Source organism: Sabethes cyaneus, chromosome 3 (assembly GCF_943734655.1).
Source record: "Sabethes cyaneus chromosome 3, idSabCyanKW18_F2, whole genome shotgun sequence".
Lineage (NCBI taxonomy): Eukaryota > Metazoa > Arthropoda > Insecta > Diptera > Culicidae > Sabethes > Sabethes cyaneus.
The window spans coordinates 98232279-98376457 of NC_071355.1; the positions used below are offsets into that span (position 1 = coordinate 98232279).

Sequence of the window (144179 nt, forward strand, 5' to 3'; positions counted from 1 at the left end):
TCCAATTTTAAGTGTAATTTGAAGTCCAAATTCAAGTTCCACTTTTAGTTTAATTTTAAGGACAATTTAAAGTCTTACTTCCAGTTCAATTTAAAGTGAATATTTAAGTTGAAATTGATTCAAACTGTCCAATATTATTTGATCATCAATATCAATTTAAAGTTCAATTTTTAGCATAATGCCATGCTTAATTCTAAGTTAAATTTCAGTTTCTATTTAAAGTTCAATTTTAAGTAAAATTTCAAGTGCAATTCCAGCTCCGATATTAAAATAATCTTCAAATGCGATCATTTAGACAACTCGCAAGTTGCTGAGAACTACGCGCACTTGCTGAGTGAAGCTTTGCTTTCCTCAATGGAGCTAGCTGTCTTGTCACTCGAAAATGGATGTGGTTGGATACGCTAGGCCGTCAATGAGGCCGCAACCGCGTTGTTAAGTGAAGAAACCCTGCATGGAGTGACTTTTGACGGAGATGAACTGGAAGGGGTTGATGAATTCATAAATTAGGGATCTCTGGCAACCGCCGTCAATAATACGAGTAAGCAGATTCAACGACACATTCTAGCTATGTCAGGTCTACTTTTGCCTTCGTAAGTGATTTCGATCAAGGAGCATAAACCGTACGCAAAATATAAGTGCATTTGCCGTATTTGAACGCAAGGTGTTGGTAACTGGAAGCAGAGAGCGGTCCAGGCATATAAACCACGAGCTGCAGGCACTACTTTGAAAGATTCCCATCGTACACGTACACGGCTGGCATGTTGTACGAATGCACCATTGGCACCAGGATGAAACTGACTTGGGAGTTCTTGATATAGCACAATCCACCCCGGGTCGCTACAACGTAGCATTTTTTTCTTGTCTCTCTTGCTGATAGCGCCATTACTGGTCTGCAACATGCGTTCAACCAAATTTCAGCAGTGTTTGACTTTCATCTGTCTCAGCAAGTGTTACGCTCTACAGTTATTTCAATGTTTCGATGTTTACTGTATTAGGTGTTAAGGGCCATTAGGAGCATTGTTCCCAGCAAACATTTTCGTACATATATCAAAGTAACATATATGATATATGTACCGATATATATCTAGAAAAATCGCATTAGATGCATGAAACCAGCATATGCGTACTGTTTTGGAGGCGATATACGTACTGCAAATTATATGAAAACAATTCACATTCATAAGTATTTGTATACGATGAAATCCGACTCAACATGATTAGCTCCATAATGCTATACAATTCTGTTACGCAAATCGTATGTGAATCAGTTACTATCATTTTGTACGACTAAATGTAAACTAGGGTGCGCTTTATTAAGCTTTGTGTACGATTTCGAGTTTGTTTAGCGATATTTAAGATGATTTTCATACATTATTATACGATTTGTGGTTTGCTGGGTTACCTGTTGGTGTTACCACTTGTAGAGAAAAGTGTTTAATTTAGTTATCTGTATGATTGTAGAGGTACATTCTCACGGTCATCATTATTGTCCAGTTTTGTATGGCTTGTACCTTTTGTAGCGTAAACAGAGGTGGAAGGGGGTTAAATTAATTGGTTTGTCGAATCTAAATCTTCATCCGCATGTTTGGGCAGAAAATGTTCTGATTTTTTAGTTCGACCGATATGGTCACCTCGCTTTTATTCATAGGTTCCATTTCTAGCATTTTTGTCTGTAAGGTTGCTGAGTGCTCGATTTCTGGCCGGCCCGGCCGGTTTTTCACTTGCAAAGCTGGTGACCGGTCAATCTGGCAAAAAGTCGGTTTACCGACTTAAGAAAACGGATTTGCTGAAAAAACGGATAAAAATTAAGCTAAATAATAAATAAAAGTATGGTTTTCGTTGTGGTTGCGTACACCCTGTCAGTGTATCGATACCGATATCGATACTACTGGTATCGATACCTGCCGCCCGATATTTCAGCCGGATCGATACTTTTAAAAAATCTGTATCGATATTCGAATATCGATGCTTCTCGCAGTATCGCCCAATGCGTGGCAAGCATGTGCTACTGATAAAAAGGGTCGAATTCGTAAAATATCTTCAACATAGGGGAAAGGTTGGCAATAAAAACAATTTCTGAGGCTATAAGAGAGGTTTTCTTATCCTCAAGTCCACATGATTTGGATGAAGCACGTGGTGTGGTTTAAATTCTTTCTGCATTAAGGGTTAAGAGAGCGCGATTTTAATCTACAAATCCGAGGCATGCTATCGTTTGAGCAATGATTCGAAAAACGTCCACTGATAGTTGATAGACGTAAATACCAAATGATTGGGTTTACAATAAAGCTTTTATTTTTAGCTTTGTTGAAATGCAGAAGGAAAAGTTAGTTCGTTTATATGCTTGTGCTCTTAATACTCTCAATTTTCTGTTAGTTATAAGATCGCAGTGATCAGTTGTGTACATTTACACATATTATTTATAAGCGCTGGAAGATTTATACCGCTATTTCAAGACTAGTCACTGAAAATGCGTGGCGGCTACGGTTACAGCGATTACATCCTGTTTTGTTTACAGAGTTTCAAAATTATAAAGTTTTTCCCAAACGTATGTCAACATGAACAACGGTAACTCTATGTTATTATCGAGAAAAAAATACTTCATTTTTTATCCTCGTCGCTGGTCGAATCGATATTTCACTAAATATTCAAATCGTTGGACTAACGTTACGTAATATGTTCCAAATTATTGTTATACGATGATAAATATTGCGCAAAAAAAAATCGACATTTAATTTACGCTTTTATTTGCCTAATACGCACGTTAGAAAATCTATGACATTTCATGTTACAGCGATATCTGGCACGCTTACCCTTTACTATGCACTTCTTGTATTGATAAGATAAAAAACGCCTTGCGAGCACCCAATAAAGTTTGACAACAATACAAACCTTTAGTCACACCTCACACGGATCGACATGGAGGTAAACTTTGCTTCTTATTCGTTCATTGCGCCTCTAGGTAAGTAGTAAAACATAATTTTAGAATTTTGCCAACTAAAGAAACACTAATATTCTTCAGATGCTGCTCTCCGCAATGCTATCAAACTAGAATCACCAGAGTTGATGCAACGGGCCATAGACAGGGGAGCAAACATTAACTGCCAGTATCCGGACGAATGGAACAGTCCACTCCATTTAGCTGTTGCAAGTGGCGATAATCGTTGTGCGTCACTGACAGCAGTTTTGATGAATCACCAGCCAAATTATGCACTGTTGAATAGAGAAAATTTCACGGCGGCAGAATTGGCCATTCATCGAGGACTCAAATCACTCGGACGTCAGCTACTAAAGGCGGAGCTCGGTGAGCTGAAACCGGTAGATGCACTGTATGTAATGTTGCGCCGAACTTCAGCTGAAGCGTTGGAGATGTTGATTGAGATTATGCATTTACCACAGAATGAATTGGCGCAATGTTTGGCTAAAGCTTGGAACAAGCTGGAAGTCATGAATGTGGAACTGACGCCAACGGTGGAGACGCTGGCTCATATGACACTAATTCGGTGCGATTACGGTGGGGCAATCGGAACAGGAAGAGGACAGAAGATAAGTGAAACAGAGATAGCGACGAGAATGGAGTTGATTATAGAAGCAATTAGTTGCATTGAGCATAGTTACGACACCAGTTTGTCGCATGATGTGAACGATGAATTTTTGGAGTTTTTAAGAAAAATTTTAAAACACTTGTTCGTAGTGAAGAATTATGCTGATTACTTTCCTGGAATGCAGTTGGAGTACTGCGTTGCCATGTATTTGGCGATTCTGGATCGTAAGCCTGAATTGGACTTGTATCAATTAGTTATAAACAAATGTGCGATTGTGAAATTCTTGAAGCAGTTGAAAAGAACGTATCTGGATCCGCAAAAGATCGATACTAGGATGTCCAGCGGAATTTTACACAAGTTGGTTAGTTTAATGCACAGGGGAAAAGGTTTGAAATGTAAGGATGTTCTCAGAGAGTGGGTTACAAGTACTGATTTCAGTTACAGTCACAAAGAACAGGTTATGATTAGGAACAAAATTGCTGCTGGTTCGTTGTTGAGCGAAGTTAAGTGCTTGCAATATTCGGAACTCGACAAAAAAGATCAGAGTTTACTTGAAATGGAATCAGACTCTATTAACAGGTTGTTTACAACGCGTCGGATGCGCTATCGCTTTAAGGAACTGTATAAATTGTATTTCAAAATTAAGCAGATGTATTCGATACAGAAATCAGTTAGATGTTTGAACATCCTGGAGGGACTAAATTTGGACACAAACAATACAAGCTTTGCTTCAATGTTGGCAATACAACGCATCTTACAGGTTCTAGGCGAAACACTGAAGGCAACCAAACTGTCACCGAATATTTCAACCAATTTGCGATCTATAATGGAATTTATCTCACCCATCGACATCCTAAGTCGCATTTCTAAACTACGCCAGTTTTTTTCTCATGAATACTCTAGCACTAAACACTCTTTATATGAACGTTTGAGGAATAACGAACAAGAATTATTAACTCTTTATGTAAGAATAAAAACTGATCTCATGAAGGTGACACCCTTACTTACGAACATCTACGTTGGTGAGATAACAAAATTTTTTAACACTTTTCTTGGACGAATTTTGCAATTAAACACCGTTGAAGAGGTACAATCCCTAGCAAACTCGTGTCGAATTCATAGTGGGTTTAAAATTGATTGTGATCTTGAAACTACTGATGTAACTAAAATTGATAGTTTATTGCTGCAATTAGAAGAACGCTATGATTCGATTGATCATAAGGAAAATTTAGCCGTTATTGAAAATATTAGGACGATATTGAAAAACTATACTGCATTTTTAAAAAGTTGTACTGTTGATTTCATGACTGAGCTGGCGACATCCTGCATAGGCAATATGATACTGAATGACAACTTGAATTATCAGAAAAATAATGCAAGATATATATTGAAAAATGGCGCCGAAAATCTGAATAACTACGAATATGGTGCTAAATTACTAATTACGCGAACGTTCAACCATTTGCTCAACAAACTTCTTGAACTCGAAGTAAATTCGGAGACTGACGAGTCAATGAAACGTGTCGAGATCTTGCAGACTATGTTGGAGATTGCATCAGCTCCTGGAATAGCCGAATATCACGAACTAGTTTTAGGTAAAAATCAAAGCAATAATTTAGAAGCCACTAATAGGGTCGTTCAAGCGTTGCAATTGGAATTAAAATGCAGTGATCAATTAAAGGAGCTTAACAAATTACTAAGCAAATATTATACTAATCTATTTGCATTGGACGAAAAATATCGTATTATAAAAACATTTTGCAAACGTAACAAGATGCATTATGACAACACAAAAGCTTCAAACTGTAGAAAGAATGATGCGACCTACTGTTGTTCTATACTACATTGTTTGCTGAAGGATTTGATCAACATCGTCGATATTCCACCGGATATGAAGGAGCTGGAATTTATGTCCATGCTTACTGCTCTTGAGCGATACCGAACAGATTCTTCGGAAAATTTAGCATTGGAAATTATTCTTCTCGAAGTTTTGGAAGTTTTATCCGCACAATGCGTAGATAATCGGTCATCATTAACATTCTTTCGATCGGTTATTACAGGACGCAACCTTCGTAACTATCTAGCTCACGATTCGCTTGTATATGAAACACTCTGTCGTAACAAAAATCCTGACAGGACGGTGATTTTAAACGCTATTTATTTTATTCGATATTTCAATTTTACGACGAGTCCTGGCGGGCACCGTTCCGTGTCAATAGCCGATATCGAACAGTGGACAAATTCTGCTATTAATCAGAAAGTCCAATTGTTTCAACATATTACGTACGGAAAGTTTAACTTTATTACAAAGTGCTGTGAGATTGGTACCAGAACTTTCGATAAACGAAGTCTACTAGCATTAACATTTCACCAACATTCGGAAGACTTTATCCGATTTCTTCTGGAGCATTCCACCAATCTTAAACCGTTTTTCCAAACTCTTCTTCAAATGTGCCCAAATCAAGTGCACAACTTCTACGATGATGACGAATTTACCGTCAGACAACTAGCCGACGATGAAAATCTTCGAAAGAATGTAAGTTTCTATCTGGCTCAGAAACATGAGCACTTTGAGCTAGAAAATGAATTAGATCAACTTTTCAAAGGTGTTTACGCAGCAGATAGCTTGAATACGGCCCTGCTTTTCCGTAATCAGCGCTCAGCCCTCTCGATTATGAACACTCCACATTTATATGACTTCTGTAAGTCAGAGGATCAGAGATGGGACCACACCCTTCTGACTCAAGCTGTTATCCGGAAACTACCCGCCGTCATTCGAAGGTTCTGTGAACTTAGCCCGGAAATGATCGAACATACAAACTCAGCACAGGAGGCTCCTCTCTACTTAGCTGTAGCTACCGGCTGTCAGGAGTCCGTGCAGATACTGTTGAACTTTGGCGCCAAAGTTCATACTCCATTGAAGTCAGCATTAGTTTACGCTGTCAGGATGAGAAAAGATGATTTATTAGAAATGATGTTACCTTCTGATGACGAACTTTCCAGCAATCAAATCATGTTGGGAGAATTAATAGATCAAGCTTGTAACACAAACTACCACAGTTTGCTGCGCAAACTTATTCCATTGGCCGAATCTTCGACGATATTGTTAGGGCCACTTCAGCTGGCAGCGTTGAAGAACAATGTCAAAGTTGTTGATGCCATCCTAGAATCAAACTCTAACCTTGTAAATGTCGTATCTAAAAATGGTCGAACCGCATTATCCAGTGCTTGCTGTGGGGACTCTTTGCAAACCGTCCGGTTGCTGCTTCGGTACGGCGCGGATTGTAACCTACCCGTCGACAACTCCGCACTATTTTGTGCTATTGACAGAAACTATCGGTCTATTGTAAGTCTGTTTTTAAAAGAAAATCTTATCGGTAAAGCTCATCGTGCCACAATGGTTGGTTATTTGCTGAAGAAAACAAAGCTCACAATGGCTTGGATGTTTTTCAGGCACGGCTATCCCTGCACGATTTCGAAGTTCGACATAAAACTTCTCAGTGCTCGCCATGTGCAGTTATTACAAAAAATGTGTCAGTTAAAGCCGGAGATTACTTCTCAGATTAGTAGTTTCATGATCGTTAATGCAATGTTGTCAAAGAGCCAAAATTTCATGGCCTTTTCAATCGAATCAACTTTCCAACGGATGTCAACCATTGATCGTGCTCAGCTACTGAATGGTGCTATTAAAAAGAATGACAAGGAACTAATTAATTCTTTGCTAGCTCGTGGTTGCAATGTGAATCAGCCGGATTTAATTGGCATAACACCATTGGGATTTGCGGTTTCACTTGGAAAGCCCGAGCTTGTGAAGCTCCTCATTAAAGCTGGAGCCGATCCCAACCAAGAAACGGTAGCAAACTGTGACACTTTGTTCACTTATTGGTACTTAAAGGGCAGCACAGCTTTTGAACAACTGTCAAATGAACATGTTATTTCCTACCCGCTGATATTGGCAATCTTCCATCGTCACCGAAAAGTGGCAGATTTTCTCTTGGAAAATGTTATTGCTCCTGATGCTCGTGACCGACGAGGGCTCACAGCTCTGATTATGGCCATCTACTGTGGGGATGTCCAGCTAGTTGAATCTCTGATATCCCATGGATCGAGTGTGCAATATGCTCAGAACTTCACACATTCGATTTTCGGAGGCGCAACAGTCCTCCACGCCGCTGCATATTTTGGTCATATGGACGTTTTAAAATTATTTATTGAGAAATATAAATTGGATCTAGCTATGCAAACAAAGCAAGGTGATACTATTCTGCACACCGCCATCAGTGGAAAACAACTGGAAACTGTGGAATATCTTTTGAAAACATTTTATCAAGATATAGTTGATCGAGACGATCAAACTCTTATTCGGCTTATTTTTGAGGAGCTTGACGATAACATATTTCGAGAGATAAAAACGCACCCAATGGCTGTAAAAGAGATAAAATCGTTTATCCGGAAAGACGGAAAACGAATATTTCACGATGCAACGGAAAACGGAAGTCTTTCATTGCTACGAGCTCTTTTGAATGAATTCAATGTCGATATAGATCAGTTTGACTTGCATGGAAATAGAGCCATTTACTATGCGGTTAAAAGTAGAAACTTATCGAAGCTTAAATTACTGATGGAAGCTGGATCTTCACTTTTTCACGTGAATGACAAAATACAGCCTTTAACGGTTGTAGTTAATACAAATCAAATCGATGCTTTGCAACTGTTTCTTAATCAGAATGGGCAAGTTGTGGAACTGATTAGAGAGTACAAAGTAGCCGGTTACAATCTCTTACAGGCTAGTGTTTTCAAGAACAATATTCTGATGTGTGAACTGTTGCTACGTTTCGTTGAATTTGACGTAAACGCGGCTCATAAGAGCGGAATGACTGCTCTACATCTGGCCTCTGCTTATGGTTCGATTCAAATGGTAGCTCTACTAATCAGCCACGGATCTCAATTAGAAGTCGTAACAGAAGACGGTAAAACTCCACTTGTACTTGCCATAGAGGAAGGAAATACAAAGGTAGCCGAATATCTAATAATGCAAAAGGCTTCTGTGAGCCTTGCTGCAGTATATCGTTACAAAACTGCCCAAGGAATGTGCCTTTTGCATCGTGTTGCTATGGATGGAAAATTAGACATGGTCAAGCTTTTATTGAATCGAAATATTTTCGAGCGAATTATTACGGACAACACTGGAAAGCATCTGGCGCACTATGCCGCTGCTAATAATCGTTCAAATATTATCGAATATCTCATTGAAACAAGCTTTCCATTTGATGTACTAGACGATGAAGGCAGATCTACAATGGTTAGTGCCCTTGAAATGAACCACATAAAACTAGCCAATCGATTGAAGGCACATGGATCGTCAACAAAAATTGTGCAAGCTTTTGATGAGACACATCCTTTAACGAATAGCACCAATCAATCTCTTAACAATTTTTTGCATCAAGAGCATAGTGCTGCAATTAATTGTTTGGGTGAAATAGTCAAAACTGCCATCGGGGACACAACCAATGAGAATGAATCATTGCTTCTTCGTACAGCAGTAGATAGTAAAAATACAGCTGAAATTGAACGAACTATTGTTCAAGGAAAATTATCACCTGATACGAAAATTTCTAATGGGCAAACTGTTTTACACTACTGTTGTAGTTCGAACAACTTGGATGCCGTTAAATTATTGATAGATCTTGGAGCCACAATTGATTCGAAAGATCATGAACAAGCAACACCAGTCATCACTAGCATAATCAATGGCAACCAGTTGATCGCAGAATTTTTGATCTCGCAAGGGGCATCCACTGAACTGATAGCCAATTATCGTATGTTGACAAGAGATCAGGAGACACTGCTGCATGTCGTGTCTCAGAAAGGATTTCACTCGATTCTCAATTTTTTGCTTCAATTGAACATATTCCCTATCGACGTTGGTGACATAGATCAGACCACGGCTCTCCAGTCAGCAGCGATGCATGGTAGGTTAGAATGCGTCGAACTGCTGTTGGCTAACGGGGCCGATCCGAACTTTATCGATCTCGAAACTACAAACAGCCTGACGCGAGCTTGCATCGGATGTCATAAAAAAATTGCCGAGTTACTCCTAGAACATGATGTAGAACTAACGAACACACGAAATTTCCGAATGAAAACACAAAGCAATGAATCTCTGCTTCATAACACGATCTACTGGAACTGTGAGATGATCGACCTATTGATACGCAGAGTCGGCATAGATGTCAATGTGATAGACGTAAACAATATGACGCCATTACATTATGCTTCCAGATTAGGGTTAATCGATACCATCCATATTCTGCTTTCTCTCGATGCCAACATTGACGCAGTCGACTGTCTGCTAGAGACTCCTCTGATAGCCGCTATTCTAGCCGGCTTCAATGAAGCGGCGGAGCTATTGCTTGAAAGGACTACAAACTCCGAACCTATAGAAATCTTCCGATCTCAACAAACGAGAAAACCGTTGATTCACATTGCACTAGAAAAAGGATACTACTCATTACTGATAAAGATGCTGACTAGATTTAATTTGAACAGTAGCGTTGTTGATGAAGACGGACAAACGATACTGCACCATGCGGTTAGCCGAGACGTTCAAGATGTTATACAGTGGTTTAATACAGAGGTGCAAATATTTTTCCAACCCGACAAATCAGGGATGACTCCGCTTGGAATTAGCCTACAGAAGCCTAACGTTGAAGCGTTTGAAAGAATCCTCAACTCATTGGATGCTCTTCTGGATAACTCACACTTAATAATCATTCTCAAAACCATAGTGCAGCTTCTAGCTTCCCAATATCTAACATGCTATAGCAAATGGTTAATTAATAGGCGTCCAGAGTTTGTCAATGGTAATCAACAAATAATTCAGATAATCGATGCATTATACCCTAGTGTAATAATTGAAACAGCACTTCTGGAAAATAACCATGACCTTCTGCACTTGTTTTTAGTCTGCACAAACGACAAATCAATGATAAATTGCAAAAATATGCCAAGTGGTTTAAGTTATCTGCATGCTGCAGCTTTGAGAAATCAACCTCAAATAGCTAATCTACTGCTCCTTCACTCTAGCCTTCTAGTCGATGAACTTGATGAATTGAATCAAACTCCGCTTTATTATGCTGCCTTGAGCAATAGCTTGCCAACGGTAGAGGTTCTCTTAGATCATGGTGCCGATGTAGATCTTCAAAATCTGAAGCAGAAGACACCGCTTATGTTGGCAGCGGAGAATGGTAACGTTGAAATGGTTCAGTTGTTTTTGCACTTCGGAGCTGATGCCAGTTTAGTTCAAAACTATCATTACGGCAACAATAGTGCCAGCATTCTTCATTGCCTTGCCGAGAAGGGCTTCGTAGAACTACTACCATTACTCGAGCCTTTCCTCAAAGTAAACTGTACTGATAGGCACGGAATGACACCATTGCATTATGCTGCCATTTGTAATCAGCTAGCAATCGTGAACTGGTTGCATAATTTTGGAGCAAGGATTGATTCCACTGACAACGACGGCACGACACCGCTGATGAGAGCTACTTGCAAGGGACATATTGAGATCTATAGAAGGCTTATAGAATTCGGAGCCAGCACAGATCTACTCAAGGACTTCAAAAACCACAATTACGATAGTGAGACCGTATTGCATATAGTCGCTGAAAAAGGCTTGCTCGAAATGACCAAATTGCTGGTTGAAGATTTGCAGTGTGACGTCAACAGCGTTGACCGAAACGGTAATTCTCCGTTACATCTTGCTTTTATGAAGGGACGCTTCGAAATTATTAGATACCTTTTGCAAAAATCGGCCAATATTGATCTTCGGAATAATGAGGGATTTTCAGTGGCACAGCTTCTTGAAAGCAATAACAATGAAGTCCAAGAAGGCAACCCGAATGAATAAAGAACATTTCATACCTATTGGCAGCTTAATAAACCAAAATGCATTTATTCTGTCATAATTTTCATCTATCACTGCCTTAAGTTTACATCAGAACTCTAGGTGCTCGAAAGCATCATCTGTAAGCAATCGTCATCAAACTAATATTTGTCCGAAAACCACTCAGCATAAATTTTGCACCAGAATGCAATTTGCCCTGTCTTTCAGTTGGTCTCGAGGTACGACATCGGTCTGACAAGCGAGTCGACAAAGACTATTAGGGACTTTAGCTTGCAGTTCGTTAGACTATAACATTAGACCCATTCCAGCATTACGGGATCCAATTAGCATCCATTTTTTACTGTATGAACTACTTTCTGTTTCATCAATTTCTTTGGCAAATACCTTGTAAAATAGTTTATTAATGAGGACATTTCCTTCCACTTGAATGAATGATGAAATAGCAACTGATTTGCATAGTAGGGATGGTGTCCCGTAACGCTGGAATCTGTCATTGGCTTCGCAATTGACTGCGAAGTATGTCGACCAAAAAAATTAGCAAATCAAATTGCGAAGAAATGTAGCGATAGGATTTTTTCCAGAAAAGTCTAGCGTTGTAATAATTACTCATTTTCTACGTTTTCCATCAAGACGATATAATGGCAGAAGGTTTGTTGAGGCGTTTTTATCTTCCATTGCACATAATAATTTATAATCGAACACAGAGAGTAATTACCCACTACATCAGCATTGAAAATATAAATAGAAGTAGAAATATAGAGAGTTTGATTATTTATTTCTGGAATAAAATTAATCCAATAGCCTGTATATGATCGTAAAAGATAATTTTGCTTTTATCCCGTACCAAATGAATTCACTTTAGTTTTACGTTTCCCTGTAGGAGCCTTAGGTATTCCACAGACGTTTATTCTCCCTTAAATGCCTTGACAGCAGCATAAAACTTTTGTTCCTCACCTTCTTCAAAAAGAGCATTAAACTCAATATGAAAACCTTCTATTTCGTTGATTGCCTTAGAGACCAGAAATCGTGCGGAAATCGCGGCTTTGGTTTTAAGCCCATATAGTTCCCTCCTAAATAAGCGAAGAAAGGGCGCATAGTTTTGGTGACTAATTTTTTTACAAGTTTGAAAGCTTTTGGAATTTCTTTGGTATTCAGAAAAGCTGTCGGTTGGACAAACGCTTTTTAAAATCTTATGTTTTTTGTATTGCTGTTTCACAGACGAAGATTTTAAGTATTTTTACCAGCTCTCAACCGGATGTGTTAAGCTTTTTCGCAGTCCGAGGGACTCGAACTGAAAGGGTTATATTTTGTTACCAAATTTTGATGCCAAATTTTAATGACTTACAGTTAGTTTTTTGTAGCGACGAAAGTATCTTATTGATCCCGAACTCCTAATACTCTTGCATAACTAATGATAAAGGTGTTTATCTATACCTATAAAAATGAATTTCTGTCTGTCTGTCTGTCTTTCAGTCTGTCCCCATGTTCCTTATAGAATCGAAAACTACTGAACCGATCGGAGTGAAAATTTGGATATAGGGGTTTTTGGGGCCAGGAAAGGTTCTTATGATGGTTAGAGACCCCTTCTTCCACTTTTTCGCAGTTGTTTTCCGTCAAATGGTACTTTTCGCGGAAAGGTTTGCCGCTAAATAGTGGTTTTATAAATAATCGTGAATTATAACACATTGGGAACAATGTTTAAATTGCGCCAAGCAAAACGGTTACATACGAAGGTACAGTCAAAACTTCATGCTGCTTGTTCAGATCTAACTTTAGTCAACCCATTAATACAATACTATACAAAACAAACTGATACTAGGGCTAGGGCTCTTATTTGGTAACACTTTTTCACAGACCAGTGGATGCTGTATGACAAAAAAATATTGCATTAAATATTTGATATTTGTATGTATTGATTTGACTTCGGTTATACGATTTCATTGCATTGCTATACCTGCCGTCGAAAGCGGCGGTCTCTTTGACTTAAATCAATAATCTACTGATTTCCTAGGTTAGCTCAAACTATCTCTCAATTAACTCCGTGCGAGAGATAGTGAGTAAGGACAGCATGCATTTGGACAAAGAGTCGCTCGCAGGCCGCGAGTGCTTATTTTTGCGGAAATTATTTCTCCAAATGTTCCTTAAAATAACATCAGCTCAAGAATACAATGCTTAATTGTTATAATTTCCGCGTAAACTCATACAAATACTGACATTCCGTAGAACGGTTAATAATTATTCTGGTGAAAAAATCTGGTAAATGGTTTTCTGGCAATTTGTTTTCGGGCAAATGTTATACAATCAATGTGATATACAGAATATAGGTAGAGAGCGGTAAAGATTACTAAATAATGGAGTGTATCGAATATGTAGATGAGTGTTCATATGATTAAAATGAAGTCTGAAACTATTCTTTATACCTACCTGTACCTGCATTCTTAACATCATCAAAGCGAATTGCCTCAACAGTGCCTTACAGTTCCGTTCCGTTGGAGCCTTAAAATCCATTTCATATAAACTATACTATTGATGTGACATTGAATTGCGTTGTAATTCACCACACAACATAGGTTTTTTGCAATTTTTGTACTCCTACCCTGGACAGCCGATTTTGATGATACTGTTAATATCCTTGGTCTGCTTCTTCCAAACTTCATCGTTTCGAAAAAAATGTAAAAGCATACTAAAAGACAAAGGAAAAAAGCATAGGGTATATGATCCATTAGTTGCGCCACTAAGCACAATATAACTTCATTTTGCTTGTTTATTGAGGTATATGCTTCAATTAATGCTTGTGGGATACAAATTTATCAAATACAAGGTATTTGTCACAAGGCAAGACAATTGCTTTCGTTGTACGAGAAGCTTTATGAAGAAAAAATGAATTTTCCGATTCAATTATATTATACCAACAGTTGCGCTAATGTTTCCTTAATTTAGTTTGATGTTCCTTTAATTGTGTTATTCCATATACATTGCTAGGTTGCTAAGTGAAAAAACATACTAGCAAAACTATAGATGAGCACCTATAGTTGTGCGCTCCAACTGCGCGTTAGATTTTAGAAAATTGGCATTTTAGCAAATAATGCTTTAATTTTAAATGGTGTAGTCCAACTACCAATACTTCTAAAAGCCTGTTTTATATAATGAATGTAATTGTTTTATCTAAAATGCTACAGTGACGAAAATATGCATTAATAATGAATAGTAGCGCAACTATTGGTACTACCACAACTATTGGATCAACTACCCTACGTGAATAGTTAGATGGAGAATGTCTATTGATAGAAGTTATTTTAACCCTTTGTCTGTACACTGGGGTCAATTTGACCCCAGGCCACTTTGAGAAGCTATAACTTATTTGTTTTTCAATGAATTAATCTACTTCTTTCGTGACTAGGTGTGTCTGCCGGAGATCTTTTATTATAGAAGTTATTTGATCAAAAAAATTCGAAAACTTACGTTTTGCGACAAGTTTATTAAAAAACTTACGTTGTCTGTACATTGGGGTCAATTTGACCCCAAAATTCAAACTGCTATATCTTAGCGAAAAATAGAGGGATTTCCGAATTTTTAGATGTTTCAGAAAGGTAATCCAATGGACTAAATGATAAAATTATGTTTGTTGACTTAGCAGGGGGGACCTTTTACAAGGAGGGGTTCTAGTAAAGAAAAGTCGGAAAAATCGGATTTTTTCAGATTTGTGTCGTTTATATCACGAAATCCTTACCACCTAGAGCAATGGTTCCTTCTACAAAAATATGCGCGTACACAAGATCTTCAAAGTTGTTTGCAGCATTTTACAGAATTTGCTCGCTAGGTGGCGTTTATGCGAGAAAAATCAACTTTTTTTGTCATAACTTTATGAATTCTACTCGTGTAAGTCGTTCTTGCTCTCAGAAAATTTGAACAGATAGACAAGATTTGCAGTAAACATGATCTTATGACAAATAAAACCTATAGTGTGGTTCAGAATTTGACCGCTAGGTGGCATTGGTGCTTCATTTGTTTTTATTTTTTACAGCAATTTAGAATACTGACTAGATATAATTTTTTTTGTCTACGGCATAATTGTTCAACTAGTCGAGACCACTGTATTCTGAAAATTGTGGTGCAAAATTCAGTCGTCAGGTGACGCTAGTGGTGTATTCATTTTTTTCCGGTACTATACTCAATTGTTGCGGATCGTTTTAACATAAATTTTGCCTGAATTGGTACATTACTTAGCTATATAGTATTGCGAATAATTGTTACGAGTTTTATTTTGCGATATAATGTCGAAGGCGACGCCCTCTTGTCGAAACAATATGTTCATACACAATGAATAAATCAGAACAAAAAGCACACTAGCGCCACCTAGTGATTAAATACTGTGCTAAATGGTCTATTATAGAATGACCAGACCAATCTTGCCGAAGACAAGAAACTTGCATGTCATCTATCTTGTTTAACCTCGAACAATATTAATAAAATGGTACACGTACACCATCTGGTGGGTGAATTCTGAGCCGTTCACCAAGTTTTTATCTACCACCGGACTATGTTTACTTCGTATCTTGTCTAAATAATCAACTTTAGCTTGAACAAGAACGATTTACACGAGTAGAACCCAAAAAATTTACGACCAAAAAATATCGATTTTTTCGGACAAACGCCACCTATCGAGCAAATCCTGTAAAATGTCACAAGTAACTTTGAAGATCTCGTGTTCGCGCATATTTTTGTAGAAGAAAGCATTGTTCTAGATGGTAAGGGTTTGGTGATATAAACGTCACAAATCTGAAAAAATCCGATTTTTCCGACTTTTCTTTACTTAAACCCCTCCTTGTAAAAGATCCCCCCCCGCCAAGTCAACATTCATAATTTTATCATTTAGTCCATTGAATTACCTTTCTGAAACATCTAAAAATTCGGAAATCCCTTTATTTTTCGCTGAGATATAGCAGTTTGAATTTTGGGGTCAAATTGACCCCAATGTACAGACAACGTAAGTATTGTTTTGTACAGACAGAAGGTTAAGTATCATTACCCTTGGTAACCGACCAAGGTAGGCGACAATACACGATTGACTGACCAGTTTATGGCAAATAAGGTTATACCCGTGGTTATACGAAGGTGTTGGAATGATGCTTTCGCAAAGCCTTGTGTTCCTTAATTTATCTTTCTACTAATTTCTTTAAATTTTTCTACTAATATGATGAATAGATTTTACTAATGGACCATGCAATTAATTCACTGTCATCTGAACAGACAAATAATAAATTACATTTTATGCGTTAGTGTTCAATTTTTTCTTGTTTACATGTCCATATATTAACAACATATATTACAAATAACAATTCTTCTAAAAACATCTATTTTACGACATAAACTTTCTGCTTAAGTTTGACTGCCTACACTTTATTTTTCAATGCTTCAAAATTTTTGATGCGCACTATCGTTATACTGGAAGCAAGTTTAATAAATAATCAATGCATTTTAAAGTACATTAATGAGGTTAACAACTTCACAAATCATACATTTTGAACGGTATGCTACGATAACGATTAATGTTTGTCGATAATTAAGCTTCATTTTAGTATCAAAAAAATAAAATTTTCATTCGAAATCCACAGTTAAACAGTAAAATGAATAATACTACAATTGACGTTTTTATTGTGTAACTCAACAGAGTTGCATTACACATTCAGTACTGTATGCTTCTTGTACGCAATTGGTTGCATGATACCAACCACAGCCAGGTTTCCATCACGTAGCGGCGCGAGGATATGTGTGTTGCCGCCGGTTGTAACAATTGTTTGGGTCGGGACATGCAGAGGAATGTCAAATATGGGTTTCAGTCTGAAAAAAAAATCAAACAATGATAGAAATACGTATCAGTCAGCAATAAATAAGTTTAAAAATACAAACCCATACAGACGACTCATTGTCAGATCTCCAGCATCGTCAGATACAACGAGGTTATCGGCTGCCGTCGTCAAACCTGTAACTCGACCGGAAACGTATTTTGAACCTAGGTTAGCACCATTAATACTGAACACATGGACTGAATGGGAAGTGTCATCCAGCGCCGAGAATGCAATGTGACCTGTTAAAAAAATCACAAACAATCAAATTTTTTCAATTCTGCGTTTCTAATTTTCCTTACCTTGGTAGGAAAGCGTGATGAAAGAGATTTCTATATTAGCCCCTGTGCACCCAACAGGAGTAATTGTCCTAATAAATTGACCTTCCTTTATTGTATGCACATTTACAGTACCATCCTGTAAAACGATTAAATATAGGTTTGGCATCAGTAAAGTAACTTCCGCCAAATTCTTTGTACGGTATATTTCATGAGAAAACATTTAAAATTTTACACAAACTATGTCGATTCGTGGATTCTTTTTTTAAACAAAAAATTTAATGAAAAACGTCTAAGAGTGAAATTTTAGTGCAAGGCAAGGCAATGAAAGGTAAGTGAAACAAATTAAATGCATTAATTACCAGCGATCCGGAAACGACTAGATCCAGCTCGGTCATGATTGACACGCACGAAACCGCATTATCGTGCCCGTGCAATGTATGCACCGGTTTAGGTGTGAGATTGTTAGTAAGATGCACCACATTGGCGCTACCGACAACATTTCCCGCTAGATTCTGATTCAGTGCAGCTGTATTCGGTTGCAGATTGGATGCAGTGGTTGGACCGACCGTATTACAATTGCTGATTAACCAGATTACACAGGTACCGTCTTTTGAACCAGTCACCATGTACGAACCACAGCTGTCGAGCGCCACGCATGTTACCACATCTAAAACCGTTCGGAAAGGTAATAAAATCGATTATTCGTTACAACTCATGAATAGGACCTACCAAAATGATGGATAGCGGAGGCCACTACCTTTCCCCTAGTCATGTTAAATATACGAACTGAATTGTCCCATATGCCGCCAGCATACAAATATTTTCCATCGATACTGACAGCAAACAGATTTGAATTCAAATTTATTGAGGGATGGAATGGGCCGACTAGTTTCTTACGGTTCCTATGAATATGAAGTGAAAAAATGTAAATTATCAGTTCCAATTAGCATGCAGGTTGGTAATCGTACTTAAGGTTGGAGGTAGTGGCATCAATTTCTAGAAGAAATCCTTTCTCTTTATCGAAAGACATCCAGCTGTGACAGCCAAGAATTCCACTTTTAGTAATCGATATCAGCATGTCCGGACTGGTTTGCAGAAATGATCGGGGAGGACTACGCGGGGTACTCAGGTACACTACTGGGTCTTTATCTGTCGATAACTCACAGTTGATACAGTTGACACGATCGAGAATCAACATCAGATCAGGTTTTCTCAGCTCTAGTTTTAGTAATTTCAATGTCAACTCTTCTTGTGACAAACGTTTTGGATGGGGCTCTCTCAAAAGTTGGGAAGGCGTTTGACCAAAATTGTTAATCATGCCTTCCACGGCTTCACGCTCGACCGAGTTAGTAATCTTATCAAGATCTACAGCTCCCTCGTATGAACAGTAATAGAACACATTAAGAGCTTCCACAGCCTTCGGTCCTTTTTGTTTATAGCCAAATATTAGATCAATCCAATGATGCAGGTTTTGTGAAACGTAATCCGACTCTAAGGCTCGTCTATGGATTGCAATAAAATCTTCGGCTGATTTGGCCCAAGTTGGAAGCACAACATCGTCTACTCGCTCTTTAGTTGTTTGTAATACTCCTAGATCAAATTTATTTAAATTTTTCAAGAACTCGGGAAAATAGAAAAACTCCGGAATAAGTTCCTTTACATCGTTTGGATTATCCATCAATAGCTTCCACGTTTGTGGGATGGAATGGAACTGTCTGTCCGCTACATCGAAACGGCCGCTTTGTAGTTCAATGTGTAATGAAGTGAATGGCTCTACCCTGATGAGATAGTGCAAAACACCCGCAGAGTTCGAATAGTGCGTGCCAAAGTGAAACTTTGGTATCATTCCTGAAGGATCTTCGAAACTTTCATATTTACTGCGTACCTCTGCTTCATTCTTTGGATTAACTACACCTATCGGTTTACTGAGGTCCCTGAAAGATTTCGGATCATTGAGGTCTAAAATGTCACTAGTATAATCCGCCAATATCCATGGAAATACCGGATACTGGCTGAGGTCGTTATATGATCTCCCAGCAATAGTATTGAGGTGCATCAAATACTCAAAATTGGACACTTCTCGATTTACCCATTTTTGAGTCAGTCCGGATGAACGTAGTAATTCTGCAGGTGATCGTCCAGATCCGTACAATATATTCGGAGGTTGCAAGCTGAGAATTTTCGTGAAAATTTTGTTCCTAGTTTTAGTAGTAAAATTCAAAAAATAACTTGTTTGATCAACAAGAAACATTTCCAAAGCACTACGGCGTAAATTAAATTTTCTTAGGTGCAATTCTCTAAGCTGAGTAATGGAAAATTTGAAGTCGTGCTTGTGCCCATCATCTCGAATGGCACCGATCTCGGAGAAAACAATTTGATTTGTCGTCAAATCAAGCCTTCCTTTCACTCTTGTCATCAGTGTAATTAGTTCACATTCCTGAGAAATGACGATTTTTTCTTTGCCAGATGTTTCGGGCCTAAATATAGAAATATGATTTCAATTAAAATTTAACAGAATAGCATCAGAGCTTACACTTGAGGTTCCAAACTGTTACGCATTTCTTCTTCCAACTGAAAGATATCCTCATCGATATTTTCACCACCAAGCGCTGCCGGAGCGATTGTCGATCCAAACTCAGTTGACAGTCGGCGGCTTTGAGATGCAGTCGTTGTGTTATCCCGCATATTGGAAGCCGCCAGATGAGGATCATGATTTAGGTCAGGCTCTAGCTTCAGTCGCATGCGAGCAATATTTTCATGATGTGAAAGGCGCCAAAACTCTTCATCTTCGGAGCTGCGGAAGAAAGCAATATGTCATTCATTCGTTACAGTTCCAGGGTATATGAAAAAGAAAGGGCCGTACTAATTACGGGGTAATATGTATCAGATGCTATATGCTTATTTGGAAAAAGAAACTTCTGAACAGGTATTAACTTTCAGTCAATATATTCATTCTAAAGTAAAAGCAAAACCTTGGGTGTTATCCCTCTTTGTCTGTGCTTTAATGTTAGTTTTAGTCTATTCCAAAATAAGAGTTTATTTCTGCAAAAAATATTTTCGATATATTTAAAAAAAGTATAGACTAACGCATATCTATAATAACATCACATTTAACCTACAATGATGAATTTTGAATCGCTATAATTGATTAAAATAGGACCAGAAAAGCTGACCATTAATAAACAACGGCTAATTGTTGGAATTTTATATACAGAACAGCTACCGGAGGAATGGAAATATGGGGTTATGTACCCGATCTACAAGAAGGGCGACAAGTTGGACTGTGAGAACAATTGTACGATCAGCGTTCTCAATGCCACAAAGTGCTGTCCCAAATCATTTTCCGCAAACTATCACCAATTGCGAACAGATTTGTGGGAATTTAGCAAGCTGGGTTCGTCGAAGGACGGTCAACAACGGATCAAATATTTACACTGCAGCAGATCGTCCTAAAACGCCGTGAATACAACATTCCTACGCACCATTTGTTCGTTGACTTCAAAGTGCAAATATTTAAAGTTGCATATGATACCATCGACTGAAAAGAGTTATAGAAAATCATGGACGAGAACGGCTTCCCTTAGAAGCTTATCAAACTGATTCAATCTATGACGGATGGTACACAGTGCAGTGTTCGGATTTCGGGTGGATTGTCAAGTGATGGTCTCTCACGCCTTCTGTTTAACGTAGCGCTACAAAGTGTTATGAACCGAACGGATATCAACACGCACGGCACAATGTCCAACAAATCTAGTCAATTCGTCTGCTTTGCCAATGACATGAATATTATCTGTGGCGGCGGCTGAGCAGTACACCAAATTGAAGCGCGAATCAGAAAAAGTTGGGTTAAAGCTAAATACGTCTAAAACAAAATACACGCAAGCCGGCGGAACTGAATCCGACCGATCCCGCTTGGGCAGTGGTGTAACGATCGACGGCGATCAGTTTGAGGTAGTTGATGAATTTGTCTATCTTGGCTCATTAGTAACGGCAGACAATGATACCAGCCTTGAGATTCGGAGGCGTATTATCAGCGGAAGTGCTTACTATGGGCTTCACAAGCAATTGCTGTCGAACAGATCAAGCCCCCGTACAAAGTTTATCCTATACGAGACGCTCAAGTCTGTTCTCTAAAGACATAAATCGTGGACAATGCTCGGGGAGGACCTGGAGGTGCTCGGAGTTTCGAAACACTAGTGCTAAGATCGATCTTCGGCGGCGTACAAGAGAACGGAGTATGGAGGCGAAGGAAGACTAATGAACTCGCACAGCTCTATGGCCAGCCCAGTATTCAAAGGGTGACTAAACTTACTTGCTTACTTATGTGTCCATGTTATGGGATGAACAAAGGGAGGAAATCAGAGATCTCCACTGCTGACGGTTACCCGCCAGGGTTTTTACCTGTCGTCAGGACAGGTTCTCGTCTACGGCCCGGATGTTTTGCCTAAGCTGCGTCGTCATACGCCGCTGGGTCTGCCTCTTCTTCACTGTTCTTGCAGATTCCAATCGAGTGCTTCTCTGCAGATCCTGTTCGCGCCTTTCGTCAAGGTGTATCCAGTCAATTTCCATCTACGTTCACGAATTTCTGTTGCTATCGGCCGTTGATGACATCGACGATAGGGTACCTCATTGGATATCCAGTTGTCAGGCCACCAGGCAGCAATGATATATGGCAGGCACCGATTAATATCTACCAGCAGTTTTTGCGTTGTCTTCGCTGAGAGGCACCACGTTTCACAAGTGGACTACAATACGGATTCAACGTTTGAGTTAAAAATTCTAGTTTTCTTATGTAGATTGATCTGGTTTGCGAGCTAAATGTTTCTCAAACCTGCAAATGCATCCCAAACCTTCCTGATTCGTGTGGCTATATCAGTTTTAGTACCACCATCGGGCATTATCTGGCTATCAAGATATTGAAAGGCGTTCACCTGCTCAACCAGTTGTCCTGCTACTGTGAAGTTGGTGGGATTGTCAGGGTTCACTGCCATACTTAGTTTCTGCTACATGGACCGTGAGTCCTTAGAGGATTCTAAGGCAATCCTCGATTTGGTCGCCTGTCAATTCCTCCAACTAATATCTCATCCATGAGCCATCCATGAGCCCTGTCTCACGCCAACAGTAACCCTTATAGAATCGGACAAGACGCCGTGGGGCGTCGTACTGAGCCTCGATGAGATGGACTAGCTTATCTGGACCTCCTCTACGTCTACGTGCACCCCATATGTTTTCGTGGTTGTGTTGGTCGAACGCCTTTTCGCAGTCAACGAACACCAGCAGAAGAGAGTTCTGGAATTCGTTGATCTACATACTCAAATATAATGCGGAGCGTTGTGATGATCGGCCAGCATGGAATTCAGCTTGCTGCCGTCGGAGACTAGCGTCAGTCGAGAGCAATACAGAGCAACGTGTTGTCACGCCAGTTACCGTATTCAGTTAGGTCTCCTTTCTTATGGGCTTTGACCAATATGCCCCGCATCCAGTCCACCGGAAAAGTTGCGGTTTCCCATATATTGCTGAAAAGCTGATGCAACGTCTGGGCTGATAAAGATAGGATAGCTTTGACCTGCTCGCCTGAAACACAGTTTATCCCTGGGGCTCTATTAGATTTCATACTCTTAATGGCCGCTTCAAATTCAGTGATGGCGCCTCCAAGTTGACGCGATTAATTCGACGAACTGTTGGCTTCAGTCCATCGCTTAAGCTGTTCTGTCAGTAGCTGACCAGCTATGTCCTTTAGCGGTATCTTTGTATTCATCCTGGGACCACTTATGCGGCGAAAGATATCAGCTGCCCTGCAAAAAAGGCGTTTTCAAACGACCAGGAGCGCAGCGCGAAAGATGGTTGGCGTTATTTGGCGGAGAGTACAATAAAAATTCACTTTTTACAAAAGATCGATCATTTTTTACATAAGTTTTAAAGTTTACTCCATTTTTTACTCGAACTTTGACATTGACACAATTTTTTCGCAAATGTTGGAAATTTTACGAGTGTTTTATGCGATCTTTGAAATTAACGTGGTATTTTTACGCATTTTTAGAAATTTACGCAGTTTACAACATGGTAAAAATTCTAATTTATCTTTATAACAGTCAATGCTCTAATCCCTAATAATGTGAGGAGCCCAAATAAGAATGAAAGGATTTATTTCTCTTGCATTATGCGAATTTTTAAACCGACAACAGTTGTTAAAGGGGCTGGGAAACAAGAGAGGAGGGTCTGTAAAGCGAGAGGTCTGACCGTTAACAAGAAGAAAACTTCCAACAAGCAAAACAGGTTTTGTTTTACTTTCATCATAGGGATTTCCGGAAAGAAAACATATGTCCCTGTAACTGGAACACAAAAAGCGGCATGGCCCCGATTAAGATCGGCCACTCAGCTACTAATTTATAACACCATCCAAAGGTATTAACATTATGTTAAATAAAAAAACTTGAAAGTTGACTGAACTCGTAGGGACTACTAGGCTATCACCTTAAGAATATCGCGACTTCGAATTAATTCTCTATAAAATATCGTCTTAAAATTTAGAGTGAAAGCGAGTTTAAAAGCCTAACATTAAGAAGGTCTTTTTGTAAATTTTCGCAAAATCCGTTCTGCTTCCTAATTTGTTTGACCATTAAACCAAGTCAAACCGAATAAATATGGTTGAATAGATTTCATCAAGAAAAAAAGCTATTAGTTTAATTTTGTATAAGCGTTGAAATTTCGTGATTTATTTTCTAAAACGAAGCTGTACAAAAGGTATGACTTCAAGCAATAATGATTTTTTTACAGTGGAAATTATGTACAGATGAGTGATTGCTTAAAGTTGCTCAATGATGGTGGCACAGATGTCTTAACGACTATTTAACACACGGGAAATGGTCCTATATACACAGCATATTTAGACTGATCCTAGTTTACACTATGGACACTTTCTAGACCAGCACAGCCTTGGCAGCAACGGCGGGAGCCACGACGGTCTTGGCTGCTAGCGCAACTGGAACGTCCTTCTGCACGACAGCGTTGAATCCGTTGATTGGGTCGGCATAGTAGTTGACAATGCGACGGCTGCCGTCAGGTTCGATCAAGGAGTAAGATCCCTTAACGATATCACCATCGCGAGTTTCTTCCTGTGTTTTCGAGTCACCAGTCAGGGCATCCTGAACGTTGTAAGCGTACTGATATTGTGGATAAGCATCGGTAAACTCAGCTTGGACTGGCGCAGCAGCAACGAGTGGAGCAGCACGAGCGGCAACAACTGGGGCAGCAACAACGGGAGCCGCACGGGCTGCCACGACAGGTGCTGGAGCAGCAACGACTGGCGCAGCGGCTACTAGAGGAGCAGCACGAGCAGCCACAACAGGTGCAGCTGCCGCAACGACCGGCGCAGCACGAGCAGCTAGAACTGGAGCAGCAGCAACTTGTGCTGTATAGGCGGCGGCTACTGGAGCAGTGTAAGCGGCAGCAACAGGAGCACTGTAAGCGAATGGAGATGCATATGCCACCGGTGCCGCAAAGCTTCTGGCGACAAATGGTGCTTGGACTAGAGGTGCTGAGTAAGCCACTGGGGCTGCGAGGACTCCCGGGTTTGGTTTAGGCTCGGCGCTAGCACAAATGACTAGTGCGGCGAAAACTGCAACCTAAAATACGAACAAATGCACTTTTAGTCACGAAAACTTACACCGATCACAGTTACAATTTACTTACTTTAAGCAAACTCATTGTAAACTTAGAGGAGGATATTTCACACTGTTCAAATTACGAGTGAAGAATTAACTGACGTACCATTTGTTGGTTCACAAGCTTTTTATACAGAAAATAAAATTCTTCAATCCCCATCGAATTTCAATAATCACAACCACCACTATCAAATGTAAAGGAAACTTAAAAGAAATTGAATCAAGTCCAAGTTGCTGATCCCGATTTCGAATTTCAGTCACGTACTTTTATCAAATTTACTACGTTACCCCGTTCAACACTTCAATGTAATTTATACCGAAGCTGGGGTACCAGATTGAAAATAGACACGAACACTCAAACCAAAACTAACCGCGCTACCGATGTGTTGTTGTTGCCAGGTACCACAACTAGGGCAATGCCAGGGTGGCATATGGGGTACGATTCATTTTCAGACCGTTAGATCGACATATTCGCGATGCCCACAACATAGACGACGGCAGACGGAGTTTCCATTTACGAAGATGACAAAATGAAGAATTACCCCAAGGTCGTTTCAAGGCACTCTTGGCGAGCATTAAACCTTTACTTTGCATATTAGGTTATGCCAGTGAGCAGGGCGACATCATGGTCAGTATGATTTTCTTTGTATGTAAAACATGTGAAGGCAATGATGAGTATATGATATGCATTAATATTAAGATTCTTTCTTGTGCCGTCGGTTAGTGACCCATTCCATTCTCTAGCCCAGAATTTTGTTTAAAGCATTCATAGTTTTGGTGCATACTTTGAAGAAAGAAAAAATGAAACTATCCTCTAATCTACCAGATTACTCAACAAAGGAACTGTATCATATTTTGTTACCGCAGCATACTGGAACCACAATTTTGCCGACTTATAGGTGCAGTGGAATGCAAATTGTGGTAGTTTCGCATTGCTTCTCTGCTCGCGGTACTATGCTGTGCTGTGCTGCAAAACCCGTATTGGCCATAAAAGAAATTTTTGTTTGGCTTCGCTAATTGCGAGAACAAAACACAAAACGGTGTCGCTACCCAAAATACATTGCAAATATGTTATTTCGATGGTTACAACCAATTTTTTCAGTGTTTTCGAGATTGTAAGTAACAACCTATGAGAGAGTATTCGCGAAATTTTTTTGCTGATATATATTATTGTGTGTCTTAAAGTACGTAGTTGTTTGCGCCAGTGGGTGGTGTACTGCCATGGCGTATCACAAGAGGAGAAAAGCCTATATGACAACCGAGCTAAGCGAAGTTAAAAAAAAAATTCGATAGTATTTCAACATTATAACACGTGAGATCCGACACGAATGCACTATCAAGTGTAAAGTGTCGGTAATAAAAAACTACAACAACAACAATTACACGAGCATATAGACAAATACACAGTGGTCCTTAGAATCTTATCTGGCAATTCTACGAGCAATCGGTGGAGATCGGATAGGATAACCAACCTCAGTGGAAAGGAAGGCCGTATACGGGCAGGCTCTCTGGCGAATGCTAAGTGTAAGCCTAAGTCAAGAATGGCCTTGCCAGCCATGAGCGTGTGTTTCACTTCAGGATAGGAACGGCTCACAACAGCGTCTGATCCGGAGCGGGCGACTGAATTAATAAACGTGTTGTTTCGGCACTAACGCTCAAACATGAAACTCGCTCACTCAAACTTCCTACCAAGAATCAAGAAAATTCAACTCGAAACATTCGGCACGGACAAAGTTTTCGAAAGGACATAGAAACGATATTTGGTGCTTAAAACAGCAGATCGCTGAATTTCGCGGGTGGCAAGGCCCACCATTTTACCAGAGCGGTGAAGCGAAAAATGAATTGGGAACAAGCTTTGTAAAGGGTGTCCTACATCAAATATCACCACGGAAGAAACGCTGTAGAAAATTACCCATTGAGTATTTTCTCTTGAAAATTTGGGTGGAAGTACTTTGGAGTGTATTGTTTACACTGTATTTTTATCGCTGTCAGTTTTTCGAAAATTGAAAAGAATGGTGTCACCCGAAAAGGAATGTCGCGAATTGATTTTACGCAAGCACCTGGACAATCCTCAACTATCCTATCGGGACATCGTGCAGTCAATGGTGAGTCGTGTGATTAAACGTTACTACACTGAGAAAACTTTTCGCATAGTTTCTATGTGTCCCACATACAGATTTTTGCAATGTGCCCAGTAAATGATCTTTATGTGCCAAACAGTTATCATTTATGTGCAAGCGAAAAATTAGCACATACTATTCATACGCGTATAATTTTTATGAGTATATCTGGAAGGATCGTGTTTATATGCGGCTCATGATAATCATATGGATTTTTCTATGGAAATTTACTATTAGTTATGTGCAGAATATTTTGAGTGTACGAAACTCTGAGCATCGAACGGAAGGAGAAATGCGGTCAGAATGGATGTTTTATTAGTGATTAAGATGACAAGCGTGTCGTGGAAGCGTTTAAGGGGGCATAGTACTTTTTCAATTCTAAAAAATCGAATATTTTTTTATTGTTTATATCAAAAGATTAACATTTTTAGCATATGTGTTTGAAGCCTTTTCGATGAATTCCAAAAAAATGACAAAGTTACAGTCATTTGTACCGCGCATGTCAGGAACGATTGCACAGCGCACAAAAACTTCAATGCCGCTTTTCTCGAAACCAGGTTTTTAAAGTCGGTACCATAATATCTCAAGAACGGCTCGAGCAATTCTCATGATTCTTTTTTTGTTTTAAAGCAAACAAAATTATCAAGTGTTCCCCATCCTTTTTTCAATATTGCAATTTTTGTATTTTTTAGAAATGTTTAAAGTCAATTTTTTCTACTAAAAACCTTACTTTTAAGTTTAAATGTCCGCCATTTTGTTATGCGTTCGAATTTTAAAAAAAGGTGTCAGATGAGTCAAACACGAGATAATTTAATGTACTTTCATGTCGTTTTAGAATTTTTCATTTCGGATAAGCCCTCGAGCGCCAATCCATGGTACCGCAATTCATGTTTTTTTCGAATGTACATGTTCAAGGAGCCGTAGGGGAGGAGGGAAGAGGTTGCCATGTATAAACAAAATGGTAAATATTAGTACAAAGGACAATGTTTAGAATGCAAAAAACCCGAATTAATTCGCCTTCCGCGTTATCGAGAAAAAAATATTTGAAATAAGGCCAAAAATATGGTGTAAAAAGTACTATGCCCCCTTAAAGAAAATGCCAATGCTTCGGTCAGGTATGTGGCCAAAAAGCTGAATTTGTCCAAGTCTTGTGCGATTGCAGTCTTTCCCGGTCCTTGGCTCTCTGAACGAAAGACTTGGACAGATTCAACTTTTTGACCACAACCCTGACCGAAGCATTGGGATTCTCCTCAAAAACGCTACCACGACAAGCTTGTCATCCTAATCACTAATAGAACATACATCGTGACGAACGGCAAAATATAATGGGAAAGTCACGGGCCCGGAAACTGTACATGATCAAACTTACATCAAGGCGAACTTCCGGCAGCTTCCGGGGCTACTATTCTTCACTGCCCAGCACAAATTTGATGATCCGAAACAAGTAAGGAAACAGAAACTTTCAAAGTTTGCCAAGAAATACATGATTTGGCAAGCGATCTGCTCATGTGGCAAACGGAGTGCGCCGTTCGTGACTACAAAGACTATAAACGGGCAGATCTACCTCAAGGAGTGTCTACAGAAGCGTGTGCTTCCTCTGTTGAAGCAACACGAGGGCCCTGCGATCTTCTGGCCGGATCTAGTTTTATGCCACTATTTAAAGGATATCCTGGAGTCGTACGAAGCCAACGGGGACACTTTCGTACCCAAGGGCATGAACCCCCCTTCCTCCACAACGCACCGAAACTAAGGTACATCGCAAAATACTGGGTTATTATGAAGCAGGCACTACGGGAGCATCCTAAAAAGGTCAAATCTGGGGAAGACACGAAGACAAAGTGAGTTTCCGTACAGAAGAAGATGCAGCCAGGTGTTGTAAAGAACTTTATGAGTGTTGTTAAGCGTATGGTGCGAGCATACGGTTATGCTATTGAATCTGAATGAAATAAATATGCTAAAAGCTTACTAATGGGTAAGATTTTATTGTCGGAAAGTTCGAAAAGGATCAGCCAATTGGGTAATATTTTACAGCGTTTTTTTCATGATGCAATTTGATGTGGGACACCCTTTATCAGGTGGGCTTTATGGGGTCCATGCTACTATGCATCAAATTTATACGCTTTGACAAATCCTCCAGAAATGTTGGGGGTACAGCGCAACGTATCCACGTAACTTTTTTCGAAGATTTCAGAGCGGCATACGACACACATACTTAAACATTTCGGTAAATTTTACCGAAATCTAAACAGCTGAACGTTCGGTAAAAATTTTGGTCATGCATTTCGACGTTTACGGATCTTTAGTAACGTTTGGTAACATAAAAAATTTTACCGAACGTTCAGCTGTTTAGATTTCGGTAAAATTTTACCGAATTCGGTGCTTTTTTTTAAGTGTGCAGTCGAGTGCGAATATCAATGGCAAATAATGCACGAGAATGGTTTTCCGGGCAAGCTAACGGGGCTGATCAAAGCTATCCTGAGATGTTTCGGAGGCACTTACGGAGGCGGGCTCTCGAAACGAGAGACAAGTTATACAGCAAAAAAGGCCAACTCCTACCCTTCGCAGACAACCTGAACATCATTTTTTTTATTTGATTATAGTAACTTGAACAGCTTGGGCAATTCGTGACTTCTGTGAGGTTGGGATTTGAACTCGTGTCTTCGGCGCGACGTGAGAGGCATACGTGTAAGCCACTACCGGGACTAACCCCATTGACATCATTACTAGAAACTTGAGAACGGCGGAGGCAATGCGCGCCAGAATAAAAAAGGATAAACATGAGGTAATAAAAGGCTCCAGAAGAAACAGCATTCGCCTTACACGACCAGTAATTATTCACGGCGTGATTGATGAGTTCATATATTTTGAAGCTTTGGTCATCGCCGACAATAATACGAGCAAGAAGATTCAACAACGCATTGAAGCGGAAAGTCGGGTCTTATTTTTCCTTCACAAGACGTTTCGATCAAGGACCTTACGTCGTTGCACAAAGTTAACGATTTGAAAAACGCTAATCGCTTTACGGACTTGAGACTATAACTTTGATCACGAAAGATACGTGCACTTGCTGTATTTGAATGAAGGGTGTTGCGAACTCTTTTTTTGGCAAAGCGCAAATGGAAAACGGAGATTGGCGCAGACGTATGAACCACGAGCTGCAGGCACTATTTGGAGAAATTCCCATCGTACACCTGGTGAAAGTCGAGAGGCTATGGGGGAGCGTCAACGTCGCAAGGATGCCGGACGACAGTGTAGTAAAATCTATTCTCTTTAAGAACCCCACCGGCACCAGAAATAGAGGGGCCTAATGTGCTAAATAGCTCGGCTAGGATGAAGTTGACTTGCGAGTGTCGAGATGATCAGCAAATTGGCGACAGATGGCCCAGGTATGAGTGATTGAGATACAGCCCGAGCCAACCCAACTCTACGCTGCTAGAGGAGAAGAGTATACTTCACTCAAGTCTTTTTTTATTTTTTTCGACTACTCAAGAACGGTGCAACTGAGGGACCATTTACAAACTACGTGACGAATGTCGGGCCTCTCCCAAATGCATTGAGAAATAAATGAATGGTCCCTAGGGTAGATGCTCCATCAGTCGCGCAGCTAAGCACAATGTAACTTCTTTTTTCTTGTTTATTGAGGTATATGCTTCAATTAATGCTTGTGGGGTATAAATTTATCAAGCACAAGGTATTTGTCACAAGGCAAGACAATTGCTTTCATTGTACGAGAAGCTTTATAAAGAAAAAAAAAATGAATTTTCCGATTCAATTATATTGTACCAATAGTTACGCTAATGTTCCCTTAATTAAGTTTGGTATTCCTTTAATTGTGTTATTCCGTATACATTGCTAGGTTGTTAGGTGAAAAAACATCGTAGCACCACCAGGCTTGGCATACACTTTTCGCTTCGATTTTTCTTTTGATTACTGCATCTCAGCCAAGCAAAATTTGAATAAGTGATGTATGGGGCGTTTGTAGAATTTGTTATTATCTACAATATTGCTGAAGTAAGCATTACTGTGCATTTTGTATTTATGGCGCTATAAGGCTGCTACCCTCTTGGTAGCGAAAAGAGCGCTCTTTTTGCTACCAACGGCATTGCTCCTCTACAGCGCCGTAAATACTAAAGATAAAACTTCACTTTCTTCAGCAATATTATAGATAATTACTAGCTCTACAAATATCCCCTACACCACTTTTTCAAATTCTTCTTGGCTGAGGAGCAGTAATCAAAAGAGCAAAATCAAAGCGAAAAGTGTATGCCAAGCCTGAGTGCCACTATAGAAATGAGCGCCTATAGTTGTGCGCTCCAACTGCGTCTATAGTTGTGTTTGATTTTAAAAAATCGGCATTTTAGCAAATATTGCTTTAATTTTAAATTGTGTAGTCTAATTACCAATACTCCTAAGAACTTGTTTTATATAATGGACGTAATTGTTTTGAAATACTACTAAAAGAAAATTGAACTATTGTTTTAAAAATACTACGGTGACGAAAATATGCATCAATAATGAATAGCAGCGCAACTATTGGTACTACCACAACTATTGGATCAACTACCCTAAGTTGCTCCGTTCTTAATAATTGAAAAAACAAATCGTGCTATAGCATCACCTGCAACAGAAATTGTTTTTTATTTCGGTCTCAATCAGAGGACTGGTCGCCAATCACCATATCTTTCGCTAATGGTACTCTCAGCAACCCTAGTAACAAAGTTTTTATTTGAAACAAACATCTTGCACAGTTTACTATTGTGTGGTGTTTGAATAATGTAAATTCTCGGTCAATGTTTTTCAAAATTAAAGTATTGTACAACCTATAGGAAGCCTAGGTCACTTAAAAACTTGACACAAAATCCGCTTGTTTTCTTTTCCTAACGTTACAATGCTTTTTTGTATGAGAAAAAAGCAAAAATCTCTTTATATTTCATATAGTATCTCTAACTGGTCCAATGATGATTGCAAAGATTACATACAAAGACTCTTGAAATAAAAAAACATTTGGTTGGAATTGGAATTCTCACAAAAAAATTCTTTTGACATCAAGAGATTGAGAGCTTTATACTGTATTGCGTCGGATCGGTTTGTCAAACGAAAGTGGGATGGGTGGTATTCTGCATTCCGTCGGAAAAATTAAATGGGCGAAACAACTTGTACGAAATTAGATGAATGAAAAATCCGTCAGAATACAGTAGCGCTGAGAGCGATTGAGAAATACGTATTAATTAGGAAAATAATCAAAGGACGAATTTTCTAACCACTGCCCAACCAATTCCCTTATTTTCTATATTTCTTCCATTTTGTAAAACCACAGCAATTATCAAATGGTTACCGGATTTGATTACTCTTCATTAAAATGTGGTCTTCTAAAGCACATAAACTAAAATATCAGTTTCCCTATTCATAATGCGAGTTCATACAAGCCAAATGAAAGTGAATCGCAACGCAGGTGGCTTAAAAAGTTCGACGGATACCAGTTGAATCGAAATCAATTGACGTCAACGCATACAAAATACCGTGCAGGCTGGAGAAAACGTGCACCGGCTTGTGTGCTGCCACAGACGGAAAGAAACTCGAATTGAATAAGAAGGATAGTGACCTAGATTTGTCATATCGTTAAGTATATTCCGCTAGTGCTGTCATCATATGGACTGTCTGGCAATTCAATCGCAAAAATTTTTTTAATTGAGTCAGAAGATCTAGGAGTAATCACACCCAGCTAAAAAAATTAATCAGTTTTATCCTATTAATTTTTTCGCGGCCAGCAATATTTTTTCCATTTCATCCAATTCTTGTATTTTACTTTTCCTAAATAAACTGACAAAATTATAATTCAATAATCGGATCGATTAAATATAGTGCGACTGATTGTGGGCCATTGATAGAAGATTTGCTCATGCCTTCAACCAATAACTTTACAATCATAAGCAAAAATAAGCGTAATCCATCAGAACGGAAAACAATATCCGATAGGGTGAATTTTACAAAGAGGGCGTTTACTCTAAGGAATAAAACCATGGACTTGCGAATTCCGAGTCATTTTTTGTGACAATTGTATTGTCGCCCTAGGTGTTGATGATGCAAGTATTACGGCAATGTAGTGATCGCAGGGTTAGAGCAGTGTTGGTGTTGGTATGCTTGAGAACCTACGACGTGACCGCGGCCGATTGAGCGAAGCATGATTTACGCATGAAACATCGGTCATCGAGTATTCCGGTAGCATACATCGTGGTAACGCTATCGTGAATTACGTTGTGTCGCGCGCCGCACTTGAGTAGATCGAGCCAAAACGAACAAGTGCCTTACTGCTGTTTTTAAATCCAAGTACAGTTTCCATGTCAAGGTCTTGTGGCCCTAATATGCACTAGCTTTTCGAATGGCTAAGTACATATGTATCGATGAAATAAGGTATAATAATATGGTTTTTTAAAAATTTCACGTAAACAAGGACTGCATTCTGTCACTGCACTTAGGTACAGTTAGGTACAGAATATAAGACGTTTATTCATTTTTGTCGTTTTTTACAATCTCCATTCTAACGGAGACAATTTGCTTGAATTAATTATTACTACATGGTATCCTTACAAACTAAACGGAGCATATCCTACTAATTGAGCTAAACTGCAGTTCCGATGCGTTAGTTTCGTCAGTGGTGGTAATATCCGATGGGAGCCGCATGCACGACTGGAGCCGCGGCGATTATTTTCTTGACGACTGGTGCCGCGTGAATGGCGTGGCCCGATTTTTCCACCACGGCATTGAAACCGTGTATTTTATCTGCCGTATAGGTAACTTTGCGAATGGTACCATCTGGTTCTGTTAGTGAATAACTTCCATGAACGACTCCATTGGCTAGCGTTTCCTCAGCGTGTTTGGAATCGCCGGTGTGTGGGTCAGAGACTCCATAGCTAAAGCTGTAGTGTGGATTAGGATCGTACGCTTCAACGTGCTTTAAAACTGGTGCAACGACCGGTGCATGCGCAATGATGGGTGCATGATGAACGATTGGAGCGGCGGCCACTATCGGTTTGGCAACTGCGACCGTGTGTAGTGGTTGAATAGCTTTCGCTGCGTATCCGTATGACAACGCTGGACCGTAAGAAATTGGACCGTACACCGGACTTGCCGCTGCCACAGCCAGTGTCGTTGCTAATGCTAAAGCCTAAAAACAGAAGAAGGACATGGTTCACAGACACTTTTCTTTAAGATCTATCGTTGGTCGTTTGCAGGGGTTTTGCGTAACTCACTACTGGTGTTCTACATAAGGGCAATTGCCTTTTGGGCAAAAATTAAGGGATAGCTCCTCAGTAAGAAAGAATACAAATAGTATCCGCATCAATATAAGTTGCTATCTAATGGGTCATAAATTGGAACAATAACTTTTCAAAACTTTTTTTCATTTGTAAACTAAAAAGGATTGGGGTTACAAGTACAAACAAAAAGCATGGATAAAATGATAGATAAAATTCGCGAGAAAACTCGCACCACCTAGTTGATATAGCAATAACACTACTAGCACCACGGTCGCCATATCTAGGAATGCCTATTCTAATTTCTTGCCTTAGCCGTTTAACCTTTACGTCCCCGACATCAAAAATGAAGGTACTTGCAGTTACACTTTTGGCTCTATCTCCACTTGTTTTCATCAGATTTTTATGCAATCAGTCTCAAAAGAACCACAATAGATTGGCCTTTAATGAAAAATAATTTAATAAATTTAGGTTCCATTTTCCCGGAGATATTACAGATCGCAGTGGGATTTTTTTTGACGTCATAAGTAGCATGTGAAATAAAACTAGAAATCTGCTTAACAGAGTGCGCAAAAGTTATCCATTTGATTTGTGGTCAATAAGAATGAATTTTACACTATCCTGTAGAGCGCAAGTTTATGTCCCATACTCCGGAACATCCGATATCGGTTCTACCGGAGCTGAAAATTGGCCGTTTTGAATTCTCTTCAGTAATATGGCAAATGGGGTATCAAATCAAAAGATATTTCAACGCAAGTTCTTGGGTGGACTTTGGGATGCATTTTGAGCCGATCTGGACATTCCTAAATATCCGTTGGCAGGAATATCTCCGAGAAAATGGAACCATAATTTATCAACTTATTTTTTCGTTAAACACCAATCTAATGTGGTTCTTTTAAGACTAATTGCATAAAATTGTATCGATCTGCATAAAAAGAAACTACAAAAATGCAAATATCTGTATTTGCTCGGATAGTCAAGCAGCATTGAATGCTTTAAAATCAAAAACTCACACTTCTAAACTGGTGTGGGAATGCATAAAACTGTTGGAAAAACTTTCCTGTCGCAATATGGTCAACCTCTATTGGGTTCCTGGTCACTGCGGAATCAAAGGGAACGAAACTGCTGATCAATTGGCAAAGAAGGGGTCATCCATGCAGTTCATAGGACCCGAATCCTTTTTTGGACTATCTTCATGTGCCCTTAAAATGGAACTTAGGAATTGGGAAAAACTAAAGTACAGTCTAACTGGAATATTACCTCGAATGCCCGGCAATCAGAACGTTTTATAGAGCCAAATGCTCTTGAATCACAAATACTATTAATCCTTTCAAAACCCGTCTTGAGCACATACACCGGTTTGATAACAGGACATTGTCCTTGTAGGTACCACCTGAAACTCATCGGCAAACTTAATGAGGCTAACTGTCGCTTTTGTAATCATGAGATTGAAAGCTCCGAACATTTGTTGTGCGACTGTGGTGCACTATATCATAAACGACATAGATACCTTGATAAGGGGTTGACTCAGCCCTGCGATATTTGGAATGCTGTTCCTAATCAGGTGATAAATTTCATACGAAATGCATCACCTGATTGGGATAAATGCCGACAGTAGTTGAGGTGGCTCATCAAACTTTGATAGCTCACTGATACGACATGGCGTAAATTAAAAGAGGACACGCCACAATAGATCAAAATAATGGTCGCGGTGGTAAGTCCCCAACACGGAAAAAAAGAAATAAAAAGACTAATTGCATAAAAATCGAATGAAAATAAATGAAGATAGAGCCAAAAGTGTAGCTGCCAGTACCATCATTTTTGATGTCGGGAACGTAAAGGTTAAGGACGACTCGTTTTTCGCAATTTTTCGGAAAATTGTTATTATGAAAGAACTCTTCCGTATTTAACTACACTCAAGTCCTTTTTTACACGGGGGTAACGTGGCGCGTAACCGCTTAAAAACCGCGATACTTCGTCAATTCAAAAATCATAAAAGACCGCGTTAGTTAAAAAATAACCAAAAAAGTTATTTAAAAAATATTGTCGTAGACAAAACCGCTTTAAAAATCGCTGAAAAAACGCGTTAGTTCGTAAAATGATTTTTAAAAACCACGGTAATTCGAAAAATGATGTATAAAACCGCGTTAATTAAAAAATTGTCATAAAAAACCGCGTTAATTCGATAATCGTAAAGAAAACGCGTAAAAAGAGAGTTGATTCTATTAGAAAAGAGTTTTTATGTCAGATTTTGATTCGGCTTCTTTTGATACTAATTTTCGAATGGTCCGACCACGGGAAGTGGATGAAAAACTATCATACTCATACTCCAGACTTCCAGAAGTGCCGAGCGGAACAAACTCGTCGTAATAAAACGTCGCTCCTGTAAAAACACGATTTTCACACTTTATGTACTTTTTATGAAATGAGGAGATGTATCTGAAACGAGCGTCAAATATAGCTCTGGATCTCTCAAGCCTCTATCTAGCGCCTGCTGTCAAACAATGACAATCGATGGCCATACCTGGAAATGCTTCATGCACATATTGGAGCAACTGAACTAGGAGGTGCGAGATTCAGCATATTAGGTGAGGGGCGGCTAAGTGAGCGTCTGAATATGAAATGCTGTATCCCGCAAGCTATACCTAAGATTGCAGACCCGTCAGCGGGATCTAGGTATCGCAAGCCCGGTAAGGTAGTATTAGCGTAACCCTCAAAGCAAAGCAAAGCCTAAGTGCTACATTCCGTTATCGAAACTTGACCTTCTGTTTTTTATACGACAGACTTCGCAGCCAGCTGTTACAGGACAATTGCAGGGCCAGTTGCTGCGATTAATGGATAACGATTGGAAACTTGGCACCTGGAATGTCCAAGCTCTCCATGAACAGGCACGAGCTGGCTAGCTTGCTCGAGAGATACATCGGCTCGGAGTGGAGATCGCTACTATTCAAGGAGTTAAGTGTTCAGTGGCCAAATTCCAGAGAAAAAAAGTTCCGTGCTGTAGACCTGATTGCAGGCATTTATTTCTAGTACCATTCCTACTACAGCGGCAGTAAGAAAGCAGAACATCGAGTCAGTTTCACAGTGTTGGGATAGAAAAAGTAACGAGTTATGCGATGAAGGCTCGTAGATGACCGTATGTGTGTTGAAATTTGAATGATAAATTCGACGATGGTAAGGACAAGTTCTCGAGGACGATAATGCGGGGCACGATTTTCAATCAATCCAATCAATTTATCTGTTCTGCTGACAACATGAATACTGTCAGCAGAACATTTGAGACGGTGGAAAATCAATCACCAGACTAAAACGCGAAACAGATTAGATTGGGTTGAACATAAATACGTCTAAAACGAAGTATATGCTGACGGGCGGGACCGAGCGCTACAGGGCCCGATTGGGCAACGTGGTAGTCGACGGGGATGAGTTTGAGGTAGTCGACGAGTTCGTATACCTTGGCTCAGTGACAACAGAGGACAACAATACCAGCCGTGCTACAAAACACACTGTACAAAACGCTGATTAGACCGGTTGTCCTCTACAGGTACGAAACGTGGACCTAGTAGAAGAGGACCTACGAGCACTCGGAGCTTTCGAACGGCGGGTGCTAATAACCATCTTTGTGCAAGAGAACGGTGTATGGAGACGAAGAATGAACCACGAGCTCGCGTGTCTCTACGGCGAACCCAGTATTCAGAAAGTGGTTAAAGCTGAACGGATACGTTGGGAAGGTTGCTAGAATGCCGAACAACTATTATGCAAAAATGGTTTTCAAGTCGAATCCGGCAGGAATAAGACAAAGAGGGGCACAACGAGCGCGAAGACAAGACCATGTGAAGCGAGATCTGACGAGCACTGCGTGCCCGCGGACCTGCAGACTAGCTGCCATAGAATTAGATGGAGGAATTATGTTGGGAGGCTCCGTAGCCGCAAGGTTACCGAGTCTGCTTTGACAAGCGAGTGGTCGTGGGTTCGAATCTTAGTAGAATCAAGCCATTCGATGTCAAGTGACTTTAGCATGGGTTTATTCTCAGGCCCCTCCATTTACCCTTCCTTCGTGCTGAATTCTATATTTACCCTCTGAAGCCTCTTGACAATGCAAATGACCCTCCTATAGTTAATTGTACTGGTCAGAGGTACGAATGAGTCCTCGCCAGGGACGGCTATAATATGGGATAGTGCTGGCAGCGAGGAATAAGTGGGTAAAGTAGATCAAGCTTTGAAGGAAGGGTAAACCTCAATACACGCAAGCACGCATAAAATTTAATAAGCATATCGCTCACTCAATAGCGATTATAGCAAAAAGAAATGCAGTGCAGGTCATACAGCAAACACCCGGGCGATTTTACAATAGATCAACTATACTGGTCGCAGTAATGAGTCCACACATGGAAAAAAAATGTTACGCAGGCCTCTCATAAGACGTAAGGCCAACTAAGTAAGTAAGTAAGGATGAATTCTACGAAAGACTCGAGAGAACCTACGGAGAGTGCTCAAAACATAAAAACCTGACATAAAAATTATCATTGGAGATGCAAATGCGCAGATCGAGAGGGAAGAATCCTTCCGTCTTCATCTGTCGACCTGTTCATCTGATAACGGCCTGAGGCTCATAAATTTTTTCGCGGCAGAAGCATGGCAATCTGTAGCACGTACTTTCCACGACTGAATATTTGGAAACTTCACCTGGAAGCATCCAAATGGAGACTCTAGCTCTCATATCGATCATGTCTTGATTGTCGGTCGACACTTTTCCGATGTCATCGATTTGCGGTTTTCTCGCGGACCAAATATCGGCTTTGATCACTTACTCGTTGTGCGTAAGATTTGCACAAGGTTGTCAAACGCAGCGAAGCCTCGCACTGAAAAGACGCTACGTTTCAACATCCAGCGGTTGATGGTAGAAGGTGTGGCAGCAGAATACGCCAGAGAGCTTGATCAACGAATCGCAGTACAGCATGAAGAAACGGAAGATATAAGTGGGTTGTGAAGGAATCTCCATGGTGCCATTGAAACAACTGCGCGAGAGGTGATAGGCATGACACGTGGAAGACACCGTTGCAGCAGATTGCCAGAGAGTGACAGATGAGAAGAACCAGACCAGGAGTCGAATCTTACTGCGATACTGCGAAAGATATAGAGAGGCTAGAACTGTGGAAAAAAGAACCCACCGTCTAAAAAAACGTGAGTACGAGGAGCACGTGCTCGCCGGCCCAGAGGAGAGATTCGCCAACAACGACGTACGGGGTTTCTACAAAACGGTGAGGTGCAGAAATTTTGCCATGCCCGTGATGTTCAATGCGTATAGTGAGGGCAACCTGGTTACTGACGAAACGGGGGTGCAACATTGCCTTGGAAGGTACAATACATAGAGCAAATGTGGAAAGGAACGAGATTATCATCAGGATCAGGGCTTCGACCGATCCTTTTTGTCTACCGCAGTTACACCAACGCGCATTCAAGTTCATATCGTCCGTTTAGAGGTGGAATACGGACGCTATGCATAACACAACTGGCAGTTTGCTCAGTCAAACGCCGATTGCACGCCGCAGAACGAACGCGTTCTAAAACTTTTTGACATTTTCGTTTCGATCAAGTTGCCTTTACCGTTTGGAGCAGCGAATGACTGCAAAACAGTCAAATGACTGGCAATCACCACGCTAACGAAAAGCAACCGCACAATCGTATGATTCAATACTACAAAAAAACAACCACTACATGTGCATGGAAGAAGTCGGTCGGACTCCGTCCAATACAAACGAATATTTTGCTTGCGTCGGACCGACGTCCGGGTGACAAACTATTACTGTGAGCAGCCGATTTGGAGACAAAAAGAGAAACGAAAAAATACGTCACCGTATGCTTCCAGTCAGTTTGCAGTTTATATTCTCAAAGCGCAAAGCAAAACGGGAGATCGACTGTTTGCTTTTGCTGAGATGCCGCATGAATTGTAAGACGGCAGCAGCGCAAGCGGCGGATTGATTGGATTCAAAAAACAGTCAAATGATCGTTCAAAAAGCGGAGTTTGAATGCAGAAAGTTCGCATTCACGGCAGGCACATTCAACTTGCGATCCCTTTTCAAGACCTGATCAGGATATCTCACATACTTCTTGCTTTGTAGGATGACGTTGATATCATCGGAATCAAGCGTATAGCAGTGGAAGAAACCTTTAGGGCTTTTAAACGGGAAGCAGCTAGATTGGGACTTACCGTTAGCATAGGAAAAACAAAATACACAGTTGTTGGCAGGGAACGTGGTAGTTCAAATGGTGTTGGTGCCAAGGCGGAGCTGGATGGAGAACAATATTAAGTGGTGAATTAATTCATATACCTTGGTACACTCGTGACATGTGACAACGATGTAAGCCGCGAATCGGACTTTCTACAGATTACGTAGCCAGTCGAAGTTCCGTAGTTTGCAAATTCGCACAAAACTGGCGCTCTACACAACACTAAGCCTTCCGTGGCCCTTTACGGACATGAATCAAGGACGCTAAAGGAAGCTGATCAATAAGTGTTTAGGGTTTTTGAATGTAAAATTCTGCGATCAATGGAAAATGGTGACAAAATGGAAAATTGAGTGAGGCGCAGACGCATGAACCCGGAGCTAGATTAAATATGCTGATATAGTGAAGGTAGTACAAAGTGGCAGACTGTGGTGGGTTGGGCATGTGGCCAGAATGCCCGAAAAGAATTGTTGCAAAACACTCAGAATACATAAAATATATATACAGAAAAATAAAGTATACGATTTACAGTATTAATAATTTTTTAATCAACCCTAGACGTTCATATGATAATTTTAGAACATTTTAGATTCAAAAATCATATTCTGCGATCCAAAATTACCTTTAGGTGGCATTTTCAGCATCTTTGGACAACTTTTTTATTTTTGTCCAGCTTTTGTATGAAGAGGATCCACTGTGCGTCCCCATCAAATAAAGTAAAGTAGGTACGTGCATTTTTACCAGAAACTGATCAACGTATTTGAACAAACTTTTCTTGCTAGAAGTTTGGATAAAACTATTAAAAATGTTGAGATTTGTAAACCAGAGAACCAGAGGGTTCTGGTTCGTTGAGAAAAAAGAAAAAGAAGAAATCACGTTTGTTGAAAAACTAAAGTATTGTTTTCTTTTTCTGTTTGTGTTTTGTGTACAACGTTCAAAGTTATAGCAAGTTATAATTTTTTTTCTAAATTTCTACTTGTATAATCGTTTTTCATCCACTTCCCGTGGTTGGATCATTAAAAAAAATAATACAAAAATAAACAGAAAAGACCGTAGAATTAAAATCTGGAATAAATAATAACGATTCTTTCAAAAACGTTGGTCATTTATATTCTCTTAAAGAGATAAATATCAAAATATACATTAACAGTAAATTATTAGCTGTAAAATTTCGCTACTTTTTACTAACCTTTTTACAACTTTTAACGGGATGGGTGGCATCGGCTTCTTCAAATCTAAAATTTATACAGTAATACCTCGATATAAAGCAACCTCGATTCAAAGCAACTTCGAAATAACGTAACTCGATATAAGATAACTTTTACCTCGATATAACGTAATAACGTATTAACTTTCATTGTGGTGTTATCTCGTATTGCTACTGTGCGATAATTATTTCTATTTCTGAAATGTTTTAAATTATATTATAATACAATTTCATTGTATAGATTTTCAAATTTCAATTACCAAATCTTTACACACCCTTCGCTTCTTAACATTTCTTAATGAATATTTCAAACTACAAGACCAATCATCGTGAAACTTAAAAGTTAACGGTTTGAAAGGCTTCCCTTTCATTTGCCATCAATTTCGTTCGAATAGGAATAAATTTCGTTTTTGCTTCGATATAACGTAACGAAAATAAAAATAAAGTTGCTTCATATCGAGGTATTACTGTATTTAAAATTTAAAATTTAGATTGCGGAAGCTGCGTTTTACAGAAAAGCTATGCCCTTTGCTTTTAACATCACTAAAAACAAGAAAGTTTAAAATATACTATTGTTACAAAGTACGAACTTAATTTTTTAGTCGTCAACATTCAACATTCCTGATAGCATTTTTTCCAGCTGTAACGAATTGGAGACCATGCAACTAATTCTTTTTAAATATGGTGGTACATCTCACATCAAGAAGTACATAAAATATCTTGTATTCAATCCAGCAAGAGCATTGGAATGAATTTCAACAATCACATCTATTGTAGTTCCATCTCTGTAATTGATCTGAACTAGTGAAGTTGTACATACAGTAATGTTCCGATCTTGTCAGCTCCCGATTTGTCTATCCCGGATTTTGTCTACCCCTGATTTTATCAGCTTTTTATCCCGATTTTGTTAGCCTGTAAATTTTGTTTAACTTTTGTGCTTTCAAACATGATTTATAAAACTTTTCAGCCTGCTTGAAACTATTCTGCTTCTCTGGGGAGAGTTTTTGAATAAAATGATGCCTTCTTGCAAGTAATTCGGAGTCAATATTAAGGATTTTTTTACAGTAAAAGTTCTATAGTTCCTAAACAAGCAAAGATAGAGGTATACTATATTCAGCAATGTTGTGTATTTTTACTATTTGTACAACTTCGTAAAACAGGCAAAAGTCATACAACAACTATAAAAACAGCTAAAATAGAAAAACTGATTTTAACAATTTTTCATTTATGAGAAATAAGATTTTTCTATCTTTGGTGAAGAGATAGAAGCTTACTCTCTTCAGCAAAATTTCTTGTAATAATATACTGTAAAACTTTATAGAACACATCAATGTGTTATATTGATGATGATGATAGTTTTATTAAGGACCTTGTAACTTTGAGTCATTCGGGTCCATGAATATGTTATATTGTGTTATATTGAAACTGAAGAAAATTAAATTTTTCATTGCACTTTTAGGGGGATTAATCAAAATTTGAATTCCGCTGGATGATAGAACTTTTAATTTTAAGAAAGTCTTCCAAAGGTTCCATAAACCTAAAACCAAGTTTTCCCGCTCAAAGCTAATGCGCACCAAAAAAGGTTCTGGACCAGTGTGCTGTGCCCGGTTCATTGAGCTTTCGGTTGACCAATTGAGGGTTAAAATTTAATTTTTAGTAGAAGTATTCGATATTGCAAGGTCTTAAGTCTTGAATTTTGAAAAAATGTCCGAAAAAAAATTCCCGATTTGGTCAGTATTTGTCCCCATTTTGTCAGCCCAAAATTCAACATGAGGCTGACAAAATCGGAACATTACTGTAGTTGTAACCGCTTAAAAAGCTTACTATTTCACTTCGACATGTGGCACAATCCCGTAGTATTTACGCACGAGGAGCCTCTATTATCATTCCGTTATTCCGATACACTTTGTGTACAGAATCGAATGTTCTACGTTTCCGATAAATATGTTGGAATACATCTAACCTTAAAAAAATTCCACTAACGTTCAAGAATCCATAAACATTTAAGTGAGGGATAGGTATTGAGAAGCAGCTATGCAATACGAAAAACTAAAATCCTTGTCGATTTAGTTCACAACATATAATATTGGTAAACAATGGAATTTTCTATTGCTTTGCGTGGGGAGATGATGCAATCGTCAGCACGTAAACAACGCGCATATTCACAAAACAACATGCATATTCAGTCCCAGTAGCAAAGGTACGACGATGCTAGTTCGCAGAAAGACAGCAGCCTTACACTGTTATGTTGTTATGCATCGGACATTTTTTTATTACAATTATATTTGACATTTTAAGGTAAACAGATTTAAAATTTATACGGAGCTTGCGCCTAAACAAACAACAAACAAAAGTCCTTGGTTTATTGTGAATATTTTGTGTTTCAATTAAAACAGTGGTTTAATCGACAAAAAATACCACTATATGTAATTAAAACCTATGCATTTGCTAAATTAGAAAGATTCCAATTTAAGAGAATAATTCTGTACGAATTACAAACGACAAAAAAATCTGTATCCGTATATTGCAAAGCACACAATATGTCGAATTGTTACATTTCGAATCATCTGTTAAACTAACAGTTAAATTTATAAGGATAACGCACCATTTCCACCTTTTATTCTAAGAACTTTTTACGATAAGCGTCACTTTCTGTCGCACAAACACAAAATGAGGTAAACAACCTGGCTTCTAACGAGTTACAACATAAATCACATCCTGCAAACGGCCAACGTTATTGCACGGGTATAATTCTCACTTAGCTAAAATCACCTTGCCAAACATGATGGAGAGTCTCACCAACTGATTTTGCTTCCGAAACTTGTCGCCGAGATAAAAACTGTCCACTCGTACCAGCAAAACGCTGGGCAGATTGTTTCTTTGGTATAAGATAAAATCTTGTGGGACGGTCTTATAAATACAGTTTGCAACGTGGAAACGTTCTGGGGAGGACCTGGCGAAGACTATAGAAGGAAAAAGTCGACTCCGAGATATGTTACAATTTTCTTTCGCGCCCATCTCGGTGCTGTCACCATGCCTCTCCTCCCACCATGTTCACCACTCGTTGGAAAACCAAGCATAGGAAACAACGGGGTTGACGGATATATCACATTTCTTTCATTAGATTGCTATTTTGATTTCATCACTCTAACTGCCGCGAGTGTGACAATGAAGTTTTTAATAACGATTAAATCCCAATCGAGCGTTTTGTGTCGTAAATGGTGCATCCTTTTTCAGTTTTTTTTTAAACATGCTTATATAACTGTTTTAATTATGATTGTTGCTTTTGCATTATCAATATTATTGCAAATGTGCAATGATCATTTATCGTAATACTGATAGTTTTATTATATTTAAAACTGATAATAGGCAACTTACGAACTTCAAAAATTGTGCTGGAACGCAAAAAAGTGATCATAAAAATACAAAAATACTGTGAATCTATGTAATTCTTCCCCATCGTGTTTATGAAAAAATGGTAATCTTATTTTTATGTTCAGTTATTAACAAAGTGGTCAATTATTGCGGTTGTACTCCACTACTCCCTACAGGTTTGACATACAGCCCCTAGCAGCCGGCTGCCACACAACAGGTTCTGTGTCTACGAACGAGATCAATTGCATTAAATTGCGCTCGTCGTCTACGCGGACATTTTTACCGGCGGCCACGGGTTACCTGTTCGACTGTGAATGAAAATACTTACACCCGGAGGCTGGGATGTGCTGCGGAGAGGTTGGATGGCAAGCCGGTGGACACTGAACAGCTGATAGGTTTCAGAGTTCAATTTACTCTCCCCGGTTGATTGCTGCAACTTTGAACTACCGCGCGCAGGCAAACTTAATCCTAAGACTAAAAAGGGCTTCAGTCTGCACAGTCTTTACGCTACGCTTATATGGCGGTCTAGTCAGGGAGAATGTACCGAAAGAGCAATCAACTGGCTAAAAACTAGTTTAATTAAATCACGTTTCCATGCATTCTAGATAATACTTCAATGAAGTAAACATTCAAACATATGCGTGGACACAAACTGAGGAGCGTGTTCAATAAATCATGAAACAAATCGGATCGATGGCAAACTGCAAACAAACGCGAACATATCTTAGAGAAAGAGCTACGGGGACTGTCATTATCTCTGACAAGCCAAACGAGCAGTTCACCGAGAGCTTAATGATTGCGGTCTTACATAACATGGATTATGATCTAGTTCTGACTAATCGAATTTCAAATCAACAGAATACGTTTTATCTAACACCGACTAAATATAGCACCGTAACATTTACCCATGAAATATTGTTCTAACTGTGTGTTATGCTAGCAGAAGTTTTAGATTCAACGAATCCAGTAGTAGCCAAATTCACAGCAAGCATTTTTGCTTCTTTCAATTTTTCACTCACTGGTATTAAATCAAGTTTTATACGATGTATTCGATTGTGCTACAACAATACCGTTTTAGTTAAATAAAATTTGAAAATATCTAAAATTACGGAAGATTCCATTCGCCTTGGTTGTTAGCTTTTACTATACAAGCAAAGCAGTGTTTTAAAGGAAAAAGTGTATTAAAAAATTCTATTAAATATCGATGCTTCGTGTAATTTTTACGCAAGCAAGCTATAAATGCATCACACTATTTTTAATCATGAAGATACCGACGTGACAGTATCTATCGAGTACATCTATTGAGAGCATTTAAGAACGACAAGCAAATAAAAGATAATTCCAAAAATAAGTTTAAGGCTGGTTGCACAATTAATTGAAAGTGAAAATGAGTCGATATTAATTAAGCTGTTATTCGCATTCGTAAATAAATAAAATATCAATCCGGTCACAGTTTGAATCATTAGCGAGAATTACTTTGTAACGTCACGTAAACCAGACCTTTGCTAACGCTGTGTTGTTTTTACCTATTCTGGTCGAATTTCGACACTCTAACCGCGACACCGGTGGTGCTGCGAGAATAGAAAAATAAGAGCGATGGACGCACTCTAATTAACCGCTTACTAGAGCTATTGCCATTTAGAGCTAGTTGACGCATGGGACCGCCACAAGTGGTTTGGGACGGTTGACCATACCCACCTCCTGATTGGATACAATGACTTTAAACTTGCTTCGTTCTTGGATCTTGATTGGCTAAAGAGTGCTTTTCAGATTAGATATGCGCAAGTAGTAAAATGTTAATTACAAACTATCTTTTCGTATCATTTGTACAGTACAGATTGCAAGCCGTTACTCATTTTTAGGATTATTTCACAAAAAAAGTTATAAAAATATATTTTACAAATAACAATATGTATTTAATTAATAAAAATTCAAAACAACACATATAATTCTCGCTGACACGGGGTCTCCAAATATTGGAACTTTCGCACTTGATTGGTTGAAAATGGTTAAAAAATAATTAAACTTTTAATACCTCGAAATAGTGGACCCCTCGTTCGCCAAGAGGCCCGAAAGATTTAAAAAAAGTTTAATTTTAAGCGAACCTTGAGATCTACATAATGTAGAATCCCCAAAATTTGCAGTGAAACAACTAACAAATGGCATAGTAAAGAAGAACAGGGAACTCAAATAAATTTTTGGCGACCATCTTGGATTTGGTCGCCATGTTGGATTTTAAAATCGCTGTTTCGCCATGAGCCTCCCAACCGATTTTCATCTTAAGACCACTATTGGAATGTTACAAGAAACATTGATAAAATTAGGTGTGCATGGGCATTAACTAAGTGAAACAACCAATTATCTGTAGCAAAGTTTATAATTTTCATATACCTAATAATTGTGACATTTTCAAAATTTGCTATGAAATAAACGATAAACGACACGGTTTTGTAATGAGGAAGGATAGGGTTTTTAAATGAAGTCAAAAAATTGACGCGCATTGCGGATTTGGTCGCCATATTGGATTTTATTAAAAAAAATCCGCTTTCGCTGTGAGTCCCCCAACCAATTTTCATTTTAAGATCACCATTGGAAACCTGAGGAAAAATACGAAGGAAGCTGAGGAAAAATGTTTCGAGGTATTAAACGTGCAATTCCTATTTTTTAACCAATTTCAATCAAACAAGCGCAAAAGTTCCAATATTTGAAGACCTCGTGTCAGTGAGAATTATTTGTGTTGTTTTGAATTTTTATTATTGGCCCCGTTTCAGTGAGAATTACTCGCATAATTACTTGTTATTTAATTCTGATAGACGCGTTTTTAATGTAATTTTTCATTCAGTTTATTGAGCGCCAAGAGTTTTTTTTCTGTATGTCAAAAGGGTAATGGGTTAAAAGGCCACTGCGACAGACCTAATAGTTGTCTCTTGTAACAGGGCCACGAGTTGAATCACCCGGTTGCAACGACACATCCTCTAGTGATTATCCGTGTGTGATCAGTGATATCGCGTAACTAATAGGGCAACATACAGTCAACACTCGATGGGTGGCACACGATTGCATGCTAATTATCGAGCGATATTCAGTAAACTAACCAGATCTGACTTGAACGAAACGTTATTCAAGAAAAGTACTGACGTAGGAATACGTCTTTGTTTACTATACTGGGACTGGGTAGCACTTTGTGAAAACGAAAACGTTACACTTCTAACGTTTGAATGAAAGATTTCAAATTGTAATAACTTCTGAACTACTGTGTGAAACTGAACAATTTATATGTCGTTGGATAGATAAAATTACCAGGGGGGGGCTAAGAGAGCAATTTTAAGGAGGGCGTAAGGGGGGGGGGCTCTTATACAAATGAAACACAAATTTCCTCAAAACTCGAGAACTAATCAAGCAAATGGAACCAAATTTGGCATATGGAGGTTTCAGAAGGCAGGATTTTTTTCTATAGTGTACTGAGACCCTTTTTCTTTCTAAGAGGGGGGCTCCCATGCAAATGAAATACAAATTTCCTCATAACTCTAGAACTAATCGAGCAAATGAAACCAAATTTGGCATGTGGTGGTTTCAGAAGGCAAGAATTTTTTCTATGGTGAATTGAGACCCCTCCCCACTTTAAGAGGGGGGCTCACATACAAATAATATACAAATTTCCTCATAACTCGAGAAATAATCAAGCAAAAGGAACCAAATTTGGCATGTGGGAGATTTTTGGAGGTAAGACTTTTTTCTATGGTGCACAGAGACCCCTTCTTCTTCTAAGAGGGGAGGCTCCCCTACAAATGAAACACAAATTTCCTCATAATTCGAGAACTAATCAAGCAAATGGAACCAAATTTGGCATGGGGGGGTTATTGTAGGCATGAATTTATTTATGATGGTTTGAGGATAAGGACTCTCATACCAATAAAACAGATTATTGAAACATGTTAAACTACGCATAATCATATTCAATACAATAATCTGTGGGCTGGTCATTCATTACCATTTCAACCTTTATGATGCACACAAGTGATTTTTAAAAGAAATCTCTATGTCCCATTTGTTGTAGGCCTTGTACTTATGAACCCCCTGTCCACGTATTTTCAAAGCGACCATTGCATTCAATAAAGAATTGAATTTGAATATTTCGCTCTTCTCTTTTAAATATTCAATTTAACAATGGCACTAACAGATTCCTATAAACATACATGTACCAGAAATGCAGTTTACATTAGTCCTTGATCTAATGATCTGATATAGTCCTACGTCACCCTTTCGTACAACCCTTAGGGCTGTATACCTTGTAGTTTCTTGTTAACATTATAACAGTACATCATGCCGCCCACTGCAATGGTGTGCAAGAGAAGGAATGACATTTGTAAACTTTTCAATATTGAAAAATACTTTTATATACTCGTGAGTTGGCTGCGGGACGGCAGCAGAGTAGTCAGTTAACCATTGAGTAAATTTTACAGAAGCCAGAAACGCCGAAAAAACTGTAAAACAAATTTCATTCCACTATTCTGTCTAAACCAAATGCTCCAATGCGTAGAAGTTAAAGCGATTTAACATAAGAATACACAAAAACCTAATTTTTAACAGAAACAGAATCATTTTTTGTCATTAATGATCATCGATCGCGATGGTTCTTTATATAATTTTCTACTATACCAAAAAATCAGTTTACCACAGGATGGTTAAGGTGAAACGGTGCTGAATCCAACATGGCCGGACATCCTCACAAGGATGCCATTTTTCCGGCCATGTTGGGATGCAGTATCACCTTAAAATGCACAGTGCTTTTGAATGACAAGAAATTATATAAAACATCTTATAGAATGGGTGGTATAAAACATTTAATAACCGAATACTGCATACCGTATTCTGGCCCTATATTGAAATTCAGTAACCGGAAATGGACATAAATCAGGTAAAACTCCAACAATATGGATATTGGGTAAGAAGATTTGACAAACAATACCGTCATCCGGGGATACTTGCAACGGCGGGGTTACTTGCAATATTTCTGCGCAACACGCTTGTGACAACTCTGACACTTTTGTTTGTTTACACAACCATTTGTATTCAATGCTGTTTTAAAGAAGGAACAGTTACTCACTGTTCAGTTACGTATAAACGTTACATCATTGTTTTTATACGATCGGTAAGTAATTTCACATTCAGAGTAAGAAAATGCACATTGTTTCACTTACCTACACAATTGTTTAGGTTCGGCCTTATTGTATACACTTACTGTGACCTTTACGTTCCCCCCGCGACATTAAAAATTACGGTACTTGCCGTTACAATTTTGACTCTATCTCTATTACTTTTTAATCTTGAATGAAAAAATATTTTAGCAAATTTTTGAACCCTGAGATATTTGCAGTGGGATTATTTTTTCACGTCATAAGTAACAGATGAAACAAAACGAGCTGCTATTTCATTTTGGGTCAGCAAAAATGCATGTATGTTCAAGCTTCACACTACGGAACTTCCGTTTGAAGTTCTACCGGAATCTAAAATTGGTCATTTAAAAATTGTAAAATAATAAAGAAATATGGCAAATGGGGTATCTAACCACTGGTTTTTCTAAGACAAATCATTGGATAAACATTTGGATGTATTTTGAGCAAATTTGGACATTCCGGAATATCTGTTGTATTAAGGCTAGTAAAAATTTTGCCTGCAAAAAGTTGCGTATACTTCCATAGCTACTTCATGACCGTTCCGCTGCCTCAGAAGCTGAAGTCTATAAGCTTCGAAGGGACCGGAACGATCACAATACACACGTAGTATTTAGTAAGCCAAATTGAAATACGGAGAAAGTGTGGAATATGTTTCTAAAGACGAAAACGTTGTTATCGTTGAATGGATAGATTCAACTAAAATTGTCGTAGCGTCTTCATGTCCACATTCTGAGGTTAAGCTGTAAAAAGATGATGTAAACAGGAAAAATGTATTGACGTGTCCTATCCATCTACTATCAGAAATTATAAGTCCTATTCACACGATATACAAAAATAGAATTTAATAATAGAATAGAATTTACAAGAATAGACTGTAAAACTAAACATTTTATGATTAATCAAGGTTTTACAAAGGTAAAGTATAACTAACTTTGTCACTAGTGAATAAATAAAATCCCAAGCAGTTTCGAGTTATTTGGCGAGTGTCATTCAGGAACTTAAAATGCATTTAAGACAATAATGACTATGTTACTATTCGATTTTATTATGCATCGCAGTTACATAGCTTAGCCTGTGGTATAAGGTTGGTATAAGATAAGGCCGAACCTACACAATTGTGTAGGTTGGTAAATTCAGGTAAATATTTATTGCAATGTGTAGAATATATTGCTTTTGTCACCTTGAGTGATAAAAAAATTTAAGTTGATCCAAAAACCAAAAATATTATAACTAAAACTCTCCGTGCTTAAAGGGTTAAACATCGGAACATCTTCTCTTCTTTAGATTATGAATTTACAGAATTCACGGAAGACTTAGGGCTACGACAAAACTTGAAGATGTAAACCTTCAATTTTTATAGTTTCTACAATTTGTTTTTTGTTTTGATTATAGTCACTTTAACAGTTTAGGTCATTCGTGACTTCTGCGGGGGTGGGAAAAGAGACAACAAACTAAATTATCATTTTGGATTTGATTTGATTTGTCTGATTTGCGTCCCTCGAAAGAAGTAAACGTCTAAGATTACAAAATGTATAAAGGTCAAATATAAAAGAATCCAAATACACGGAGAAAAGCTGCTAGTAATTAATCTTATGAGTATTTTTTTAACCTTCCTAATGCATTAGAAAAAAGTTACATATTATGCATTAGGGTCGAAAACGACCCAGGTTTTGAAATTGCTCTCATTCATCCATTTTCTATCCGAATTTCGATTTCTTTACCTCGTTTGAAAGGTATGGCCAAAACCTGGCACCCAAGGTATGTTGGGGAATATTTGTTGACTAATGGCCACTTCTGCGTCGGTTCCGGAACACCCACTATCAGGTCCCGGGGAACATTTTATACTTTGAGATAATTCGTTTTGCGGCACATCAAATCACGTTGGTTTGATAAAATAAGACTAATGGAAGTACAATGGGGACATTTTGGACCCAAATGGCCACTTCACCATCGGTTCCGGAACATCCGGTATCCGGTTTTTGGGGACATTTTTGTTTTTTTTTAGAATAACGCATCTTGCGACACATCAAATCACATCGGCTTGATAAAACAAGACTAATGGAAGTACCAGGGGAACGTCTTGGATCCAAATGGCCACTTCACCATCGGTGCCGGAACATCCGGTACCTGGTTCGGGGGACATTTTTTCGATTTTGGGATAATTCATCATGCGGTATATCAAATCACGTCGCCATGAAAAACTGAGATCGTCGAAAGTATAATAAAGACATTTTGAAGGAAAATGGCCATATCAATATAGATTCCGGAACATCCGGTACCCGGTTTTAGAGGCATTTGCGAATTTTAGCATAACTCATCTTGCGGCATATCAAATCACATCGACTTGATAAAATAAGACTGATGCAAATACAATGGGGACATTTCGAGGCCAAATGACCACTTCACGATCTGTTCCGGAACATCCGGTACCTGGTTCGGGACATTTTTTGGATTTTAGCGTAATTCATATGCGGCACATCAAATCACATTGCATCACAATGAGACTGTTTAAAATATAATACAGACATTTGGAAGGCAAATGACTACATCAGCGTCGGTTCCAGAACTCCCGGTACCTGGTTCTGGGAACATTTTTTTAGATCTTGGAACGAACACAATATTGTATCTGCACTGTATCTTTCAAGGAGCATATGAATTACGCTAAAATCCAAAAAATGTCCCGAACCAGGTACCGGATGTTCCGGAACAGATCGTGAAGTGGTCATTTGGCCTCGAAATGTCCCCATTGTATTTGCATCAGTCTTATTTTATCAAGTCGATGTGATTTGATATGCCGCAAGATGAGTTATGCTAAAATTCGCAAATGCCTCTAAAACCGGGTACCGGATGTTCCGGAATCTATATTGATATGGCCATTTTCCTTCAAAATGTCTTTATTATACTTTCGACGATCTCGGTTTTTCATGGCGGCGTGATTTGATATACCGCATGATGAATTATCCCAAAATCGAAAAAATGTCCCCCGAACCAGGTACCGGATGTTCCGGCACCGATGGTGAAGTGGCCATTTGGATCCAAGACGTTCCCCTGGTACTTCCATTAGTCTTGTTTTATCAAGCCGATGTGATTTGATGTGTCGCAAGATGCGTTATTCTAAAAAAAACAAAAAAGTCCCCAAAAACCGGATACCGGATGTTCCGGAACCGATGGTGAAGTGGCCATTTGGGTCCAAAATGTCCCCATTGTACTTCCATTAGTCTTATTTTATCAAACCAACGTGATTTCATGTGCCGCAAAACGAATTATCTCAAAGTATAAAATGTTCCCCGGGACCTGATAGTGGGTGTTCCGGAACCGACGCAGAAGTGGCCATTAGTCAACAAATATTCCCTAACATACCTTGGGTGCCAGGTTTTGGCCATACCTTTCAAACGAGGTAAAGAAATCGAAATTCGGATAGAAAATGGATGAATGAGAGCAATTTCAAAACCTGGGTCGTTTTCGACCCTAATGCATTATATGTAACTTTTTTTACTGTGCCTCTTCTAGATGTCGCTGAAAGCTGAAACTCCCCCAAAATGTTAGTTTTCCAAAGTTAGGAAAAGTCAGAAAATTTCAAGTCTCTAGCTCGTTCCGTTATTGAGTATGAAGCTTTGTAAGTATGCCGATGGGTCGAAAACGACCCCAATGCACTAGGAAGGTTAAATGCACTAACTAAGAGCGTATAAAGTGCAACCCAAATCCAATACTGTTCACTCGTTATTTAGTTGAACCGACGAATTATCCCAAATTCGGTTTTTGTGATATACCGTAACGATATGGAGAACATCTGGCCATCGACATGATCCTACTAGTCATTCCAAAATGATGAAAACACGCTGTGAAAAGTTTATGTGTAATTATTTATTATCCAAGAAATTTCCTGTTTTCTGTCCTGAACATTTTGCCTAACTCCTATATTACATCTTGCTCGCAGTCACGAGCTTTTTTGTCTGTCAGCCACTTGTACAGTTGTTTTCGTTCCGGAAATTTGAGAAACAAAACCCTTTTTCCTTCATTTCCCATTTTTACATTTGAACGTACTACCCCGTGACTTTTAAAACAGATTATGATGCTTTCTAATCGGACTTCTAAGCCGAGGGCGAAATCGCTCGATCAATGAAAATGACAAATCAACCATCTCATTCATTGACATTACTGAAAATCGAAGATTTGATCATGTTTATTGCTTCTTAATAAATATGAACAATATATTCACACGAACCATACTGTATTACTAACGATCTTTTTTCTCATAACTCAGTAAACTGATAAGACACAATCATATCACTGAGTGCTTTCTTGACACAAGAGATTCGCTGCTTGACATTTTTCTTAAATGAGTCGAATGGAATGTGAAACCAACCCAAGTAACAATTTCAGGCTGATCAAACGCTTTTATAGCTGATTTTATTCAACCTTTGGCTAAGCCATAGTTCAGTTTTAGAAGTAAAACCCTTTTTTCAACTCTTAAACATCTAAATCTGGCGATTTTATCAAGCTTCGAGCTTGTTAATAGCTGCTTTTAAAGCTGCAATGAAGCTTAATAGGGGATTTTACGCACTTTTGAACAGTTTGCACAATGCTGTCAATTCTATTTTTAGAACGAGAAATAGTTATGCAATATGCTTTTCCAGTCGCTTAATCAACCTTTATGCAGCCAAAAAAATCTATTTTTAAAATTTAAAAAAATGGAACACGATATTTTTATTTTGCAGTAAACATTGCCAAACGCGATATTTTTAATTTCGGATATCTTCAATTCGCATAAGTAAGCTAATTAGAAATGCATGTGTTTTTTCGGAAATTGAGGCCGCCAACTTCTGGTCCATAAGCACTCACCGTATGATCCGCCCCATCTGCATTTGTAGAACAGACGGTGGGAATATCTTTACACCTGAAAGGAGTCGAAAATGTCGATAACTGACAAACTTTTGCTGTCAGCCGAATTGCGAAATTCTCTGATCTGACAGTATGTATACTGTGAGCCGAATGACAATTTGATAGTAGTTTGTAAAATCACTTTAACACCTTTAAGTAGATTGGAAGCTGTGAGCCTAATGAAAGCCTTTACTCTACACTTTAACACCTTTAAGCTGCCGTAAAACGGTTTGATGTTTATGGCTGTTTAGAAGCGGATTGTTTAGCAGAAAAATCCGCTTTAAGCCTATTTATCAGCCTTTGAGTGAGAGCTGGTTTGGAGAACCTAAAGTAGTTTAAACATCACATCGCATCGCATCGCAACCACCATTTAAGTGCTTACTTTATGCAGCTTTGATCACCTTAAAGCAGCCAGTAAACAGCAATTGCTCTTGCAATTCAGCTACCGTTGTTACTTGGGAAGTTCTTTGGATTTCATCTTCTCGACTGATTTCTAATTCTTTGTTATAATCTAGCAAAATCAAAACCAAGCAATGATGCTGGTTTACGTGATTCTGATGCATTTCGGTAAATTCTAGGTTATTTTTTGTGCGACTCCTCTTATGAACATTACTCCAGTTTTGTAAATATTTATGGGATTTTGTCTCTTTCTAAAAAGTGATATTTACTTAGCAGAGTTCCCAAAAATCTATCTGTATTGAAAATTTAAAAAGTAATCAAAAAAGGACATGATATATAGTTTCTTTCCAAAGAAGTTTATTAAAAGAAAAAACAACGAAATCTGTTTAACAAATACAAAGTTATATTACAATAGTCTACCAGAAGTATGGACTACATGGTCTACATCAGTCTATCATTAAAAGTGAGCAACTCAAGCTACGTATCGAGTTAATGTGCGTCTAGCCAAACACTCTAGTCACGGGTGCGACAACAGCGGCAGGTGCGGGAGCCACAGGTACTAGTGCTTTATGCACCAACGGACCACGTTGAACGATCGCGTTAAAACCATTGACGGGATCAGCAGTGTAGATCACTGTACGAACAGTACCGTCCGGTTCCACAAGAGAATAAGAGCCTGTAAATAGTGTGCACATTGTCGTCAAATTTAAGCTTTACCTTCTAACGAAGCTTAACTGAAACAAGACGTTCGTTAAAAGCACACTAACCTTTCACTATATCACCGTCTCTCGTTTCTTGTTGACTTTTCTGATCACCAGTCAAAGCGTCTTGTACATTGTAAGCGTAAGTATACTGTGGTAGTGGATCGTAATTAGTGTTGATAACTGGCGCAACGGGCACTGCTGGTACGGCAGCTAGACGAGCACCAGGTAGGATAACTCCTGCATGACACACTCCAATCACACACGTAGCCAAAAGGATAAACTATAAAACTTTATTAATAATAACTGTACACAGAACAATAATGGGTCTAACAAACCTTCAATGTAGCCATTTTTTCAGATACCTGACCCTAAGAGCTAGAAACTACTAATCTACACCTCAGTGTTTGAAACTAGTTTGATAGCACTGAAATTGTTTTCCCTGTTTATAAAGGTACTGAATGGTCGGTACCCCGCTCCTGGTGACAAATTATTTAATTATATTTAAATGTATGTCCCAAAATAGCGGTACATACAGGGTTGGTGATGAATTAAAGCAGTTGAATAAAAATTGAACATTATATGCTTGTACGTGAGACACAAGCATAATAAACACGGCCGATGTGTCAGCCTTTGCAATCCACCCTGAATGTACTTTGGTACTTTTTTTGCAGAAATCGATCAGACGGTTATCAATTTTGGACATATGTGTAGCACTGACCAGCGAATCGGTGTCATACTAACGGTTACATAACTATCCCCAGAAATGGAAATGAAATGGTTTAACCCAACGAGTGTTACTGTTACCGAAGGGGACTTGTGCATATACATATTGAAGGTCATTGCATGGTTGAACTGTATTGCAATTTGGACAGACAAAAATTTGCCAACTGAAACTTGGCATTGACCATGCCAATTACTTTCTAAATAAAGATAATGTCTCCGATGTTACAAATTGCAACGACAGACGACAAAAGTTGCTAATGTCAAGTAAAACGATACACAGAGCGAGAAGAAAGTCCATTGTACATAAACATAATGCATACAGTCTAAAATAATTTTAAAATGATTTGAAGTGCAAAACAAATATTTTCTAATCTAAGAATTTTTATCTTCAAAAATTAGATAAAAAATTTGGGAAAATATCGCAGTTTATAAGGATTTTTCAAAATTATCATACATGGGCTGAAGAATCTTAGAATTTTATGAATAGGTCAGTTAGTAGACCTCATGAACGAAAATAATATAATTCAAGGTCACTAGGTTTCCCAGAAAACTTCAATAGGACCTTTCAAATTTCCACGACATTAGTCTATTTCAAATATTCGATAATAAGTAGCGTAGAATAGAGAATATTTAGCGAAAATGCCTGCAAATTTTCACAGCAATCCAAAAAAAATATCACCTGGAAAATGTTTTCAGCAATAGCTTCATAGTGGAAAGGAAAACCCCAAATTTGATAAATATAATTATAAAAATAAATAATAATCGAAGAACCATGTTCTAATCTTAAAAAATTGTTTTCCTGTGCACCACCTGCGGTTAAAGTTAGAAAGTTCGTTATTGATTTTTATTCAAATTGTATTTTAGAATTCTACAATATGATTTATTTGTGGTAGCTCGTACAACAATACCAAATTCGAAAAAAACTGAATTTGTTTTCGAAAATCTGAGACGAATAGAGAAGTGTCACTATCAATCTATATACATAAAAGTGAGCGTGAGGGGGGGGGGTGTACGAAACAGGGGGGAGGGTGTTCGTAACAGGGAGGAGGCCATAACTCCAAAATGCCTGGACGATTCTTCACACAAACTTGGCATACTTATTCCTTGATATAAGGGAATCAGTACTAAAGAGGTTGACAAAAAGGGGGGGGGGGGTCATAACCGGGGGGAGGCCCAAACTTTGAAACGCCTGTACAGTTCTTTATCAAACTTGGCAGATATGTTCCTTGATATAAAGGAATCAGAAGTGAAGGGGTTGACTGAAGGGGGGCCCTAACAAGGGGCTCAGTAAAAGGGGATGCGTTTTTCTTGCATTTAAACCGATTGCAGTTGTTTAGTTTCCATTATAGTGATTATCATAAAGCAAACCAATGCATAATTAGCTACATGACAGAAGAGGGAGCTGACTGGAAAAGAATCGACAAGTAGGATGACGAAGAACGTGAATATGAATGTATGTTTCGCCAAAGCTCCGGAACTTCTGGACTGTTCTTCATTAAACTTCGTTTGTCAAACACACGTATTTTGGCATAAAAGAATCAGTGCAGGGGGTTGACAAAAGAGGGAGATGATGTCTTACAAGGGGAAAGAAAGGTTCATATGGGCAAAGGGGTGCGTTTTTCTAGCAATTGGAACGATAGCAGTTGTACAAGTTGCTAGATTTCTGAAAGTGGGGATAGGGTGGCCATTAACAAAGGGAAGGTTCAAAAACGGTTTTTTGTCGATTTATAGGGAATACCGGAAAGAAGTCAGATTTACAAGTGGCTGGGGAACAACATGAGGGAAACTGACAAAGAGAGTAGACACATTAAAATGAAAAAAAAAAAAGGGTTTTGTTTTTAGTATTATGAGTATTTTCGTTACAATAACACATGTACAAGTGACTGAAAGGCAAAGGGGCCCCGAGAAAGATCGGGTAATCAGCTTGTAAAGAAATTAAGAAAAGGAAATTGAATACGGTGGGGGAATGGGCAATTACATGAGCGCTGAATGGAATAACAGAGCCTTTGCATAGGCTTTCCGGGCTTGCTTGAAAGGCTCCACGCCATCCCTACGACGTCTATTCTAGGCTCTCCTGCACCGTTTCTGTAGTTCCGCGAGATAAGAATTCCACCATGGTGTTCCTCTAGTCGTTTTAATAGTTTTTAGCGGGCAAGTTACTTCAACAGCTTCCACAATTAGAGATGTTGTGACATCTACAGCCACATCCAAGTCGATTGATGACTCAATCGTCGGTTCGAATCCTTGAAATTTTGTCGCCAATTGCTTCTTAAAGAGTTTCCAGTCGGAAAATCTCGGATTGCGAAATGTTGCAGCGTTCAAGGAGACACCGAAATGATCATAATATAGAAAGCAATGATCAGATATTGGTGTCTCATTTGAAACATACCATTGTGCCAGCTCATGACTGATCCTGTTAGAGCAGAGTATTATATCTAACACTTCCTCTCTACCAGCTCGTATGAAAGTTGAACAATTGCCAATGTTAAGTATTCCAAGGTTGGTACTACTCAAATATTCCATCAAATCAGAGCCTCTTAGATTGATATCCGAGCTGCCCCAAATGATGGGATGGGCATTGGCACCACTGCCTAAAATGAGCGGAAGCCCATAAGATTGGCAGTATCTCACCACATTTCTGAAATCGTCGCTGGGAGACGGTTCGTCATGTGCTAAGTATGCAGAACAGTAGACATAGCGCCTATGGACATCATCCACAACGAGTTCCACTGTGACTGCACAAATATCTCGACTAGTCAACTCAGAGATAAGGCATGCACTTATTGACCTATGCAATAATATGCATGCCTTGGGCATCAAACGAGGGTTTGTCATACCAGCTTTGCTGAAAACAGCAAAGTTCTGGTTTCCAATATCCGTCGAATGAAAGTACTCCTTGCGAAAATATGATTCCTAAAACAATGCGATGGTGACAGAGCCATTAAAAGCCATTCCGGTCAGCCTTAAGGAAGCCACCTTGGTCCACTACTGTTCATTCTTTTTGTAAATGACTTGTGTTACACGATAAAGTCGTCCAAGTATATGTTTGCCGACGATCTGAAGTTCTATCGGGTAGTTGCTTCGAGTATTGCCTGCTCTGCCCTACAATCGGATATTGATTCGTTGTTAAATTACTGTAAACTGAACGGAATGGACGGTAATGTGCAGAAATGCAGTGTCATTTCATTCTGCAGACTCACCTTGTTCGATTACAAAATGGATTCCGCCAGTATTACCTGAGTCGATTCTGTGAAAGATTTGGGCATTCTTCTGGATTCCAAGCTGTGTTTCACTCAGCACGTTACAGTTACTACTGCTAAAGCGTACGCTATACTGGGATTTATTAAAAGGAATACGCAGCAGTTTACCGATTTTTATTGCTTGAAGTCTCTCTACTGTGCTGTATACTCGAATATGGAGCGCTTGTATGGGCACCCTACCATGCTGTTCATATCAACCGGATTACGAACATCGATGCGCTTTGATACGCTGGCGAATAGGAGAACTTTGCTGCAACGACTATTTATCTTTGATCTTCTAGGAGGTAATATCGACAGCCCGGAGCTTCTAAGTCGAGTTCGATTCAACGTACCAGCAAGGCATACTCAACGAGCGGATTTCTTCAGGCTTCCATTGCACCGTACTCAGTTCGCTCAAAATAACCCAATAGATGTGTGTTGTCGTGAATTTAATACTGTTTCTGACTATTATGACTTTAATGTTACTCGAAACACTTTTAAACATAGAATAAGTACGAACAAACAAGACACATCACTTATGGTTCTTACAAAACATTAAAATTACCTTTTTCGCGGTTTCGGGTTTGATCCAACCCATCTACGGAGCGGTGGTCGACTGCATACGTATTGTGATTTGTTGTCTGCTACAGATTCAGTTTCGTCAGTTGGAACAGAGGCGATGAGATGAGCGCCTCATCTTCATTCTTTAAAAGTCGATCTGCGGTGCTGATGTACATCGATTCCCACGCATTTAAATGAGAGGATTTTCTCACATTTTTTAGCAGCTTTGCGTTATCCCAATCAATTTCATGTTGGAGGCAGATAGAATGCATCGCTACACTCGAATCGTTGGTTCTTTCATTTTCCACAGCTTTTTTATGTTCTTTTAGCCGAGTTTTAAATTTTCAACGGGTTTGTCCGATATACACCGCTGGGCAATCCTTACAGGGGATTTCGTAAATACCCGACCGTTCTTCTGGCGGAACTTTGTCCTTTTGATTGTTTAGAAGCTCCTGTAATGTATTACCACTTTTATGAACCACATGGAAACCGTGTCGCTTGAGAATTTTCCTAATGTGGTTCGTCACTTTAGGGTAAAATGGCAAACTGATTCTGTGGATTTGCTCTTTTTCCGGCTGTAAAGTGGTGGTGTCTTGACGCTGTTTTTTACGGATATGTTTACCGATTATTTTATCCACAAAACTCTTGTCGTACCCATTTAATTCAGACGCTTGCTGAATTTGATTGTTTTGTAAGAACCATAAGTGATGTGTCTTGTTTGTTCGTGTTAAGTCGTTCTTACGTTAAGCAAAAAAGTCAATCTATAAGTTGATAGAATAAATACTTACTATGAACTGTCTGTACGAAATATTCGAAGACTAGTAAATATAAATATGAAATATAAATATAAAAAGTTTTTCGCATAAATACAAATTTGCTCACCGTTTTTGTTGAAGATTTATTTGTACAACTCTAACTATTTTACTAGCGAAGTATATGCACAAACAATCTCCAACACATATCAGACAGAAAATTGTAAGCGAAGCCAATTATGTTGGCCAGAACGCACTTTGCGTAATATCCTTAAGGGAAATAGGATAGGACTCCTATATTGTTCCCACGAGACGCAAGGGACCCCACGCAAGTGTACCCACACCCCGCAGCCACACCCTCCGAAAAACCGGCACCGAACTGCATGATTAGGTAGCCGGAAACCACACGGCGAGAGTGTTCCCACTTCTCTGTCTGCGTACGACAACCAAACTTTGGGTGCCATACCCCAACCGGCACCACGCACAGTGGTCCCATTGGTATCAAAACACACATTTGGTATTGGATTACACATTTTCATTAATTATTGGACACTTACTTGATCGTGGTAACACGGGTTTCACTCTACACCATATTAAATTTAACTGAGTAATAATTTTCATTGCGAGTGTTTTGGTAGAAGTATAGCCAGCCTTGAACTTTCACATCTATTTATATAAGAGGCTTATGTCTGTACCGAAAACCAGGTCTCTGACAGGACGTAATAAGAGGCTTATCGGTAACTAAAAACAGGTCCCTGACAGGACTTCATGCTTTCGTAGCAATGGGTTGTATTCTCAGTCACCTCACTGGTCGACTACTGGACTGCTCGATTGCTCAACTGGTTGACTAGACTGCTCGACTCAACCGCTTGGTTGGACAGATCGACTTGACTGCTTGACTGAACAGCTCGATTTAATTGCTCGAGTGGAATACTCGACTTAACTAGTCGATTCGACTGCTTGACACATTTGCTTGACTTACTACTCGACCCGACTGCCCGACTTAACTGTACGATTGAACTACTCGACTGGATTTTTCGATTCGACTACTCGACTGGACAGCATGATTTTTCTGCTCGCCTCAACTGTTCGGTTCGACGCTCGACTCAACTGCTCGATTCCACTACTAGACTGGACTACTCGACTCAACTGCTCGATTCAAATGCTTGATTCCACCGCTCGACTGGACTACTCGACTCAACTGCTCGACTGGACTACTCGACTTGACTACTCGACTAGACTACTCGACTGAACTACTCGACTCAACTGCTCGACTCGACTACTCGAATGAACTGCTCAACTCAACTGTTCGACTTAACCGCTTGACCCGACTGCTTGACTAAACCATTCGATTCGACTGCTCAACTCAAGTGCTCGACTGGACTACTCGATTCAACTGCTCGACTGGACTATTCGACTTAACTGCTCAATTAAACTGCTCGACTTTACTGCTCGACTCGACAACGTGATTCAACTGCTCGACTCAACTGCTCGACCGGACTGCTTGACTGAACAGCTTGATTTAACTGCTCGACTAGACTGCTCGACTTAACTGTTCGACTCGACTGCTCGACCTAACTGCTTGACTCGGTTGCTTGATTAGATTGCTCGACTCGCTTGCTCAACTCGATTGCTTGTCGCGATATCATGTGGTCGGTGGTAAATCAGACCGGACCAAGTCGCAAAATTTAAAAAAATGAGTTAATGATAGCAAACGATCAAGAATTTTCTAAGCAACATTTTACTCTAATCAGACTACATAAATGTTGCAAACAGCCTGAAGTTTTTATTCAGTTAAATTAAATCTAAGGGGCCGTGCAATAATTACGTAAGGGCTTTTTCCTCATTTTTGAACCCCCCCCCCCCCCCTCACTCCCCCCTATATAAGATTTTGTAAAATTTTGGCCAATCCCCCCTTCCCCCATAAAAAAATCTTAGTAAGATTTTTTGAAACATCAAAACTCAAGTTTTATTTAAAAAGTTATACATTGAAAGAATATTGAAACAGGTAACAAAGTTTAAACAAGTTTATAAAAACCAAAGTTCAATAAAATTATTAAAAAAACAATATCCATTATCTGTTGTAAATCCCTTTATGGGCCACTCACGAACAGAACGTATTTCAGCATTGAGGTTGTCAATAAATGTTGGTGTATGCTCAAAAACTCACTAGCGTTCACTTAATTCGCATTGATCCACTCTAAATCGTCTAAACACGTGTCCTCGTCAAGTAGCATACAAAGAACTTCTTTGCCTCTTCTAGATGACTCGCGGCATGGTCTTATGTTGGAATTGGCACTCCGTTGCGTCTAATGTACAGATCTGTAATGATCACCCGCGGTTTCCTTTGAAGCAAAATACTGACCCCACTCTGGTCACATGCGGCATTCAAGATCTATAGGAACAGAAGAACAATACATCCCAAGAAACATTTTTGTTGTATAGTAGCTTAGCACTAGTTCCATTGGTACAACTATACATTAGTTGAATAAGCTACTTTTAAACAAAAATGTTTCTCGTGATAGCATAAGGGATTTTGCGGCTGCCTTGCGGGATTGAGATAAGCAATTGCAGCGAAATATGTTGGAATAATCCAGCTTTCCACGAGCGATAATGGCGGCTGATGGGTACAACTTTCTGAAGGGCGTAGTTAGGTTATGACATTCAATGCAGGAGCGGTTACTGCGGTTACTATGGAAGCCACTACGGTTGTTTGGTGATTGGTAAACATTGTTTAGTTTTTGCAGACCAGCCGAAAAGGAATTTAATTGAAGAGAATCGAATTTTTGTACTTTCTTGGCTATCATTTTGTGAAATAGTCTTTGCATTGGGTCAATGTGACAATATTTCAGCAAAGAATAGTTACAAAACTGCGCTTCCGTATAACTAAATTCCTTTTCGGCTGGTCTGCGAAAACTAAACAATGTTTACATTTTTGCACTCAACCAGCAAACAACCGTTGTGGTTTCCATATGTCAAATGTCATATGTCAAAACCGAGCTGTGCCCTTCAGAAAGTTGTACTAATCAGCCATTCTCATCGCTCGTGGAAAGCTGGATAGCATAAACCGATGACGCCAGATGGCTCAAGAACAAGTAGCCCAACTGTTGTTTCCCTGAGTGGGCAAGGCTAAAATACTCAGCAGGTTGCTGTGCCTTTCCTTGCAGTATGAAGTATTTCGACACTTCAAAACTTATCTATTTGAAATTTTTAGTAACAAGTAATATGGGTTGCTATTGAAAATGTGAGTTTTTCATAATTTTTTCGAGTGTGAAAATCTTACGTAAGAAATGATTAAACCCCCCTCCCCCCCAAATAAGATTTTGTAAGATTTCGCGGAACACCCCCTCCCCCCATTATGCCTTACGTAATTAGTGCACGGCCCCTAATACGACCATAAAAACTATTTGTTTCAGTTTCCGGCTATGACTCTTTTATGTACAACATCTTAAAGCTATATTATGCAATATAAGAACTCAAAGAACTAATACAAAGATTAAATAGCTTTGCAAACACTGGCCAATAGAATGTATCCACAGTTTTCGTAATTCTGAACAGACATTTATATTTTCCGGATCGTAAGATTTGGGCTCAACTAGTGTGTAATAAATGGCCTGCATGTATTTGCATGTTTAGGAGTTATTGCTATTGAAAATAGTATAATTTTTAAAAGAAAACTTTAATGTTCTCCTCAAATATTGACGATAGCAAATTACTATATTCTAGAAAAATATGTAATTTGACTGTTTGAAAATCTTTGCCGAACATGTCAAATGTGTATAAATACTGTAGAAAAAACTGTGGTCAATTGATTTTCGTAGTCTCCACAAAAATTGTCCACAAAAAACTGTCTTTGGCAGAGTTATTTATAATAATATTTTCAAAAATTTTGTAGAACATTGTTTTGCTGTATCTCTTACTGTTCAAAAAATAAATCTTTTATTTTACTTTTAGGGGGATTGATCAAAGAACCGTTCATGCCATATGAAAGAGCTTTTAACGCTGAGAAATTTCTCTCAGCATACTTAACTAGTATAACCAACCATTTCGGCGCAATTTAAAAAAACGCGTGTTTTGATACCAATGGGACCACTGTGCCACGTGGAGATAGAGATAGGAGTTAGCAAACAGAAGTGGTATATTTGCACATGTTCACTCATTTGCCAGCCTGGGGGCTCGTCCGGTCGGATTGTTCGTTTAGGGCCAAAAGTAAAAATTCCAAGTTTGGAGCCAATTGGAATCCCCCTCTCTTTATGGGAGCTCCCCATAAAGCAAAAACCTTGTGTTCGTCAAATCCGCTTATTTTCTTATTTTGGAATTATTAAGTCTAAAAAGACACTATTTTCACATTTTTAAAGAAAATTGCCCAAGCAATTCGAAAAAATAGTAATTTTTTATATTTTTTAATTCGATTTGAAAACTAAATTTCTATTTTTCTCTCAATGAAGACAAGTTGATCTCAAAAATTCCAACTCCCAGCAAACCACATGCCCTGGCGGGTGTTGTGAGTTTAAATCCGGTTATAATCTCAGATTATAGCTTGGTTCGACCCATGCACCTTCCAACATTAGACAAAAGGTAGGAATCAAAAAGACGACTTGTTAAGCGTAGCTACCAACACACCCCCCAACCCTCTCATTACCTTTCCGCTCTGTCCCCTCCTTCACCAAAAAAATTTCATTTCTTTCCCCTACCATCCTCTCATCAATCGTAGAACCACCCCCAAGTAACAAATTCAATTTTAAGATGCACTTGAAGAGGTTTCCAGCATTTGCTCCTTAAAACCGAATATAAAACTTGCAATTCTACAAATCTGCGATACAACAGCCATAAAACCCTTATAAATCTGGGGAGGCCCACACTAAAGAAGCTTCTCAAGAATATTTCTAAAGGTCCTTTTAAAACTTGTAATTCTTATCGATATGTATTTATAGTGACTTCCAAAAGTCGGTTGAAACTAAAAGAAAACCACCACAAGAGTTGATGATTTTATGGTTGTCGTCTCAAAGAACACTTGCAAGACATCATACACTTTTCACACTCTTAATTTTTTTAAATTGACTAAAAGCTATAAGAGAAAAAGCATTCATAGATATTGCTTTTCCAAAATGGATATAAATGAAAATTGAAAATAAAAGCAGCTGCTTTGTTGTCAATCAATGAGAAATTTTTCATGTCACGCTCAGTTTGTCGATGTTTTGTGACATGAAAGTTAGAAAATTTTAACGCGCCGATTATTTTCGCTAGATTAGTAAAAAATTTATTTATTAAAAAAAATTCAATAATTTCATGAAGAAGTTGATAGATACCAAATTTTTAACAAATTGCGGCAAAAAGTCTTTTAAGAGTCCGAACATTTATTTAAAAATATAAGATCACTAATGGTATTGCATAACAACATATTTATAAACGCCCATATGCAATTGGCTAGAATTTCAAATGCAATCAAAACAGTCCTGTTCGCCATTTTTTCAATGGTTTTATCTAAATCAACCTGAAAGCGCTTATTAGACTAACATTTCTTGCACAAGACAAAGAAAACTTTTCCAAGAAGTCGATAAGTTCATCTGTACTTATTGTATTCTTGACGAAGACAAGTTGTGCTTGAACAAGAATTGTTTGAATTACTTAAGGGGACCAAGTTTTTTGGAAGATAATCATTCTCGTATAAACAAAGAAAACGTCAACAAAGTGTCAATGTAAGATGTTTTTTGTGCTGGAGGTTCACCTACTTATATTGAGTTTAATTATTTTTTCAGTACAGCAGTCATTATGATTACCCATATAAATTGATTTTAAAAATTAAAAGAGGGCTGCACGGCAGTTCCATGCGTAGTTTAATCTTCAAATTTTTTTATATACTTTGTCGTAACAAACGTCTTTAAAAAAATATGCTTCAACTGCTTCAACCCCTTCGAACATTTTCCCAACACCGGCGAACATTTCAGTTTAAAAAATACAAACAACTCTACAAACCGGCACCGGCACCGCCTCCGCCAAAATACAATCGAACCAAATTTTCTAATAACATACAAATCTACCATTAATGCATCATCACCGGCATAGTCCTTCATCAGCTCATTTGGAAATCTTCATTGTTTTTTGATTACGCTGATTTTTCATGTGAAATCTTGCTAAAGTTTCGATTAAAAGATCCATGTTTGTTCAATTCAATTCTCCTGGTTCAGATGCCCATTTTGACAGATCAGTTGTTTACGCTCGAATGTTCTTTCTTCAGAGTATGATTTCTCTTACAAGAATATACGGTTTTAAGACGGTTTTATGGTAGCATTGTTAAGACAAACCAATCTTGCAGAAGAATGTCGTCAATTTTTGTCAAAACTATTGCTAGGTTTTAAGGAGCGTCGTTTTTGAGCAGAAAGCAAGTATCCTTTAAAACCACTTATAAGGTGAATTACACTTATTGATATTTCAGTTTTATGCGTGTTTCTTCAAGTCTCCTTCAATCATACTTCAGAAATGTTAATCAAATAAGATAACATTCACTTGAGGAAAAACATTATAAAACCTGATAGATTTTGCAATGCTCTGATAAAACTACTATAAGAAATGCATAAGACCAATTTGCTATTGGATTGTTACTTGGGCCGTTTCCAAAAATTATTAATTATATGTATGACTGCATTTCAAGGTCAAGACTAAAAACATGAGATTAGTCTATACAGTATAAAGTAAAATTTTCTCTAACAGTGTTGCCAGCTTTTCAGTTCAAATTTTGGAATTTGGCAACACTGCACTGTTAAGAAAAATTTTACCATATTCTGTGCACTTGCTTTCACAATAGAGCAAAGTATTTTTACAATACACAGAGACTCATTGTTTCATGAAAAACTAATGTTGCTCTTGGTTTTACATGAGAAATTGGGGGTTGCTTGTTTCAAAACGCTGTATCTTTAATGGCCACTCTATTGCCCCTTTCAGAAATCCATCCACTTGTTTGCTATCGTTCCAAATGCAAGAGAACAGGGGCTAGCGATGGGTGTCATGCTTTTGTCGCCAACATCTCACCACATGCGAAAAAGAAACAGCAAGTTACTGCATACGTTTCACTCGACAATGTTTGCAGCAAATTTACCTGTCAGGCGAGCGCTTTTTCTGCAATAGCGCCCTTCGTTAAGTCGACTGTGAAACACCGTTCGTTAAGATAGGGATAGCACCCCGCTGTTTTTGAACCTTCCTCCTCCCTTGAAAGAGACCGTGTCCCTCTTTTATCAACCACTTGCGCTGATCCTTTTATGTCAAAAAACATGTGTTTGACAAACGACGTTTGATGAACAAGAACCATCCAGACGTTCCGAAGTTATAGTGGAACATACATTCATACTCATGTTCCTAGTTCATACTCCGCTCCTTCCCAGTCAGCTCTCCCTTCTGTCATGTAGCTAATTATGCATGGAATGAATTATGCATTATGCATGAAACAAATACTTTTTCCATATATTTCTTCTCGGTGGAACCTCCCTCTTTACTAATATTATTGTAATCTAGGTGGTATTAAGGTATTATTGTGTTTGTTTTTGCTGGACCTAAATGAATAAACCTGTTCAAAGGGTCCTTAATAAATGAAAAAAAAAACCTCTTTTCTCACAGTCCCTTGCACAACCGCAATCGATCTAAATGCAAGAGAACCGCTGCCCCTTTTACTTCTTTGGACCTTCTCCCCCTGTTGAAAACCCACCCTTTTCTCAACCCCCCGTACTGATTCCGTTATGTCATGGAACAATGGTCAAGGCGTTCTCAAGTTATGGCAGAACATACAAACATATTCACGCTCATTTTTATATATTCAATCTATAAAATTTAAGTTTGTTGTTAGTAGATTAATTTCACTTATTAATAATATGATTATTATATAAAAGATCTCTAGTAAATTGACATACTCAATATTTAGTGAACGGGACACAACACTAATAGTTCTTACAAAACTTAAATTGAAATAGGTGCGCTGCATGCATTTTAGCAATTTTTTTATAATGAATTCAAGAGAGTTTACAAAGACGCTTAAGAAAAAAACCAAAGCATTCAAACTGCAGTTAGTTTTTCACATGACGTCGGTGTTCGCAAAGTAGAACTGACCTCTACCAAACCAATATTACATAATACACCTAAGCATATTAACAATGTATGCCATTCGCGAGCAAAGCCAACAATTTTTTGCCATTGGTCGCCTATGCGTTTAAAGAAACTGTCCCAATATTGACCTATATTTGTCTTTTATATCTTTATGTGAATGTGCATATGTGCTTTATGTGCTTTATGTACTTTCAACTAAACTGTAGAATTAACCAAGCAAGAAAACATGGTCGTTTTTTCCGACCCGAGGATTCTTGCTAATCCTTTCTTTTCCTATGTAACGAGTAGAACGAATATCGGATCAGAAACCACGACTTGCATGCCGTTCTTTGGCTCGGCCCAGCTCAGATCAAAGTCGCACTGCCCTCCCGGCTTATTCAATGTTAACTGTGATGAAAGTGCACTGCATAAGCAAGGTAGACTGAGTTGGGTTGGGCTAGGTTGGGTTGCACCAGTTGCAGCATGTGATCCAGTTTAACCTCTAAGAGCACGTGATGTCTGCAGCTGATAGATACAAGCCTACAGCATGCATATTCGGTTAGATCTTGACGAGTGACAACGCACTGAATGTAAAAATGTAACTGTATACCAATATGGCATGTCAACGGAAACCTCAATCTGCGAAATTCATATAACTACTAGTCAGTATTAGCCTAGAACTTTTCATGCGTAGGGTACATGCGCCACGATTGCTGTATCTGAAAGGATTGGATGCTAAAAGCATGTTTCGCTCTTTTTGTGTAGGAGCAAAGTGAGCTAAAACTTAGTAAGTAAAAGTGACCCTTCGCTTGGAATTTGAGGGCGAATATAAATTCTGACTTAATTAGGGCATTATATGGCTCTAACTCAAGCTCTGGTAATGGTTTAGTTAATTATTATGAGTTATTAAATGAGTTAGATTAAATAGTAGGAGACAATCGATTAAGTAGTGAAAGTATTTTGTTCAATATCTTCTGTTACAGGATATAGAAACTTAACCACATATTAAAATGTCTCGACTGAGTTTGAAGCACAATACATTTAAGATAGTCGTCGTATCTTAACATTTCGGATGAATGAGACTGCTAGAGGCAAACATTTCATTGCAAATTCATTCGTAAATGTTCCGCCCATTCGGGCTATACAACCTGTCGATAAGGAAAGGTCAGCCTCTGAGATGGTGACGCCCACAGCTATTATGAGCTCATTAGCTTTCATTATATTCGAGCCTGATTCGGTGTGTCATTATCAATTTTCTAGTTTAGCGAGCATCGAAACCCATTCTTACCAATTAAACTTTTCTTTCGAACCCTTGAACTAAGTTTAATTATACGCTGTTTTAAATTACAAAATATGTGGGGTTGAATCAGGGTGCATAAGCGACCCCTTAGTATCACAGTAGTTGACAAACTATGCAATATGTTCTGATTAGTGCTGACAAGCTCAATACATATCAAAATGCTTAGTTATGATCCAAATAACTACAGTATGACACATATATATTCGAACAAAAATCATTTTATGCTTGCAACGACATATACAATTAATACAATCAAACTAATGTGTGTGTGTCATCATGATTGAAGTCTTACTTGACGTAGGTTCATTTTCATATTGTGTCTCGTTCGGTGTACACGTACCAATGTTCGAGTTACGGTCGTTGATAATAAATAAATTTCGAAGCGGTGCTGCTTGCAGCACTAGTTTTCGTGACCTCAAACATCTCGGCAGTCGGCATAAAAAGAGGATTTACATATTATACAGTAAAAAGATTTCTCGAGAAGGGATCTGCTGAAAACCATGAAAAACTCAGAAGAAAACGATGCGTTAGAGCTGTCAAAAAGGTTGTTCGAGAGCGAATTCGTCGCAGTTGTGACCGGTCCGCACGGAAAATGGCAGTTGTACTGAATATCAACAGGGAATCTCTTCGTTGAATTTTGAAAATGGATCTGGATGTGAAAGCATTGGAAAAACGTAAAATCAATGGAACGCAACGGAAGCAACAAAACAAAAACGGCCGAAAAGATGCAAACTGCTTCTTTTCTGCCGAAAGGGAAACTTTCTCTCGCATTTATTGAAAAAAGCGTGAAAGTTAATGCAAAATACTATCTAGAAATGGTCTTTGAACAAAATTTTATGTCTTTGAATATTACTGCTTTGAACAGAATGGAACCCCTGCCCACACTGCAAATCTAGTGCAGGCGTGGTGCAAAGCCAAGACGGATTTCATATCGAAAAAGGAATGGTCTCCAGTTTCTCCTGATTTGAACATCTGGATTTTTGTATATGGGGATATATGCTGCAGAAGCTCAAGGAATATAAATATCATAATTTGGATGAATTTAAGTAGGTTATCAACAAGATATGGGATGACATCCAGATGAAAGTAGTGTGTGCCGCATGTAATGACTTCAAAAAACGTGTTATCCAGGAAAAAAACGATTCAATAGAGCAATGATTGTTTGTTGCGTTTTGTATCTGGGTAAACAATTTCTAAAACTAAAATTCTAAATAAAGCCTTTATTTACAAAAATATATGACTTTGCTTTTGTTCGAATATATATGTGTCACACTGTACATATAGGTATCGATTTGAGAAATAAGACAAACTTTTTCAAGTCGAAAAGCGGAACATTGATCTAAAAAATTTTGGTTTTCCCTAATAAACTATGCACCTATACACCTCATTAAAAACTAGTCATATGATTTGCAGTATAGTACAGGGATATCTCGATATAAAAAAATTTATAATTTCCAAAAATTGTCTTATATCGAAATTGACTTATATCAAAACATGATTTTTTTCAAAAAAAAAAATTGCATCAGCGCACAGTGGTCCAATCAGCGAAATTCGTGATCGTGTGATATTGCGCTTAAACGTGAAGTTTTTCGCATATAGTATCTTTAGGAACATTTCATGGTATAACAAGCCTCTTCTTGTGAGAGAAATATTTGGGTGATTAATTCCCTTAAAAGTGAGATAAGAAATTTATTTTCTCGTACATTCGAGATACAGGTTTGGTATTTTCGGCAAAGTTGTAGTAAATATCAATGCAAACAACTTTGTCAAAGTCACCATACTTGTATCTCTTCATGGAAATTATCTATGAAGCGTTATTCGTGGACAAACCCTTCAAAACAGTTTTTAAACCCTAACTTATTCTGGTCAACTTTTACGTGTTCATAATGTTCTAGAAAGTTGTTTATTTTGCTAAAATCAACGTTTTTGTAGAACATTACTATAAGTGATTTTCTGCAGTTTCGGAGATTTTGAGCATTTTTGGTGAAAAATAGTACTACTTTGAGCTTAAATATTTCCCAAGGTGGCAAATGGTGGCAGACCAAACAACTCCTACTTAAAAGTACAACAAAAAACCTTTAAAATCAAATGTCAATTGACTGTATCTGTTTGTATCTTCAAAAGTTATAACTGTTTTAAAAATCCTTCACATTCATGTTTATCGAACAATTAAAATGTACTTCGGATGCAATAAACGCTATTTTGTTTATGTTGACAATCTCTTTCTAACAAGTTGAGTTACCAGCAATTTTTTCGCCTATTTTCGAGTCGAAAATGAATGTAGACTCAAAATTATTTGACGCAATTAATAACCGAAAAGCTTCCAAACAACTAACTTAAGTCTATTTTGTTCAATACCTTCGATTGGTGTCTTTTCAAAAGATCCCACTCATAATGGGCTGGTACCAAATGGCCGAAACACAAATGGTCGAATCACGAATGGCCGAAATCCAAATTACCGAATTTCAGCAACAGTCACAGAAGACCAAATTTTCTCGGAATGACTTTTTAGTCTATTTAATTAGAAAACACGAATTGACAAGTAGTTAACAATTAACTTTACTCAAACAAAAAATAAAATAAGCAACACATCTTTTTGTTGTACTTTTAAGTACGAGTTGTTTGATCTACCGCCATTTGCCACCTTGGAAAATATTTAAGCTCAAAGTAGTACTATTTTTCATCAAAAATGCTCAATATCTCCGAAACTTCAGAAAATCACGTATAATAATGTTCTACAAAAACGTTGATTTTAGCAAAATTAACAACTTTCTAGAACACTATGAACACGTAAAAGTTGACCAGAATAAGTTAGGGTTTAAAAACTGTTTTGAAGGGTCTGTTCACGAATAATGCTTCATAGACAATTTCCATGAAGAGATTCAAGTATGGTGTCTTTGACAAAGTTGTTTGCATTGATATTTACTACAACTTTGCCGAAAGTACCAAACCTGTATCTCGAATGTACGAGAAAATAAATTTCGTATCTCACTTTTAAGGGAATTAATCACCCAAAAATTTCTCTCACAAGAAGGGGCTTGTTATACCAAGAAATGTTCCTAAAGACAATGTATGCGAAAAACTTCACGTTTCGGCGCTATATCAAACGATCACGTATTTCGCTGTTTGGACCACTGTGCAGCGGTCGCCAATTTAGCTCTGTATTATGTGTTTACGTTTTTTGAATTATTTATTATAGTTTAAGCTATTAGTTTTTACAATTTTTAGAATTATCTTGAAATAATAAACATCTTCATGGCGCCGATTTTGGAATGGAAAATTAGCTCTGGTATCGTTACCAGTTATGTCAAAAAGATTTGTCTTATATCAAGGTAAAAATTGTCTTATATCGAATTGTCTTATATCGAGGTTGTTTTATAACGAGGTTATCTTATATCGAGGTATCCCTGTACACACTACAGTAATTATATATTAATCATGCACCGAGTGACCGGAAAAAAGTTCAAACCTCTAATCAACCTTGTAGAATTTGAACCAAAAATTTGTACATTTTACAGCAAAAAGTAAAAACCTCGAGTTTGAAGCCGTTTGAAACTTTCCTCGATAAATAAAACTTCTTCTTTTTGTTTAAAAACAGTTTCGTTAAATCCTCTTAAGACCGCCCACCGGCAGAGCTTTATAAACATGGCGGAGAAACGCTAGCAAAGACTCTACACTGGGTTATTTCGAGGATTTGGGAGGATGAAAAGCTACCGGAGGAATGGATGGAAGGAGTGGTTTGTCCCATCTACAAAAGACTGCTAGAAAAGACTGTCTAGACTGCTGCGACTATCGCGGTATTACGCTGGTAAACACCGCCTACAAGTTACTCTTCCAGTTCCTGTTACGCCGGTAGTCACCGGTAGCACAAGGTTTCGTAGGGAATTATCAGGCAGGTTTCATGGGGGTTCGCGCAACTACGGACCAAATTTTTACTATCCGACAGATCTTGCAGAAATGTCGGGAGTATAACGTGCCCACGCATCACATCTTTATTGATTTCAGAGCAGCATACGATACAGTCGATCGAAACAAGCTATGGCAGATATCGCACGAATACGGTTTTCCGGACAAACTGACGCGAATGATCAGAGCTACATTGGATCGAGTGATGTGTTTCGTACGCATCTCTGGGACACGCTCGAGCCTCTTCGAAACGCGGCGAGGGTTGGGACAAGGTGACGATTTATCCTGCATGCTGTTCAACATCGCTCTTGAGGGGGTGATCCGACGAGCGGACATTGAAACGAGAGGCACGATTTTTACCAAGGGTAGCCAACTTCTAGGCTTTGCAGCCAATTACTTTATCATAGCCAGGAACTTTGCGACGACGGAGGCAATCTACGCCAGACTGAAAGCGGAGTCTAGGAGAATTGGGCTAAAAGACCAATTCGTCAAAGACCAAATACATGAAAGGAAGAGGCTCAACGGAAACAAACGCGCGTCTCCCACGGACGGTAACCGTTGACGGTGACGAATTAGAACTGGTAGAGGAGTTTGTGTATTTGGGATCGCTGGCGAACGCGGACAACAACACTAGTAAGGAGATCCAGCGGCGCGTCCAAGCGGGAAATCGAACCTACTTTTCCCTTCGTAAAACGCTACCATCAGGAAGCATACGCCGCCGAACGAAGCTAACAATGTACAAAACCCTTATTAGACCGGTAGTTCTTTATGGACTTGAAGCCGTCACGCGGAGTACAAACTGAAAGCGGAGAGTGATGGAGACGTATGAATCACGAGCTACAGGCACTGCTTGGGGAGACTTCCATCATACATCTAGCGAAAGTTAGCAGGCTACGGTGGGCCGGACACGTCGTAAGGATGCCGGACGACAGTGCGACGAAAATAGTCCTCTTCAACAACCCCACCGGCACCAAGGACAAGGGGGCCCAACGTGCACGATGGCTCGACCAGGTCGAAAGCGATTTGCGACTTCTGAGACGACTAGGAAATTGCCCAAGCAACAATAGAAGTTTTATTGTACTCTTATGGTGGTCTTCAAGACCAATTTTGGTCTTAAATACCACCATAAGAGTGCAATAAAACCCAAATTGTTACTTGGGTGGCGACGAGTGGCCCAAGACTGAGTTGAATGGAGACGAGTGCTTGAAACAGCATGAGCCACCCCGGCTCTATTTTAAAGAAGACGAAGAAGAAGAAGAAGAAGAAGAAAAAGAAGAAGAAGAATTAACCTCTGTATCCAAGAGAGTGTGGGTTGGGCTAAGCATTTCTTGAAAAATACAGTCTCTAAGATTAACATTTTCTGATGTTCAAAGTCACTTGGCTTCAAATCAAAAGAGCCTAAGTTTCTCGGTTTTGAATCTTTCCCAATGCATGCAATCACTTGGATATGGCTCGGCGGGTAACTCCTAATCCATCGAAATCACTATCCGAATCAAAGAAGAAAATAGAACTTTTCACGCAAATAACGCAAATTTAGCATTAAAGTTGAACATTGTCACAAAACCCAAAGTATACGACCCAAAAACAAAATCACTCATGGGCCGAGCCGTGAAGTTACTAATGGGCTCTCCATGCAATTGCGATCGCCCCCGTACAAAGTGTATCATGTTCACGACGTTTATTATACCGATTGTTCACTACATACAGGCATGAAACGTGGGCAATGCTCCAGGAAGGCCTGCGAGTATTCGGAGTTTTCGAAAAACGAGTACTAAGAACGATTTTCGGCAGTATACCGGAAAACGGAGTATGGAGGCGGAGGGTGAACCATGAACTGGTACAGCTATGGCGAACCCAGTACTGAAAAGGTAACTAAATCAGAATGGATACGATGGGCAGTGCATGTTGTAGGGGTGCCGGAAAAGTAGTCTGCAAAGATGGTGTTTGCTTCATATCCGGCAGGAACAAAACGACCAGGGGAGCAGTGAGCAAGATGGTTAGACAAAGGTGAAGCGAGATCTGGCGCAGAGTACACGGTGTCCAGCAAATTGATAAGTGATAGCCTGCAACCGAGAGAATTTTTCATTTCATTTATTCGAATGGAATATTTATTATTCCATTTCTAATTTTACACGAAAAGAAATTCAACCTCCAAAATGAGAAAAATGGTTCATGATTTCAGAATAAACTATTATTTCTGATTTCGTGTTGCCTGATAGGTATATCGATTCGGTCATGTTTTCATGGCATTTAAAACTTTATGATTTCTTTTAACGATTTCTTTTTACTTTTCTCCTGAGTTGTACAGGTCGGACTCGATTATCCGGAATACTAAAAAAAAAGTTCAGTATGGATAATCCAATCTTCCGGATAATCGAGCCGCATCTTTTTGCCTTTCTACTATATAAATATATAGTATAAAGGTATAGAAATCACTTGGAAAACCGGAAATGGAAAGAAGGTCCTGCGGGCCGAATGTTATATACCATTCGACTCAGTTTCGAAAACTGAGCATTTTCTGTGTGTGTGTGTGTGTGTGTGTGTATGTGTGTGTGTGTGTATGTGTGTGTATGTGTGTGTGTATGTGACGCTTTTAATCTCACTCACTTTTCTCGGAGATGGCTGGACCGATTTTAATGTTCTTAGTGTCAAATGAAAGGTCTAGGTGTCCCATTGGTTGCTATTGAATTTCATACTGATCGGACTTTTAGTTCAAAAGTTATGTATAAAAATACGAAAAATATGGGACTTCATTATCTCATAGGTCTCTTAACCGATTTGAACAAAATTGATTGCATATGAAAGAGGAGCCTTGCAAACCCTTAACTTCCAAATTTCATGACGATTGGACTTGTAGTTTGAAAGTTACATAAAGAAATGTGAAAAAATAGTATTTAAAACATATTTATGTAACATATAAGCAATAATTTAATGAAAAACATCACATATATTATGATTATTTAAAAATTACTGCTGAGATCTATCAAACGAAACCGAGTTATTTAAACTCGGACGCTTCATTCAAAAGTTATTTAAACTTTAACACTTAAGCACCGTATATTAAACCGTTAAAACGTGTGAATTCAAAACAAATGTTGATTGTATTCAATGTGTGTGATGTATGTGTGTATGTATGTATGTATGTATGTATGTATGTATGTATGTATGTATGTATGTATGTATGTATGTATGTATGTATGTATGTATGTATGTATGTATGTATGTATGTATGTATGTATGTATGTATGTATGTATGTATGTATGTATGTATGTATGTATGTATATATGCATGTATGTATGTATGTATGTATGTATGTATGTATGTATGTATGTATGTATGTATGTATGTATGTATGTATGTATGTATGTATGTATGTATGTATGTATGTATGTATGTATGTATGTATGTATGTATGTATGTATATATGCATGTATGTATGTATGTATGTATGTATGTATGTATGTATGTATGTATGTATGTGTGTGTATGTGATCCCAAGCAACAATGTGAGTTTGATTGTACTCTTCTGGTGATTTTCATGACCAATTTTGGTCTTGAATGTCATCATAAGAGTGTAATAAAACTCAAATTGTTACTTGGGATGACAATTTGCAATTTTTAAATTTGCATTGAAATTCAAGAAAAGATGTTTCTCACTTTTCTGAATCAATTGTCTGAAATTTTTGAAGCCTCTTAGTGGAATACGAAATTTGAAATTAAAGAAAAGAAAAAACTTTTACCGACTAAATCCCACTATTTAATATTTATTCGCAACAGATACGTATACGCTTTGAAATAAGACGCTGTTGAAGCCTGCACGTCGTAGGCGAACTACGTATCTGTTGCAAATAAATATTGAATAATGGGATTCAATCGAAAAGCTTTTTCTTTTCTTTGATTTCAGATTTCAGATTTTGCTGTTACTCACAATTGTACACGAAAAGCAAACAGCGAAGAAAAGCAGTTAATTTAAGCATGAAGGTATAGTGGTGTATAGGATTAAAAATGAGTTGATTTTTCCAAATAAATTTATACAAATTTCAAACAAATTTTGCGCATCAATAGATGCTCTTTTCAATCAATAGATACTAGAGCTTAGAAATGTTATATGAAAAATAGGAAGTAAACGTTGCACGGTAGTAATTTTGTAAGATTTGTTTTCGTTAATGACATTTTAAAGGACAGATGTCTTATGTCATGTATCATGTTTCAACAAATAAATCAAAAATGACAAGCACTGAAAATCATATCGATCATATTTCCCATTCTCAAGCATGTTTAAGGCGCAGCTTTTGCAACCCTCTTGTTTTCCTAACCCTCCAACATTGTAAAAACGATGCGATCAAGCTAATGACTATCTTTTCATGAAAGTACATTCAAAAAAAGCATAAGTTTTGATTTTCATGCAAAAATAATTATCTGAAGGAGCGCCAAAAAGTTCAATTTCTCTTTTTCATATCTAATGCTCTATTCAGTTATTTTTTCTAATTCAGATATACTGCAAAATTGAAGCCAAGCAAACTAATAGTAAAATTTTGAGATTAATCATTTTGTTGTTGATATTCTTTGTCTTCAAAAGCGAAGTATAATAATAATTTTTCTGAACTCTTGTTTTTCAAAGATGCTAACTTTTGAACACATGGTATTAATTAATTATCAAAAAATCTGTTCTGAACACATATTTCATATTGTCAATTCAAAACAAGTTTCCTATGTGGCTCTGAAGCCCGAAAGTTTAGGCCGACCGATTATAAAACTAAATAAGGTGTTACAAGTATTAACGCACACAAGGAAAGAAAATTTAATTATTCTACGCAATACGTTGTGAATTTTACTGGCAAATAAGGATTTTGAGGAATACGGAACGGATATTTAAAAATATAGTCAAGTTAATTATACATAGATTGTTCCTGAGAAATTAAATGATGATTATTGTGACAGTAGAAAGGCTAGGTCACGCCGCTAGGTGGATTAATTCGGGTTTTTAATTTTCTAATCGATTATTGATCCAAAATCAACATGATTATTATTATTTATTGTATGTAGTATTTACGATACCAAATAAAAATAATTAAACCTAAATAGACTGAACTAAATGAATCACAATATTCCTATATTGTTGCCTGATATATCTATTCAGTCATGTTTTCATGGCATTCCAAACTTTATGATTTCTTCTAACGATTTCCTTTTACTTTTCTCCTAATAAGCTGTATATTGCTAAATTATTGATAAAGTTGTAAATTGCCGTATACCGTCTCCTAATACAGCACAAATTGTGTGTTTAACATTTACCATAAGCCTCAGGCTGTCAAATTTTTTGTTATTTGTGTTTTTGCGCTGATACAATGTAAAATATCAATGTAAAATATAAAACAAAAAAACGAAAACGGCAATGACCTTCGTAATTTAGATACTGAAAAATGATCACAATTACTTAAACTCGAACAACGCAAAAACCAGACATTTAGTTACACATAATATCAAGTAGGTAATACCAAGCTGCGCCTATTCAAAAACCCACAGCAGCACTGATTCGCAACGTCGTCGTTAATAAAGCCGCCTGGTTGGTGAGAGCAAACGTTCGCTGATGGTGTGACCGGTGCCAGTGTTTTGATGGGTGCTATTTATGCTACACTATCCACTGTGATAACTACCCCAACGGTAAGGGTCGTCTATCGTTTGCCAAATGCTACACTAGTGTACCAGAGTGAATGGACCTTCATTCTGATCAAATGTCAAATGTACGGTGGTGAACTGAGATCCGCTTTAGACGCTATAAATTTGTTTGTGAGTTGATTTACAAGTCTACGTGTTACACGGTGGTGTAGTACTGGGCAGGACTTGATCAATTATGTACATACTGAAGTCAAATCTTATACTATATCTCTAATCAAACTGTATATATACCTAGGTTCGCATATTTACCCAGGTCTAGTTGAAATCTATGTATACAGATCTATGCGACATAAGAAAATATATGCCTGCGAAGTTCAGAGCAGGGCTTTAACGACTTTCGCTGATTTTTGCGAGCTGCACTCCAATGTGCGTGTATGCAATTTCAGAAGAATGATAAATTTTATTTCTCTCTCGCGCGCAATGCAACGCTCGGAAAATTCTATCGAACTGGGCGAGACCTAACTATGGAATTGGAATGAGTAAATCCCAAAGAATAGCATTTAGTATAAAAGGGGAGTGCTGTTTGGAATTGGCATCATAATCGATACAACGCGTTGTGACAAACACCGTACAGAATTAAAAATGGCATTCAAAGTGAGTAATTGGACGAAAATGTGTTGGAACAATTGGAATTAATAAGTGATTAACTTTAGTTCGCAGTTTTTGCCGCCATCGTGGCCGTTGCCAACGCTGTGGCGATCGGATACCCTGCCGCTTATCCCGCTGCTTATCCTGCTGCGTACCCAGCGATTGCCAAGGTTGCCGCGCCAGTTGTTGCTAAAGCCATTGATGATTACGATCCCAACCCGCAGTACAGCTATAGCTATCACATTGCCGTGAGTGAAACTAATCGATTACAAAAGATGCAAAAGCAGTCAAATTCAAAATTTTCCAGGATGCCATAACCGGAGACAACAAAGCGCAGCAAGAATCACGCTCTGGAGATGTCGTCACTGGGTCGTACTCTCTGGTTGAGCCTGATGGTACCCGCCGTGTTGTTGAATACACTGCTGACCCAGTCAACGGCTTCAACGCTGTTGTGCATCGTGAACCACTTGCAGTCAAGGCTGTTGCTCCAGTGGCGAAGATTGCCGCTCCATTCGGTTATCCAGGCGTCGCCAAAGTTGCCGCTCCACTAGGATACCCTGCTGCTCACCTTGGATACCCAGGTGCCCCACTTGGTTATCCAGCTGCCCATCTAGGATATCCAGCCTACGGCAAAGCCATTATCGGTTAAAGTTCTTGCCATCTAATTGATCCTCGAACGTTTCCTGTTCTGTCAATCTCACGTGCCTATTCTTTCTGCAAAGTCATTAGTATAAATTTTATTTATTTCCTTCTTTTCGCTATCATCTTTATACTGCTTTCTATCCTATCTAAGACTTCAACGTATCGCCTTCAAAGCTACAAATGTGAGTCTTCTAGTTATTCCAAGCTCAACTATACGCCCGTACAAAAAGTAGATGTTTGTATATACAAGCCATTTAATTATAAAAAAGATTAAATTAGTTTGCCACGAGATGCAATTAGATGCATCTCTTTCCTTGACTGTGTGACTAAAGCAGAGTGTAAAATATATAAGAACCGTAGGCAATGCAATGCGTTAGCATTTCATTGAAATAAATGCAATTTCTATAAAAGAATTTACAGTAGTATCACCGATTGTCCGAAAAATATGCCCGACCGTTTAACCGAAAAGTTTGATGAAAATCAAGTCCAAACATAAACTGTGAAACACAAAAAAAAAATGAAAAACTAAACTGGATATCTGGGAAAACACTTATTTTTGTTAACACATTAATATCCCATTCACACAAGTGTCGAACCAAGACTTCAAACGATTGAGCAAAAATTTCCAATTATCTAAATTTTCATTGAAACAATAGTTGTTACTTCAGACATAGTAGTAACGAAGGATATAAAATCCATTTGAGAGCAGTATTCAACATAAAAATGTTAATGCACAGAGTTTTGATATGCATCAGCGTTATAAGCATAGGTAGTAAAACTTAGGAGCCACACAATTCGCGTTTTTGCATTGCTTACATACACCGCCATTCATTAATGAGACCAATGAAGCTTTTTGTTCCGCTTTACAAAACTTCTCACAAACAAAGCCTGCCTGTCTTGTTAATTAAAAAAAAATAAAGCCGGAAAAGTTTTAGAGTTTAATTACTGAAGCATAACGCAATCAGTTTTTAATTGCGACCTTAATAAAATATTTGAAAAACTAGACAGAAAATTGTCACTTTGGTAGCTGTCAGGTAAAGGTGTTGTAATTCGACTTACGAAACCCACTCGTGACTAACAAATCGTAACTTTTCATACAAAAATAGTATTAGTTTTGGAATTTTTCCTCTTCTTTGATATCGAAGATACATTCTACCAGATCATTTCCGCCTTTGTGAAAGTGTAGAGGAAATGATCTAGCTCAGGAGAGAGTTTGAGATTTCTTAAGCAATCTCGAATGAATTATAGATTTGAGAATCCGATAATGCTAGACCCTCCCATAAACTGCGTTAGGAGCAATTCCAGCTCAACTACCAAAACGTTTGACACGACTATTTTTGATTGGAATGAAATTTTTCTGATGTATTGGATATCAAGCAAAAACTTATTTTCCACTAAACTTAATTTTGTTCGTCTCAAAAGGGCGTATTTAGAAATGAGGTTACTTTTTTCCAAACATCATATCTTGAAAATTACTTTTTTTGATCAAAATGACATCAAAGGAAAAGTTGTAGGAAAAGTTTATTTTCAGAAAAAAATTACACTGAAAGAAATAGCTTTTCGGAACCATGATAAAAATCATAAAATGTCAATTATCTCAAAACCATCCCCTCCGATTTGCCTTTTTTTAAAGCTAGGGTATGTTGCTGCTTCATCGTAATTGCCTATTCCCGTCCTATCCAACACAAATTATTAAAAATATCAGCGATTTTTATGACACATAATGCAAAATTAGTTATCCCCTAATATTTTAGTTTGTTGACTATCCTACGCGATCAATCAAAGTGAGCTGAGATCTATTTGAATGCTTTTTTCATTAATGAATTCCTAGCATCCAAATTTCCTACGTTTTTTCGTGCGACGAAGAAGAAAATGTCGACTAATCGTTTCAATTTCCGTCATTCATAAAATGTAAATAACCCACGCAACGCATTGTCGTTATTCTGCAGCCGGGAAAACTGGCATGACCTGCAGACATTTTGCAGAATAACATTTATCAAAAATTTTGATGGACGAATTTCAAAACGGTACGACGAATTTAAGATATAAAGTCAGTTGCGTAATTTCAATAAAATGCTTTAATAATCGCTTTTTAGTGAATTCAAAGGGCACGGATCGGAAGGTAAGTGTGTTTGAGTCAAATCGGCAGCAGAACTCTTGGACTATTGGACTATCCACCTAAGAAATGATGAAAATTAGAGTGGCTTTCCTTACTACGACGGGAATTAGAAATAAACCCTAGCTTACATTATGCCCTAAAATTTGATGAAGAGCTATCAATGAACCATCTTTCGAATTTTTTTTTAAATCTGAAATTTGACAAGTTTTTCAAAAATATCCAAATTCTACAGTTTTTTGTAAAACTCAAACAAAATCAAATTCTATTCCGTTCTCAAGTTATTTAAAATCTAAAAAGAAAATCCATGATAAAAATCAAGCCTTCCTCTCCGATTTGCCTAATTTTTGTTCAAAGATATCTTAAATTATGCCCTAAAATCTGGCTATCGATGGACACTCTTTCGGATTTTTTTTTTAAATTTGACGTTAGATAAATTTTTCACAAATATCCATTTTTTTTGTAAAACTCAAACATCATGGTTTATCATGGTTTTGAATTTTTTTTTCTTTCAGTGTAAGGCCATTGCAAATAATTTCAAAAGTTTTTGTCACCTCCAACGCACCTCTCCCCCACCCTTGGAAATTGGCTTGAAAAATCGAGGGGCAAAAAAATAATTTGTAGGATATGACTTAATCTTTTTTTTTCATAAAATCAATTGTCTGTGGGTTCTACAGCCTGAAAAACTCGAAAAATAAGTGTACGAGTTGAGTTAATGCCTCTAGCACGAAACAAAAATGAAAATTCGAACAACGGAATTTCCGAAAAGCGACCGAAATTTTTTTTTTCGTTTTTGTCTTTTTTCGTAGATTTTCGCATGGAAAATAATAACGTACATATTAAAGCAAGAATAGATTTGGTTTTCACGTTTAAACTTTAAGTAAAAATGCCTCAAATCAATATTTTTTTTGCTCGATTAAAAAAATCTCTTTGTTTTTTTTTGCCATCCCCCCCCTCCCCCTTCAGTGGCCCAACACCGGAAGGACAAAAACTATTTTTCTTTATAAAAATACACTTAATTTCCTACAACTTTTCCTTTGACGCCATCTTGATCAAATAAGTAGTTTTCAAGACATGATATTTTCAAAAAAGTTACTCTTAACAAAAAAAATTAAGTTTAGTGCAAGAAAATTTCATTCCAATCAAAAATAGTCGATATATATCGGTCTTTTTCCGTGTTTTGAGCTGAAATTGCTCTTAGTCGCATCACACAAAATAAGACAATTGGTATTTGTATACAAAACAAACATTGCTACGATCAAAATTTAATCAACTTGAACTTGAACTTATTTGTGTATAAATAAAACCTGAACCTTCCTTATTTTGTAGGTGTGTGTCTGCATACCTTCATTTTAATTTTGAGATTGGCCCTCCAGTTATCAAAACGGCGTTCTAGGAAGAGGAGAAATGCATCAAAATTTTGTAAGCGTATGACGAAAATCCGAACAAGGGTTTGTGTGGGTATTTTCGGCCTATTAAGCGATAACCTGAATAATATTCATGAATTACATTGAAACTATGTTTATTCGAGAAGATTTTCATACCATTGATTGCTTGGATAACATTTACTGAATACCTAGATCATTTTGGTCTTAATAAAACGCTCTAAATTTAAGTGGCAGTTGCGAGAAATGATGAGGTTGCTGCGACTATGTTAGGCCCACGACACTATTGTGATGTCTGTGTGGTTTGAATTTTCGGCAGGCCAAACGCGCCTGTATAGTACAAATCATACACGTTTCTCGGTGTTAAGTCAGACCGAGCCAAGTGACAAAATTCTGATATTGAGAAAAATGCGTTCAAAGTTTGCTGATCTATATAGTTTAAAGCTACTAATCGTTCGACATCATCTCATAACTCTGGTTGTTTGCGACGTTTATGTAATCTAATTAGAGTAAAATGTAGCTAAGAAAATTCTTAATCGATGGCTCCATTAATCGATTGGAAATCGAAATCGCCGAAAAGCGACCGCATTTGAAGAAGAAAAAACCTCTTTATCATCACGACAATACGCCTGTTCATTTATGCTTAGTTGCACAAGCAAACTTGCATGAAATCGGTTTCGAATTGGTTCCTCAGCCACCGTATTCACCAGACCTGGCCCCCAGCGACTATTACTTGTTTCCTAACCTGAAGAGATGGCTCACCGGTAAGCGTTTTGACTCAAATGAGGAGCTCATAGCTGAAACTGAGGTGTATTTTGGAGACCTTCCGATCGAGTACTTTTCGGACGGTATCAAAAAGTTAGAAAAACGTTGGACTCACTGTATCGACCTAAAAGGAGAGTATGTTGAAAAATAAAACCGACTTTGGCCAAAAAAAACCTCTCCGTGTTTCATTTTTCAGGTACTTATCAGACTGCCTAATAGTAGCAGTAAATTATTTGCATTAAGGTTCAAACACGCGTCATTGATTTCTGGGATTTCAAAAGCAGTTTTCATAGCGAGGTGGCCGAATGGAAAAGGTGTTGAACAATTTGACGTGCTCAAAAAATAATAGTTACGTTTGTGAAACTGCTTTCACTTCATTCTTTCATCTATCAGAATATAATGAATATATTTTTGTGAACACAATTTTTATTTTGAGCATAAGCATGAGCATGAGTATTAATCTAGTAATAAATAGATTTTGCGTGTTTGTACTTTAATGTGAAGGCGTTTGAAAATGATACTCTACACTTTAACGCGGAATAATTATCACTTAAATTTACTACAACCGTAAAACAAGGAAAACATATCACCAAATATGACTAGCTAACATTTTAGTAAGCTCGTGCCTCGTGTTATTTATTTATCGATTATATGCAATCGTTGCGATCCATTATCAGTTTAACATGCAGTTTATAAAACAAACGCGTGCAGAAAAATATCTTCAATTTGCTATGCAACAATCAGGTATCGATAAAAGGAAAATTCAAGCATTATTAAACTACAAAAGAGTTGAACCAACCAGGCCATACACGGCTGCCCACAAGGTTTCCCTTTAAAGTGTGTAAGATAATCTTAATTTTGCAGATTTTTTATTAACGTTTTCTGTCTACCCCGTCTCAGCTACTTGGCTACCACACCTTTAGTCTGCAGTAATACGTGGGTTCAGCATACATAAACTGTTTTACAGCAAGCATGTAAAGTAAATCGTCGATTTTAACACATGCCAGCTCAAGCAGCTGCTCTATTGGCAAGCCAAGGTAGGGCGTGTGTCTAAACTTGAACTTTCACGTTTATAAAATTAGGCACTGCCTATACTGCTCAGCAAGTACCTATAATTCGCAAGATTGAACTTGCACCTTCTGTACGCATTGGATAGAATGTAAGAACGGCTTATATATACACGCAGTTTTGATCTACGGCTGAAAAGTAACAAAAACAAAAATAAACAGAATTGAAACCGGTGATAGTGAGCCACGGGTATCATGTGAGTAATTTTTTAGAACATACCCGCTATAAAAAGGAGTGAACAGTGCTCAACAGATTATAATCAACATACGGTTGTCACCGAGTTCGCATATCTTCCAAAATGGCATTCAAAGTAAGTTGATTGACGCTTTACATAGAGCATTTACATTTACATAATTACAATCGTTGGCAGTTCGCCGTCTTTGCCGCCATTGTTGCTGTGGCTAATGCCGTGGCGATTGGATACCCCGCTGCTATTCCAGCCGCTTATCCAGCTATTGCCAAAGTTGCTGCTCCAGTGATTGCCAAGGCTGTCGATGATTACGATCCCAACCCGCAGTATAGCTACAGCTACCACATTGCTGTAAGTATAGTAAAGATATCATGCACACTGCAGATAGGCCATTATAAGCTCTTTACAGGATGCCTTGACTGGGGATAACAAGGAACAGCAGGAATCTCGCAGCGGAGATGTCGTTACTGGATCATATTCTCTAGTTGAGCCTGATGGCACCCGTCGTATTGTTGAGTACACTGCTGATCCAGTCAACGGATTCAATGCTGTTGTGCACCGCGAACCACTAGTTAAAGCTGTTGCTCCAGTGGCGAAGATTGCTGCTCCATTGGCTTACCCAGCCATCGCCAAGGTTGCTGCTCCACTAGGATACCCAGCATACGGACGAGCCGTCATTGGTTAAACCAAATTTGATCGATCGAATCAGTCGTGATTGCACAAAACTGCCTAGTTCTGACTTTACCACTCTATATACTACCAATCACTTTCTATTCTGTGAAAATCACCGGCAAATTCTTCATCAAATATCCGTTGACCGACCTTTGCACTACATGTTACCCTGGACTATGAGCAACCCATTCGTACAAAAACGTACACGATGTACACAAGACAATTAGAATCATCCATTTGTATATATCAGCATTATCGCTCAAATAAGTAAACGTACCATACGACCCCATCATACGTGCATATAAAGAGCAGTGCATCTATAGCGCACTCTACTGTAATGTTTGACTGTGTGTGACTTAAGTGTTATTCTAGTTTTATTAGCTCAATAAATGCAAGCTCGGAACAATGAAAAGGAAACATTTCGTTTTAGTGCATACAACATGCATTTTGAACATACATAGTAGTTCTCCCTGCTCGTATAGTCAGCGACATCGGATAGTTATCGCTCCTGCTCAGTAAGGGCTCGTTTCCTGTTGCTTGTTATTTCAATATGAAATATCATGCACTTGTTAGAAATATTCCGTGAGATAAATTAACCTTCTAAAAGCTTTGAATCCTTATAACATTTTGCCGGTAGTAAGCAGTTGAGTCGTTTCAAAATATTTTCTAGTAATTCTTTCATTTGTTACAACTTTTTAAACATATTTCGTTTTGGCGGGGTGAAATCGCCACCATTTTCTGGGGCAAAATTGGCACCCATCAATTTTACAAGATGGCTTACAAAAAGAAAAAAAACCGTAAAATGTATTTGTTTTCATTGTCATAAACATACATCTTATTTACAAGCTGCTATCGACGCGTTGAATGAGGAAGAATAATTTATTAGAAGAAACGAACAAAACTTTGGCATGTCTATGTAAATTTTGGCATGATGTTCAAAATGTTTGAGCAGTTCGGCATTCAAGCTAGCAAAACGGAAATTTCTCATTTATTAGTAGTAGTAGTAGTAGTAGTAGTAGTAGTAGTAGTAGTAGTAGTAGTAGTAGTAGTAGTAGTAGTAGTAGTAGTAGTAGTAGTAGTAGTAGTAGTAGTAGTAGTAGTAGTAGTAGTAGTAGTAGTAGTAGTAGTAGTAGTAGTAGTAGTAGTAGTAGTAGTAGTAGTAGTAGTAGTAGTAGTAGAAGTAGAAGTAGTAGTAGTAGTAGTAGTAGTAGTAGTAGTAGTAGTAGTAGTAGTAGTAGTAGTAGTAGTAGTAGTAGTAGTAGTAGTAGTAGTAGTAGTAGTAGTAGTAGTAGTAGTAGTAGTAGTAGTAGTAGTAGTAGTAGTAGTAGTAGTAGTAGTAGTAGTAGTAGTAGTAGTAGTAGTAGTAGTAGTAGTAGTAGTAGTAGTAGTAGTAGTAGTAGTAGTAGTAGTAGTAGTAGTAGTAGTAGTAGTAGTAGTAGTAGTAGTAGTAGTAGTAGTAGTAGTAGTAGTAGTAGTAGTAGTAGTAGTAGTAGTAGTAGTAGTAGTAGTAGTAGTAGTAGTAGTAGTAGTAGTAGTAGTAGTAGTAGTAGTAGTAGTAGTAGTAGTAGTAGTAGTAGTAGTAGTAGTAGTAGTAGTAGTAGTAGTAGTAGTAGTAGTAGTAGTAGTAGTAGTAGTAGTAGTAGTAGTAGTAGTAGTAGTAGTAGTAGTAGTAGTAGTAGTAGTAGTAGTAGTAGTAGTAGTAGTAGTAGTAGTAGTAGTAGTAGTAGTAGTAGTAGTAGTAGTAGTAGTAGTAGTAGTAGTAGTAGTAGTAGTAGTAGTAGTAGTAGTAGTAGTAGTAGTAGTAGTAGTAGTAGTAGTAGTAGTAGTAGTAGTAGTAGTAGTAGTAGTAGTTAGTAGTAGTAGTAGCCTAAAAGCCTTGTTTTGAAACGGCCAACTTTCTGCGTCTAATGACATAACTAAATTATACTAATTTATTACGTTAATTTTTGTTTAGGAGATTGGCTCGAGATTTAGCTAGTTTTTCGAACAGCCGAATAAATTTCTTTGCAGAGCCACTTTGCGGTTATAATCAGCAAAAATGTCATCACTATAGAAAAAGTAGAAAAGCATATATTCAATACTTACAGTTTGGTCCACGCTCCTTTTGATCCGTAAAGAAAACGCTTCAGTATGTTCCACCGCCGATCGACGAGTGCATCTCTAGCCTTCCGCTGTGTCTGCTGCACATTAACTCGTGCAAGTTCCTCCGATTGCCTTATCCGACAAGGGATCAATATTTTCTCCTGCACAGAAATATACATATGAACAGCATTTGAATAGATATAACTGATTTGGTAGATATCCATCATCGTGATTACTACTAGCAATCACTTTACAAAGCTATGAAGACATTATAGTTATAGACAGTTTATGGGTACCTGAAACTTCCGACGGCTTTCCATCTGCAGCTTTGCACGACGCTGAGACGAAAATTTGCACGACTCATAGCACTCGGCCCAAAATGTGTTCAGTGGCTCCCAGAGCGTATTGGATAGGTCCTTCTGGTAGGCAACATACAAGGGCTTAATCTGCAACGAGTTAAAAACGACCAGGAAAATGGTTAATTTGCTACCGTTAATACGGAAATGCTAAACAATTGGAAAAGAAATGAGAAATGATGCTGCAACTCTTAACCATTTCGTGTTACTTCAATGTTTTTCCCACTGAAATCAGCTGAATTCCATGCATGCTGAATTTTGCATGATTTTTTTTTAAATTAGCATTAGCAACTTCAAAAACAAAAATCGACCAATTGGGCCAATATTTATTCCACTAGTTTCTTTGATGCGACACAAATGTTTAAATTCAATCCTATGAAATATCAACCGAATGTAGAGCGTTGTCAGATAGTGTAGATTTGATGTTGTTCAAGCAGGAAAATCAACATCAGGGGGAAGTAAAAATCGGAAACTCGCGCAAGCTAATTAATTAAACCTCATCATGTAAGGAACTAATTTGAACCAATAGTCATCGATTTCAGTTTGTACCATTCATGCCTGCCTTGAAACATCATTTTTTCCAATGCCAAACACACAATCTGAACTTAACCCAACGCACCCATAGATACGCAACATGCGAAATAGATTCCCGATCAACCAACGCGAGCCAACTTTCCAGTTTGGCAAAGAAACCGTCAAAGTCGCGAATCGCACCACCTGGTTGGGCTTGATTAGTTGGTGAACAAGTTACATTGACTTTGCGGTGACTCTCCAACTGGTCTTTTATTTCTCCTCTTTTTTCCCCTGATGGCTTCACGCCCACCTGCCGTGATCCTCCTTACTAAGCCATTGATGATCGTATATGGGAGCAGATTTGCAATCAAGCTTTACCTGTGCAAAGACAATTCTGTCTGCGACGGCTGCATTAAAACACCGACAGTGCAAAGGTGTATCTTTAGGTGCTATAGCAAAAATTTGTCATCAAATATGTATTTTACTAGACTAAATCCGGTTCACCAAACACGAAAATCGTGTATGAATAAAGGAGATACTTCGGAAACAAAAATCATCATTTCATTTTGGTGAAAATGAAGAGGGTTGCTATTAACAATCGAAACACACAAAATATTTTGCGAAATATTTGTGAAATGAGTGAAAATTCAAATTCTTTAGATAAAATTGGTATTTTAATCTCACTAAAGCCGTTTTTTACGCGGTTTGTTTTTTACGTGATGAACGGAATATAAGTGTTTTTTAACACGAATTTTGAAATTCACGTGGTTTTTTTACGCGAATGTGCTCTATGAGTCTAACTTTATGCATAGTTTTGAAATCTCGAGGTTTTTTATGCAAATTTTTAAATTTATGCGGTTTATTTTTACGCAGTTTTGATTTGCGTGGAACGTATCCTTCGCGTAAAAAGCGAATTGAATGTACTTTAAAAAAGTGATAAGTGAAAAGAATGTGTGGAAAGTATCCATTTTAGTATGTTCTACAACTTTTCGGATTTTTTTGGACGCTTAAAAAATCTGTATCACCCTAATAGATGGACTCACGGTTATACCAATAATGTAAAAAATATGCTTTCTTTAAAAATTCATAATTTATGATCCACAGAACTTATTCTAATGGTTTATGGACTACATGAAAGGTATTTTAGTAATCTTTTGAAAAGTGAGAATGGGTCTAGTGCCATTAATTTATTTGTGAATGGTTGGATAATGCGTTATAGTTGTCCTTAGCCTCTTCTCCAGCAACCCTACCTCCTCGTGGTACCAGTCGGAATACGAACAAACTTAACGGAGATCGGATAACCAACCCCGGCGGAAACTAAGCACGTATACCTACAAGGAAGGAGCTACTGTGTTGTCTCGGCACTCGGCACTATAAGATGGCAGCCCCATAACGAGACTCGGTAGCGTGGCTTTAGTAAGACAACCTACCCAAAGCTAACATGCTACGAACAATCAAGAAAATTCGACTCGGAACATTCGGCATGGACAAAGGCGACGAAATCAGGACATGAAATAGAAGCTTGGTACCTGGAAATGCAGATCCCGAAATTTCGTGGGTAGCGACAGGGTGCTGCTCGATCAATTAGAACCCCGAAAGTTCAGCGTCATGGCACTGCAAGAGATCTACCGCAAAGGCGTGAAGCTGAAGCTGGAGGATCCGTGGCGGCAAAACCCAATTTTACCAGAGCGGAGGAGCGACCATCGAGCTAGGAACAGGCTTCGTAGCGATGGGCAGAATGCACGATCGCGTAATGGACTGGAAAGTAATCAACGAGAGAATTTGCATGTTGATGATAAAAGGCCGCTCCTTCAACATCACCATAAACGTGCATTGTCCACACGAAGGCAAACCCGACGACGAGAAAGAAGCGTTCTATGCGCAGCTGAAGGCAACGTACGACAGCTGCACGCCACGGGACATCAAGATATGAACGCCCAGGTGGACAGAGAGAGGGAAACAAAGTATAGATCGGTGATCGGGCCCCATAGCCTGCACCCACACGAACGATAACGGCCAGCGATGCATCAACTTTGCAGCTTCCCGATGCCTGGTGATCAAAAGCACTTTCCTCGCGAAGATATCCATAAAGCTACATGGAAATCACCTGACCAACGAACCTTTAACCAAACCGACCATATTTTCAGGATCCTGAGGACAAAAGCGCCAGAAGGAAGATGACAGGGATCGTGAAGAGCAAGAACAACTATTCTGGGCTAATGACACGCGCAAGTTTCCAAACTCGAAAGGGCTACACGCCGAAACCTGACATGTGTAGGGACGAGGGAGGGAATCTAATCACAAACGAGCGCAAACTGGTCGACATGTGGAAGCAATTCTCCGATGAGCAACTCAATGGCAATATAACAGAAGGAGATGCAACGGAAGTTAACCTAGGAAACGATAACAGCGTGCTGGCTCCCGATCTCGAAAAGATCCGGCGAGAAATTGGAGAGCTGAAGAATAATAGAGCCGCCAGAAAGATCCGACTGCCGACAGAACTCTATAACAATGGCCAAGAACCGCTAGCAACTGTAATTAACTGGATAAATTCAAGGATTTAGGAGGAAGAGAAACCACCGGATGAGTAAATGGAAGGTGTGATTTGTCCCATCTACAACAACGGCGAACGAACGATTGCTGTAATTGTCGCGACAATACGCTGGTCAACGCCCACTATAAGGTGCTCTCACAGATATTTTTACGTCGTCTATCCTCAATAGCAAAAAATCGTAGGGCAGTATCAGGCGGGCTTTATGGGGGTCCGTGCTACTACGGATCAAATTTTCACTCTCCGACAAATCCCCCAGAAATGCCGGGAGTACAAAGTAATACCGAGACTCAACGAAGCATTCAACCTGGAAGTCGAGCCTACTTTTCCCGCCACAAGACACTTCGATCAAGAAGTATACGCCGCCGTACAAAACTAACGATGTACAAAACGCTAATCAGACCGATAATCCTCTGCGGACTGAAGACAGTAATTTTGCGTACGGAAGACATGCACTGCGTGCACTTGCCGTATTTGAACGAAAGGTGTTGCGGACTATTTATTGCGTAAAACAAACGGATAACAGAGAGTGGCGTAGGCGTATGAATCACGAGCTGTATGCACTACTTGGAGAGATTCCCATCGCGCACCTGGCGAAAGTTGGGAGACTACAGTGGAACGGCCACGTTGCAAGGATGCCGGACAACTGTGTAGTGAAATCCGCTCTCTTCAAGAACCCAACCGGCACCAGGAAAAGAGGACCAGAACGTGCTAGATGACTCGACCAGGTTGAAGCCGATTTGCGTGCAGGGATGGCACAATCATTTATACTCAATTCACATTCACTTGACAGTACCGTCTGTCATGCAGAATTTGAAAAAGTTACATATGGGATGATTGAAGAACTAGTTATTATCTACAACGTTTCTGAAGGAAGTATTGCTGTATCTTTTGTATTTACGGTGCTACAATGCTAATACCTCTTTAGTGACTAAGTAAACGTTCATATAATCACTAATGACTCACTAGAACTGTAGCGCCGTAACTACAAAAGATACAGCAAAACTTTATTCAGCAAAATTGTCGATAATAACTAATTCTACAAATGTTCTATATAAAACTTTGTCAAATGTTTCTTGGCTGAGACGGTACTGTCAAATGAATCTGAATTCAGTCAAAGTGATCGTGCCATCCCTGCTTGCGTGTGTCGAGACGTTCATCGAATTGGCGACGCGTAACCGAGGACCAAGTACAGTGGAGAAGAATTCTTGATACGGCAGGAGCCACTCCGGCTCTCTACTGGTAGAAACAAGTACACTTTAATCTTAGCCTTTAAGCCGAGAAGCGATAAAAAAGTAAGTTTCATTAATTTATGTTAATTCAATTATAATTAAACTATCCATGTGCAAGACAGAAACGTCAAGAGCGTTTCTGGCATATTGAGTAAAAAGCCATACTAAATTAATTATATTGCCGGTATATTGGCAGCACTTGAAAATCATCAACATATAAACTAACTGACAACCTTTCGGTCTGTAGTTCAAGTACAGCAATCCTGCTAAAACACTATAGAATATAGATAAATAAAATACGTAGATTCTGTGACCAAATTTGTCAATGCTTGAGTTCCAAATATCACAGCGCTGTAGTAGACACAGACACACAATGGCAACTTTTTCAGGTTTTCCTTAATTTAATTAATTTTTTTATAGATTTCAGATTCTTGCAATAGAATTAGTTCACCAATAGAATTAGTTCACCAATAGAATTTAGTTTACCAATAGAAATTAGTTTACCTACACCAGCTGTGTAGATCAACACAGGTAGTCTTAAGCAAACATTGCATCCATTTACCTACACTAATTTTGTATACCCACACATAGATTACGTAACCATAAGCTGCTATAAAAACTGTAAAATTGCTTTGGTTAATTTAGTTTGAAAACAGACACTGAGGACCCGAGTAGGAGCGAAGAGCAAAATAATATCAAAATGTGTTATGGAAATCGAATAACTCGTTTCAAAATTTGGTCTTGTTTTGGCTGACATAGTTGGTAAAATAACAAAAAATAATATCAAAATTTTCTTCCTTTACGACCAAAAGAAACACTATTTATGTTATTTGAATAACAAAGCAATAACATAACTGTATTTAGAGTTTGGAATAACATATTTTAGTATTATTAAGATATTGAATAACAAATGCAGTAGCATATGACATATTAAAAAATCATTTCATGAAATATTTATAGTTTAAAATCTCTTTAATCAATAAAAAAATTATTATTAAATATATCGCATGTCATTTTAAGGTCATAATAAGATATGATAACAAAATCAGTTATTAAACGCATCTTACAACCAATGTTTTAAATATCTACTCAATAACAAAATGTCTTATCAATGTATCTCCATAGCTGTTCAATAACAAAATATAGCATTATACTTCAGTCTGATATTGTTTTTATACTATTTTGCTCTTCGCTCCTGCTCGGGGAAGCCTGCAAGTCGTAGGCGAAATACGTATCTGTCAAGAATGAAATTAGTAGAATTAAATTGGATAAGTTTTCTTTTTATTTAATTTCCAGATAAAATGATATTCAAATTTTGTCCAAAAAATAAGTTGTCTCAACAAAATTCTATGTTGCTATAAAGCACTGAACTGGCAATCAAACATTCACCTAAAAAAATATCACGAGTGTTTTCAAAAACAAAAAATCGGAATCTGGTGTTCATATTTGATAGTTATTTTAAGTACTTAGGTCGTTTCAACACTTAAAGAAAGAAGTAAACCACTAATACCTATTACTACCGAACAAACCATGTCACATTTCACGTTATTGTAAAAATCTTAATTGCTTTACGTTGTAAAAAATTACCTTATCTAATGTAATTTAAAAAAACAACATTTACAACCAACTTCTCAGAAGATAAATCAATGAAGTAATGATTGCATTTTTAAGCTTTTTTAATCAATGGCAGATACACTGTGATTCTATAATATCCAAACTCTTAATCTTATTTTTACCGACATTATTTCTAACAACCCAGTTTAAAACGAACCCAACGGCTATAATTACATATTACAATCATTCCGTCGAATGCCAATAAATTCTGCAACTCATTCATTTCCTCGTTTTCAGCAGCGAACGAGATGCCATGCAAGGAAGATGCAAAAACCAAATCCAAACTAGCGATCAAGAAAAACCAGATTTTCACGCTCCTGTATCCGAACGGAACTACTATTGCATAGTTCCTATCCCTCGACAGTGCAAGGTATAAAAATGCATACAAGACCTGATACGTTTGTGTTTTCTCAACTCTCTCGCAGCACCACAGTGAAATGGCATTTCTCTCGCAGAAAGAGGCGCGAACTTACTTATGGCATCTCTGGAGCCTCCACAATTGCGGGACGTTAGACAGGCCTAGGCAACCGAAGATCAACGATCATACCCACCGCGAACGATCAAGTTTGAACAAACTGAAATTTTATAAAAGAAGATCTTCAGTGCCTTGGCAGGCTAGTCTGGTTAAGAAAGTGGTAACGTTATCTTCGCGCGAGCCACGGAGATTGTAATATAAATTCAGTAGATTACCATTTCTCCTCGTTATACTACAAAGAGCTACATTACGATTTCACACAGTGACGGAAGTAATCGACCAAACGCGCGAAAAACCGGGCGTGTGAGAACAAGTTTTGGGATTTAATAGTTTGACGAGACTCAAGTGAAAGAATCATAAAGTAAAGCATGGACAGTCAGCGCTGATGAACAGTCATTTCCAACAGCAGGAAAATGTTATCCAGTGTAAATGGCAAATGTATACGAAGCGATTATTTCATTACAACTAACAACCTAGGTAATCAACCAACGAACGGATGTTAAGCTTGGCGCGAAAAGAGAAATGATCCAAACGGTTTGAACTTGATCCACCACGGTGTTGTCTTGTGGGCGAAGAAAATTGAACCAAGTAACGCGTAATTAGTAAACATTGGCCGTTATAAGCAACCATGGATTATCGACACCTAACGTTCACGGTAAATATCGAAATGATTGTGCATCGTCGTGTGGGGCGAAATGAGTCAAACAACATTTTTTTGTAATCGTTAAAGAGTAAAAGAGAAGGCATCCGTTTTTTTGCATAGACGCGACCGCAAAACGCAAACCGTGTGAAATGTGCATGATAATGAATTAGTTAGTTGAACATGTAATCAGCAAATTGTTTTACACCGATGTTGTGCTGTCAAAGACATTTTATATTACATCATAGATAAAGACCATACAAGTGCAAGAGGAAGACGGAATTATTTTGAATTAATAATTAAAACATGAGTGCCGATCTTATGTTTTTAAAAAATATTTTGTGGATCGTGTCGAGTAATTGTGCAACTATTCTGGTTTTTTGAGACAGACAAATGGCCTTCTTGGTTTGAGTAAATTTTTTATACCTTTAAAAACGGCTCGTTTTTGACAAATTTTCGGAAAAACGCTACATACCTACTATGAAACTACTACTTATTGCAGAATGTGTTTAACCCTCAATTGATCAGCCCACACCTGTACCCCTGTCAAAATTTTCGAGTTCCAGTTTCTGACTGTTTCTTTTGAAATATCGCCAAAAGACTACAAATACTTGTTATTTACATAATTTTACGTAAATTGAAACTTTTAAATAACAATTTTTATATTTATAACCGGGTGCTTCAACTGCTCCAGTTATGTCGGATTTTCGGTCAGTCAATTTAGGGTTAACTATTGGATTATGAAGTGCAAGTGTTAAGTTAACGCTGATCAACTTTTGTTCGTTGTAGGTCACATGAGCGATTTTAGTTTTTTTAAAAGCTTTCACCTACACAATTGTGTGGGCTAGTGCTTAAAGTGTTATGCAACTAACAAGTTTTCGTCAAAATCATTAATAAATTATTAATTACAAACGAGTATCACAATTGAAGCAATACTAGAATTCTTTATTACTTACAATGAATGCAAAGCTACAATGAAAATTAAAACATCAATGAAAACGGTCTTCTATTTCGAACGAAATTTGTTAAATAATGTGCAATGATGATATTTTGATGGCGTGCAATGATGATATTTAAGTTTTTTTTCGAGTTGAAATTGATTCGCCTTTGCGAGGGATAGATTATTAAAGGACGATTCTACCTGGCCCTTTCAAATTTGAATGAAATTTTCAACGTATCTTCAGTAAAGGAAAAATAGTTTTCTCAATTGGTCAATTAACATTAAAACATCAATGAAAACGGTCTTCAATTTCGAACGAAATATGTTAAATAATGTTTTAAAAAATATAGGTTTCTTCAGCAGGTCAATTTAACCTATAATTTTAATTTTGTAAAATGGCGTACATTTTTCCACTTACGTATTTTCCAAAATATATCAACCTTCTGCTTAAATTCTGGTTAATACTTTCATTTTTTTTTTTTTTGAATTACTTACGAATGGCCGAAACACAAATAGCCGTAACACGAATGGCCGATTCATAAACGGCATAATAGATCGAATGGCCGCATCACAAGTGGCCGAAGCACGAATGGCCGAATGTCGTATTCAGCCGAAAATATTCGCGATCTTCAACCTGCACAAATGTTGGATATATGTGGTCTTTACTCGCTGCCGCTCTTTCGGACTCAATTAAGGGATAATCCCTCCTAGTCAGAAAACCTAGGAAAATTTTTGCACCTAAACAGAAGCCAATATTTGCTTTTCTTGTGTTTTTATATTTTTTTCGAAAATGGAGAATTTATAGCAAGTTATTATTGATAGATCATAAATGTAGAATTTTTTGAGTTATAAGTAGCTAGAGTGCAATGGAGACGAATGGTTTTTGCTTTTATTTGCATTAAAGCAGATATTTTTGGCAAAGAAACGCGTAGAGACATTTTTACCAAACGGCACAGCAGTGTGTTTGACAAACTGAAGACGCGCTGTCTCCACTAACATGATTCCTATGAGAAACTGTGATATTCAATAATGCAGATATCGTTGCTGGCTCTAGAAAAATGAAGCCTTCAACTATGCCTGTACCTAATGGAATTCTTTCAATTGTTTTGATATAGTGCGCTGATGTTCTCTGCGCGCCTTTAAGAACCATTTTCAAGCTGTTCCTAGCGCAACTAAGTCTAACTAAACGTGGAGTGACATGTTGGAAATACTTATAAACAAAGAATAATAATATAGAGCAGTGAAATAAGAGCAATACAGATTTTTCTCTGGTAAAGGGTGTCCCACATCAAATTGCACCACGGAAGAAACGCTGTAGAAAATTACCCATTGGGTAATTTCTCTTGAAAATTTGGGTAGAAGTAGTTTAGAGTGTATTGTTTACACTGTGTTTTTATCGCGGTCAGTTTTTGGAAAATTGAAAAAAAATGGCGAAATTGTTTTGCGCAAGCACCTGGAAAATTCTTAACTCTCTCATCATGGATGATGAAATTAACGTCAAAGCGAATTTCTGGCAGCTTTCGGGGCTACTGAACTTCACCGCCCAGCACAAATTTGATATTCCGGAGGAAGAAAGAATGTATACATGATTTGGTAAGCGATCTGCTCATGTGGCAAACACAGTGCGCCGTCCTCTGTTGAAGCAACACGAGGACCATACGATCTTCTGGTCGGATCTAGCTTCGTGCCACTAATCAAAGGATGTCCTGGAGTGGTACGAAGCCAACGGAATTACTTTCATACCCAAGGATATGAATCCCCCCAATGGAGCTAAGGCCCAATGAAAAATACTGGCCTATTATGAAGCAGGTACTACGGAAGCATCCTAAGGAGGTCAAATCTGAGAAAAGACATGAAGAAAAAGTGGGTTTCCGTACAGAAGAAGCTGCAGCGAGATGTTGCACGAAACTTTTTGAGTGGAGTTAAGCGTAAGGTGCGAGCATACGGTTATGGTATTGAAGTTGAATGAAATAAATATGCCAAAAGCTTACTAATGAGTTATCTTTTATTGTCTAAAGGTTTGAAAAGGATCGACCAATTGGGTAATTTTCTACAGCGTTTCTTCTGTGATGCAACTTGATGTGGGACACCCTTTTGATCTACCGTTACCAATCTAGCTCAGTTCTCATAACTGTGCCTCACCTCCATGGATCAGAACTTCAAGTCGACGCGATATACATCGACCTTAAAGCAGCCTTTGATAGAGTCCACTACCATATTCTGCTTGTCAAGTTTGATCATCTGGGTGTGTCATCCAACCTTGTCTGCTGGTTCGAGTCGTATCTGACTAATCGTTGACTATGCGTCAAATTGGGATCAGCGGAATCAGATAAATTTCATAATCCTTCAGGTGTCCCACAAGGCAGTAATTTAGGATCACTGTTGATTATCAGACTCTTCAATGACGTCTGCCAGATGTCACCGAAGGGTTGCAAACCTTTAAATAGACGATCGCAAAATCTTCTGGACTATTAGTGCTTCCTCAGACAGTTGTCAGTTGTTACAAACAGTAATTGACAAATTTGATGACTAATGCCAACATAATTTCATGATTATCAGCGTGGCGAAATGCTCTATTATTACATTGACGAGGAAAAAGAGCCCAATTCAATGGAGATTCAGAATAGGAAACGAATAAATGGAGATGCATGTAAAACGACCTTGGGTTTATGATAGACTTAAAACTAACCTTCCGGGAGCATTATAGTCACATTATTGCTAAATCTCAACGAAACCTCGAGTTTGCTTCCCTTATTTCAGCTGATATCCGTGATCCATGCAGCCTATGCGCCTCGTACTCCAGCTTAGTTCGATCTCTCTTGAAAACAGCAGTTATCGTTTGGAGTCCGTTCCGCAGCATTTGTATCCACAGAATCGAAAAAGTCCAATCGAGATTCATTAGATATGCCTTATGACTCCTCCCTTGGCTAAATTCAGATGAGTTACCGCCGTATGAAGCAAGACGCAGACTTCTGGGAATGGACAGCGTACAAAAGCACCGAAACATACAAAGGACGGACCTTGGACCTACTGTTGTTGGGAAATCGACGCGTCATCGATTCTCACCAGAATAAATATGAATGTTGTACCACGATCCCTTCGACGTCGGAATTTTACTAGGCTTCATCACTAATACAGAACGGATTACGCACAAAATAAGTCTATTCAATCGACGTGTTTGTTTTTTAACCAGAGTTACCATTTGTTTGACTTTACTTTTGACTTATTTAACGAGAGATTAGTGATCATCATTTAATAATGATTACGATGATTGCTCTGATTGTATTAGTAAATCAACCTTCATAGCGTTTTATCAGCATTTTTTAAGTACATTTTGTAAATTCGTTGTAATAAATTATATCCACTGCTCACCTGATTTTTTAACGTATTTTAATGTACTGAAGACTTAAGACCTCCCGCCAAAGTTACCACAGCATAAAACATAAACCATACAACAAATAGACTACACTAATTACATCCCGTATCGCATTTTGCTAAAGAAATGCTATTGAAACCAGGCCAATGTTTTACCTGAAATGGAGTTTCCAACAATATTTATTCTTAGCATCACTAAATCTATTTTTTGAAACGATGGTTCTACAATTGATGAAAGTAAAGTAAGAAAGGGAAAGTAATGAAGAATTTTTTTGGGAATGGAGGGGAAGTGGAAAAGAAGGGGGAGAGGGGGGGTAATAGGTAGCTACGCTTAACGAGTTGTCGTTATGACTCCTAGCTTTTGTCCAATGCTGGAAGGTGCATGGGCCAAACCAAGCTATAATCTGAGATTATAACCGGATTTGAAACTACAACACCCGCCAGGGCATCATTTCATTAGAAGAAAATAAACAACGAATTTGGCATCAAGCTCCCACGTGACTCAAACTAGAATGGTCATATAGTTTATACAATACTCTTGTTGTCAATTGGCCTTGCCAGCGTTGAAAGAGATTTCATAGGCTGCTCGCGCTTACAGGAAATCTCGTGCCGAACTGTCAACGCGTGAGTGTTGACAAAAGCAAAAATACTTCCCTTTCTTTTTTTCTCACGCAAAACCCTGAACAATATCAGCAACGCTGGCAAGGCCAATAACATTGCTCGTCAATCTATCATAGCATAGCATAGCATAGTTTGACCGCCCGTGAGTTGCCCGCGATTGATCTAGATCAGCTGATATTGCACAAAGCACCATCAGAATGATGCTTGGGAGTAGCAGATCATTCTCGATGTGCATTTTCTGGTGATCTAATTCTTTGTAATGATCAATAGCAAAGCTGGCCACGCCCGCGTAGGTTAATTTGGGAGGGAAAGGAATGTTAGTCCAACAGTTGCTGCTACTAGAGACCAGGGAATCCTCTGCATCATCCACAAGTGTCACAGGAAGGAGTTGTTGTTAGTAGAAAGGAATTGATCTGGATCCACCGAGGCATGTAGTGCGATCACTGTCATTCGAGCTCGCGTACGATTTGAGGACGTTTTTGGTTACGTGGCCATTGCGAAACAGGTAGTGGAGATCCGACATACCGATATAGGAAAAATCTATGAGAAATCAGTTTACCGCATCGAAAGTTATGTGCTATCAACACATATTCGATTCGTTCGAAATCGTGCGCGGTCAGTTATTAAATACCGATAGACATTGGTTGCTATCCACGAAAGCTGTCCTGAGACTTTCACATTCACTGTGCGAGATACCTTTTGGCATCCTTCGATCATAGAACTTGCTTAAAACTCTGACTACTTTATTAGGAAGCTCGATATAAAATCGATTGTCTGAGGGCTCTACAGCCTGAAGAACTCGAAAAATGAGTGTACGAGTTGACTTAACGCTTGTAGCACGAGACAGAAATGGACATTCAAACAATGGAAGTTCCGAAAATCGACCAAAAAAATTTCGTTTCGTCTTTGTTTATTTTTCGTAGATTTTTGCAAATGTTTAAAACTCATTTTTTTGCTCGATTAAAAAATATCTTTGTTTCCCCCCTTCAGTGGTTAAACACCGGAAGGACAAAAACTTTAGAAAATATTTGTAATGGCCTAATGGTACTACATAATGAATCATAGTTTGAAAATTTATATCGAGAAATATTATGCACATGCGAGATTTACGGTGGCTCGAAAACCTCTTGACAAACTTAAATTTATTATACCAAAAATTAAAAATCAGGCACAATGAAGCGTGTCAATATAGTCCCTAAGTTGATAAGCATTTCCTCCTATCAACACTAATATGCAGAGATATAGCGCCCTGCACGCGTAATAACATTGCTCGTATTCTACATGTACACATACAATATATTTGGTTATTTGTCGTTTGCAGTTCTTACTCTATTCGGAAACCAATGTGAAGATGAAGAGATAAATTTATCTTCATGATCACTAATTTCACCTTAAATGTTCATGTAGACTATTTGCCCGATAAATGTATACTCAATAAACAAATAACAAATAAAAAACTTTAAGCTTCAACTTTGCACTTTTTCTGGAAAGCTCATCGCAATACCTTTTATTTGGTGTTAAAATCAATAAAATCGGCTCAATGGTTCTAAAGTTATGAGTTTTCAAAGAAAAAAAGGTTGGCAAACCACAGCTCCTAGCGGAGTGCTCGTTAGTATTACGGCATAGAAAATATCTCACCAAGGAGCATAACAAAATTTCCAAAAAAAAAATGAATACTACATTACGTATTTGATACTAACATTTTTATACCTATTCTGTGTATAGCTATATACATGTGTGTATGTGGTATATACATATGCCATATATAATAAAAAATAAAAATAAAATATGTATAAATTTTCGGTTATGTATAAATTTATGAAATCTATGAAATTTTTAGGCCGCGTGGTTAAAATGACAAATAAAAAATGGTAGACAAAATCATGCGTACCTAACATCTGGAGTAAATTGAATAAGGCGTAGATATAATCGGTAAACCACTGTACGTTGATTGCATAATTGAATCATTATAAAATCAACTTTGAGTATCCTACAGACCAATCTCCATGTCATGCCACGATCAAAGATAAAAAATGTACCTCTTGACCTTAAATTTTGGAGCCAGTATGGCATACATGTAAGCATTGCTTCCCCCAAATCTCAGTGGTATGAAAACGAAAACGCTTCAAAGACCCATCAAGAGGATCACTGCTTAATTTAAAGCAAATTTTTGAAGACTAACTGAAACCTTCCCGAATGAGAGATGTTTCGATGTTTTCTTTCGCCATTTCTCCCTTTTACATTCTCTATGTTGTGAATGCTTCATTACATAACAACGTTAGGGATGATCGAGGTAAACCGACAGTATTTGCGCTCTTGCAGGAAAAAAAAGATACTATCACGCAAACTTTAATACCTATTATTGCTAAATGAAATTGAACTGAAAATACAGCAAAAATTAAAATCTAATGAGTAGAATCGATTGGGTAAAATTAACTAATGTTTATTTGAGCGTCTTATAGTAGAATACCTGAAACGATAAAAAAGAAGAAAGCAAAAGTTATTTATATCCTTTAATTCTACTACTATGAACTTTAATAATACCACTATGCATAGTAGTAGAATTAAAGGATATAAATAACTTTTGTTTTCTTCTTTTTACCGTATCGATTGGGTGCCACTTGAAAATCCCTTGGTAATAGGTAATTACGATGGAGATGAACAGAAGAACAACTTGGAAAATTATACCATCGCTCTATGGTATATTGAAAATCGAAAGCCAACCGAAGCATGTTTCCATACATGTACCAAACCAGTTTTCCTATACTAATAGTAGACAGACAGCGGAGGTCCAACTTCGCCGCGCTCCACTAGACGTCGTGTCGTGAATGGTGAAAGAAAAACTGGCCAAAGAATGAGAAAAAGTAAAACTTATTCATCGCCTTTTCGCGGATCATTTAATTGCCATAATATGGGCGTTGAGCCCAACTGGAGGTGACTTTGGCGCTGTGACCGTTCTTTGCAACTGCTCGGAGCGACACGAACACGGTAGGTCACCCAGCCGATCCGTTGCACCAAGCACAACCGGTGATTGGCCGCGAATGCAACGGATAGCGGCATTTGCAAAAAGCTAATCTCGTACAATTCCGAAATGTGTGTTTGTCGGGCGTGTTTTTAATCGCTAATGCTAGTCAAGGCTACCTAATCGATGCATGGCGACAACGTGAAAAACCTCGATATTGTGTGAATAACTTGTTTGTTAACGATTTATAAATAAGATCTTACCGTTGTTGACGCGATAATGAATAAGACTATTGAAATTGATTTCGTCAAAATATAACGTATTTTTTCCAATTTATATGGTGCTTAGTGTCCTCTTGTGATTCATGATAGTCCCAACACTATTTTTGCTTACCGATTAACGACCACATATGACCGGTCGGTAGTGACCATCATGCTTTTCTGTTGATCGAATCGACAGGCTTAGTAAAGCGAATATACAACGACGAAGATTATGGTATTATTGATCAATCTGCAAAAATATCGCACAAATATCAGTATTCTATATAAATTTTGAGTCATACAATATCTCGCGGGGAGAGCATTTCGTGGTAGGACAACTCTACAAATACAACAATTTCACTTTCCGGATAGCAAACCTCAGGCGTTGCATCGATTGCGAAACATCGAAAAAAGATGGACGCAGATCCTAATAAGCAAAACCGAGGTGCTACATTCCGTTTTCGAAACCTAACCTTCTGTTTTTGGTCAACAGACTTTGCAGTCAGCTATTAGAGCACAGGACAACTGCGAGGCTAGTGCTACGATGTTATTGACTGTAACAACCAGGGGTGTGAAATTGTCAAAATTTTGCGGGCTAAACATCCATGGACGGCGACAACTTGGAACCAGCCAGTATAGCGAAAATAACAGCTAATATTACTTAAATTATAGCTAAAAGGCTGTGTTTAACTGCTTTCTAATTAATTTCGGTAGTCTTAAAATGAATAAACCTTTAAGCAGGCACCAGAACCAAAAGTACCAAAATCAATGAATGGGACATGTACAATGTATGTAGTTTGACAGCCACACCACCCCGCTGGTAACAGCTTCAGACAAATACAATTGGCGCTCGTGAACGTCAGTGCAAAACATTTCCCAGGAATTACTAACAACCCACAGGAAGCACAGAATCTGCCGAAGTTAACTAGATCTTGTTGCAAGATAAAACATTCTTTGATGATCTTTACTGGTAAGAATAGTTTGACATCATCGGTGTATACCAATATATTTCCTCTGTCGATAAAAGTAGGAAGATTGTTCATCACTAGTACAAAAAGTAACAGACCTAGATGACTTCCTTGTGACACACCTGAGTGTACGATGAACGGCTGCGAAACTTCGCCGTGAATTTTCACATACTGCGTTCTGCTTGTTAAATATGAGCTTAATGAGTTTAACAGTGAACCTCTAAGCTATATCCAATACACTGCCAATTCCTAATGCATTAACAGATTTACTCATATCAGTGTAAAATACAGTCTACCTGATATCCTCTCGATATGTAATCTGTCATGGATGTATGGAATTCACACACGACGGAATTCATTACGACTGATTCACCCTTCAGATGCTGGATGCTGAATCGATAATATTTGCCCTTATACTTTATCATATAGACTTTCGTACACGATTTCCTCAAATTACTTGGAAATAGCCGACTGAATTGCTTTGACAGCCGAAGGCACAGAAAATTACACTTGAGTACTAGGGATCATGGGGGATGTTCAAACCCATTGATTCATCTTTCCTTTGAATTTTCCTGCCCTTGATAAAATAATTCGAACCGACCAGCAAGTACCATCAAACAGGCCATTGACATTTGGCATTTTTCCTCATCAGGATTGGCACGGTCTTTTCGTTTCCCCTGCACCCCTTCCCCTCCTTCCATAACAAGCGTCATTTTGACGAATACGGAGAAATTCTCAACCAACATACATACTTCCAGAAACCGCCCAAATAAACTTCGAGGTACGATACTGGTCTCGCAAACCAGTCGTCGTATGTTCGAATCTCGACTAAGCGGTGCTTCAGGATCAATAGAATCGTCACACTAGCCCTGTAATTCTGTACTTTAATAACCGCCTACGAGGTCTTAACGACATTTATACCCAAGGCGTTGCTTAACAATTACTTTTTGCTTTAGAAGTCGACCTCAAAATCATTGCAACTAAGGAATGACTTCAAATTGAATTCAAAAAACGGCTGATATTCATCATATTGATTTTTCCGGCAAATACTGTCAAATGCCATAGCTCGTTGACTCTAGTGATATGGAAATAACAAATGAATATTCTTTTTTTTTATTTTGCACATATATTCTATATTCTTTCTTAGACTTTGAATTTTCAAAAATAGTGATGGTTTTTACGAGCCAACCCAAAAAGATGCACTCAAGTCACGATTTTTATAAATAAATTCAATTTTTTAAAACGTTGCAGCAGCTATAGTACTTTTTCACACGGAAACTTGATATGCGTAGATATTAGCCTGTTGATAATGTCTATAAATAAGTAAGTCTACATAAAAGGAGAAATACATACGTTTCTTCTAGATTATAATGGAAAATAATTTTAGTTTGTATTTAAAATGGTAAAAAAAATTAAACGTTTCATAAACCGAGAAAAATTAAATCATAGTCTTATTGGTTTAGTTTTCTTAAATTATCCTAAAAACTTAATTTCTTAAACCAACACAAACTACATTCAGGATAGCAAGTTGATCGTTCTTTGTTTGCTCTTTACAGATACTGTTCGTATGCTCCGCAATCGCAGTTGAAATTTCAAATCTTAGCGTACTAGATTCATCAAACAACTACGATCTCATTAATACTGCACGACCATTCACAAGCGCTGATGACCTACCGAAATTATATCGTAGGAAACGACAAGATATCGAAATACATCGAGTAATTAAACGACGACCAAAATTACCACCACCGATTCCGCGTGGGCGAAAACCAAGGCCACCGAGGCGACCTTCTAGGCCAAAAGTAAAGTATGGACCTCCGAACGTCAATTTTCCACCGCTTTCATATTACAATCCACAAAACTATGATGACGCTTTTGGTCCAGTTTTTGAAACATCGTTTCCTGAGCAGAATTCCTTCGGTGAACCGCCAAGTAGCTATAGAAATCCAATACAGCCTTCGCCAGCATTCGGATCGCCTCCATTCGCCTATGGTCACAGTACAACCTCGTATCAAGGATCAACGTTTGGAAAGCCAAGTTTTGAGAGTTCGAACTTCCAAGAATTCGGCAAACTTTCTACTAATTCGGATGGATATGATCTGCCCAAATTTCCCAATTCATCACCCAACTTTTCGTTTAACAAAATACCCGGTTTCAACGGACCGGGTGCGCCGTCCCCGTATAGTGTAAGTAGACAACCATCCTATCCATCTGCTACATCATTCCTAGGAAGCGGATCACCCTCATTTAGTAGCAGTAAACCATCCTCTTTCCAAGAAACGTCATCAACATTCCTAGGAAGCGGATCCAATTACAATTCTCATAAGGATTTATCGAGCTACACCTCACTAACCGATGTGGAGGGCCTAAAACATCAGTTTCCTTTGGAAAGTTTCAATAAGGACCTTTATAAAACACCATTAACTTCCTATGAAGTCCCATTGACACACACTAAACAACATTTATTTGAACCCAACAAACATTTGGATTCTTCTTTCAAAACGTCTCCAAAAAGCCATTTTAGTGGTAGCATTACTTCAACATATAGTACTACCCACAGCTCCACTGACGGTGAGGAAGATGAAGATTTTCCTAGTTTACCGAGTCGCTACGAGCAGGATCAATTTCACAATCCATCCAAGTCGAACCCGAACAAACCTCCGACCACTACAATTCAAACTATTGCAGACAATGATCCGTTCACTAATGTGAACTCCTACTATGACGGGGAATCCGAATCCAAAAAAATAGCAGTTAAAACTAAAAACAATCAAGATGGAACAACAGGTGAAACACTCACACTGGATGATTTATATAATTCTTCAGCCAAGCGTAATAAAGGACGCCGTAAGAAGAAACCAAAACCTGTCATCCCTCCAGTAGGCCATAATTTAGATACGGACGATTTGCGTGATGCGTACGGAGCTAGTTCAGATTTTCATCAAATTGCAATTGATGCGGACGAATTTCTCGAATTTGAACCACAAAAACAAGTGAAACACTCCAAACCAGCAGGAGTTGCAGCAACCCGAGATGAAGACAAAGCTCCTTCAATCTTTGTACTTCTTTCGGCGCAAAATAAGAATAAACTAAAAAACCACAGAAATGTACCAACAAATCACAACTATCAGAAAGATTCACAATCTTTGCCAGCATCAGAAATCAAAACACTTGATTTAAACTACTTCAAATCATTTGAAGGTCAGCCTAAACTTGCGTTATCAAATTCCGCTAGTCAGGATGATGTAAACATTCTTTCAATTCAAAAATCGAAGTCTAAGAATTACTACGCTGGAACCGGCAGTAAAGCACAATTCATGTTTCCGCATACACGGCGGCGCAATGGGGGATACTACAGAGCCAATCTGGACTATGAAATGTTAGACAAGGACGATGAAACTGGAGACGTGACGGACAATGTTGCTACATTATTTGCCGACTGAATAACAAACAACGCAAGCACAAATAACAGAAGTCTGAACAAGTTACACCATCTGTATAACTTCCTCCGTTAAATATTACGAATATTTATTATTGTTTTGTTTAATAAAATGAGTATTGTTTTATAACAACATGAAATATAGTGATGAGCGATGTATGGATATATCACAATCTACTCAAAGCTTTGTCCTTTACGGCACGATGACAATCAGAGTTTCATGTAAATGCATCCACCATCCACGCGATCTTTAGGTTTCTTTAATGCCTGGAGGAAGGGAATCAAATTATCATTGTTCATACGCAGAAATAACCGACAAAAACGAAGAGCGATAAACCAGTTATACTCTGCCTATAAAACAAACATACGTAGCAACCAGAATGTATCACGATAACAAAATATTCGGACAAATGAATGTCCCTTCACACCAGCAAGCAGGACAACTTTCGATGAGAATATATTTTGATTCACACTCGCTTTCACAAGCGCTTGCTGTTGGTGATGCAGGTATACAATAAAATATATCTTTGTCGCCAGCCGGCTGGTTAAAGACAAGACTTTATCAGCATCTTGAACAAAAGGGACAAACAGCAAAAACCTTAATAGCATAATAGGAATAATAGCATAAACCGATGACATCAAATGGCTCTGGAACAAGTAGATAAACTGCTGTTTCCCTGAGTGTGCAAGGCTAAAATACTTGGCAGGTTGCTACGCGTTTCCTTGCAGCATGAAGGACTTCGACACTTCACAACTTAACTCATCAATTTAAAATCTTTTGTAACAAGTAACATGAGATGCCATTAAAAAATGTGAATTTTTCATCATTTTTTCGTGTATGAAAATCTTACGTAAGAAATGATGAGCCCCCCTCTACCCCAAATAAGATTTTGTAAGATTTTGCGGAACCCCCCTCCCCCCATTATGCCTTACGTAATTAGTGTACGGCCCCTAACTCTTTTATTCATACGGCCTAATATCTTTGTCTCTTGTGCGTTCGAGATTTTTGATTTCCTGCCTGGAGGGATTTAACATTTGTCTGAATTTCCACAACACTTGCATCGAATGCAATTTCAGCCAACTTCAAACCGAACCGGCTTATTACAAGATGACGCCAAAATTTTAATTGTGGAGAAATTGTAGCTCTTTAGTTTTATAAATTGTAAATGTTCTGGATTTGTTGAAGTACCATTGACGCTCAGGCATGTAATTGCGTATCTTTGAAGCTCAGGCAAGGAAATTCAGTTTGATTTATTTCAACAATACCTGGTTCTATTGTAGATACAGTGTGACTTTTATATTGTGCTAAGCAGCTGAAAGGTGAAAATTAGGGAGCAAACATATGAGAAATTTGAACGCTCAATTCTTTACATATTGCAAAATTGCACATATTGCTAAGGTGCCGCCGCAAATGAACCTACTTCATTAGGTGCAGAAACTTCTTGTTCTAACAGCATAGAGCCGGGCTGGCTCTTGCTGTATCAAGAATTCCTCTCCATTGTACTCAAGCCTAGGCTACATGTCGCCAATTCGTTAAGCAAGTCGGGTTCAGGATGAATTCTCCTTGAGACACATTCCAGTGTTACGGACACAATCAGCACCTGTTATTACTGTGTGAATCGCCTCCTATTTCACCAACTTTTTAGAAAATACCTTGTAAAACAGTCGTTTTCAGAGTACATTATTTTCAACTAAAATACCAGGGATTTGATGAAATAGAGACCGATCTGCATAGCTTTCTATTACGATTTTGTGTTATCTGGGTATCTACCATAGCTGCTCGCGCTCGACTGTATCGTATGCTGCCCTAAAATCAACGAATATATGATGCGCGGGCATGTTGTACTCCCGACATTTCTGAAGGATTTGTCGGAGTGATAATTTGATCCGTAGCAGCACAGGCCCCCATAAAGTCTACTTGATACTGCCTACGGATTCTCTTGCTATTGAGGATAAGCGACGTAACAAAATCTGGAGTGCAGGCGGCGCAGATCAGCGCAATGCCACGGTAATTATAGAAATTGAGCCGATTGCCCTTTTTATAGATGGAACAATCCATACCTTCTATTCACTCCTCCAGTACAACATTCTCTCGCTCTTTTTTCTTCTCCATCGCTTGTTAGCATTCTCCGTAAAATCAATCATCTCGTACACTCGAGGTTTCTTCACCTAGCAATGCGATTGCGACCTCATTGATGGCCGAGCGTATCCTGCTCTATCCGTCTTCGAGAATCGAAGTATTTAGCTCCACAGTACCTTCACCAGTACCCGTGCGTAGTTCCCGGCAACTCGCGGGTTGCCTAATTGCCGAATGTTTAACCGAGTAGGACCACTTTATCGCAAGGAAGATACCGTCGACAGTCTAGGTCTACTAGGTCGCCACCGACGAAATTCAGCACCTTAGTTTCCACCAGTTGGTTACCCAATCTTTACTAAGGTTGCTCGTATTATGGCTGGTACCCCGAGGAGGTAGGGACAAGAGTTGATGGATAATAGAATAATAGTGCAGAAGCTGTACTACTCAATATACAATATACTACCATACTACTAGCAATGTGCAAAAAAAACATAAAAAACAGTTTCATACACCTCTGGAACTATTATAAAAATCACTATTTTCAAATATACATATACATATACATATACATATACATATACATATACATATACATATACATATACATATACATATATAGTATTCCAGATATAGACTATCAAATCACATACCTTTTTCTCAATAAAGCCACTCCACTGTTTGCTGGTACAGTACATCTGAAAGTCTTGAAAGAAGACTGGCCCGGACGATGTTGACGGTAAATCCGGAGCACCAGCAGCCAATCCAATTGCTAGACGCGATTTCTCTAACAATGCTTTCAACACAGGTATCAGAAAAGAATACTGTTCCGAATTACCAACATCTACCGCACTACTAATTGCTTGGTTTAAACTATACAAAAGGAATCCAATTTCCGCGGGATCCTGATTCACACGATTTTGTAACAGTGCATGCAGCTTGGCAGTGGCCATGGCAACAATACCCGAATTGGGATTACTAGAACATTTTAACAGTAAACCCAAACATAAGTGAGACATTTCTGACCAGTCATCTGAACTACTCTGCTGAAACACCATCAAGATATCGAGTAAAGATAGCACTCCGTCTAGTAACTTTGTCGAACACTTTTTTGTATCATCTTCATTTGGATCAAGTACCACCAAGTCGTACGCCAGCCGTAACAGTTGGGCAGCATTTTGTTGGTGTGTTACCGCTAGCTGCGCATTTTCACTCAAATCAATCAAAGCTGCCTGGACACCCATTTCTAAAATACGCAACCTCAAACTTAAATGTGAACAGTATAATTCATTGTTCAATGCTATCAGATTTATGCAGGCCATCACTTGGCCTCTTTCTTTCCAAGAGTCTCCAGAATTTTCAACGCCACGCCAAAGAATCGTAAACAAAATATTTGAAACCAGATACACTAGATTTTCTTCATCACCATCATCCGTATACTTTAAGCTAGGGTCATCTATACCGGTAACCCCACCATCCAAATCGTCTATACTTCGCGTTGAATGTGTGTCATCCCTCACGGATGACACAGCTAATGATTCATCAAGCGAAATATTTTCTTCGCTGCTGCTCGATATGGAAAGTGAACTTTTCTTTCGTCCAGATGCTTCCTCAAAGCTTAGTGTCAAGGATTCCAATGTATCTTGAATATCCGATGTTTTCTGACGAATTACGGAATACACTGACGTTATGGAAGATGTGATATTATCTTTCACTGCTTCCTGCACCGTGTCAGCTAATTCTTTGATCTCATGTTCGATTACGGTTGCCGCTTCCGTCATAAAAGAATTTTGTTGTTTGGGAATTTCTGCCTCCTTTAACTCCATTGTTTCGTCGTCAAAGATAATTAAATCATTTGCTCCTCCGCCAACTGAGGATTCACTTTCTTGTTCCACAAACTCCTCGATATTGGTCAATATTTGTCCTTTTTCCTTTTCTTTATCCGATAAGGATCGATTTTCTACAGGTTTCTTTATGAGCAACCGCGCTATTGATTCTTGCCAACCCACTTGCTTTGCGATCAGCTGTGGTGATTTGGATTTTGTAAAAGTATGCGTCATTAAACGTTTTGCGATTTCTAGTTTCAGTGACAAATTCGCCAGATTGGCATGGTAAATCAAGCAAAGCGCTCCTGCGTAACCCATATCAGTATCCAAGCAAAGATTTAAATCCAGGAAAGCCAATATAACTTCAGGCTGCAAATCAAATGGGATCATGAATGAAAACAACCCAGGGAATAGACTACTGCATTCGATTGTGCCATCATACAAACGAAGAGCTGCTTTGTGTTTGCTGGAAATACGCTTCGTGTTCAACATGCTTCCGATGAATTTCAATAATCGAGAATGAACGTTGAGACCAAAGTTACGATCCATGAATAGAGTATACAGTGCTTCGGCCATATGAGGTTCGTACATCAACAGAAAGATCTGGTCCTTTGCGTGTTTGCTTTCAATAAGCGATGTTAACATTTCAAGAATTTCCACTACGACTGCTTCCACCTTAACTGCAGTTATGAACGTGAGCAGAGCAGAAATCTGGAAAATAAGATATTCGTGCAATATTTGTTTCATCCCAAAAAAATCTGTTTTGTTCATTTACCTCTTTTATATTAACCTCCTTTTGGTAGTAGTACCGAAGAATTCGAAGTAGTGAATCGCGCACCATCTTTGCGTCCTGTGAAGGCAGGGTACAAGTGGAGCTAAAAAACTCCAATATGACATCCAATACGAACTGAGTTCCAAAATGTTTCCGAAAGTACTTTCTGTCGTCTTTTATAATTGTACTGATATACTGAACATGTCCGATGACGATTTGAAACTGCGCTCTTATCCATATGCGAAAATTAAACACTAAATCTTTGTACAAAACATGCAACAGTTCCATGTTTGCAGAAGGCATTTCGTTTTGAACTGCTTCGACTAAGAGCTGTACGGCCATCAGAACGTTCACATCGAATAAGTTCTCATTGCAGTTTTGTAACAATTGGCTAATGATAGCAATTGCTTCATTTTTAAGAATGTTTTCTTTGTTCAGATCGTTCCCGTGGATAAAATTTCTTATTAAACATATGAAGCATGCAATTGGGTTTTGTATGATTTTTGACTCCGTTAGAGAGTTAGTTTGTAGCATTTCCCAATCTCCGAAATATTCCTCGCGGATTGGAGACGCTACTGGTGTAAGGGGTATTAGCTCATCCGACGTAAGAACGTCCGAAGCCGGTATATGGGTAATAGAGTCCAAAATAGGTAACAATGACATCATACCTCCTACTCCATTGATTGCATGCTGGACCGATAATATACTGGCTGTGTCGGCAACCACATGCCCGTTGTACTGATTTCCAGGCGCAAGATCTAAGCACAACCCATCATAACATGCCCGCGGTGAAAAGCAAAACACGAACTTTGATGCCATGTCGAACGACTCTATCATATCGTTGGCCAGAACACTCGCAATACTGGGACCAACTTCAAATAAATTTTTCAAATTTACATTTGTATCTGCTAATAGTACACTTCCCAGTTGTCCCTTCAAACAAATTGCTTCACCAAACACCAGGTCTTGCATGCCAATCGGGTATGATTTAACACTGGGATCTAATGATGAATGTGATTGTCGAGCAGGAAGAGTGAAATAGCTTGGCACTTGCGAAACTAGTCCAGGGAAGAACGAACGCTCGATCAAGTTGGGAAAAAGTCCGCCCTTTGGTTTTTCATCTTTCTCTACAGGTGGCGAAGAACTCTGCGGAGATGCGTTCATTCGTGCAGCATTCGATTGGTGTGACGTGTGCGCTGATTTGCGAACGTTGTTATACGGTGCACCAATCGCACAGTAATGAAATAGCTGCAAGTTTAGAAAGAAAAATTAAACCACAATCTAATCTGATTCCACTAGTGGACTATCTTACTTCAGCGAATGCAGGATACTTCATAGTTGATCCTAGCTTTTGTACTGTATCTATATACACATTAATCTGATGATACGAAAACAATCTCTTGGGAGGGGTTACGCTAACTGTAATCGAATGCCAACGACCGTCTAGTAAATGCGTTGCCTGTACAGTTGCCGTGAAAAATTCCTTCCTGGTTATAACACTGACCACAAAATTACCATTTTTTTGCACAAAGAACTCATATCCGGTTCCGTAATTGGTCGTCAGACTGAATAAATGTCGACGGTAATTTTGTAAATTTACATTTACGTCGTCATTAAAATGTTCAATATCTTTATCCAAGCGTATCCAAGCATGGAACACAAACCCGTGAGCCGTGTCCCATTTTCGAATTTCCGGAATGGTAATACCGTTTGTATTGTTCTGTATGTCAAGATATTCCTCTGGGGTAGTTCCCAACGATAGCCGGTATTGAGAAGTGCGCAGAATAACCTCTATTAAATGCTTTCTATATTCAAAATTCTTTTCGATTCTCAGCAATCGGAAGATACTCTTTAACTCTGACGGATATATGCTGTGTTTAGCCAGTTCCTCTATCAATTTTAACAAATTCACGGAACATTTAGCGGAAAGTCTGCTCTGATCTTCCAAGCAGCTCACTATGATTCGTTTAATTGTGCGTTGGTCGCAAATAGCATGTTTGCTGCAAGTAAAGATTAAATATTTAACAAGCTTAACTTAGCTTGTGTTTTTACAATAATAGAAATTGTGTGTAGGTATCACAAAAATTTAAATAAGACATAAAAACACAACAATATTTTAATTATAACAAAAAAAACATAAATATAGCGATAGCTACCTTTGTAAATTAGCAGTACATTTTTTCAACAACACATCACTCGTGTAGTTTTGTTCTGGTTCACTCATGTCAGGTATCCACTCGATTAGTTTACTAACAATCCGAGCATTTAAATTACGATTGTCTCCACCGTCGAAAGCGAAATAAAGACAATCGCAGACCAAATCGTGAGAAGGCCGACCAAACTGCTTCAAACCATCAAACAGAATGTTGATATTGTTAGTGTGCATCAAATTGTAGTGCATTTTATCAGAGCTGCTGCACAATTTGTGAAAACTTCTCACCAGGGTAGAGCCTAGAAGCTGTTGGTCAATATTCCAGGACTGCGAAAAAAACATATAAAAGTTGTAATTCGAAACACGATCCTATCCATACTATATTACTACCGTACCTTAACATGATCTGGAATTTGAACTAATGTAGGCAAAAATTTTGCCTCGAACATAGCATTGCAAAGAATGTGCTTGTTAACGTACTCTGGCACAAAATGTTCGATAGTTCCAATGATTGCAGTTAAAGCATTTACATCAATATAGTTATTACCGCTATGCGTTAGATTAAAGCTTTCCGCTGGTGACGATTTTTGTAAAAAATGCTCTGTCCGTAGCAATGTTTGAATGGCTCCTACGAACAGCTGAAAGATGGTCAATAGATCTATTTGGCGCTGTGGATAAAAAACCCAATAAGAAATTGTTTTAAAAACATTTCAATTTAAATAAAAATACCTGCTCTGGACTAGACTTTTGTAATATAATTGCCATCATTGTGAAACATTGAAGTACGATTAGGCGTAGACTAGCATCACTTTCCCACTTGGAAATGATGTCCATTATTATAGTAACTGTTGCAGGACTTATGGCACGTAACCCATTGTGCTGTTGAGAATTGAGAATTGAATGTCAATTTAACCTATTAAAAATATATTAAAATATTGATATTTGAGTCTTTTTTTTCGAGGAAACTTTAGCGTACTGTTGAGTGATTGCGTTGAATTTCCAACGTAATGTTTCTTTATAAAGTACTAAACTGCCGGTAGAAGCATAACTGTCCCATGTTACATTTTGTCATTTTTGACATTTTGTTGTCAAACGTTATAATTATATATGTATTTTTATAATATGAATCGAAAACATAGTTTTTATTCTAGAAAAACTTGAAAAAATTTGAAAACAAATTGGCCCACTGAAAAAATGGACGTATATTTGTCTCGCTGCATATACCTTTTCATATAAAATGTTTTCAAGTTGTATACATAAAAATTGAGTGAAGTTTTTCAACATTATCTCAAAGAGGGACAAATAATAACATCACAACTAAATAAATTTAGAAAAATCAGTTTTTCAACTTCTGCAATTTTCTCATTTTCGTGTTTTGTAACATGGGACAGATATGCTTCCAGCCGCAGTAACAGAGGTTTTCTTTAGTTATTTTTTATCGCTTACAGTAAGTTTGAGAATAAGATTTTGACTGATGTAAGAATATAGCCACAAATGATTAACACGATTTATTACGCGAAGTGATAACACAAAAAGCATTAAAAAACTAAATAAACAGTTACTTAATACTGAAGAATTTTTGTTTCGTTATTATTTATATCATTAGGATGTTAAATAGGAACTCATAGTAGTCTAGTAGTACTCCAATAGATCCAACAAACATTTTATTTGAGTAAAAGCTTATTCATTTGCGTTTTAGCAAATATCCAGGAAATAAGCATTTGATAAGCTATTATACAAAAAAATGTAGTTGGGAATAATGTGAATAGTCAATCACCCAGAATAACTAAACTGTATGTAATACATTGAGCTCATGAATGAAAATATATCAACTAACATAAAAATGTATTAAAAACATGTGAAAAAGTTATGTAAAAGCCACACAGTTATTAACAACTCACCGCATCTTCTATTCCTTCACCGGCTGAATTATTTAGATAATAGCAGTTAATGTTTTGGATGACTACGGGTGCTAAAGCAACCTAAGAAATTGAGTAATTGAAAGCACAGTCATTGAGGCGATACCTATATGATACTTAAAAAGGACCACAAACATTTCCTTAGATCCAAGTACCGCCACCGCTTCTAGAGATCTAAGACTACTCACCTGCGATCCCGAAATCACAGCACCTAATACATGAAACAAATTCTTTCCTATCTCTGGATAACAATAGGCGTTTTTTAACTGGAAGCAATCGTAGAGAAATGGCACAATTTCCGCATGTAAAGGAGAAACCTTGCAATTGAGTTTCGTGTAATCTGCTATCTCACCACGCAAAAAGTTTCTCCAAGTAAAGAATGGGTCGTATAATGCCTCAAGAAAGTTACTAAAACTTTTTATAAACTGAAGCTGAGCGGTATTCACATCGGCTTGAGAGCTTAGCTGAGAATAATTTTTCGATTTAGTCTTAAGCCCAGATTAAGAATAAAAACATACCAACCTTATTTATAATTGAATTTGATATTGCTACACAACTTGAAATATAACTGGATTTTATGATGGTGCTAATGTTATCAAAGTGCCGGCAAATTATTGTCAGGCATTGAACAAGCAATTGTATTTCCATTAATGTTACAGTCTCTTGCTCATCATTCGATCCATTAGTGAACACCTGGAACATATTTTTACATCAAAAAGTAAATAATAATTATTATTCAAATAAAAACATAAACAAAGAATGTATTGACATATTAGAATTTTCCACAACTGCCCATATATTACTACATATGTATGCAGCAATGATGACTCACACATCTGTTTTCTTTGGGCTCTTATCATTTCCGTTTTGCTTTCACAGTAATATAGCAGAATAATCCTTATTACGCAACCGGTCTCTAGAATCAAATAGATATTTTCTTCACGTATTATTCACGTACCTTTTCAAACCTATCCCTTGCTATAATCAGGAATTTTTCAATGGCAGGCAGTAATTCATCCGGCAAGCGATTCAGGTGTGGCCCTGAATCCGGAGAAATTGTTGACCAGTTGGGGACATTATCGAAATCAAGTAAAAGTTGGTTTTGCCAAATGCTAACGAATCCTTGCACAAACTGTCTGAAGTAAACTTCTTCGTTCTGTTGAAAAGAAAAAAGCATGAACATTATTTCATATTCAAAAAGTGACACATCTGTGATACAACAAAAGCCAATCAGTTTCGGCAAAGTACCTTTGTAGTATATTGCACCCATAAGTTATAGATATCCTTCTTTGAGTCCATCGTAAAACCGGTGGAAATTCACGCACAATTTACAGAACTTCTCATTATTTGTTTTACCAATTGATTACTGTTTTTATAAATTCACAGCGACACTACTATTTGCTACTATCATATCGCAACACTTCGGCTAGAATATGTGAATGTTGTTCCTTGTTTTTTTTTTACACGCAGCATAACATTGCATTCAAGACTAGAAAATAAAGGTATTACAATAATTATCATATTGACGCTTTGTGGAACTTCCACAACATCAACATTGGAATTTCAATTTTTTGATTTGAAACAAATATATTTTATTTGATTGTAAAGCAGTAATACAAGATAAATTGAAATCGCGTTGACGTATAGTTATTGATATATGTTTGTGTGGTTTTATGCGAGCAAAATGCAGTATTTTTGCTTTAGTCAGCACTCATCACAGAATGCCAGGTTTTTTCTGAGATTTTGTGTAATTTTAAATAGGCTACGAAATCTCTGTCAAAGCCAATTAGTAGCATTATATTTCAATTCGAAATAATTTTGTTAATACTTTCAAAATGAGCAGTACGTAGTATACAAACACACCTTATTCTTTAGTGCAAGTTGCAAGTGGCTGCGTTCGGACGGAGCCGATTGAATACATCAAAGTTAGAGTGACTATATACCAACCCATCGACAGACAACCATGTTTTCGCCGTCAACATCTCGTGTGTGCGAAAATGAGATAGCATGTCAGCACTGCGTTTCACTCAACTGCCAGCAGTCTGATTTGGGCCCGCTGTCAAATTTTGAGCCCAGGACATGCTGTCGCTGACGTTCACTGCAGCTCGATATAGAAATGTCGATGGGGTGCTATATACAGAGTGGCGCCAAGTCATCCCAAATGTATGCAATGCGGTTTTTCCAAGGTTTTTCTTTCTCTTTCCTGCATACGCGTTGGATAGGTCGTCTGCTCGATTGGAATGACACTGACAGATAATTATCATTCCAATTTTGACATTGTCGCCACTCTGTATATACACTGAGAAAACTTTTCGTATAGTTTCTATGTGTCCCACACATAGATTTTTGCAATGTGCCCAGTTAATGAACTTTATATGCCAAACAATTATAATTTATGGGTACGCGAAACTTTTGCACATACTATTCATATGCGTATATTTTTTATGTGTATAATTGCACATACTATTCATACCCATATAATTTTTATGTGTATTTCTAGGCGGATTGTGCTTATATGTGGCACATGATAATTATCTGGAATTTCATATGGAAATTTACCATTAGTTATGTGCAGAATATTTTGAGTGTAGTCACTCTAATCAAAGTATATGATGAAATAGGTCAACCTCCCAAGCATTGAACATTATGTCAAGAATGGTCAGTGCTCAGTGCTTTCAAGTTCCCGTGGATTACTGTCCACGTTCATTATCCATAGAGAAATATTGGTCTTATTGGGCTGGTGAAGCAAACTAGATCTTAGGGTACAGTCAGAGTGCTAGATTGCAGTTATATGCCCTTTTTCTCCTGAAGTAGGACTGTCGCTTTGCAGTCGCGTGCACTCTGTAGACGCCCTTAAGTTCTTGTGGAGACCGTAGTAAGCACGACTTCCGGCAAAAATACGTCTTTGTATTTCTCGTAACGTAATTTCGCGTAACGTGAATTTTTCTGCTCTTAAATTTAGGTCACTTTGCACTATATGTCGAATTATTTGCAGTTGCATATTTCGAAATTACCATCAGACGATCCCAAAACGTATCTATTATCTCACTTTTCTTCTGCATCTACTTTTTAGTAATCACCAATTTGACGGCTCGCAAAAATTTGACATGTATCAATGACAGCTCGCTGCTGGGATTTTACTTGCATTTTGTCTGCAAGTTCCTTGTATTTCGCGTTTTTGATGCAATCTGCAATACATAAATATTAAGTTGAAATAAATAAGGTTAGTTAAGTAAATTTATTCAAAAAATGGGAAATTACCTTTGCAATTTTTTCAAGCGAAATTGAGAATAAACTAAAAGTAAATATTCTTCATGTAAAATAAGTTTAAATCTTGTAAGTAAATGAAAATAGATTTAAAAATTTTTGCATCGCTTTACGCGCAAATTCTGTAACTTTAAGTTGCGTTCGACATTAGCTGAAATGTTGATGTTGGATGAGGTTACGATGACTCGATTAAATTATTAGAATCAATATCAAATATAACTACAGTAGAGATTTGTATAACGCGGATTTGTAGAACGCGGATTTCTATAGCGCGGGTACCACGAAATTTCTATAACGCGGTTTTCCGCGTATAACAAATACACGTAGCATATGAAAATTGAGTTAATTGGGGCTAAACTCGAATTTTGAGCGATTTTGAACAGATACAACCGTGGTGTCTTTTAAGAAGTTATAGAGCATATAACAGTTGACTCTCTAAGTGATATACGGAAACCACAAACTAACGGGTTGGCCTGCTGGAGGTTCTGGAATATCCGTTGAAATTTTCGTATCTGTAAAGTTGGTTAAAATTGGTAAAATATTTTTGAAGTAACTAAGGTCGGGTAATTGATACAAATTTAAAAAAAAAGTAATAAATAGGTGACCTTAGAAAGCCGTAAGGTGGTCCTCCGGAAAATTCAGAATATATCGTGAATTTCTTGTGTGTAATTTGACTACACTAGAAGTAAATTTCGACTATTTGGGGCTCAATTTGGCCATGGTTCACCGGGAGAAAATTCAAAGCCTACCTGAAATTGGTCACTGGAAATGCAAAGGTTTTAATTTGTAACGGATTAAAATGAAATGGAATATCAGCAATTATCAACTAAATAAGCCGCTCACGACTCGACATGGCCGCCAAAACGTTCGCTGGAAATTTAGGATTTGCCGTCAAAGTGAACAATAAGTGAAAATTCATGTTGAAGTCCGCGTTACAATTTGAAAAGGTTTGATATAAAACATTTCAGATTTAGAAACAGAAATTATGCAAATACTGCGAATGCTCGCTGACAAATAAACGAGGTTATTTCGCAAGTTTGTTGAAATTACCAATTTCGCTAGTGTAATTTGATAGATGTGGTACACGCAAAGTAATCCACACGTTCTTTCCACGTGAAAAATCACGTAAATTTCTCTACAGGGAGTTACGTGACTTTCAGTTGAACATTATTGGAAAATACAATAACATCTATCTGATTTCCACGTAAATGCACGCATACTAATGCAAACTACGTTAAATTCACATAAATAGTACGGGAAAAGTTAGATGGAAAATAATCACATAACTTTTCACGTAATTTCGACGTGAAAATTATTTTGAGTGTATAGTAAACTGAACTACCGGTAACATTTACTATACAAATTTACAAATTTAATAGCAAATATATCAACTTTTGTATAAGCTCTTCACCAGGTATTGTGCTCTTCTGGGAAAATTTTAACCGAAATCTAACCATCGTAGTTAGCCATGGCCATTCCGTAATCCGCGTTGACGGTATCTAATATTTGTATGGGTTTTACCGGAGAAAAAAAGAGAGAGAAGTATTACTTCTTTTGTTTTCACCTTTTCCTGGACAATTCAGAATGGGGCTTCTTGTAAGAGCGAACAGGCTACGAAAACTTTGTTGCTTTCGTCAACACGATAAGCAGTTCGATGACCTTGATCATCAATTTTTCCTCTAATTTCGGATCTTTCGATGCATTTCATAGTGGCCAGGTTGAGTCATAAACCGCTGAATTTATATTCCTATTTCACATTGTTCAATTCGAGGTTGAAACATAATTCCGAACTTAAAGAACAATTTTTGCTCGTTGACCACTTTTACGGATGTTCCGGATTTGTCGAAGAATCGTATGAAGGCTTCTCAATAGCACGGATTGTTTACTTTACTTATATTACGCCAAATTATTATTATTAGCCATAAGGACTTCAAAAAGAATTTTGAAGCTATGAGAAGACTTCACAGAAATGAAAATTTAGCGGATGTTCCGGAAGCTCTGGAAGACCAAGAGGAGATTTTTTCTGTCTCACCAAGCATCTGCAAGATGGAAAAATATATACTTGACATCTTTCCCAAAGGAACCATGGTCGTGTTGATTCAAAATTTCGTAAAATTCGGGTATAGCCCCAATTAACTCAATTTCCATATGCTACGTGTACTTGTATAACGCGCTTCATATAACGCGGTCCCAATTACCCGCGTTATACAAATATCGACTGTATTTGCTAAACAAGTTTGAAGAACCGTACAACAAGCACAGAGAACAGACATCCATTCAGGAAAAAAATTTTCGGTAATTCTTGGATAAAATTTCAAATTAAAATCACCTAATATGCTAGCGTCACCACCACTATAGTTTCCCAACTAAATGATTCTTTTGATTTGCACACTGACAACCTTTGGCTCCTCTGGCGCTAGTATATATGGACAATAAGCGTTATGCTAGCGCCAGAAGCTAGCTGTTGTGAGTTTAGTGTAGCATTTTCTGCGTCTTCAGCGACATCATTACTATAGTTTCCCAACTAATTTGACATAAGTTTTATCCAAGTGGGGACCTTTCGCTTGGATGTCTGTTCTCTGTGGAACAAGTGAGATTTGTTGAAGCAGGTTTGAGATTAAAGCGGGGTACGCTGCTGAAAAGAAAACAGCTCAAGAAAAAATCTTGCTATTTACCGAAGAAATTTTGACAACTCCAATGCAAGCAACCACCTGTCATTTTTTCTTGTGGTAATAATTGCGCCGGATATTATTCCGTACGGAAAAGTGACGTTTTAATTCACCTGCATGTAAAACTGCGCCATCTGAACGTGAAATAATATTTCTTATGAAGTGCGTACTGCTTAAGAAATCGTAAACGAAATCGATTTCTTGAGCATTTCTTGTCCTAGGGTAAAAAACCCATTACTTTTCAGCAGCGTACCCCGCTTAAGCTAGGGTTATGGCTTGGAATGGATGGAAACTTCGACTTGATCATGCATGTAGTTTTGGACTTGGACGTAGACGTAGATATAATCTTGGCTATGCGATTAATGATCGATCTCTTGAGCCTGTTCAAGCGTCAGCAGAAACTTTCGATTCGCGATGCAGCGGAGGGAGATGTTTCCATCTAGTTTGCCCAAAAGACGATGAAGCGTGCCATCCCCCATGTTTGTAAAATTCGGAAGGCATCGAGCCAACCAACACCGCAATGGTCAAAACCTGCGACAGAAAGTTGTACCGAGAGTGCGGTGTGATGTACGCCGAGACTCACATCAATGCTGACACAAAGCAGTTGCTGGGGTAGGAGTTTTATGTTGCCACATCTCGGTTGGCCGTTCCAGGAGAACAAATCAGCTAAAAAGCTTTTGGTTGGGCATACCATATGTCGGCAACATGCGCCAGCCGTACATCACGAAAGGTAGAAGAATCCGACATAAAATTATTTTTAGCGACCATTTTTGTGAGTCTTGATTTTTTTTTCTAGTACAATCTTTATTTGCGAAAGTGATTTGCTAAACAGACATTAGACATTGAACCATTACTGATTAAAAATTTGTTTTAGGGGGGGTGGGTTTGAAACCCCAAAACCCCTCTCTTGGCTACGCCCATTATGAAAGGCTGTAAAATTCAATATGATCAAGGGGTCGGACACTCAGCACATAGTGCCCCGGCACTGCAGAGATTTCAAACGGCACACCTCTAAAGCCTTATAAAAATAACATTTATAGGGCTTTACACACCTCCGGTTCAATTTTACATATGAAATGGGAGCACTGCCAGTTGTCAAAATCATCTCGCACGGTTGCCAGATCTATCAGATTTCAACGAATTTAACAAATCTTGCAGTTCGGCACTTTCGGTACAGCATCGGCACAGTTCGGCTCGTTTCAAGTCGCCTAACATAAAAACGGCTGTGCCGAGTGACCGACCCCTTGAATATGATCATAGTAGGGTAACAAGGGGTAAGAAGGCCCGGCGGGGTAAGAGGGACCACATCGATTTCGTCAAGAAATCCTTAAATTTTCTACAAATGCCCCAGTATGTTTTGTTTATTAGACTATCTAAACACTTTCGAGACAACCTGTGGCACTCAGCCGTATCCAACGTCAAAACTAGAATCAAAACAAACTTTTCGTTCGCAGTGTCTTCATGCGATATAATTTCAGCAGCAACAAATTTAAGGTTATTCAGCAAAAAAAGCTATGTATTTTGTCGTTTCTCTTACCACTGACTTTAATTGGGCAATTCTTGTTCTGTGTGTGGCGGAAAAGGTATATAAAATAGTACGGATTGAGAGATAAAAGCAAAATAATGTAAATTGTTAACTAGGGGTAAGACGGGCCATTTTTCACGGGGTAAAAGGGCCATACGTTATAATGCTCATAATTGCCTAAAGTTCTTCTGTTTAGTGTCTTGATAGATTTTAAAAATATTGAATGAAAAAACCAACTTTTTTCCTGTTGAATTTGACTAACTTTTTTATTATTCTGACAGATACGCATTTCGTTTACGACTTGCAGGCTTCAGCATTGTCTTTTTCGAAATAGAGTACACCTGTAATAAAAATTATTCCTAAATCTGAGATCATCCTGTCTAACACAGAGCCTCCCACGTCAAAAGAAGCCAACAAGTGCCATTCGAATAACAAAATCAAATTTGGATCTAACGGAATCAAAATTCGATGATCCCAAGTCACTTAACGGCTCATTTAATGTGTTGCCTTCTTTGCCTTCACCTAAAGTGAAACGTATTCAAAGAGTAAAAGTCCTGCTGACAAATCAACAAAATAACGCCAAGAAAAGAGTAAATAAAAACCAGTGGAGTAAAATAACGTCTACTCTTATTTTCAAAATTGAACTAGTAGTAAAATTCCTTCTTTTAGCAGGTCTCTAAATTAAACTATACTTTCTTTTAGCATGTACCTAAAAACCCCTTAAGAACTTGTTCTTACTTAGTTAATAATATTGAAATTGTGTTTACAACTCAAAGAAACCTTCAAAATCTGCCACAATCCGCCTTACTCCGCCATGGTCCGTCTTACCCCTTTGGTGGTCCTTCTTACCCCGCCTGGTTGTGAACGAGTAATTTTTAGACGTTTCGAAAATTGATGAAAAATCACGGAAAAATAAACTAATTAATTCTTTATATAATTTTTAATGGTAGATAAATGAATGCTTTTCCATGTGTGGAACAAGAAAAGGTGAATTTTCGCACACATTTTATGCTAGCAATTTATTCGCTTAGGGGGGCCGTCTTACCCCGTCTTCCCCTACCAGTTCCGTATTTATCCTATATTCTTAAAGCTGGCAGCGAAGTCTATCGTACAAAAAACAAAAGGTCAACTACAGACAAACAGACGAGACACTCGCGTTAATTCCATCGTCCAATCAAAAACCACTCATTTTTCAAAAAAGCATGTTTCGCAACATGGCTACACCGCGGCGCGCGAGTGTTGCTTCGAGTTTTCAGTATAAAACCATTCAAATGTAAAAACCCTACAGCCCTAAAACCCTGCAAATGCAAGCTACTCCGCGACATGCATAACAGAGGGTGCTAGTGTGCAAGCAAAATGTGTAGGACGATGGTTTTTAAAGGATTTTCTTCTACGTGTCATGTCAGTTCGAGTGGCTCAAGTTTCGAAACCGAATGTAGTAGGTAAAGTGGTGCAGAACGCACCACTTAAGCAAAACATCATTTTGCAGAGCAACGGCGTGTTTGTTCCATGTTTTTCAACTTCTAGAAGACTTTGGGATCTTTTTTACACTTACTCCTGGTGAAATTTCCTAATAAAAACCAGAATTTTTTTTTATTGTTGACGGTTTTTCGCAAGAGACAAATTCATTAGGCGGGGCAAAACGCAAAAACCTGTGGGCGAAACGAACCAAGTTTGCCCAGCTAGGCGTTAAACGCAACCAGCAAATTTACATATAATCACGTGTTGTATAAATTCCTAAAACTAGGCTGCCGAAATAATGGAAACGTTCGTTATAGCGTTTATTACATACGCTTGTTTGCTGGGATATAATGGGTTCATATCTCAACACCATTGGCCATAAAATTTAATCATCTACTTTTCTCCAACTGATGTGTGATGAAATATTGTAAGTTAAACAATGTACAATAAGGTTTTAGGAAATTCTAAGTCTAAGTATATAACTTTTCGATCCCGCTGTGATGCATTCTACCCCTGCTTTGTATTTTGAAGTTTTTTGCAATTAATGTGAAAAACATGCCTAGTTAATGCCATTTTTGTGATGAATCATCGAGTATGACGGTATATCAATTAGATAGACCGTATTTATTATGAAATTTGCAAATCGATTAGTGGTAAAAGCTTAAGAAAAAACCGTGATTTCTTCCATGTGGAATGAGATCGCGGATAATCGCTTGATTTTATTGGATGTGACTATGTTTGATGCTTTTACATGCTACACAATGATGAATTAGCTTGTTTTACACCAAACTAAAATGCGCATTCATAATTTTACATAATAGTTTCCGCGTTTTTAAACAATTAATAGCATGGGCCATTCTACCCCCCAGTGCGTTCTAAACAGTCTTCCCCTACAATGATTTTTGACACCCCCGCCCCCCTATGATAACGCTATCTTGCATAGCGGGTTCCTGGCGTATTACATATATCGATAGGGGAATGTCGTCGTGGTTGGGCCATCTTTTAGTCCACAAATCTCATTTCAAAAGAAACTTTGGAAATTTAACAAAGGTCTAAATATGAACTATTAATAAGACCTTTATTAAATTTCCAAAGTTTCTTTTGAAAGGGGATTTGTGGACCAAAAGATGGCCCAACCACGACGACATTCTCCTACATATTCGCTCTTCCACGGGCTACATTAGTTTATGAATTGTCCTATATATATTTGTAAGTCTGTCTTGGGAAACAAATATTAATAATTAATATTACCTATTGTTATATTTTCTATTTGTTATTTTTTCGTTGAATACCTATTACAGATTGTTTTGTTTGTGGCACAAGGGCAAGGGTTTCTTTCAAATTGCAAAAACACAGTAAAATTTCGATTAAAGCTTTCACATTTTATTAATTATTCGCAGTAGACTTTTATCATTTCATCTATAATCTGTCCTTAATAAATCTTAAACTAATTAGCAATGACAAGGCAATACATATTTTGAAAATATACAATTCTTAGAATCTTTTTAATGATTTTCATATGTTTTATTTTACCAACTGCTGCATTTGTTGCATAACAATAGCGCTGATTTTTTTTTCTTCGTGTTTGTGTCTAAAGAAAAGCTTTATAGATTCCATTTCTGCATTTTCATTTCTCCTGAAGGGTATGGTATATGCTTTTGAATCGTCTTCGTTCTTTGCTGCAATATTTTTAAATCATTCAGCTATGTACATTGTGGTTTTTCAGCGGGTGCTTTCTCAACAAGTCAGCACAATGTTTTGTTTTAAAACGAAATCACGACAACGAGAAACCAATGATGTTGATCAAAGTTTTTTTTTAGTATCAGTAATCTTGGTTTGCCCAACAATTTTAGAATTGAACTTAGAAGTTTATCTCACATGCTGATTGTGTGCTTTATTTTCCTTAAAACCATTGCTTTCGCTGTTTTAGTTATACTAATTATGTTATATCTTTAATTATTTATTTTATTAGCAAAGCTATTTTTTGAAATGTAAGTCTGTAAGTCTTCTAGCACTAATCATAAATCTGAATTTTTTTTTGCTCGTATCCTTTACGTGAATTTATGTATAATAGTACAAAAGAAAATTTATCAAGTGTTGACTATAAAATGCAGACAAAGTATATAATTTACCATTCTGTTTCAAGAACATCAACATAAGCAACTTCTTTAAAGTTCTCGCTTACGATAAGCATACGAAGGCTTACGTTTCCGGAATCTATTACCTACTATTCTAGATTAAAATCATCATCGACGTCGTTTAAAAAGCTAAAGTTCTAATTATATTCAAGTTCTGTAAAAAGCGAATTGAAGGTGATCGAATTGTGAAGCTTTAAAATGATGCAGAAAATATAAACTAAATACGAAAATATAACCAAATTATGCTTATGTTCCATTCGAATAATTAACCTTTTAATTGCATGTCAATCGCTGCAGCATGAATTTCAAATGATTTGTTAGCGATAAAAAATTATCCAGTCCTCAGCGACTGGTTGGTTTCATAATAACGATCATGAAAAGCGATAATGTCAGATTAGATGATATAAAAATGGAATGCACTGTGTATCAAAATAGGAATATTTTATAGTGTTAGTCTGACATCGCTTTTAATTGCTATTTTGAAAGCAACAACAACTTAACTTGTTTGTATGAAAGAAAATTATAGCAACAGTTAATTTTTCAATCTTTGCAAACCTTTCAAGCAACGCAAGCTTACCATTTTGGAAAATACTATGATTTTTAGTATATTTGCAGTTATGACAGATACTAAAATGATGCCAAATCATCTTTATTCCGTAATTGATTCCACATTTTTTCAAGACTCAATGTTGTATTAAAATCTTTGCTTGTTATCAAAGTATTAATTTGAATGTTTTAAAAATTGAGCAAACCTAATTAATAAAAATGGAAAATTGTCACATTTCTTCTAACTACGGCCGTCAATTACCATCAATGCTTTCAAAGTCTTGTTAGAAATGCCTCGACGCATCAACACTAAAGAAACACATTGGACAGATTAATTAATTGTTCTGGGTTGGAAAATGCGGTAAGTCCAGACTATGACCCGTCTTCCACATATCCAGTTTCTTCGTATTCGAAACCTGAATATTGCACCCGCGATATAGAATTTTAATGCTGTGTAAAGGTTTATAGTAATGGTTATGAAAACAGAAATTCAATGTAAAGCAGAACAAATGTCTAAATCATACAACATTATAGCAAGAATATAAAACATAACTAAAACAGTTATAAATAAAACGCAAAGCATTATAATCAGAAAAAATAAGTCATCAAAACAAAACACTCTTCGTAAAGTTTATTACGCATAAAAAGAAAATACAAAGTATGCTTGAGCGAGATATACTGAACTATCATAAATTCCAATAATGACCAATTAAACGGAATTTGATAAGAATACAAAAGTTTTATTATTTAATGAATATCATGATATCTATATGAATCACGATCATTGCTTATGAAGTGAATCACTAATTGAAATCGAAATGAAGTGCAGAAGTGCTCGCTAATTCACTTTAGAACGTTAGCGAAGCTTCAACAGAAATGTGGAAAGCTAGTCGAGGATTCGAACTTTAATACTTATCCTCACTACAGAAGGATAAGCTAAAGTATTTCTTTTACCACAATCCATCGCACTGTGATAGTACAGATTCAAACAAAAATTTTAACCATAGGAATTCAACTAAGCTTGATGACAGTCCTGTTCAAAACCGTTGAGCTGAATGCTCTTCCTTCAATTCAATATTGTATCGATGAAAGCTGGTTCGTTAATATAAGCTTTTTGTATACAGAACAACAATTTTTTCAAGTTAATCGGTAAAAACACCAGAGAAATTGGTGGGTAAATTTATGTTCAACAAACAATGTTGTTTTGTTAATTCTTCAATTTGATGGAGCTGGCATAATGGATTCATAATGTATGTGTGTGCAGTAAATATGTGTAATGTCTGAGCAAGCAAATAGAAAAATGATGTGTTTTCACATTCGGATTTAAGTCAAATATAAAGTTAGTGACCTTATATCCAAAATATTCACATTTACCGTAATAATGATTCAGCCTTAGCCCTTTTTCAGCGATGCTTATATATTTCGAAACATGAAACGCTGTAAGCATGTAGTTGGGAATATCGCTTTATTTTTTTCATTTAAAAGGATTTTAGATTATTCCAAGCAGGATACAAAAGAGTATTCCATTTAGAAATCGATTTACTTCACAGTTCAACTACATAATAATCTGTAATGTTGCTAGCTGCTACTGGTCAGTTGACATTTTGTGCATGTTTATGTTTTATTTTTAATTTTCTTCTATACTGAAATCGCAATGATTAAATTGAAAAAACTGTTTGATGTAATTATATCATGTCTTGCCAAAGTTTTGCAGTTGATAAACGATTTATTGCGATGCTGAACACTGAAGTGTAAGCTTCTCGTCTGTTGCTTGTGTTAGTATCTGCTATCCTTTGGTAGTCATAAGAAAGCTTTCTCTTACTTAGTAAATTTAAACTTAACATCATCCAAACCATGTACCTGGCGTTTTAGACTGCGGCTATCGGACCAGGAGGAGTTGAGATACTGGTCGTCATCGTCTTGCTCAAGTTTCTGAAAGAAAAACATGGTAAAGAAGGACGTTAGCATGGGTTAAAACAAATTGTGATAATACTTGGTAAGTAACGTCTTTTTAGCCATAGTCGTAATTGAAGTTCAGTCCCAAAAGCGTAATAATATTACGAAATTTATTAAACATTCGATAGGGTAGAGCAAGGCTAGTTTATCATAGGGGCCCATTGATCACAGGTTACGAAAACTACACAGGGGTTCGAAAACTACAAACTACCCATTCAAAAAGTTTGGAGATCTGTGCCAAGGGGCACGAACGAGGGGTTCTCGTACAACTACGAATGTCGGTACTGTACTGTATTATAATAAATGCTCTAAAACATTCATTGTAGGGTACGGGAGCGTATTTTCAGCAGGTTTCTCAGTTCAGCCTATTTGCCTTTTCTTTCGCCAATAAAAATTATTTTGTCGACATACAATTTTAATGTGTTATAACGATTTTCTCAAGACTGTAAGTAATCTACTATTTTGTATTCAAAGAATGTCAAAACCACCTGTTCTTCCACTGGAACTAAGCCATAGGCCGAAAAAATCGATGCCATCGCTTAATGGGCTTTATTAATTGTCCAGTAGCTTAAGATATAAATCTTTTAAAATTTGCTGCCACCGGTTACCCAATAGTTACAAATACAATTTTAATACTTAATTAACTACATAATAATACAACATATATTATCTGGACTATTTCCTTGGATTTAAACTAAAATTTTTTTAGTCTACTCGGTTATAAAAGTTGATGCAGCCTCTCTTGAAATTTGCTTCCGACGATGAGCGCTTAACAGCGGGTGGTAACGACTTCCAATTAACCACACCTCGAACGAATAATGAATTAGCATAGGTTGTCGTGCTATTGACTGGTACTATAAGACTTAGTAGGCGGCGTCCACGAGTTTGGACGACCTTTCGATGAAGAGTACTAGGCGACTGTGTTTTCATCAGATTCCTCAGGAATACGTACGACCGATAGGCATAAAAGCATTGTATAGGGCATCCAATCAGGTTCTGCTGGAAGTGACTCACATGGTCGTAGCGAGTCAGTCCGTACACAAATCTCACGCAGCCGTTTAGTGCGACAGGCAGTCGATTTAGGGAGCTTGCGCTGGGGTGAATGTGAAGAACATCGCCAAACAGGAAATGCGACAGGATCAGCGATTTGAAGAGCAACAGTTTGGTGGCAGTCGGTGCGGAGGGAGTACAGTAGTAACGCGTTCATAGATCTTTCCGCACTGCTGTGCTATCAAGCCATCCCACTGCAAATCATTTTGGAAGATAAATCCTAGGTTGCCCCCCCGGAAATTGGCTTGAAAAATCGGGGGGCAAAAAAATAATTTGCAGGATATAAGTCAATTTTTTTTTCATAAAATCAATTCTCTGTGGGTTCTACAGCCTGAAAAACTCGAAAAATGAGTGTACGAGTTGAGTTAATGCTTCTAGCACGAAACAGAAATGGAAATTCAAACAACGGAATTTCCAAAAAATCGGCCGAAATTTTTTTCTTTCGTTTTTTTCTTTTTTCGTTGATTTTTGATAGAAAATAATAACGTATACATTAAAAGCAAGAATAGAATTGGTTTTCACGTTTAAACTTTAAGTAAAAATGCCTAAAATCAATATTTTTTTTGCTCGATTAAAAAAATCTCTTTGTTTTTTTTTTCGCCCCCTCCTTCAGTGGCCCAACACCGGAGGGACAAAAACTTTATAAAATATTTGTAATAGCCTTACAGAGCTAGAGATGCCAATAATGCTGATATTTGTGCATGCATAAATTTGGGATCCACTAATTTTAGTTTCTGTGCAGTCTGATTCTCCTAAACTATATTTGTTATACAAAAGATTAGATTGAGGGAATAAAATACTCCGGAGAAAATCGCAAGATCCCAAATTTATACATGCACAAGCATCAGGATCATTGGCATCTCTGCACAGAGCTGCTGTAATGGAATTCGTACGTTCAGATATTGTCGATATAGGGTCAAGGCTCCAACTTGTTCAAAACATTGAGATACGCTGAAATTATTCGTAAAGAACTGTCGGGAAACGCATTCATAACATCAACACTGTCATGCAACGTTGGCATGTCGAAACACATCTTTATAATCGAAGTATATGATTGGTCCGTTTTGTTTCACGGCACCTTCAACAGCAGCATGGAAGCAGTCGACTGACATAAAAGTATGCCCTAGTCTAAAATAGATCAGAACTAGTTCCTTCATCTGTACTTTCTTGAAATTCACAAGATTGATCAAATGAAGGATGAGGTTCCAATTTTTATTCTGAGTTGCACAGTTGTCCAATCACAGAACAAGTTTTTTCACTTCTCTGAATCGGTTGATAATGCGAGGGAAACAACTCAAAATGTCATTTAAAGATCGACCATTTACAGCTTCATGCCAAACACTGGCAAGCACAGGAGTTGACAGGAGGTATAGACATATTTTCCGATAGGAGCCAAAGTTTTAGCCAATAAGCCTCTGAGAGGAAATTATCATCTTTAATCCATTCAAACGCGGCAGTTAACCTTTTTGAAAAGAGAATATACGAATCAAGAATTATTTATTTATTCATGAATATCAATGTTGTCCCCTGCAAAGTAATCCCCATCAGACATTATACACTTGTGACAACATTTTTTCCAATCCTCGAAGCATTTTTAAAAATCATTTTTTGTGATATTGTTCAGCTCCTTCTTCGATGCTATCTTTATTTTCTCAATCGTGGCGTAGCATCGTCCCTTCGAAAAAGTCACAGGTGGCCAGGTCTGGGGAATACGGTCAGTGAAGCATTATTGAAGTGTTCTTTTTGGCCAAAAATTCACGCACAAGTAATAATGCATGAGCAGAAGAGTGTCCCAAAATAGCACTATGTAAGAAGATCCGGGGGCTCACCTCTCAAATGTTAGCTTAGGGTGTCACAACAAAACTTTTATATTGCGTTAACATTGGTTGACGCGATTTGAATCGCGTCATTTGAATTTTATGAAAAACTTGCGTTTTTCAGCGGTAAATTCAAAAAAATATTTTTAGAAATGTTAAAGTAGGTGAAACAAGGTACTTAACTATTTTTTTCACAATTATTGAGATGTGGTACATTCATAAAAAAGTTATGGTGGCATGTCTGTAGTCATATTTGGTTACATAAATTTATTGAATTCGGAAAAATTTTGAAATTTTCGAAATTTCATTTCAATAAACGTCAAAACAGGGTCTCAGAGCAACGTAGCTGTACTGTATAGATGGGAAATTTTATGACGAATAACTGTTCCGAAGAAAGTATGGACATATGTTCAACCCTCGCTGAAATATTTACGATTTTATGAAGGCGAAACAAAACACATTTCTGTTATTTTAAAATGTTGGCAGTTTTATTTGAAAGAGATGAATGATAAAACTTGAATTATTCATTCTAAACGTCACCCACGTTTTTGATAACAGAAAATATGAACCTTCCACAGAATTTGGCACAATTTAGGCTCAAGAATCACTTTTAAAAAGGGCGTATTTATTTTATTAGATACTATGTTTCAAAAATGGTATCTCGGAAACTAGGTTTGCTCCAAAATGATGTCTAAGCGTGAATTGTAGAAAATTGATTTACCTTATAAAAGTTTTGTTGTGACACCCTAAGCTATCATTTGAGGTGTGAGCATAGATGCCATTTTCACAGATTTTTTCACACGCATAAATTTGGGAACCTATCATTTCCTCCGTATTATTTAATTTTTCTAGTGTATTTTTTCTGTAGTATGCATAGTTTATGAAGTACTTTAATTATCAGACACATTGGTAGAACCAGAACTCCTAGGAACTGACATAATTGGTGGGCCCCAAATTTATGCGTGTGAAAAAATCTGTGATTCTGGCATCTCGTGTGAGCCCCAGGGTTTTCTGACATAGTTGGGACACTCTAATGAGCAGGTGCGTTATCATGGTGCAAAAGTCAATTTTTGTTCTTCCACAAATCCGGGCATTTCTGACGGATAGCTTCTCGCAAATTACGCATTACTTGCAGGTAATATTACTTATTGACCGTTCTACCCTGCGGCAAGAACTCATAATGCACTACGCCCCTGCAATCGAAAAAAACTGTCAGCAACACCTTCACCATTTTTTGGAATAGACAAAAAATCGGAGACAAGCTAAAACACGTCCACGCACAAAGCTGTCAAAATTGACTGAACATTCAAAATGGCCGAAATTGTCAACATCAATGGGGGTAATCAGTACCAACATAATGCCATAAAAAGATCGAAAATCAAACATACGTAGCCCACGAAAATTCAAAATTCGCGATACTTTTTGAACAATCCTCGTATTTCCAGAAAATCCAGTTATCTATGTATATAACTCGAAGAGTATGTTGCCGTTATGCGTGCGCCTGGTTTTCGTCACGTTGTCACCCAGTTCCTTGAGTGCTGGATCTTTCCTCACTTTTCACAGGAGTTCAGTGTAAGTGGCTTGGCTTGGTCCTTGAGTTCCACCACTAGGGCGTCACGTTTCTTTTTCAGCCTTCGGCTGCATCTTTTTCTTCCTCATTTTCTTCCAGTAAATCATTTTGTACTACTGCTCCTTCCGACTTCTAGGTCGTAGGCGATTCGGTGAATGCCTTTTAGTTAAAGCCCATTCACAGCTACCTCTTCTGGAGACATTCTGCCCCGTTTCTTCGATGCGCTGTTTGCCAACGCTATTTCGGCCGCTTCAGTTTTTTGAGAAAACCGTAAAGTTCTTCGGCAGCTTTCTAGGCTTCCTCCAACGTCAATCTACCGTGCTGCAGTCCTTGTTGCACGGCCTGCGAATTGCTTTCGCCAGTGCTTTGTACAGACTATCCTCCTTGGAGATACTCGATACCAGCCTCGGCCCGAGTTTGCAAATGCTGCAATTTCGCGCATCGGGCGAACGGGTTCTCCTCTTCTTTTCCTCCTATTCGTTGTGGTGCCTGTCTGTCAAAAGTTATCAAAATAGGGAGAACATGGCAAGAACTCCTAACATCGTGCCGATGAATCGGTTTGTTTGACATCTGTGAGAACAGTGAATCATTTTATTTTTTATTTTTATTAAACTTATCATTTATCAGTTGACAGAATATAAAATAAACATTCCAATTTTTCGGGAAAATTAAAGATAAGATTTGGCACGATGGTTTTAGATTTTAGATCTAAAAATAGGGTGATTAATCTGTATTGCACAGAGCGTTCCGCATATATCTTTTGGACATTTCCATTTGATCTTGCCACAAATGTACACAATATTTCGTCTCGCGTAACGTTCTGTCCAGAATAGTTTAATTACCCTATGTCATTCTATAGAATTGATTACCCTTTGTGATTCTATAGAATAGTAAAACTCAGTTAAACTTGTTATCAACTAACGTTTTTGTTTTAAAAAATAACATTGCAAATCACTTTACTAATGTTGCACTTCCTGTGTCAATATACAATAGAATTCAATTCGTAAAATCCTATGCTGTTGCCAAAAGTTAGACGATACAGTCCACGAATACAAAAAAATCTATCGATGAAAACACTAATATGCAACATTTCACGAAGAATAGGTATTGCTGCCACAAGCAATATAGTGTGAGGATAGCAGGCAGACGGCTCTGATTTGGTTTATTTCAATCGCAATTATAAAATGCTATGGGAGTTATACACCGACATGGACTGAACATGCATTATCAATGAAGCTCTCAATACGATGTCATCTCCATTTGTAGACATGCTGGTGCAAAACAAGCACTGAAAAGACGAGATTTACGATTGTATGGGATATCCGTTTATTACACAAGCGAATTTGATAATCTGCTTTTCAACTGACGGATTCTTAAGGAACCAAGTGAAAATGTTCTCTTTACATGTCTGAAAAAATATTAAAAATATTTGTTTGCTGTTCAGCCTTGCTTTGCGAGATACCAGATGTAAGGGACATCACTAATGTAGAATATATCAAAAGTCGATTATCAGCAATGAAGAAGCTACCGGAACGTGTTATGACTACATGCGAAGAATAGTGAATTATTGGTTGATTTACCAGATTGACGATGATGCTGCTCTGTTAGAAACATGGACTACATAGGCCTTCGCTTGAATTGTTCGAACTGATCTCGTGAGGTCCGGATTTAGCTCGACAGCTCGACATTTGCTTTATCTAGAGTAGCGAAATTTTAAATGTTTCTAATCGTTCGTAAAAGGAAAACGCCAGAAGAATTGGCTTCTTTCCAAAATGTTTATGGAACTTTATCTTTAGTTCAAGCAGGTTTGTAGCATTTCTAATTTATATGGCATCGTGACTTTTCTTACGGCATGTTGATACTAGTTTTGAGTGAGATTAAAGTGAATTCGCGGTGATTTTGTCTCTGACCAACAATTTAGCAACCCACAAGGCCCTATCTCTTTTTAAATAGTTTTTGGCAAGCCTTTTGACTTTAAACATTTTTTATTTCATTACAATTAATAAAAAATGCAATAAATGTAACTTAGGTATTTTATTTATTTCACAATCCATGGTGTACTGCCTTAATTTATGCGAAATTCTGCATATTCTGCACAAAACTACTGAACATCTCTGAATTACTATTCCTTTCAACTTATAATCCACAGTATTCCCAGAACCATCCAGGATGCTCTAAATCGAGTTAGAACTTCAAGCAATCATCCATGGTCTTAATGGAAAAAAGATTTTCACGTCGTCGGCATAAGATAAAACGGTTGCACGTGAGATAGCGTTCAGGTAGTTTGCTCGCTAAAATTACACACAGTAATGGTCCTAACTGGTTACCCTGCGGTACTCCTGAGTAACCGATAAACGAGCAAGATATATTGACACTAAAATTTCCAAATTGTGTTCTATGTTTAAAATACGGTCTCAACCAGTAATTTCGCCAGCCTCGAATACCGAATATTTCAACTGCCTCAAAAATGCTATTAATACTAATAGCACAGACTAACAGACGCTGCCCAAGTAACAATTTGGGTTTTATTACACTCTTATGATGGCATTTAAGACCAAAATTGGTCATGAAAATCGCCATAAGAGTACAATAAAACTCACATTGTTACATTGTTACATTGTGAAGCCTCATTCCATCGCCAATAAAAACGATCATTTCAAATATTCACTTAAGCCATGACAACAGTCGCTACGCGAGAACGCCGCTCGTTTGCGCTGGCACTGTTGTCAGATAATCTATACCTATAAAGAAGGATTTCTGTCTGTCTGTCTGTCTGTCTGTCTGTCTGTCTGTCTGTGCTGTGTTCCTTATAGAATCAAAAACTACTGAACCAATCGGCGTGAAAATTTGCATGTAGAGGTTTTTGGGGCCAGGAAAGGTTTTAGTGATGGTTAGAGACCCCTCCCCCCTCTAAGAGGGGGGGCTCCCATACAAATGAAACACAAATTTCTGCATAACTCGAGAACTAATCAAGCAAATAGAACCAAATTTGGCATGTGGGTGTTTTCGGTGACAAAAATTTATTCTAGGGTAATTTGAGACCCCTCCCCTCTTTATAAGGGGAATTATAATTCCTCTCCCCTTTAAGAGGGGGGGTTTCCATATAAATTTCCTCATAACTCGAGAACTAATCAAGCAAATGGAACCAAATTTGGCATGTGAAGGTTTTCGAGGGCAAGAAAATTTTATATGTTGAATTAGGACCCCTCCTCACTTTAAGACGGGGGGCCCCTGTACAAATGAAATACCAATTTCCTCATAACTCGAGAACTAATCAAGCAAATGGAACCAAATTTGGCATGTGTGTGTTTTTGAAGACAAAATTTTTTTCTATGAAGAATTGGGACCCCTCCCCACTTTAAGAGGGGGGGGCTCCTATACAAACGAAATACAAATTTCCTTATAACTCGAGAGCTAATCCAGCAAATGGAACCAAATTTGGCATGTAGGTGTTTTTGGAGGCAAGAATGTTTTCTATGATGAATAAGAACCTCTCCCCACTTTAGGAGGGGGGGCTCCCATACAAATGAAATACAAATTTCCTCATAACTCGAGAACTAATCAAGCAAATAGAACCAAATTTGGCATGTGGGTGTTTTCGGTGACAAGAATTTATTCTATGGTAAATTGAGACCCCTCCCTCTTTATAAGGGGAATTGTAACTCCTCTCCCCTTTAAGAGGGGGGGCTTCCATACACATTTCCTCATAACTCGAGAACTAATCAAGCAAATGGAACCAACTTTTCGAGGGCAAGAAAATTTTCTACGGTGAATTAGGACCCCTCCCCACTCTAAGAGGGGGGGCTCCTGTACAAATGAAATACAAATTTCCTCCTAACTCGAGAACTAATCAAGCAAATAGAACAACATTTGGCATGTGGGTGTTTTTTTTTGGTGACAAGAATTTATTCTATGGTGAATTGAGACCCCTCCCCTCTTTATAAGAGGAATTATAACTCCTCTCCCCTTTAAGAGGGGGGACTTCCATACAAATTTCCTCATAACTCGAGAACTAATCAAGCAAATGCAACCAAATTTGGCATGTGAAGGTTTTCGAGAGCAAGAAAATTTTCTATGGTGAATTAGGACCCCTCCTCACTTTAAGAGGAGGGGCTCCTGTACAAATGAAATACAAATTTCCTCATAACTCGAGAACTAATCAAGCGAATTGAACCAAATTTGGCATGTGTGTGTTTTTGGAGACAATTTTTTTTTCAATGATGAATTGGGACCCCTCCCCACTTTACCAGATACTCTGGGGAGATCGGGCTGACCATTGAATACGTCGGCTCCGCTTTGAACATAGTTTTTCTACAACATTAGTGTTTGATTCCTCCAAAAGCATGTATAGAGTGCAAGTGGTGATTCGTAATTCCAGGAGAAAGTGAAGTGCTTGGGATTTCTGCAGCAGCAAGTGTAAATTATCAATTAATAATTGTAGCAGCCGCATTATTTCTTCTCAGCTTTTCAATTAGCTGTAGCGGTGTTATCTTCTGTGTGTGTTGTGAGACTCACAAGTCTCATATCTTCTTAACACATAGTGTTCATTAGGAGGTATGTAACAACTCGTGAGCAGTTGAGAAGACCTTCGCAGATTGTAAGTACATGTTTATACATCTAAATTGTGGTCCCTATGGAACATTTTTCAGGATGAGGTAAATCATAAATCAATATGTTATCTGCATATAGTTTTTTGCGTTATACTTACTATTCGGTTGAGTTAGTATGTGTGCAAAAGCGACAAATTGCTCGTATATCGTGGTTATGTATTGTTTCCCGATAACTTTGTTCATTTAATAGCTTCAGTTGTGCAAATTGTATAACAGTTATAACTTTACTGTAAAGTACATGCGGCTTTGGCCCAATTAGCATTGTGTAATTAATATACCTATTTCTATAAATAGTCAACCTTGAAGCTTGAAATAAATAAGCGAATAAATCGCTTTCGTGCGTATAAACTCAAGTTTGAGTAAAGTAACACCACAACACGGTATTTCGTCTTTATTGTGTATTGATGATATACCTGATATTACAGTTTTGCATCGTTAGTGCTGTAAGTAACTTTCGTGCTACACTATTGTGCTAGTTTTGGACCGACATTTTGTTAAAGCTGACATTCTAGTTCGCGCGTAGAATCTGTGCTGATTTTATCAAACTCTCAAGCCGTTAGTGTATCTATGGAGATGCTTACGGACTGTGACACCGACTCACTTCTAGCATCTAGCGAAGAAGGATTTTCTCCAGCAAACAACCAACAGGACAATGTGGATGCGGCTGAGCAAAAGCCAAGCTTACCTGCAAAAGCGAGCGATGACGCAGTTTCTGCATCAATGGAAAGTGTTTCGTCAGAATCTTGTGGAACAGTGCGCAAACGTGCTGCTACGACTCCGAAAGCAAACGCCGGCAAAAAACGGCAAGTGTATGCTTTAAGAGTTGCAATAGGCGCAAATCAGACTATTGATGAATCTTGTGCGGGCTACATCATTCATGGCTTATCAGTTCTACAGGATAAGGTTCCTCTGACGGATCACCAACCAAAATTCGTGGGATACGGCCTGCAGCACGATGAGCTGTGGATAGAACCCGCCGATTCGATTAGCCTACAGTGGCTAAAAACTGCTTTGGATGAATTAAATAATAAATCAGATCAACTTAAAGTGTCAGTGAAACCATACACTCCCCCACCGCCACTTCACAGAGTGGTTGGATTACTGCCTGCATGCGGACAGACTAGATGGCTGTATTCGGAAATCATAAAAAACATTACAAGATTAAACCCAAACCTAGACACAAGATTTTGGCGTGTGCTAGCGATCTCTGGAAATCGTTTCAGTGAACGTAAACATTTGATTATCGGAGTGGATGAAAATTCATTACACCAATTAAAAAACTGTAATTTTAAAATTTACTATCGCTTCACTCAGCTGAAGTTTAGATGCTTAGATAAAAAGAAGACTGAGCAATAATTTTGTTATCATCAAATTGTATAAATAAAGTGCGATATTCTGCTATCTCCTTTGTAATTATTTTTAGTGTTTAGTATTTTTTGCGTTAATTCCATAGATAAACAAGCCAATTCTAGCTTGATCTCAGGTATAGTACTTTACTACCTCGATACTCTTGTTGTAGAGAATTCCCCCGAGCCGTGTGGTATCCGGCTTTCAAAAGAATTGATCCACGGGTTTTCCTGTTCTCTGTCGTAGAAGGCGACCAAAATAGGAGCTCCAAGCCAAGGTGTGATCCGTGCTGATGGCTGTGTGACTGGTGGAGCTTAAAATACCAGTGGCGAACGGACAATTATTGGTTCCTACCCTCGCTGTGTCACCGGGTCCCTGATACAGCGAGCTTTAATTTTACCCCCAAAATTATATCATGATGACAAATAAAATCAAGGATAGTTTATTAGTATTATCATTCACTTTTTGGTTAAACCAAGTGATATGCTTCTTAATAGATCCGTTTAAGCAAAACGGTTACTGCAGTTCAGATATTCTGAAACAGGGAATTCCTAGTAGATTCATTTGGTTTTTAACACAAATTTATTCTTTTGAGAATTGCTTCGCTCTACGCGAGTTTATACCTGTTTGGTGGAAAATCATATGCTGCTGTGCGTTTTGGGCTGGAGATGAGGTTTGTAGTATGCTGATCGATAATGGTTAGGGTACTGCAGATCAATCTCCAGCATAAACGTACAGCAACAATGAATCTATCTCGTATTTTACAAGAGGGAAAAGCAATTATTGCTTTGGTTCAAGAACCGTATTTCAAAAAAGGTAATTTTTATTCTGGCAAACTCTTGAATCCTGTTTTCCGTGTTTTTAGTAAAACAGGAATGGGAAATCCAAGAGAAATGCCACGAGCATGCATAGTTACAAATAGTGCAATAGATGTAAGCTTTCTGTCCGATCTTACAACTCGTGATATTTGTACTATCACAGTGAAGCTGACTGGTGAGCGTTCCGACAAAACCTATGTGTATTGTTCGGCTTATCTGCCCCATGATGAGCCATCGCCAACTGATGACTTCAAAAAGGTTGTGTCTTTTTGCGAGGAAAAAAACCTTCCTCTAATTGTAGGTAGTGATGTGAATGCACATCACGTTATTTGGGGTAGTTCGAATATGAATTCGAGAGGCTCCGACCTAATGGAGTACTTAAGCAGTACCA

At 38.0% G+C, this 144179-nt stretch overlaps 7 protein-coding genes across 8 annotated transcripts in view; 3 read left to right on the forward strand and 4 right to left on the reverse strand.

Moving 5' to 3' along the window:
• The first annotated feature begins 2916 nt into the window (after nt 1-2916).
• Nucleotides 2917-11451, forward strand: LOC128739915 (uncharacterized). Its single transcript, XM_053835416.1, has 2 exons — nt 2917-2959; nt 3020-11451. The coding sequence occupies exons 1-2, from the start codon at nt 2917-2919 to the stop codon at nt 11449-11451; spliced, it is 8475 nt and encodes a 2824-aa protein (XP_053691391.1).
• A 5276-nt stretch (nt 11452-16727) lies between these two features.
• On the reverse strand, nt 16728-120434 carry LOC128742208 (neurobeachin-like protein 1). Of its 2 annotated transcripts, XM_053838486.1 has the most exons (20): nt 120263-120434; nt 119973-120170; nt 119537-119707; nt 119203-119478; nt 118997-119077; nt 117825-117974; nt 117491-117763; nt 117100-117422; nt 116256-116943; nt 114947-116191; nt 112999-114882; nt 90622-90771; nt 90329-90486; nt 20109-20369; nt 18544-20052; nt 18305-18477; nt 17935-18242; nt 17597-17711; nt 17359-17536; nt 16728-17289 (listed from the first exon to the last, which is right to left on the reverse strand). In XM_053838486.1, exons 1-20 carry the CDS (start codon nt 120311-120313, stop codon nt 17127-17129), a joined length of 8355 nt encoding a protein of 2784 aa, XP_053694461.1. In that variant the 5' UTR covers nt 120314-120434; the 3' UTR covers nt 16728-17126. The 2 variants fall into 2 exon arrangements, with proteins under 2 accessions (XP_053694461.1, XP_053694462.1); XM_053838487.1 differs by lacking the exon at nt 118997-119077.
• On the reverse strand, nt 24496-25282 carry LOC128742209 (cuticle protein 21-like). The gene is made up of 2 exons (XM_053838489.1): nt 25268-25282; nt 24496-25200 (listed from the first exon to the last, which is right to left on the reverse strand). Exons 1-2 carry the CDS (start codon nt 25280-25282, stop codon nt 24496-24498), a joined length of 720 nt encoding a protein of 239 aa, XP_053694464.1.
• LOC128742210 (larval cuticle protein A2B) lies at nt 34009-36056 on the reverse strand. The gene is made up of 2 exons (XM_053838490.1): nt 36045-36056; nt 34009-34524 (listed from the first exon to the last, which is right to left on the reverse strand). The coding sequence occupies exons 1-2, from the start codon at nt 36054-36056 to the stop codon at nt 34009-34011; spliced, it is 528 nt and encodes a 175-aa protein (XP_053694465.1).
• On the forward strand, nt 81400-82054 carry LOC128742212 (larval cuticle protein A2B-like). Its single transcript, XM_053838492.1, has 4 exons — nt 81400-81411; nt 81471-81653; nt 81713-81986; nt 82029-82054. The coding sequence occupies exons 1-4, from the start codon at nt 81400-81402 to the stop codon at nt 82052-82054; spliced, it is 495 nt and encodes a 164-aa protein (XP_053694467.1).
• On the forward strand, nt 87680-88256 carry LOC128742211 (cuticle protein 21-like). Its single transcript, XM_053838491.1, has 3 exons — nt 87680-87691; nt 87752-87922; nt 87981-88256. The coding sequence occupies exons 1-3, from the start codon at nt 87680-87682 to the stop codon at nt 88254-88256; spliced, it is 459 nt and encodes a 152-aa protein (XP_053694466.1).
• Nucleotides 120435-132488: 12054 nt separating the features above from the next.
• LOC128741139 (protein tipE) overlaps nt 132489-144179 on the reverse strand; it is a 21839-nt gene continuing 10148 nt past the window's right edge. Inside the window, exon 2 of the mRNA XM_053836739.1 lies at nt 132489-132552. Coding sequence (XP_053692714.1) covers nt 132489-132552 — 64 coding nt within the window. The remainder of the gene's footprint in view (nt 132553-144179) is intronic.

Excerpts from the sequence above, each read along its gene's own strand:
- LOC128742208 (XM_053838486.1), bottom strand. The coding sequence starts at position 120,313 with ATGGACTCAAAGAAGGATATCTATAACTTATGGGTGCAATATACTACA. Across the intron at positions 119,479-119,536 it reads CAAATTCAATTATAAATAAG|CTAAGCTCTCAAGCCGATGT; the intron begins GTTGGTATGTTT and ends AATTATTCTCAG. Across the intron at positions 117,975-118,996 it reads GTGAAGGAATAGAAGATGCG|CACAATGGGTTACGTGCCAT; the intron begins GTGAGTTGTTAA and ends AATTCTCAACAG.
- LOC128742212 (XM_053838492.1), top strand. Across the intron at positions 81,654-81,712 it reads GCTATAGCTATCACATTGCC|GATGCCATAACCGGAGACAA; the intron begins GTGAGTGAAACT and ends AAAATTTTCCAG. Across the intron at positions 81,987-82,028 it reads TGCTCACCTTGGATACCCAG|CCTACGGCAAAGCCATTATC; the intron begins GTGCCCCACTTG and ends TAGGATATCCAG.
- LOC128739915 (XM_053835416.1), top strand. The coding sequence starts at position 2,917 with ATGGAGGTAAACTTTGCTTCTTATTCGTTCATTGCGCCTCTAG. Across the intron at positions 2,960-3,019 it reads TTCGTTCATTGCGCCTCTAG|ATGCTGCTCTCCGCAATGCT; the intron begins GTAAGTAGTAAA and ends AATATTCTTCAG.
- LOC128742211 (XM_053838491.1), top strand. Across the intron at positions 87,923-87,980 it reads GCTACAGCTACCACATTGCT|GATGCCTTGACTGGGGATAA; the intron begins GTAAGTATAGTA and ends AGCTCTTTACAG.